The 144,179-nt window shown below is 46.6% G+C and overlaps 1 long non-coding RNA gene across 1 annotated transcript; it reads left to right on the top strand.

The window, feature by feature from the left end:
- Positions 1-35,258: 35,258 nt before the first annotated feature.
- Positions 35,259-127,462, top strand: LOC144798320 (uncharacterized). Its single transcript, XR_013603504.1, has 4 exons — positions 35,259-35,376; positions 36,601-36,718; positions 126,037-126,149; positions 127,367-127,462. It is a non-coding gene; the product is annotated as an uncharacterized LOC144798320 (long non-coding RNA).
- The last annotated feature ends 16,717 nt before the right edge of the window (positions 127,463-144,179 follow it).

The raw sequence follows: 144,179 nt of genomic DNA, 5'->3' as shown, positions 1-144,179 counted from the left end.
GAATACCAGTGGCTCCCAGAAACAGGAAAACTAATGCACTTGAAGAATGAGGAGGTAGCTTCTTCAAGTGATAATGTTCAGCAGATCTCATCAGAGAAACAAGTAGTGGCCAAACATTTGTTGCTACGGGTCACCTTTATTTACACGGCACAGTGTAGAGGTGATATGTCCATACTTCTTGATTCAGGAGCTACTGGTAATTTTTTTGATATAAAACTGGCACAAAGAATAGGTTTCCCTTTTATCCCGAAAGAGCACCCTGAACCCATAAGAGCAGTGGATGGTACCGAATTATCATCAGGGCTAATTAACTATCAAACACCCCCGTTGGTTATGGTATTGGACAATGGGCATTCAGAGAATATAGTGTTTGACCTAATCGATGCTCCCAATTTTGGCGCTATTCTGGGTATCCCCTGGTTACAAGAGCATAATCCGTGTATAAATTGGGCCACTAGGGAAGTAGTCTTGCAATCTCAATACTGTCTTCTTCATTGTTATCGAGAAGCAAGAGAAAAGGTTCCCCCGTTACAATGTGCCCTACAAACGGTTGCAGTAGCCTCTTGCGTTCCGGACATATATGCGGAGTTCCAAGAGGTGTTTAACGAAACCGAAGCCACCAAACTGCCCCCCCATCGCAGCTACGACTGCCGCATCGACTTAATCCCTGGGGCAGAAATACCTAGCAGTCGTATCTATGCTCTTACACCTTCCGAGACAGAATACCTAAGAGATTATCTTGATGACATGTTAGCTAAAGGGTTCATCCGTCATTCTACTTCTCCAGCCTCTTCTCCTCTTTTTTTTATTGACAAAAGAGAAGGGGGTCTGAGAGCATGCCTGGATTACAGAGCATTGAATAAAGTTACCATAAAAAATAAATACCCTCTTCCACTCATCCCTGTTCTTCTTGATCAGCTACGAGGAGAAACAATCTTTACGAAAATAGACCTAAGAGGAGCCTACCATCTTATTCGTATTAAACAAGGGGATGAATGGAAAACAGCCTTCAGAACAAAATTCGGCCTTTTTGAGTACTGTGTAATGCCTTTCGGCCTCTGTAATGCCCCTGCGGCTTTTCAATACTTCATAAACGATATACTCAGAGAATACCTGGACATCTTTGTTATAGTATACATAGATGATATACTCATTTTCTCTCAGAACGAAAAAGAACACGTTGATCATGTAAAGAAAATACTGAGAAAACTACACGAGAACAAATTGTTTGCCAAATTGGACAAAAGCACTTTCCACACTAAGGAAATAGACTTTTTGGGTTTTATCATCAACCCGGAAGGAATAGTCATGGATCCCCAAAAAATTCAAGCCTTACTAAACTGGCCAAGTCCCGCGTCAGTCAAGGAAGTCCAATCCTTCTTGGGTTTCGCCAATTTTTATAGGCGATTCATTGATCATTTTTCTGATTCTGTAGCACCTATAACCCGGTTGTTGAAAAAAGGGGTACCCTTTCTTTGGTCCGAAGAAGCGGAACAAGCGTTCCAGATGTTAAAAAACAAGTTCACCACTGCTCCTGTTATTAAACATGCAGACAACACCCAACCTTTCTTTGTAGAAGCCGATGCTTCCTAATATGATGTGGGTGGAGTGTTGTCGCAAAGAAACAAAAACACAGGGCAACTGCACCCCATTGCTTACTACTCCAAAACCTTGTTACCAGCTGAGCAAAACTACACTATTGGCGAAAGGGAGCTATTGGCTATAAAATCAGCATTCCATAAATGGAGACTTCACTTATTGGGTTCCCCTCATATTGTTACCATCTACTCAGACCATAAGAATCTCCAGTTTTTTAGAACAGCTAGAGCCCTTACTCCCCGTCAGATGAGATGGGTATCCTTTTTCAGTGAGTACGATTTTATCATCACTTATCGTCCAGGGCCTCAGCAAGGCAAAGCGGATGCGCTATCCCGATTGGGCCACACTATAGAAAAAACTGGGGATTACTCTCTACCTATCATCCCTGCAAATAAAATTATCGGAGTGGGAGACACAAATAAATCCTTCTTTGAAGAACTAAAAGACCAGTACAGTACCATTCCTCCGGCCCAATGGAAAACAGACACAGCCAACACTATAGTGGATGGGTTATACTACCATGACAATAAACTATTGATACCCACTCAGGTCTTACAACAACAAATAATGGAATGGTGCCATGATAGCGTTTTAGCCGGCCACCCAGGAAGTGTTAAGACTAAGAATCTATGTCACAGATGGTTTTGGTGGGAGAACATGTCCCGAGATATCCAGATCTTTGTTCAGGCATGTTCTACGTGTGCTAGACACAAGGCGTCTCATTGTGCACCCACAGGTTTACTAAAAACCATAGCCGTCCCTTCTATACCATGGCATTCGATCAGCATGGACTTCATTACTGAGTTACCCAGATGTCACGGTTTCAATACCATATACGTAGTAGTTGATATGTTATCTAAAATGGCGCACTTCATCCCCTTGAAAAAGATTCCTTCAGCTAAGGAATTAACACAGGTGTTTCTTGAACAAATAGTACGTCTCCATGGTTTGCCCTCTGTTATTATCTCTGATAGAGGACCCCAATTTGTGTCCAAATTTTGGCAAGGGGTGTGCTCTACTCTATCCATAGATCATAGGTTGTCCACAGCATACCATCCCCAAACAGATGGACAGACCGAGAGAACCAACCAAACCCTCGAACAATACCTACGTTGCTTGCTTACCACTCTCTCTTCCACTTGGGTTCAAGCTCTTCCTCTGGCAGAATTCGCCTATAACAATTCACAACACTCTGCGACAGGAGTGTCTCCTTTCTTCTTTAATTATGCCCAACACCCTAGAATGCTACCAATAGTTCTGGATAGGAAGAGAGTGACAGTCCCAGCACTAGAGGAGCATCACAAGCACATCAAAGAGGTTTGGGAAGAAGCTAAAGGGGAATTACACAAGGCCAAAGAAGCCATACAAAGACATGCAGACAAGAATACAAGACCTGAACCCACTTACACAGTAGGAGAGAAAGTCTGGCTTTCCACTAAAAATCTAAGGTTAGAGGGGTCAAGAAAATTCCATCCTAGATTCATCGGACCCTATCCTATAGTAAAAATCATTACCCCAGTCACCCTGAAACTGCAGCTACCCCCACAAACTAAAATACACCCCGTTTTTCATTGCTCCCTGCTCAAAAAATACATACCACCCATAAACCCTGACACACCTCCCCCTCCTCTAACCATTCAGGGAGAAGATGAATATGAAGTCCAGAAAATCTTGAACTCTCGCAGAGTTAAAGGTAGACTGCAGTACCTGGTAGATTGGGTAGGTTACCCCCCCGAAGACAGATCGTGGGAACCAGCGGAGAATATCCACGCTGCTAGACTAATTCGTGAATTTCACAATCTGCATCCCACTAAACCTCGACCTCTGAATAGGCCTTTGGGGAGGGGTACTGTTAGGGGTTGGAGGATAGCAACAAGGACAAGGGTGCGATATTGACATGTGGTTAGCAAACCCCATGTCTCTTTTTCCACATTCCCCCCATAGAGTACACAGAGTATGCTCTTTAGAGACGATCCCTTACCCACCTAAAGAGATGCTCTACCTGTGAAACGACGCTTGGCTTACTGCCGTGACCACGCCCCCTTCCTTGTTCCTGTTTGTTGCAAACGCCATTCCCCCTAGCGTGTTGCTTGTTTCCTTCGTCCAGCCCGAATCCTCCGCTCTCCAAAGATTTAGATTGGGGAGTTTGCAGAGATACTTATCCCGAAACGGATTTCCCCGCATTCAGTTGCTCACCCCCCGACTCTAGAAGAAAGCCGGTTCCTCTTTCTTCACGCACCGCTCGGTGCACGTCTCGGCTGAGAAGCCGAAGTTTGTTTTACCCGTATTTTGGTGTACTGAGCTATCTGCCCCGCTCGGTGCACATTTCGGCTTGAAAGTCGAAGATTGTTTTTCCTGCATTAGGTGTGCCGAGTTTTAAAACACCTTTTGCGAACGGCTCGAGAAGTTATATTTCCTTATCCCAGACCGAGAGAGTGTTGCTCCGCCTGGCGCTTGGTCCCGGGCCGGGCTTCGCCTCTCTTGAGAGAGTATATGTTCCGCTCTTCGTTGCCCCAGAAGAGCCGGCCTTTGCTCCTCAATTCCCATTGTTAATTTCCTTATTATTTCTTTAGCCATTTCCTTTTGGTCTGAATGGTTGAATGTCGTGTGAGAGAGATATCGAGTGGCCCCTCCCAGTGCATCAGGACTCTTGCCTTCACGAGCCCTGTATCTTACCCACTTCTCTCTTCAAGGACATTCCGGGACATACCTGGGGTAAGTGTAATGCAATGCTATTCACATGTCAATGTCTTTCTAGGTTATTTGTATAGCACAGTGTATTGGTATCCTCCTATTGTTTCCTTGCAGCATTTTGTGACCAGACAGACCTGTTTCCCTCCTGTGATTCCGCCCCACGTATGGGGAGAGTGGTGGACACTCCTTGGAATTTCCCCCCATACTTTTAGAGAACAGCCAATAGGCGTGTATGTTACACATCATACCTGTGGTTGTTTTTTAGAAGTTAAGGGGATTTCTCTTCACTCCCGTGGACTCTTGGGTGCCTGGTGCTGGAAACCCGACATTTACCATTTTTTTTTACACAGCAAAAACGTATCTAACAATTTTTCTTCGACCTTGTGTTACCTGCAAAGTTAGTTTTGTTACTCCTTACAAAGTTTCTTTGACCTAATGTCAATTATACAAATATTTTATAATTTCTAACAAATTCTCTTCGACCTTTTGTCAATTACAAAATTTTGTTTCCTTCTATAACACCACCTTCTTATTTGGAATTTTCAGGATGTATACTTTATATCTTATACCTTGAGCCACTGCTCTTCTTTTCAATAATTTGTCTCTTCACTCACTTTTCTTATTTGTCTGTGAGTAACTCAAATCTTCTTGGCTTCTATTCACCTCTGTAATCGTTGGCAAAACGATATAGGACCATTCAGGTGATTTATACTTCTGATTTGGTCTTCTCACCCTCTTTTGTCTGCGTACCACTTCAATTTTTCTTCCCAAAGGCTCTCCTTGACTTGTTATCTCATGTACTTGCTCTTCTTGCTCCTTTTCTCTGTTTGTTATTCTGATTCTTAATCCGCCATTATTCTTTGGCCAGTTGTCTCCTTTACAGAATCTCTTTGTCTTAAGCTCTGTAGTGTTTTGCTCCACTCTCCAAGCCCTTTTTCTTGGACTTTTTCTCACTGATGTCTCATCTCCACTGTCATCAGTTTCGCTTTCAGTGTCTTCAATAGTTTCATGTATGATGAATTTTATGATATCTTTGTCATTTGTAGTATCAGCCTTTGTTTCTGACAGTTCTGTTACTCTATTAGGAACTCCTCCAGAACTGGTACTTGGAATCTCATCCTTATCATGAGTTACTTCCGCCTTTCCAGTATTTGGAATCTTGTCCCTGCCTTCAGAGTTTTCAAACTGTTCTTCTGAATTGTCTTGTTCAGCAGTTTTCTCTGCGTTCTGCTCAGTCTCTTCACCTGTCTCTTCTCTTACCAATTCTCGATCTTCAAATTGATCTTCAGAATATGGTACTTCAACAATCTCCCCTTCTCCTTCTGATGCAGAACTAGCCTCGGATACTTCCAGATGTCGACGTTCTTGTCGAGCTTCTGAATCTGGACCTTCCTCTGGCTCACCATCCGCATCAGTGGTACTTTCACCTTCGTCTGGATTTTCAGGTTCAGGTACTTTGATTGTGTGACTCGCATGAACCCACCTCTTCACTCGAGCACATTTAACTGCAGTTGTGCTAATTAAAATCACCTGACGTGGTTTCTGCCAACGAGGCACCAAACAATTTCTTCTACGGTGCACCTTGATTCGTACCCAGTCCCAGGTATTAAGTCATGAGCTGTTTTTTTCTCTTTCATGTTTGAATTAGTTCCCACCTGATGGAACACAGAAGTTACCACATCAGACAGGTTTTTGCAGTAATCCAGAATGATGTCATCACTAATGGTCAACAACTTATCAACTGGTACATGTGCCTGTCTCATCACCCTGCCCATCAGAATCTCGTGTGGACTTAATCCAGTTTTCCTGTCAGGAATGCTTCTCAGAGTCATCAGAACAAGTGGCAAGGCATCTGGCCACTTCATTCCTGTTGCCAGACACATTTTTGCAATCCTGTTTTGAATGGTTCCGTTTACCTGCTCAACTACTCCTGAAGCCTCAGGCCTGTAAGCACAATGTAGTCTCTGGCGTATATTCAGTGCATCACAAATCATCTGCATAAGTTCATTTTGGAAATGGGGGCCACGGTCTGTCTCGATTGTTACTGGGAACCCGTACCTAGGTATGATTTCCCGTAAGAGCAGTTTTGCAACAGTAATTCCATCATTCCTCCTTGTGGGAAATGCCTCCACCCACCTTGAGAACAAACAGATAACCACCAGAATATATCTCAGTCTATTACATCGTGGCAGTTCAATAAAATCCATTTGCATCCGTGTGAATGGACCTCCCTCCCGTCCTATGGTTCCCAAACTTACAATTGTTCTTCTGTTTGAATTAAACTGTTGGCATACCAGACACCTTTGGCACAAACTCTCTGCAATCATCCTGAACTTTGGGTTATACCAAGTCTGTCTAAACAGCCTCAGCATGGCGTCTCTCCCAATGTGTGCTTGACCATGGTATGCTCGGGCCATGTTTTTAGATCATGCTATCAGGCATTATTGGTCTTTCATCTTTGTAAACCCACATTTCATCTTCCTCCCTTTGTCTGCATCCTGCTTTCAACCAAGTATTCTTTTCCTCCTCATCTGCCTCTTCTTGCATTTGCCTCAGTTCCTGCCAAGTTTCAACTACTGTTGTTAGCATTAAAGGACTTGGAGCATGTTCTTTTTCCCTGTCCTTATTTATTGAAGCCAAATTCTTTGCGCAGTACTTTGCAATGGAGTCGACATATCGGTTACCTCTGGTGATGTAATCATCCCCCTTCTTGTGTGCTGCACATTTTACGACAGCTATTTTGTCTGGTAACTGTATTGCCTCAATCAACATCCTCACAAACTCAGCATTCCGTATGGGAGATTCTGCAGAGGTCAGATAACCTCTTTGGGACCACAGTTGTCCATAATCATGAACAACTCCAAATCCATACTGACTGTCGGTCACTATGGTGACCTTAATCTCTTTTCCCAACTCACATGCTCGAATCAAAGCAATAAACTCTGCTACTTGAGCAGAACGAATCCCTTTCAGACAAGATGCTTCCAACACCTTTGCAACAGTACACACTGCATACGCTGCACTCAAATCACCCTCATCCGTTCTCAGACATGAACCGTCCACAAACATCACATAATCAAATTCAGACAATGGCTCATCTCGGATGTCTGGTCTTGGTTTGGTACAGTATTCAAGAACATCCAAGCATTTGTGATCAACTTCTCCTCTCACCTCAACTTCTTGGACATCAGGTAACAATGTAGAAGGGTTCACATTCACACATCTTGAAATTGTCACATTTTCTGCTCCCAAAATAGTTTTCTCGTACTTTGTAATCCTGCTGTTGGTCAAATATTGTGTTTTAGTTCTAGTGAGGAGAATCTCCACTGAGCGAGGTACATACACTCTCACAGGGAATCCCATCACTATCCCTTCACTTTGCTCTATGCTGACGCTTGTAGCTGCTACTACTTTCAGACAACCCTGTAAAGCTTTTGCAACAGTGTCCAAAACAGCTGACAAATATGCAATGGGTTTTCTCAGTTTCTCATGACTCTGAATCAATACTGACAATGCACATCCCTCTCGCTCACTGCAGTACAGTTCAAACTCTTTTTCGTAATTTGGCATCCCTAAAGCTGGAGCTTCACAAAGACTGGTTTTTAACTGCTCAAATGCTTCCATCTCAGTTTTAGTCAGGACAATAGGGTCTCTGATGTCTGCTTTAGTCAATATTTGCAATGGTCTTGCAATCAGTGAAAATCCGCTAATCCACTGTCTACAATACCCTACCATTCCTAGAAACATTCTCAATTGTCTTAGAGTTTTGGGTGGTTCCATTCCTTGTACTTCTTCTTCAGCCAAATGATTCAGTAATGCAACATTATCAGTTATGCATGCCTGTTTAGTCTTTGATGCTATCAGAAGATAATCAATGTATTGAACTAATACAGATTATCCAGGCAAGCTTAAACTCTCTAGTGATTTCTTTAGCAATTAATTAAAGATCGATGGACTTTCATTGTACCCTTGAGGAATTCGGCACCATGCCAAAACACGATCTCCGAACCGGAACGCAAAAATTGGCTGGCTTTCTGGATGCAATGGAACTGTAAAGAACGCATTACACAGATATATGACTGTATACCATTCCGTATCATAGGGGATCTGATACAGAATCACTGCTGGATTTGGTACAATCGGGCAACAAGGGACAATGATTTTGTTAACCTTTCTCAGGTCCTGTACAATCCTAAAAGATCCATTTGTCTTTTTTAGACTCATGATCAGTGAATTACAAGGACTGCTCTCTATTTCTCTCAATATTACCTGCTCAATCATTTTGTCAATCACTGAAGTTATTCCTTCAATCACTTCCGCAGTCATTTTATACTGGGGAACATTCGGGTAGTTTGCACCTTCCTTTTCCGTGACTTTTACAGGATCTACATCTCTCATCAGCCCCATGTCTTTTCCTGTGAAATCCCACACCTTTTCTTTCACTGACTCTTTCAATACCTCAGGTATTTTCTCTCGATCAAACACAGGAAACAGTTTATTTTGCTCAGCCTCTACCATGTGCTTAGTCATTTTGTACAGGCTATCTTCATCTGGGGTTTGCAATTCTATGCCATCTGGTGAACAGTATATGGCACAGTTCATCTTGCACAAAATATCCCTGCCTAGCAAATTAACAGGACTACTATCGCACACCACAAATCGGTGCATATCTTTAAAATTGCCAATTTCTACTTCAACTGGTCGTGTCAAAGGAGTTTTTATATGTCTATTAGCTACACCTACAACTTGGATCGACTCTCCCGAGAGAGGAAGATTTTGAATTTCCACTGATCTAACAGTAGAACGGGTAGCGCCAGTGTCCACTAGGAAAGTTATTTCTGTCATTCACCTTTCCGCTCACAAATGGACCAGAATGATCTACCTCAAGAGTGGCTCCAAGCACACACTCTTCCTCTCTCAGGCACCGTCAGAAACTTTCATCCGACTCACTGCAACCCTCCTCTTGTAACCAATACTGAGGACACGCATTCACTCTTTGCGGTCTTTTTACCTGCTCACCTCCGCTGAATCCTGTCTCTGCACTGTATCTCTGCTGGTTTGCACTGTGTGGCAGTGGCGGCTGCACCTGACTTTGCTGATTTACTATCTGCTGTTGTTGCCGTTGTTGTTGGTTTACCTCATACGGCACCTGAGGATTCAATGATGAATTTTCCGCATTACCTCTCGGCGGACATTTACACTCTTTCCTCCAATGCCCTAACTTGCCGCAATTAAAACATGGGTATTTCTTCTTCAATTCATCAATGTTCCCTACTAATTTCGGTTTACTGAAACTACCTTTTGGTTTTACCTGATTTGCATCAGCGCCTCTATTATCCAATTGTACTGCTTGCTCTGCCACTTTCACTTGTGCCCACATAGCCTTTTCTTTTAATTTCTTTTGTTTTGCATCAATTTCCTCACTACAATATTTAGCTTTCCTCAAAACATCATCTACACTGCTCGACTGCCATCCTATCATATTATGCCTCATCATATCTCCGATTTCTGGTCTCAATCCATACACAAACCGATATATAAAATGGCTCATATCCTTTTCACTCAGTTCTTCATACCCACTGTACTGTTTAAATACAAACAACAATCTTTCATAAAATGAATGTACAGATTCTTTCGGCTTTTGTGTGGTTCTGTCTATATTAACAACAACAAAAGTATTATCCCCGTGCACTCTGTTCTTTACTTTATATTCCAAATATTTAAACTTTTTAGATGGCGCAACTTATGTCACACGGCGTCCATCCGTGTCTTATGAACAAGTTGTGTGTTGTGGGGAGTGGCCCCTTCCCACTGACAAGTGCGCGCTATGATCAATGAAACATGTCAGTTTCTTCACGAATTTCCCTTTATTTTTCTCCAAACTTTTTTCAACATGTAGAAGAATCGATACTTCATCAATTTTTAACTTCCATGATTATTATGAACATAATCTTCTTGAATATCACAGTTAATATATAGTGATCAACAGATAACATCCACCCAATGCATTTCGGGTCAACTGAAACTGACCCTTCGTCAGGGGTCTATAAAAAATGAAACCGGACCAATTAATTCACAGTCCTACTAGTCTATAATACAGTGCTAAAGCTTAGCTATGAAAAAGAAGTTTCTACATGATTAAGATTAACATGTACATATAGTCTGAGTGACAGGACTAGTGTAAATATACGCTATAGATGAAGCCCAACGAGTTTAGTTTAACTAACTCAATGTTATATTACACAAATAACAGCAATGATGACTCATGTTCGTGACTTCAAACTACTCCGATTTCTCAATGCGTGCTTTACGTGCAATTAATTGGTCCCGTTTAATTTTTTATAGACCCCTGACGAAGGGTCAGTTTCAGTTGACCCGAAATGCATTGGGTGGATGTTATCTGTTGATCGCTATATATTAACTGTGATATTCAAGAAGATTATGTTCATAATAATCATGGAAGTTAAAAATTGATGAAGTATCGATTCTTCTACATGTTGAAAAAAGTTTGGAGAAAAATAAATGGTAATTCGTGAAGAAACTGATATGTTTCATTGATTATAGCGTGCACTTGTCAGTGGGAAGGGGCCACTCCCCACAACACACAACTCTGTCTATATTAACCCAGCCAGTTTCTTTTGGGGGAATCTTATTTTTCAGAAACACTATCACTTGCTCATACTTTCTCATCACATCGGGTGACGGAGCTCCTGTTACTTTATCTCTGGGATACTCCTCTCTCTGCCAATCTACAGATATCTTACACTCAGTCCACAGATCTGCTGGTACAACTATGTCAAATAATCCATCTAAATCAACCCACAGCACTTATGAAACTTTCACAAATCGATCTACCTGTCGATACCATTCCACTGGTTTCTCTCTTAGCCTAGGGAAATCATTTGTAAATGACAATATATCTTGTCTGCTCCAAGGAACATGTACATATCCTCCTCCAGGTATCTCTCTCATAGGGAACTCAGTTGTCACTGCCTCCTTTTCCCTGATTGGAAAAGCTAGTGTTGATTTATCACTATTTTCTTCTTTCTTCTTTGCCCACTTAACCCTCCATTTACTCACATCACCCCATTTTCCAACAACACAATGAACTCTTTTATCTGCGCTAGTCTTCCAGCAGTATTCATATTCTCAATGTCCTTTTCAGCAAAATCTACTCTGTATGATTTCTGTAATTATTTGAATTTTGAAAATTCCACTCCCAATTCATTTGCCAATTCCTCTAATTGATCATACACCATTTTGGCTTTCCATGTTATTCTTTTACACATGAACATAAGTTCATCATCCTGGTACGATTTTAGTCTGTCTGTTCCAATGGTACCAATAATTAATTCCTCCATGTCTACCTTTAATTTTGCAACATCCAGCACTTTTGATTCATGCTCTTTTAATTTTAAAGTGTTAATCCACTCACTCAATTCCTGATCTGAAGGTCCAACAGGAGTTTGCGTTAAATCTATTTTATCTACACTCCTTTCGGGTGTGGCAGAATCAGATTCTGCTCCGGTTGCATATTTATACGGTAAGCTCTGATTAAAAGTCAAGACAGGTGGATTTGCAGTGTTCACTCGTTTAACTGCTGACACGTCTGGGTAAATATTTCTATAAAGCTTTTGCAACCCCTGCTGTAATGGGATTGTAAAACTTGGTTCTTTCACTCTCTGGTTTTCAAACACTGAAATTACAGGTCCTATGGTTACTGGGACTGTCACTGCTTCTATATTTTTAGTAAGCTCTTGTATCCTTTCAGTCAATTCATTAGTAGTTCGTTTATACTCTGCAGTACTGGCTTGTTCCTCAACACGTCTTTCTGTTCTATCTACACTTTCTCGTTCATTGCTCTGTTTAGCGGTACCGGTAAGTCTTGTCTCTGTTACAGAGGTATTTGGGTTGTATCTCACTTCTACTCTTTCTGGCACATCTCTTAAATTTGAATATATTTTGGAGTTTCATTAGTTCTCCCATCTGCCGATGGAGCATTCGGTGTAGTCCATAAAGAACCTGGATGATACGGGGGCGGTCTCCTATTTAATATATCTTCTAATACAGCATCCTCCGATTCACTGTCACCATAATTTTGCCTCTCCTTTTCTATGTTTTTCTTCTTTTCTGTGCCTTTTCGCCCTTCAAAATCATCCATCAATCTAACGGGATACAATCCATCGCACATGTTTGCATCTCTCCATCTGCGCATTCTGGTCTCAAGTGTCTCACCCCACAAGCCATTGAATCTACTTCGGGGTCTTACATGTTGACTCAAACGTTCGCTTTCTATATCATGCATCTCATCTTCCCATTCAACCAATGCCTCAAATCGAGTTGGTCTTGGTCTCGGCTCAAGCTGCATCATTCTGTCCCTCAAATTCCTCAAAACTGCCAAGTCAAAAGACCCTTCTTCTGGAAAAGCTAACACAGCATCATCTTTGGTATACCGTTCCCAATTCTATGTCAGGACCGGAGGCTTCAGATTATGCTTTTCTCTCTTCGCTGTTTATTTTACAAAACCACACAGCAGCCAGAAAAGCAACTTATTTTCTCGCAAAAAATATATGTCAAACACCCAACATGGGTTAAGCATATAACATGAGAAAAAACACATGGGATAAACCACAACTCCCATCAGCCCAAGAACTATAGTCCTTTCATAGTGTCCATGACGTCCAGGTAGGGCGTCCATCTTAGGCTCTCTTCCTCTTTCTTCGCTGCTTCGCAGCCAGTTAAGTGCCTTTTTCCCTTTTCTCCCGCATAATGGGTGTAGCGGGATGGTTTGGGTGTTGGCACTGGGTGTTTACTTAAATGATTGTTGGGCTCCTTTGGCGGGTTTACACGTATGTGTTTTTTCCCTTTCAGAGCCCGTGTTTCTGTGCTTTGTCGCGGGGACGTTTTCGCCCCTGACGCGACTCTCCCCGGAGTTGCGGGCTGCTTCTGTGGCCGCCAGAGGGCGCCGTCGCGTCTCGTTCTCCCCGGCGCGGCTTTCCCTCTGACGGGAACCGCGCGGAGGAGAGCGACAGCGTCTGCAGCCTTCGGTTACCGCCTCACCGTGACGCCCGGTCAGGGTTGTACTGTCCCTTTCTTCTTGACGCCCCGTGTGGGTCTGTATTGGCGGATTACCGCTCCTGACGCCTGCGGGCTGTACCTCAGCACAAATTTGTTAACTTTGCCCCAGCTGTTAAGTGCGCTAGGGAGGCGGCATTGAGCCCGGTCTCGTGGGAGAGGGCCTGAGCGCACTGAGAGGGGTGCTGCCTCTTATGCTTCTGGGTTCCCAGATCTAAAAACGTCGCTAACCTTGGGTTAGCCCATACCTTCTGGTACCTGCAGCCAGTCTTAATCCTTCCCCTACCCTCGGGCTTTAGTCATGGCGGAGGGGTACTATGTGGAGGAGGAAGAGTCCCACCAGTACCTGGGGGATGACGAGTTTTACGAAGCAGTTGACCAGTCCATTTACAGATGTGTCCAGGAGATTGTGGTCCCTATGGAGGATAGACTCTCGGCCCGCATAGTTGAGGAGTGCGCGAAGTTGGCCCCGGTACCCCTGGGGGCCTCCCCCACTTCTCCTGAGGGCAGACCCCCCGCCCCCAAAAAGGTGTGTAAGGCTGGTGGCTCGGGGGCTGCGCAGGGCGTGGATAAGGACGCCTTCGAACGCCTCAGGGACGCGTTTTTGGCGAAGGCGACCGAACCCGAGGCCTCTGCGTCACTCCCGGCCCCAGGCCCTCCGGCGTCGACGGCGACAGCCCCTTCCTCTCCGGGAGGGCTCTCCCCGGTGGACACGGACGATGACGGTGACTCGGTGCGCTCGTGGCGACCGTCCGGATCAGCGGTTGAGTTGCCCCAATACGCCTCAGGTATGTTAGATCCGGATGATATCATCCATCCGAGGTCGGCGGCCTGGGCGCCGGGCGACAAGGTCGCGAAATTCGTGGCGGGGCGCCTACGCAAGCCACTTGAGAAAGAGGCACGTAGCTGCCTACGGGGAGAGTGTCCGCGACCTACGCTGGAGGGCAAGGTGGCCATGACCCCGGAATTGGACGGCAAGATGGCCACCTTTATGGCCAAGTTTGTCAAGGACCCCCGCAAGGGCATTGATCGCTCGTGGCACTCATGCCAAGATAAATTGCTAGACACCATAGGCCCCTTGACCAAGATACTTGATATGGCAGAGGACGCCAAGGTCTCTGGTTCCGCCATTTCACCTGAGGTCCTTTCCAATTGGGCGCAGAGGGCTGTCATCTTCTTGGGAAACGCCAACTGCGCCCTCTCGACCGAGCGTAGACGCTCCTTGCTAATCAAGTTGGATCCCAAATTGGGGGACTTAGCCTCCTCGGAGGCAGGAGCGGTGGCCCAGGGCGGTCTATTTGGAGACCCTTTCATTAAGGAACTCGGCAAGTTCGTTTCCACCTTCTCCTCCCTGGATAAAGCCCAATCCACCATTAAGAGGGTGTTTAGTCAGCGTTTTTCCAGGGGGGCCGGTCGCGGTAGGGGCCTCGCGACCGGCCGTGGCGGCCAAAATCAGCAGAACAAGGGACATGGCTCCGGCAGAGGCCAACAAAATTCCTCCGCCAATTACAACACCTTTTACCCTTCCAGAGGGCAACGCTTCAGAGGAGGGCGCGGCACCTACAGGAATGACGCAGGAAGCGGCAATTCACACGGTGAGTGTTATCCCGGCGGACAGCGTCCGCATAGGGGGGAGGCTGGCTTGTTTTCCAGACTCTTGGTCAGCGCTCACGAACGACGCATGGGTTTTTCAAACCGTGCGCAGTTTCCACATAGACTTTTACGTCCGGCCTTACCAGCCGAGGGATCCGCGCCCCATTCTCTTTTCCCAGGCGGATGCCAGGTTGATCGACGAGGAGGTCTCGGCGTTGTGCCAAAAAGGGGCCGTCTGTCTATCGACAAGGCATCCAGCAGGTTTCCTCAGCAATATTTTCCTTGTGGAAAAGACGGACGGGGGAAAGAGACCGGTGATAAATCTCCGGGAGTTCAACGGTTGGCTGGTCTACAACCACTTCAAGATGGAAGGCATCCATCTTCTGAGGGACATTCTCTTAGCCAATGACTGGATGGTTCGTTTGGACCTCAAAGATGCTTACTTGGTGGTTTCTATTCACCCGCCACACAGGCGATTCCTTCAATTCCTCTGGCGGGAGCAGGTCTACGAGTTCACTGCCCTTCCTTTCGGGCTCTCCTCGGCCCCATGGTGCTTCACCAAGCTGTTGCGCCTGGTGGTGGAGGTCCTTCGGAGCCAGGGCATTCGAATGATTGTCTACCTGGACGACATCCTCCTCATGGCGCAATGCCCCAGGATGTTGACCTTTCAGCTCAACCAGACGATCACCTTGCTGCAAGACCTGGGCTTTATTGTCAATCAAGACAAGTCTGTGTTGACGCCTTCCCAGCAGATGGTGTTTCTGGGGTTCCAGGTGGACTCGGTACGGGCCACCTTGAGCCTCCCGACGCGGAAGATGGCCAAGATAAAACATCAGCTCCGACAGTCGATCGGCAAGTCTCACACTTCCCTGCATCAGATCGCCAGGATTGTGGGCCTTCTGTCGTCCTCCATCCAGGCGATCTTTCCGGGGCCGTTACATTATCGGGCCCTGCAACGCCTGAAGGCGTATCACCTCAGGCGAGGCCTCTCCTACGACCAGTTAGTTCCACTAACCGACGAGGTGAGGGAGGATATGTCCTGGTGGCTCACCCATATGGAGGCCTGGAACGGCCGGGCTATTTTCGGTTCAGTGCCGGATTTGGTCATAGAATCAGATGCCAGCAGATCGGGCTGGGGCGCCCGTTGCGGCGACTTCTCCACAGGCGGAGGCTGGTCGTCAGAGGAACGGCAACTTCATATCAATTGCCTGGAGCTGCTCGCGGGCTCCTTTGCGGTTCGTTGTTGGACCAAGGACGCGGCGACGTCGTGCGTCCTTCTGCGAATGGACAATGGCTCGGCGGTTCGCTATGTAAACCACCTAGGCGGCTCTCGGTCCAGGGCGTTAGCGAACCTGGCGAGGGATTTCTGGGACTACTGTCTCGCGCACCAGGTCTCGGTGACGGCGGAGTACCTACCGGGTCGAGCCAATCAAGTGGCGGATTGGCACTCGAGATACCTCAGGGACTCGAGCCTGTGGAAGCTGGACGCTCGGGTGTTCCTTTGGTTGGACACCGTCTGGGGCCCTTTCTCGGTGGACCTTTTTGCGTCCCGCCTCGACTTCCAACTGCCGAGGTTCTTCAGTTGGAGGCCGGACCCCATGGCGGAGGCGACGGATGCGTTCCTCCAAGACTGGAGCCAGGGGCGGCCTTATGCCTTTCCTCCTTTTTCCATGGTGATGAGATCGGCGGCCCTTCTTCGCCGCCAGCAGGCGGATGTGGTGATGGTGACGCCTTGGTGGAGGTCTCAAGTGTGGTTTCCGGTTCTTCTGGAACTTTCTTGGGATTCTCCAATCCTACTCCCCCCGTTTCCTCGCCTTCTTCTCAATCCGGAGGGGACGCCACATCACCTGATAGAGCAGGGTTCTCTCCGCCTCATGGCGTGGAGACTTTCCGGCGACGCTGGTCGCTCCCGGGGCTTTCGGGCCCGGCTGAATCCTTCCTGTCAAAGGCATGGGCTAATAGTACCACGAAGAGATACCGGTCAGCCTGGTCCAGGTGGGTTCGTTGGTGTGTTCGACGGGACCTGGATCCCTTGGTCGCAGGCGTCGTTCACATTTTGAATTTCCTGGCAGAACTGGCGGCGGGCGGCCTTGCTTACCGGACCATCAATACTATACGCTCAGCGCTTTCGGCGGCCCACGAGCCGTTAGATGGGAATCCGGTGGGGGAACATCCTTTGGTTTGTAGGCTCCTTCGAGGAGTTCGCCTTAGTCTACCCCCAGAACCGAGATACTCAGTCCTTTGGGATGTTAATGTAGTTCTGAATCTATTCCTGTCGTGGCAACAGAACAGATATCTTTCTTTGAAAGAACTTTCGGCGAAACTAGCCATGCTTTTGTGCCTGATTTCTTGTCGCAGAGTGTCCGATGTCCGAGCTCTAGACATCTCGGCAAGGGTTTTTTCCCCGGATGGGGTTACCTTTACGGTGGGTCGTCGTACAAAGTCCGCAACGAGATCTATATCTTACCCGGCCTTTGTGGACGTTCCCAAGCTGTGTGTTGTTCAGTGTTTGAAAGCGTATGAGGATGCGACGTTGGAACTTCGCCCTCCGGGCGAGAGGCAGCTTCTGATTGCTTTGCGTAAACCGCATAAAGCGGTGTCTTCTCCCACCATAGCCCGCTGGGTGCGGTGGGTGTTGCAGGAAGCAGGTATTGATACCAAGCAGTTTGGGGCACATTCGGCCAGAGGGGCCATGGCATCGAAGGCTTTCTCCTTGGGAGCGCGTTTGGAGGACCTAATGCGGGCGGCGGATTGGTCCTCAGACTCCACGTTCAAACGGTTTTACTTTAAACCAGTGGTGGATATTGCGAGTCTGGTGGTCAGTCAGCTTTAAACCAGCATAATCTGAAGCCTCCGGTCCTGACATAGAATCGAAATTTGCCTAGCATAGTAACGGTAAGTTTCAATTCTATTAAGGACACGGAGGCGAGGATTATCCCACCCTCTTCTCCTACGGATTTTTCCCTCTCCGTATTGGTGTAAGTAAGACTTCTTATTGACTTGCGATGCTTTGCCTGTGCCTTTGCCTGTGCATTGTTATTATTGCTTATCGTCCAGTGGACTTTTTTTCCGGTCAGTGGACTTTGCACCGCTGATGCTGTGGTTCTCTTTCCTTTAGGTAATGAGGCGAAACAGGACCGAGGTTGAGGTTACGTGTCTCGCGCGAAGAAAGAGGAAGAGAGCCTAAGATGGCCCTACCTGGACGTCATGGACACTATGAAAGGACTATAGTTCTTGGGCTGATGGGAGTTGTGGTTTATCCCATGTGTTTTTTCTCATGTTATATGCTTAACCCATGTTGGGTGTTTGACATATATTTTTTGCGAGAAAATAAGTTGCTTTTCTGGCTGCTGTGTGGTTTTGTAAAATAAACAGCGAAGAGAGAAAAGCATAATCCTCGCCTCCGTGTCCTTAATAGAATTGAAACTTACCGTTACTATGCTAGGCAAATTTAGATTCTCCAACCAAACACACGTATGATAACCATATTTTGACAACATGTAGGAAGCAGGCGTCTTCGGTGGATGAATTATTTTTCCCTCTCTCGTGACTACCTCCTTGTCTTTTACAAACATGTTTTTCCACTTTTTAAACCATGAAGGTTTCTTCTTGTCTCCGTCATAATAATAATAAGCCATTTTCGTAAATTTCCTGCCTCTCAAAAGATTGCGTACTACTCCGTTGCTGTTCCGTAACACCAACCTATCACAGCGCGGTTCACACTAGTGTACCAATTAGAACAAGATACGTCTCTGAAGTGCTCAACCAATAGTCTCCGCTGTTTTCTGTGATGCACCAATCAGCCCTTTCCCCGTCTTGGTCACAAGGACCAATCCCTGCGCGACACTTTTGACGTCACCAGCGCTCCGGCTTCTGCAGTGCCGACTGACCCCTCCTTTACAGGATTTTTTTTCAAAAAGCCGTATTTACAAGATATTTTACAAAATCAGTTAGTAACTTACACAAAACAATACCATTTGCCTCTTTCGCTAAACAAAGTGATAGAATTTTCTCAATTACACAAGTATTCTGTATTTTTGGAGTAGACTACGCTTACCTCCACAGAATTTTTAATTCGGCGATAAACTAGCACTACCCTCTACCTTACCCTTCTATCAGGCAATAACGAACCCGTTTCTCTAGGAATAAGACACATACAGAGAATTCAATACTCCTTAGAGTCTAATCCAGAGTTTCACAAGAACGCATATTGCTATTTCATTTACACACATTCACACAGAAATCCCTATTCATTCATACAATAATTCTGTATTTTCAGTAGGCAGCGCTTACCTCTACCCTACCACAGAATTTCTCTACCGTTAGTAAAGTAGCACTACTACCTCTACTTTACCCTTCACTCAAGCTCGGGTTAAGCCCTACTACTCTCCCAGCAGTAAGTTTTAATTAGATACGCAATGATCCCTATACTTGAAGGCTAAGATTTTATAGTCTGTCCACGCTATACATTTATCCTTTCACACTTATTGTCCCTAAACAGTGATATGCGACAATACCACCGCAGTATACGACAATACTACTTTTTTGAAACAGACCAATGCACTGTGCGACTTTACTTGCCACACTTCCTCTGCCTGCTTAAATTTCCATTTGTATCTAATTTTATTTAGGCAGATTTAACATGTCTATAACTTCTCATCTTTATTTATTTTAATTCTCAAAATGACATTTAAATGAAATTTTATTCAAAACAGTTAATATCATTTATTTAGAAAATCTCAGAAATAAACATTAGGAATTTAGGCTCAGAACGCAAGTTTTAGGACAGACTGATAGTTCCCAAAGTCCATTTTCACCCTGACATCCCTAGCTAGAATCCCTAACTAAATTGCATTTGCTAGAAAAGGAAAAATTAAAGTCTCCCCCTTTAAAAGTTCTTACGTCCAGATCAATCAGCAGTCCAACAGCATGCCAGCAGGAAATTGAAGAAGCGTTTTTTACTTCACAAAATGAGCACTTTTTATACCTTTTTCACTAGCTCTATCTAAAATAAAGAGTAACTTTCAGAGAAAAGTCGAGTCCTCATTGGTCCATTTAGGGTCGGATGAGCATAACCTCATCGATAAATTATATTTTTTCTTCCTGTCATGAGTTTTTAAATGTTCCCATTGTTTCCACTGTCCGGCTTGGTCAAGTTCTCCAATTTGCAACGTTACCCATTTTTCACACGTTCAGAACCATTGCTCTCAGCACTTGGCAGCCACCTAGACTTCCAGGCCACCATGTCCTTGAACCTGCCTTCCGCACAAGCATAGGCCACTTGCATTTACTCTTGCCAGTCGTTAGTGCGAATGCGTCTTGTCTTTCATTGTCAAAGCAGGCCAGGGGCTCCATTTTGTTTGGGCCTCACGAGCCAGAATGAGAACTATCATAGAAACAAACACAAATAAACGTTAAATTTTAGAAAAATAGCCCATTCTGTTTACCTCCCCCTTACTAAGGTTTCCCTGTTAGTAATTACCTAGCAATAAGCTACATATATGCATTCTATACTTACTTTTAGCCCTAAATTCAGCCACACATACAGAGACAAAAGCACATTTATGCTTCATTCCATTATTTTTAAAGCAGCATATTAATATATAACACGACAAAGTGACACAGTTAATAAATTATGTTTGCAACACAAGCAAGAATAGTCTCCCACGTGTTGAAGTGTGCGTGACAATTTATTCTAAATTGGTTAGTCCATGCAGCACTCCATTAGTTCAGATTACACGTTATTGAAGTATGATTTCGCAAGGGGTACACAAATTTATTTTCTCCACCTTGCTCCATCAAATCCATGTCCACATATAGGTGCTAGAGTTGAGTAGAGAGTGGTTACAAATAGGACATAGGATTGGGAGATCCAAGCTAGGTTGAAAACAACTGAGATTTTAATATCTAAAAGAAACAGGTTAGTATTAGATTCCTTACCTTATAGAATACCCCCAGGCGTCAGACTGGATACGGAAACTTTTGCGTAGCAGTACCCCTGCGCGTCGGTAGGTGTCGTCTGCGGCTCCGCGTCCGTCGTCGTTGGTGCCGGGATGACGTCGCCGGAGTACTTAGACGCCGCCCTCGCGCGCTGACGTCAGTTCCTATTTTTTCTGCGCCAGCAAGCGCTGATCCGGGAACAGTGGTACCCTTAGTCACTTTTGACTAAACTTTTTCGATCATTTTTGATAATTTTTTTCGAAGTTGTTTGACTCCGTAGGTGCCAGTAGGAATGCCCGGGTTCAAACCCTTCTCCGACTGCGACCGACTGATGTCGGTCACCCACCCCCATCACCGGTGTCTACATTGCCTGGGGCCCGACCACGACAAGTCGTGCCCCGACTGCCGGGCCTTGACATCGAAGGCTAGGAGGGATCGGTCCCGCAAGCGCCTCGAGCTCAGGCAGTCGGCCCCGCACCGCTCGGGGTCCCGGTCCAGGAGGAGGTCGAGGGACCGGTCGCGGGCCGAAGTCGACACAGCTCGTCGAGTCGTCACCATTCGTCGGGCTCCAAGTCCTCAGGTAAGAGGCACAAGAAGTCGAAGACGCGACACCGCTCTTCTGACTCCCCCCCCCCGACGCTCCCACGATGCGGCCGGGGGTTCGCTGGACACCGCCCACGCGGCTCCGCCGGCATCGTGGCCTGCTCCATACCCGTCGATCCCTGGGCAGCACGCGGCGCTGGAGGAGATCGAAGCGTTCCTCATGGCCATGAGGTCGCTCTCTTCTCTGTCGGGTTCTGCGGCGCCTTCGGGCACTGCGGCCCCGACTGGGAGTACGAGCGGGCCGGGTGCTTCGGCCCCGGCGCCGCCGCTGGCGACTTCGGTCCCGCCGCCGCAGGTCTCTACTGGATCCGGGCTCGGATCCGTGTCGTCGCCGGTCGACCGCGCCGGCGCTGGCCCATAGTGTGTCGCCCCCGACGCCGACCTCGGTCGACGCCGTCCCCAGCTCTGCTCTCGATTCGGCTCTGGCGCCGGAGCGGCGTCGGTCGACGCCGCTATCGACGCCGATGGGAGATTTTTACTTCTACGAGCCGACCCCGTCCTTTGAGCCTGACTATCAGGAGATGGGTGGCGAAGCAGAATGGGAGGGGTCTGAAGACCCTCTGGCACCTCGACAGAGGAGCTTGGGGATGCCAGTGGTCTGGACACTTCGTCCAACACTGGCTTTGTCTCCCCTCTTACTGTGGCTACGGAGGAGGGGGCTGCTTATAGTGTGGTGTTGACGAGGGCGGCCAGGGCCTTAACGCCTTGAGCTCCCCGTCGCGGCCGTGAGGACTAACCTTTTCACAGAGGTCCTTAAACCGCAAACAAGCTCGGCGGAGCCTCTGTTGCCGTTTAATGAGGCCTTGACTGACGTTCTTCTGGGCACCTGGTCCAGGCCCGCTACAGGTCCTCCTGTAGATAGGAACGTGGCTAGACGCCACCGCCCGGCCCCAGGCGACCCTTGCTTCCTGTCCACCCACCCCACCCCGAGAGTCTGGTCATCCAGGCCTCTAACTCCCAGACCGCATTCCCAACGGCTCCCCCCGATCGGGAATCCAAGAGGTACGAACAGTATGGTAAAAGGATGTTCTCCTCCCTGAGTTTGGGGTTGCGGTCTGTCAACACCGCGTGCCTCTTGGGCCGTTATACCCACTCTCTGTGGGACACGGTCACGGATGTGCTGCCACAATGCCCGGAGGAGGCCCGGGCTCAACTTGCCCAAGCCCTTGCGGAGGGTCGAGATGCGGCACGGTACTCCATCCGATGTGGGCTGGATACCACGGACTCACTGGGCAGAGCGATGGCAACGACGGTGGCGATTCGTCACCATGCCTGGTTGAGGTCCGCCAACTTTTTGGCTGATGTCCAACACACCCTTATGGACATGCCGTTTGATGGCCGTCGCCTTTTTGGCGACAAAGCAGGCAGTGCGCTTGAGCGCTTTAAGGACTCCAGGGCTACGGCTAACATACAAACATTACATATACAGAAAGAACAACAAAAACCACTGTCTGTCCTGATGATGACCGCATAGTCAACCAGCGGTCGAAACGCCGTCGACGCATTCTGTGGCCACAAACTGTGAAAGACACATTATGTTTGTTTTTGTTGTTCTTTCTGTATATGTAATGTTTGTATGTTAGCCACGTGTTTGGTAAAATGAATTGGTTGTCTTAGTCTTGCCAACACTTTTTTATGAGCGTTCATTTGACTTGTAATGTGTTTTATTTGAAACTATATGTCTAATAAATTATGAGTACTTTTTAGGGCTCGCCTGCTGTGCGCATGCGCATAGCTGGCGAAGCTCTATAGGGGCTTAAACAGCGTTTACCCAAGCACGATTCCACTGGCGATTTCTTGAAGTGCATGTGCTTTTTAGGTCATTGCGCAAGCGCAAGCCCTAAAAAGCGCGTGCACAATGCCACCAGCCGCCTGCCTGCCTGCCTCGCATTACCACATCAAAGGCAGCTTCTCAGCGTGCGCTCATCCCCTAATTATTCACGGCCGGCCGGCCGTACTTTCAGTTTCACGGCCGCCGGCCGGGTCTCCTTTTATGCTAACTCCCTCTGTACCTCTCCTTGCATCCTCCTCTTTACTTCGATTCCTGCCGTTTTCTCTCTTCTCCGGCTGTTTGCTTTGCTTCCTTGTTAGGACTTGTGCCCCCCTCACCCTCACCCCCTCACCCTCACACTCACTCACCCTCACACTCTCACCCTCAACCCCTCACCCTCACCCTCAACCCCTCACCCTCACTCACCCTCAACCCCTCACCCTCAACCCCTCACCCTCAACCCCTCACTCACCCTCACCCCTAACCCCTCACCCCCAACCCCTCACCCTCAACCCCTCCTCACCCTCAACCCCTCACCCTCAACCCCTCACCCCCTCAACCCCTCACCCCCCTCACCCTCAACCACCCCTCACCCTCAACCCCTCACCCTCAACCCTTCACCCCTCAACCCCTCACTCACCCCCTCCACCCTCAACCCCTCACTCACCCTCACACCCATAACCCCTCACCCTCACCCCCTCACACCCTCACTCACCCTCACCCTCAACCCCTCACTCACCCTCAACCCCTCACTCACCCTCACCCCCTCACCCTCACCCTCAACCCCTCACCCCCTCACCCTCAACCCCTCACCCTCAACCCCTCACCCTCAACCCCTCACCCTCAACCCCTCACCCTCTCACCCTCAACCCCGCACCCTCAACCCCTCACCCCGCACCCTCAACCCCTCACCCTCAACCCCTCACCCTCAACCCCTCACCCTCAACCCCTCACCCCCTCACCCCCGCACCCTCAACCCCTCACCCCCTCACCCTCAACCCCTCACCCTCAACCCTCACCCTCAACCCCTCACCCTCACCCTCACTCACCCTCACTCACCCTCACTCACCCTCACCCTCACTCACCCTCACTCACCCTCAACCCCTCACTCACCCTCACTCACCCTCACCCTCACTCACCCTCACCCTCTCACCCTCACCCTCACTCAGCCTCATCACCCCACCACCCTCAACCCCTCACCCTCACTCACCCTCACCCTCACTCACCCTCAACCCCTCACCCTCAACCCCTCACCCTCACTCACCCTCAACCCCTCACCCTCAACCCCTCACCCTCAACCCCTCACCCCTAACCCCTCACCCCCAACCCCTCACCCCTAACCCCTCACCCCCAACCCCTCACCCTCAACCCCTCACCCTCAACCCCTCACCCTCAACCCTCACCCTCAACCCCTCACCCTCAACCCCTCACCCCCAACCCCTCACCCCCAACCCCCACCCCTCACCCCCTCACCCTCAACCCCTCACTCACCCTCACCCCCTCACCCTCAACCCCTCACTCACCCTCACACCCATAACCCCTCACCCCCTCACTCACCCTCACCCTCAACCCCTGACTCACCCTCAACCCCTCACTCACCCTCACCCCCTCACCCTCACCCCCTCACCCTCAACCCCTCACTCCCCTCACCCCCTCACCCTCAACCCCACCCTCACCCCTCACTCACCCCTCACCCTCAACCCCTCACCCTCACACCCTCACCCTCACACTCACTCACCCTCAACCCCTCACACACTCACCCTCAACCCCTCACCTCACACCTCACCCTCAACCCCTCACCCTCACCCACCCACCCTCACCCACCCTCAACCCCTCACCCTCACCCACCCTCAACCCCCTCACCCTCAACCCCTCACCCACCCTCACCCCTCACCCTCACACTCACCCTCAACCCCTCACCCTCACCCACCCTCAACCCCTCACCCTCACCCACCCTCAACCCCTCACCCTCACCCTCAACCCCTCACCCTCACTCACCCTCAACCCCCTCTACCCTCACCCTCAACCCCTCACCCTTAACACCCTCAACCCCTCACCCCCTCACCCCTCACCCTCAACCCCTCAACCCCTCAACCCTCACCCTCAACCCCTCACCCTCACACCCTCAACCCCTCACCCTCACCCAACCCCTCACCCTCAACCCCTCACCCTCAACCCCTCACTCACCCTCACACCCTCAACCCCTCACCCTCACCCCCTCACCCTCACACTCACTCACCCTCAACCCCTCACACTCACCCAACCCCTCACCCTCTCACCCTCAACCCCTCACCCTCACTCACCCTCACCCTCACTCACCCTCAACCCCTCACCCCCTCACCCTCAACCCCTCACCCTCAACCCCTCAAACCCTCACCCACTCAAACCCTCACCCACTCACCCTCAACCCCTCACCCTCAACCCCTCACCCTCACAGCCCTCAACCCCTCACCCTCAACCCCTCACCCTCACCCTCAACCCCTCACCCTCAACCCTCACTCCCCTCACCCCTCACCCTCAACCCCTCACCCTCACCCACTCACCCTCACCCCCTCACCCTCAACCCCTCACACTCACCCTCAACCCCTCACACTCACCCTCACCCCCACTCACCCTCAACCCCTCACCCTCAACCCCTCACCCTCATCCACCCTCAACCCCTCACCCTAACCCACCCTCAACCCCTCACCCTAACCCACCCTCACCCACCCTCAACCCCTCACCCTCACCCACCCCTCACCCTCAACCCCTCACCCCACCCTCAACCCCTCACCCTCACACTCACCCTCAACCCCTCACCCTCACTCACCCTCACCCACCCTCAACCCCCTCACCCTCACCCACCCTCAACCCCTCACCCTCACACTCACTCCACCTCACCCTCAACCCCTCACCCTCACCCTCACTCACCCTCAACCCCTCACCCTCACTCACCCTCACCCTCACCCACCCTCAACCCCTCACCCTCACTCACCCTCACCCTCACTCACCCTAACCCCTCACCCTCACTCACCCTCACCCTCACTCACCCTCACCCTCACTCACCCTCAACCCCTCACCCACCCTCACTCACCCTCAACCCCTCACCCTCACACCCTCACCCTCAACCCCCACTCACCCTCACCCTCACTCACCCTCAACCCCTCACTCACCCTCACTCACCCTCACTCCCCTCACCCTCACTCACCCTCACTCACCCTCACTCACCCTCACCCTCACTCACCCTCAACCCCTCACCCACTCACCCTCACCCTCACTCACCCTCAACCCCTCACCCTCACTCACTCACCCTCACTCACCCTCACCCTCACTCACCCTCAACCCCTCACCCTCACTCACCCTCAACCCCTCACCCTCACTCACCCTCAACCCCTCACCCTCACTCACCTCAACCCCTCACCCTCACTCACCCTCATTCACCCTCAACCCCTCACCCCCTCACCCTCAACCCCTCACCCTCAACCCCTCAAACCCTCACCCACTCACCCTCAACCCCTCACCCTCACTCACCCTCAACCCCTCACCCTCACTCACTCACCCTCACCCTCACTCACCCTCACCCTCACTCACCCTCAACCCTCACCTCACTCACTCACCCTCACTCACCCTCAACCCCTCACCCTCACTCACCCCTCAACCCCTCACCCTCACCCACCCTCAACCCTTCACCCTCACCCTCACTCACCCTCACCCACCCTCACTCACCCTCAACCCCTCACCCACCCTCACTCACTCTCAACCCCTCACCCTCACTCACCCTCAACCCCTCACCCTCACTCACTCACCCTCACCCTCACTCACCCTCACTCACCCTCAACCCCTCACCCTCACCCTCACTCACTCACCCACCCTCACTCACCCTCAACCCCTCACCCTCACTCACTCACCCTCACCCTCACTCACCCTCACCCTCACTCACCCTCAACCCCTCACCCTCACTCACTCACCCTCACTCACCCTCAACCCCTCACCCTCACTCACCCTCAACCCCTCACCCTCACCCACCCTCAACCCTTCACCCTCACCCTCACTCACCCTCACCCACCCTCACTCACCCTCAACCCCTCACCCACCCTCACTCACCCTCAACCCCTCACCCTCACTCACCCTCAACCCCTCACCCTCACTCACCCTCAACCCCTCACCCTCACTCACCCTCAACCCCTCACCCTCACTCACCCTCATTCACCCTCAACCCCCTCACCCCCTCACCCTCAACCCCTCACCCTCAACCCCTCAAACCCTCACCCACTCAAACCCTCACCCACTCACCCTCAAACCCCTCACCCTCACTCACCCTCAACCCCTCACCCTCACTCACTCACCCTCACCCACCCTCACCCTCACTCACCCTCACTCACCCTCACCCTCAACCCCTCACCCTCACTCACCCTCAACCCCTCACCCTCACCCTCACCCTCACTCACCCTCACCCTCACTCACCCTCACTCACCTCACCCTCAACCCCTCACTCACCCTCACACCCTCACCCCTCACCCTCACCCCCTCACCCTCACACTCACTCACCCTCAACCCCTCACACTCACCCAACCCCTCACCCTCTCACCCTCAACCCCTCACCCTCACTCACCCTCACCCTCACTCACCCTCAACCCCTCACGCCCCTCACCCTCAACCCCTCACCCTCAACCCCTCAAACCCTCACCCACTCAAACCCTCACCCACTCACCCTCAACCCCTCACCCTCAACCCCTCACCCTCACACCCTCAACCCCTCACCCTCAACCCCTCACCCTCACCCTCAACCCCTCACCCTCAACCCCTCACTCACCCTCACCCCCTCACCCTCAACCCCTCACCCCCTCACTCACCCTCACCCCCTCACCCTCACACTCACTCACCCTCAACCCCTCACACTCACCCTCACCCCCACTCACCCTCAACCCCTCACCCTCAACCCCTCACCCTCACCCACCCTCAACCCCTCACCCTAACCCACCCTCAACCCCTCACCCTAACCCACCCTCACCCACCCTCAACCCCTCACCCTCACCCACCCCTCACCCTCAACCCCTCACCCACCCTCAACCCCTCACCCTCACCCTCAACCCCTCACCCTCACTCACCCTCACCCACCCTCAACCCCTCACCCTCACCCACCCTCAACCCCTCACCCTCACACTCACTCACCCTCACCCTCAACCCCTCACCCTCACCCTCACTCACCCTCAACCCCTCACCCTCACTCACCCTCACCCTCACCCACCCTCAACCCCTCACCCTCACTCACCCTCACTCACCCTCACTCACCCTCAACCCCTCACCCTCACTCACCCTCACCCTCACTCACCCTCACCCTCACTCACCCTCAACCCCTCACCCACCCTCACTCACCCTCAACCCCTCACCCTCAACCCCTCACCCTCAACCCCTCACTCACCCTCACCCTCACTCACTCACCCTCACTCACCCTCAACCCCTCACTCACCCTCACTCACCCTCACCCTCACTCACCCTCACTCACCCTCACTCACCCTCACCCTCACTCACCCTCAACCCCTCACCCACTCACCCTCACCCTCACTCACCCTCAACCCCTCACCCTCACTCACTCACCCTCACTCACCCTCACCCTCACTCACCCTCAACCCCTCACCCTCACTCACCCTCAACCCCTCACCCTCACTCACCCTCAACCCCTCACCCTCACTCACCCTCAACCCCTCACCCTCACTCACCCTCATTCACCCTCAACCCCTCACCCCCTCACCCTCAACCCCTCACCCTCAACCCCTCAACCCTCACCCACTCAAACACTCACCCACTCACCCTCAACCACTCACCCTCACTCACCCTCAACCCCTCACCCTCACTCACTCACCCTCACCCTCACTCACCCTCACCCTCACTCACCCTCAACCCCTCACCCTCACCCTCACTCACTCACCCTCACTCACCCTCAACCCCTCACCCTCACTCACCCTCAACCCCTCACCCTCACCCACCCTCAACCCTTCACCCTCACCCTCACTCACCCTCACCCACCCTCACTCACCCTCAACCCCTCACCCACCCTCACTCACTCTCAACCCCTCACCCTCACTCACCCTCAACCCCTCACCCTCACTCACTCACCCTCACTCACCCTCAACCCCTCACCCTCACTCACTCACCCACCCTCACTCACCCTCAACCCCTCACCCTCACTCACCCTCAACCCCTCACCCTCACCCACCCTCAACCCTTCACCCTCACTCACCCTCACCCTCACTCACCCTCACCCTCAACCCCTCACCCTCACCCTCACTCACCCTCAACCCCTCACCCTCACTCACCCTCACCCTCACCCTCAGTCACCCTCAACCCCTCACCCTCACCCTCACTCACCCTCACTCACCCTCACCCTCACTCACCCTCAACCCCTCACCCTCACCCTCACTCACCCTCAACCCCTCACCCTCCCTCACTCACCCTCACTCACCCTCAACCCCTCACCCTCAACCCCTCACCCTCAACCCCTCACTCACCCTCACTCACCCTCAACCCCTCACTCACCCTCACTCACCCTCACCCTCACTCACCCTCACCCACCCTCACTCACCCTCACTCACCCTCACTCACCCTCACCCTCACCCTCACTCACCCTCAACCCCTCACCCTCACTCACTCACCCTCACCCTCACTCACCCTCACCCTCACTCACCCTCAACCCCTCACCCTCACTCACTCACCCTCACTCACCCTCACCCTCACTCACCCTCAACCCCTCACCCTCACTCACCCTCAACCCCTCACCCTCACTCACCCTCATTCACCCTCAACCCCTCACCCTCACTCACCCTCACCCTCACTCACCCTCACTCACCCTCAACCCCTCACCCTCACTCACCCTCACTCACCCTCACTCACCCTCAACCCCTCACCCTCACTCACCCTCAACCCCTCACCCTCACTCACCCTCGACCCCTCACCCTCAACCCCTCACCCTCACCCTCACTCACCCTCACAACACATATTGTGTTACAATAGGTGTCACATTTGCGAAAGATAAAACTATTGGCATTGTAAATAACAAAGCTATTAATTTCGCTATTTTCAAAACAAGCACATAAATAAAAAATGTGTCCTTTACAATACCAATAGATCAAACTTTCCTAATGCGAGACCTATTGCATTGCTGTGCTTCTCTCCCCTGCTGCACTCTCCTGCTCTCTAGAGATGTGGCCTAACGACCAGAGCTGCCATCTAAGTCACGTAAATACAAAACATGTTGCATTCCAAATGCTATAGGTGTCACATTCGCGAAAGTTATAACTATTGGCATTGTAAATGACAAAGCCATCAATTTAGCAATTTTAAAAACCAACAAATAAATAAAATATGTCATTTACAAGACCAATAACTCCAACTTTTCTAATGCGAGACCTATTGCATTTCCAATGCTTGTTGTAATTGTTTTTTAAATATGGGCTTCTCTCTTTCTTTCTTTCTTTCTTTCTTTCTTTCTTTCCCCTTTTTTTTACTTGAACGAATTTTCCAGTAGGAATTAGTAGTTTGCTAGTGAATCTGTGTACCTGAACCTTTTGTTAGGTGTTAATATTATCTGTCCCTGGTTCAGGGGTATTGGACAGCCTCTGTTGTTGTTAATGATCAAAGCCTTCCTAGTCTGAGCTTTCAGGCCCATTCGACGCCAGTGGGCGGCAGCGTTCGCCATCACCTCCTCCACTGGTGCGCAGTCACTTTGGACAGGTGGGTGCTGCAAATCGTCCGAAGGGGCTACTCCCTCCCCTTTGAGGCGACCCCTCCAGCCATGCCACCGCAGTGCCACCGCGTGTCAGGGGATCACTTGCGACTTCTGCAGGAGGAAGTTACGGGCCTCTTGGCCAAGGGTCCATCGAGCGCATTCCTGGGCCAGAAGTAGGGTGTGGTTGCCATTCCCACTACTTTCTGGTTCCCAAGAAGGGCAAAGGGGGCCTACACCCTATCTTGGACCTGCGGAATGTCAACGGCTTCCTCCGGAAGGAGAGGTTCAAGATGCTGACACTGGCTCAGGTCTTAGCTGCCCTGGACCCAGGAGACTGGATGGTAGCGTTGGACTTGCAGGACGCGTATGTCCACATCCCCGTCCTGCCGGCCCACCGGCGCTACCTGCGGTTCACGGTAGGCCACAAGCACTTTCAGTTTACCATGCTCCCCTTCGGCCTTACCAGTGCCCCACGGGTGTTCACGAAAGTGATGGCGGTGGTCGCAGCTCATCTGCGCAGGTTAGGGGTGTCAGTCTTCCCCTACCTCGACGACTGGTTGTTGAAGGCGGGCTAGCCCCAGACAGTCATCAGCCACCTCCAGACTACGGCCGATCTCCTGCACCTGCTGGGGTTCTCCATCAATGTGCCAAAGTCGCACCTGTGTCCCTCTCAGAAGCTCCTCTTCATCGGAGCGGTTCTAGACTCGAGCAGTTTCGGGTTTATCCTCCCGAACAGCGGGTTCGGGATATTCAGGCTCTGATTCCGATCTTTCAGCCTTTATCGCGAGTCTCGGTCAGGTTGACGCTGCGGCTTCTGGGGCTGATGGCCTCCTACATCCTTCTGGTGCATCACGCTAGGTGGCGGATGCGGGCTCTGCAGAGGGACCTGAAGTTTCAGTGGGCCCAGCATCAGAACAACTTGCCCGACCATGTCTTGATCTCGGAGGGCACTGCAAGACAGTTACAGTGGTGGCTCGTGGACCGCGATTGAGTCAGCGGCAGATCCCTCTCCCTTCCCCACCGGAGCACGTAGTTGTGACGGAAGCGTCCCTCCAGGGCTGGGGTGGCCACATGAGAGAGGCGGAGATCAGAGGGCTCTGGTCTCCGGCGGAGTCCCAGCTCCATATCAACCTTCTGGAGCTGCGGGTGATCTGACTTGAACTGAAGGCATTCCTTCCCTCTGTCCGGGGAATTGTAGTACAGATGTTCACAGACAACACCACCGCCATGTGGTACTGCAACAAACAGGGCGGGGTGGGGTCGTGGACCCTTGCCAGGAGGCTATGCGCCTCTGGCAGTGGCTGGAACATCAGGGCGTGACCCTGGTGGTTCTACACATGGCAGGTTCCCTGAACGCCAGGGCGGAGAAACTCAGCCGTCGGTGCATGATGGATCACGAATGGCGTCTGAACTCGGACATGGCGCAAGGCCTCTTTCAGCAGTGGGGAGAGCCTTGGTTAGATCTATTCGCCACAGAAGAGAAGGCGCAATGTCATCAGTTCTGCGCGTTGGAATTTCCAAGGCGGCACTCCCTCGGAGACGCTTTTCATCGCGAGTGCAGTTGCGGTCTGTTGTACGCCTTTCCGCCTATACCACTTCTGCCCAGAGTGCTGAAGATGATCAGGCGCGACCGGGCCCAAGTCATCCTTGTGGCTCCGGACTGGGCACGGAGGTTCTGGTATCTTGAGCTCCTCAGCATGTCTGTCGATCTCCCGATTCGTCTGCCTCTTCGGGAGGACCTTCTGTCGCAGCAGCAGGGGACGGTCCTCCACCCGAACCTGTCCAGTCTCCACTTACATGCGTGGAGATTGAGCGACGGCAGTTGATGCCATTTGACTTGCCTCCTGAAGTCTGTAATGTCATTCTGGCAGCCAGGCGTCCCGCCACAAAATCGGTATAAGCCTGCAGGTGGAACAAAATAGTGGCATGGTGCACAGCAAAGGCTGTGGATCCCCTTTCTGCCCCTCTTTCATAGGTTCTCCTCTTTCTTCTCTCTCTTGCCCAGCAGGGCTCTGCTCTGGGCACTCTGAAGGGCTACCTCTCGGCCATTTCCGCCTTCTTAAGGCTACCTGATCAGCCCTCTTTGTTCAAGTCCCCGGTTGAAAATAGGTTTTTGAAGGGCATCCCTCATATTTTTTCTACAGTTCCTTTAGTGATGCCTCAGTGGGACTTGAACCTTGTTTTAACTTTTCTGATGTGCGCTCCCTTTGAGCCACTTCATAACTGTCCTCTTCGCCTTCTTACTCTGAAGACAGCTTTCCTGGTTGCCATCACCTCTGCCAGGAGAGTGAGTGAGCTCTAGGCCCTTTCTTCTAAACCTCCTTTCCTTTCATCCGGACAAAGTTGTGTTGCGTACGCGACCCTCTTTCCTGCCCATGGTAGTCACAGCCTTCCACATCGGGCAGTCCATCACTTTGCCCACCTCCTTTCTGCCTCCGCATCCCTCGAAAGAAGAAGAGAGGCTCCACCGCCTGGACCCAAAACGTGTGCTCTCATTCTATCTGGATCGGACACGCCAGTTCCGGGTGGGTGACCAACTCTTTGTTGGTTACGTGGGTGCTAAGAAGGGACGGGCGGTGCACAAACGAACCAGTTCTCGATGGGTCGTCATGTGCATCAAGGCTTGTTACTCTTTGGCTCGAAAGGAGCCTCCTGCAGGGCTCCGTGCCCATACCACACTGGCCACGGCGGCTACTACTGCCCTGGACCGGGGAGTCCCCTTGCAGGACATCTGTCATGCAGCTACCTGGGCCTCGCTGCACACGTTCGCAAGACACTACTGCCTGAACAGCCAAGTCCGGAGAGATGGCTTTTTCTGCCGTTCTGTTCTCCAGAACTTTCTGGTGTGATCATTGGTTCGCAGGCCCACCACCGGGGTTGGTATTGCTGGGGTATCTATTCTAAGGTAAGGAATCTAATACTAACCTGTTTCTTTCAGATGCACAAGTTACTTACCTTCGGTAATGATGTATCTGTAAGAAACAGTAGTTAGTATTAGATTCCTTACCGCCCCACCCATCCTCCCCATTCGGCGAACCGATATCTAGGGTTAAGGTCATCCCCTTTCAGGGCCCTAGTTTTTAAGGCACCAGTGTTGGTCTTTATCATGGCTCTGCGTTTTCTGGCGCGGAAAAGCTGTGTATAAGAACTGAGGCCAGCGCGCGAGGGCGGCATCTAAATACTCCGGTGACGTCATCCCGACGCCGACGACGGACGCGGAGCAGCAGATGACGCCTACCGACGCGCAAGGGTACTGCTACGCAAAAGTTTCTGGATCCAGTCTGACATCTGGGGGTATTCTAAGGTAAGGAATCTAATACTAACTACTGTTTCTTACAGATATATCGTTACCGAAGGTAAGTAAATTGTGCTTCTCTGCACTCTCCATGCGGGACTCTGATACTCAAGATGGATGTTTTTTTATGATAGACATTCTTGTAACTCCATCAGAACTTCAAAGGGAGCCCAATGCTTACAGTGGCTCTCAGTGCTTTACCATTACACGGCCTACTTGCTATGCAGTCATAATTACAGCTAGTTCCCTAGTGCATATTTGCTGATTCCTAATCCTCCTGAGTGTCATCTTCACTCAGAGCCATTGGTCAATGGAGCCCTGATATCATAAAGCTACAGAAGGATGTCATCTGACATGAAGGCCAATCAATTGTCTTGCAAGCAATAGGATACCTTTATCATGGTTTTGAAATGGGTAGCAGAGCAGAGAGGATGCCCAGCTGAAGACGAAGATGGTGGGTTTGAAAAAATTAGGCATTATTTGAGATGTATACATTTTTAGAAGGTGTGGTTGAACATAATATTCTCGACTTCACTATTGTGTAACTGTCTGATGTGCTAAAATGAAGATGTTAGAATCTGTAATTCATGTGTTTTATTATTCGCTTGAACTATAGACTAGACCTTCCTCACTCAACTTATCAGATGAGTTATTTGATATTGGTGTACCATAACCTAAAAGATTTCCAGTGAGAAGGGTATGCAGTGACATGTCTGGCAATCATATCTTTCAATCCATGTCCACATATAAGTGCTAGAATTGAGTAGAGAGTGCTTACAAATAGGGCATAGGATTGAGAGATGTACGCTAGGTTGAAAACAACTGAGATTTTAATTTATAGTGAGCTGTGGATTTTCACAACATTGCAGAAGCCATTATTATTGTTATTAACGCTGTATAAAAAATGGTTGTTTGCTCTATTGTATTACTATGAAAATACTCAAGTTCTAATAATAGACTAACAGTGGACTTTTCCATCTGCAGAATATCCTGATTGACCAGCAGTGGCAGTATTGCAGAAGAGAATGCCCCTGCATTGCTGAGACGAAAAACAAAAAAAGCAACGTCATCAGCCTTCTGCTTCATTCATCAATTTCTATGGTAAGTCAAACTCACATTTAATCATTGTGAATGTTTTTAAAAGACGTTCATAGCATCTCAATTTCCTCAGTACCTTATAGTGGGGTCTTCCGAGTAAATATAATTTCTGTCACCATGCTAGTAATATGGCTGACATTATCGATCTCCTGATAAATAATCAGTGACTTTGGCTGTCTCCAAGGCTGTCAAAACCAGCTTTAGACATTTGTGTAATAAATATGTCTACAGAGGAAATACTGCCTTTGAGGCAGGAATGAGCTGTCTGTAGTTGAGCGAATAACTTACTTTCTCCTGGAGGGAAGCTTATTTACCCTGTTTCTCTGCACTCTCCATGTGGGACTCTGATACTCAAGATGGATGTTTTTTTATGATTGAAGTTGTGATGGAGTTACAAGAATGTCTAAGGGAGCCCAATGCTTTCAGTGGCTCCCAGTGCTTTACCATTACACTGCCTACTTGCTATGCAGTCATAATTACAGATAGTTCCCTAGTGCATATTTGCTGATTCCTAATCCTCCTGAGTGTCATCTTCACTCAGAGCAATTGGTCAATGGAGCCCTGACATCATAAAGCTAAAGAAGGATGTCATCTGACATGAGGGTCAATCAATTGTCTAGCAAGCAATAGGATACCTTTATCATAGTGTTGAAATGGGTAGCAGAGTAGAGAGGATGTCCATCTGAAGACAAAGATGCTGGGTTTGAAAAAAATAGGCATTATTTGAGATGTATACATTTTTAGAAGGTGTGGTTGAACCTAATATTCTCGACTTCACTATTGTGTAACTGTCTAATGTGCTAAAATGAAGATGTTAGAATCTGTAATTCATGCGTTTTATTATTCGCTTGAACTATAGACTAGACCTTCCTCACTCAACTTATCAGATTAGTTATTTGATATTGGTGTACCATAACCTAAAAGATTTCCAGTGAGAACGGTATGCAGTGACATGTCTGGCAATCAGATCTTTTAATCCATGTCCACATATAGGTGCTAGAGTTAAGTAGAGAGTGGTTATAAATAGGACATAGGATTGGGGGATGTACGCTAGGTTGAAAACAACTGAGATTTTAATTTATAGTGAGCTGTGGATTTTCACAATATTACAGAATCCATTTTTATTGTTATTAACGCTGTATAAAAATCAGTTGTTTGCTCGATTGCATTACTATGAAAATATTGAAGTTCTGATAATAGAGTAACAGTGGACGTTTCCATCTGCAGAATATACTGATTGACCAGCAGTGGCAGTATTGCAGAAGAAAATGCCGCTGCATTGCTGAGACGAAAAATAAAAAAAAGCAACATCATCAGCCTTCTGCTTCATTCATCAATTTCTATGGTAAGTTAAACTCACCTTTAATCATTTTGATTGTTATTCAAAGACGTTCATAGCATCTCAATGTCCTCAGTACCTTATAGTGGGGTCTTCTGCGTAAATATAATTTCTGTCACCATGGTAGTAATATGGCTGACATTATGGAGCTCCTGATAATTAATCAGTGACTTTGGCTGTCTCCACGGCTGACAAAGCCTGCTTTAGACACTTGTGTAATAAATATGTCATCAGAGGAAATACTGCCTTTGAGGCTGGAATGAGCTGACATTCTTGTAACTCCATCACAACTTCAAAGGGAGCCCAATGCTTTCAGTGGCTCTCAGTACTTTACCATTACATGGCGTACTTGCTATGCAGTTGATGCAGCACTACTCCAAAATTAATTTCTGAAACCATATCACTTATCCCTTAAAACACCAGAACATACATTCACTCACCAGTGGGGCCCATAACACTGTGAGCTACACATATAAAATCTTCAACCTCACTCTAGGGATCAGTGAATTTCAATGGAGAGCTGCTGTATCATAGCGAAATGTCTAAATTGGAACTAAACGTTTATACTATTTACATCTGCAGTTTTAGAATGTTTACCATGGTTTTATCATCAGAAAATATACATTTAGACATATCGCCATAAGGGTCGATGGGTCTGCTAGTGGAAAAATTAGGCGTAGGAAAAATCAAGACCAGCTTAAATTTCCATTTATCTAATTTTTATTAAAGCAAGTATAACATGTCTAAAAGTCTCTTTTCTTTATTTATTTATTCTTCAAATAATGTTTAAATGGAATTTTAGTTCAATACAGTTAATTTCATTTATTTAGAAAATCTCAGAAATAAACGTTAACAGTTTAGGTTCAGAACGAAAGTATTAGCAAAAGACAGATTGTTCCCAAAATCCATTCTCCTAACTCCCTATCTAAAACCCCTCACTAAAGTACACTTCCTGCAAAGGAAAAATTTATAATTCAGAAATATTCTTAGATCAAAGGAAAAATCAGCAATCCAGCAGCGTTTCTGGAGGAAATTAAGAAGAAGTTTTTACTCCGTAAAATCAGCACTTTTTATACCTTTTTCACTAGCTCTATCTATCTAAAAGAGAAACTTTTAGAGAAAAGTCGAGTCCTCATTGGTCAGTTCGGGGTGGATGAGCATAACCTCATCGTCACATTATAAATTTTTCTTCCTGTCAGGGGTTTTTACTGCCCCCATTGTCTTTCATAGTCCGGTCTAGTCGAGTTTCCTTAGTTTGTAACTTTAAGTAAAGTTCTCACGTTCAGAACTATTGCTCTCATCACTTGGCAGCCATCTAGACTTCCAGGCCACAGTGGCCTTGAACCGCCTTCTGTACAGGCCCAAGCAGCTCGCATTCATTCTCATCTCTGCTGCTGCGTGTAGGAAGGTGGATATCTGACTATGGTTACCCCCAACTTTTTTGCCTAGTGTTTAGCTGGTTTTCCACCTAGTTGGCCTGGGGCCCTGCTATTCAGGACCCCAGACTAATTGCTCTCTCTGTAAAATGGACTCCATGTACCTTAGGTACATACCTAATTGGATGCTGGGTCACCTTATCAGCCCCTGTACAGTGTACCTTAGGTACCCAGGGCATAGGTGTACCCAGGGCCTACCAGGGGCTGCAGCATGTATTATGCCACCCCTGGCTGGCCATCCAAACTGACACAACTGGCTGCTAAGACAGCTAGGGCAAGGTGGTGTAATCACCCTTTGCTTTAGATATAGTATACCTATATCTAACCCTAAAATGGACACATATACTCCTATAAGTCACTCCTATGGCAGGCCTTATTAATCCTGAAGGCAGAGTGCTTGGAATTATGTGAGATGGTGCTCTAGCATGAGCTGAGCCTGTCTGCAGCTTGCGGAACCAAGTCCTGATAGCTGTTCCATGATAACACTATACCATATACTCTTAAGTGCATTATAATCCTCGCGGTTATTGCTAACTTTGGTATAGCATTATCAAAACATGTCGAGTAAGGTGTCATACGAATTGGAATACTACCCCCTCGACAGTTCTGGCGACGGGGGTAGCATTCCACCCTTTTAGAGGGACACGACATGTAAGTAACTGTGAATCCCGGTTAAAGTTAACTCGAGCCTCAGCATCACAAAATGGATGCTGCCACCACAGACACAAGTCTGACCTCCTGCTGCTGGGAGTCCTTCCAGCGAGGGAGGCCTGGACAAAGGGTTTCCTGCCTTGGGAGGTGCTAGCACCACCCCAGACAGGATTTTGTGTATTGAGGTAGGGATGCCTGAAAGGAATGAGACATGCCTGGGGCACACAAGGTGTCCCTGTGCATACACCGGTTCAAACCAGTTGCTGGGGCACTCCAGCCCCAGCCCTGGCGCGAAACCGGACAAAGGATAGGGGGTGTAACCACCCCCCTTCCTGGTCCCACCCATGGGAGGGCCCTAGTCACTAGTACAGCCAACTTTAGCAGGATAAAGGTAGGAGCTGGTCCCATTCCAAATAGATTATCCTGAACAACTTTACAAGAAGAAACTCTGGACTTCGACGTTCTGCTCCACAGAAGACTGAAGAATCTCCCTTGTGGGCAAGGAGTGTCCACCCTGCAACTGCAGGCACCATCAAGCGTCCTAGCGGTCCACTTTGTCGTCCTTCCTGCCGGATCCAGACTTCAGAGCCCGACGAGACCCGGACTCCCAGACCTCTCAGACCTCAACCTATATCTGCAGCACAGCTGAGACCCGTGGGTTCGACGAGACACGTGGGACCGGCCATCTTGAAGAGACTGCACTTCGCTTCCAGCACGACTTCTGAGGCATCCTCAAGTAAGTGCTTTGGGGATTGAGAAGCCCCAGCCCCGAGCAGCTCCTGCACCGAAGACCAGCCCTCCAGCATCCACGAGATCTGCGTGGGGCCCGTTTGCTTGATTGCTGCTCGGCGCGTTGTCTGGTCACTTGCCGGCTGGCTAGTGACCTCCTAGACAACGATCCACAAAATCTACACTGATGGTCTGGTTGCTCCAGACTGGCCCATGCTCCCTTTCTAAAGAGGGGCATCCCGGACCCTCCTGTTCCACTCCAGACGCCGTTTCCACTCACCGCGTGGGTTGCCTTTGCCAAGGCTTGTTGACTCCAATTCCGGATCCGACAGCGAGAGCCTGCGTGGGACAGCTCGTGCCTCCATCCTGGTCGTCGAAGACACCTCCTGGTCCACGTGGCTGCAGAGACAAGCGTCCACTCTTCACCTGATCGCGAAGACAGCATCTGGTTCCCTTCTGGTTCCACACCGGTCACTGGCAGTGGCGGCTGGTGGAATTTGAACCTGGTGAGGCGTATGAAGTAGTCATGAACGAACGGGAGCGAGCGAAGCGAGCGAGCCCGACGGCAATAAGGGGGTTCGGGGGGGTTCTCCCCCCCCCCCCCGTGACGAAATTTTTTAAAAATTGGCATTTTTTTGGTGCAATTTTCCGCACTATGTCTGTGATAAATGGACTGAAAAATCAGTTCTTCTAGGCATTCATAAAAGAAAACTCATACATTATTTCAGAGAATTTCTGTGTTGCCAAGCAAGACTGACTTCTGAAGAGGGCCAGGGTACTAAGCCAGGTTGCACATCCACAAAGAAACACACTTGTAATTTTGTTCCTACCAAAAATGACGGCTGGCCACTTCCTTTTCTGCATCAGCTATTCAACGTTGATTGCCCAGTAATCTTTATGACATATTAAATAGCTACATGTATAAGAAATATCAATTTGAAACAAACATTTAATTTTTAGGAAGTAAGCAAAAGCTTTGCATTTTTGAGCAAGGCAATTTTGCAAAATAATTAAGTAAATATTGTATTTAAAATAGTTCATATAGCACTCTGAAGCCCTTGGGTCTATCAGTATTTTAGAAAACCACAAAATAAAAATAAGTTAGGAAATGAGTGTAATATGCATTGCTTAAAATATAAGAAATATCCATTAAAAATCTTACATTTATTTAAGAAAGAAAGAACAAAAACGTATATGCATAAGCAGGCTAGGTAAAAATGCTTTTACTTTATTTTTAAATACTTTGCATGCCACTCTCAGGCCCTTGTGGCAGTCAGTATAGTAGAAAATGGCTACATAAAAATAAAATATGAAACTAAATAAATGTATATTTTAAGAAATATCCCTTCAAAACCAATATGATGTTTGTAAACACAAACAAAATTATTTTAAATAATACTATGTAATTTGTTAGAATGCCACTCTCAGGTCCTTGTGCCCTTCAGCCAGCACAGCAGAAAAAGTTAAACAAAAAGAAATTATGGAAATAAATAAATGTACATTTTAAGAACTTTCAAAACCAATATGATATTTTTAAACACAATTGAAAAAACAAAAATAATATTTAAATACTTTGCATGTCAATCTCAGGTAGAAGGGTTCCTGTCCCTGTCAGTACAGTAGAAAACGGTTAAATAAAAATAAATTAGGAAACTAACTAAATGTTGTACATATAAAGATATATACCTTCAAAACACTAACAACAAAAATATTTTAAATAAAATTAAAATATGAAAACAAATATATATAAATTCACAGATACATAAGCACACCTATATAAATACATATCAACTGTACAGGAGTTGTATGAATATTAAATGGAATGAGAACATTTCCAACAGTACTTCCTAATGTTATCAAACAAAACAAACTGAGCTATAAACACCTGAAAATATGATCACACATCAGATTCATATTTTCTATTTATATAGAAGGTTTGCTCGTCGATCTTTAATATGAACAAACTTTTCGATTGTTCTTTTGTTGAATTCTGGTATTTCCTTTATTAGCTCTTTTTCCATTGACAGCATAGCCAAAGCATTAAGTCTAGCTTGAGTCATAGTGTTTCGCAAAAACGTTTTTACCCTCTTTAGTGTGGAAAAACATCGCTCAGATTCTGCTGTTGTCCTGAGTGTAGTAATGACAACTCTTAAGAGCTTTATGGTCTCAGAAAAGGATTTCTCTAAGTTGTTTTCACACAAAAAGCTAAATAAAGCCATGGCACCACCAGTAGTTTGACGGAAGTCTCGTCTTCCATACAGGACCAAAAGTTCTGTACTCAATCTGGCTTTGTCTAACATTGGATAGGCTTCTACCGTTTCTGCGAGTGCCTCAGCTGGGAAAGATTTGTCATGGCTTTCAAAAAGGTCACTTCGCAATAGTGTTGCACTTACAAGATGCTTTGTGAAAGCAAAGCGCTCTCTGGCATGGACCACAATAATGTCACAGACTTCTTTTGCTTCTTGGGTCAAAGTATTTATTTGCAGTCTCCGGTTTACAAATGTACATTCTTGTGGCAGTGTAGAATCCAAACTGTCAATGGATTCTCGTACTTTGGTGATGCTTGTCACAAAGTCTGTAGTAGCTTTCTGGACAGACACAGTGTCAAAGTCTCGCTTTTGCAATTGATTATATAAAATGTCTACCTGGGGCATTATTTGGAAAAAAAGAAACAGAAAGAATATAAACTCTCTATCATCTAATGTTCTACTAAATCCCTAAGCTTCACATATAGTATTCGACTCAAAATCACCACTGTTTGCAATGGTTGACATGCATTCAAGAAGATCTTCTCTGAATTTATAAATTAGCAATATTGCTCGAACATTGAAGTTCCAGCGAGTTGCAGACCCTCTTGGAAGTCTTCTTGAAACTATTTGTTCAAGAATTTCCGTCCTTTTCGGGGAACGTGCAAAAAATGCTGTTATACCACCAATCTCTGAAAAGAAAATTTTAACTCTAGATATTTTGGAGGAAGCCTGTTCCATAATTAGGTTAAGTTGGTGGGCATAGCAGTGAATATAATGTGCATTTGGGTAAACATCCCTGATTTTCTTTTGCAACCCACCTGTTGCACCACGCATGACGCTGGCACCATCGTAGCTTTGAGCAATTACTTTTCCTTTAGCACATTGCTCAGGGAAAACAACGTTTAATTCATTAAGAATGGCTGAGGCAATTGTTTCTGCAGATAAGTTTTTTAGATGTGTGAAACAATAAAATCTTTCAGCTACCTTGCAATTTCCATCAATGTAGCGGAAAACCAGAACTGACTGTGTCTTAGTAGAGACATCAGTTGTATCATCAGCTTGGATAGCTACATAATCAGTGGTTCTCAACTCCTGTATAATATAGTTTTTTATTACTTCCAGCATACAGTCCAGCAATTCATTTTGAATAGTTTTAGAAGTGCCTTTAAACACGGTGGCTGTTTTTAAATGTGTTTCCATAGCACTGTCAATGCTGGAGACAAAATCAACAAGGCCCCTGAACACTCCAGGATTTAGAGACTCTTCAGTTTCATCATGGCCTCGTTATGCCAATTCAAAGGCACCACAAAATCGAATACAGTCAATCAATTTTGATAAAATGTATCGATTTTTATCCACTTCTGCATTATGTTTTCTTACTCCCACACGGTATGCTTCGTTTAATTGCTGTACAATGTCCGATTTTCCAAAAAGAGATAATTTCAACATATTTGTCAAATGGGATTTACAGGAATCATGTTTTTTTATTTTTTCAGCCAGATGCTTTAGGTCAGTAACTCTTGTTTTTGTCCAGGTAACTTCACCTCCAAAGAGTAAGCATGGGAAACAGAATAAAGCATTTTTAGAAGCGCTACCAGTAAGCCATTCAATCCTATCATAACATATACTGGTAAAGCGACGTGTGTACCCCTTTCCCCTATCTTTTGTAGACTGCTCAATTTTAATTTGAGGTTTATCAGCTCCTAATGTTTTCACTTGCAGTTTATCTGCATGTGTCAAACCCAAAAATGGGTTTATGAGTAAACTGTCAACTGTGTTCATTGTGTCCAGCAATATATCAGATTGGAAATAGAAAACCTAGCCTGTTTTTTAAAATTCCCTTGGTTGAAGACACAAAAACGATATTACGCAAAATACTAAATAAACACTAATATAAATTGTCATGCACACACAAGTAACAGCAATTATTCATCCACATCCATCTTCAGTCTGACAGGAATGCAACTGCAGCAGCACGAACAGCTGTTCCCCAAGCGGTATAGCCTTGTGAATATTTGGAGAATTCCTCCTGGGATCCTGTTAATAATTAAAATATGGTGTGAGCTTCGAGGCTAGGTGCCATAGCATGCACAACACCAGTGGTGATTGAAAAGCTTGAGCATGTCAATTCAGGTATCTGCCTAGAATTTAAAGGGTGTACTTATAAATTTTGACTTGACTTTAGATGGCAAATAATACAAAACATATTGAAAAATGTCTTCAAAAGAATGAGAGACTAATTGAGCAATACCCTTTCAAAGGGTTCTAGGCAGATCTCTGATATATCCAGTACTCATCTGTACCCAACACAGCAAAATAAATGCATATTTTTTCAATTAAGAGTTTAACATTGCAGTTAGACCATTTTGATATTCTACACATTGATGAAATTACCTATTTTACACACAAGACAGACTAAAATTACAGCCTAGAGACAGTGCTAGTCCTATCAGTGATCCTATTACTAAATGGACAACAGTCACAACTGTCACAACACATTAGATCGATTTTATATATCCAACTCACTGTACATACTCTGTGTGCAGTGAAAATATTGTGTGCAAAATAATAGGCTGAAAAACATTGCTGTAAAAAATATTGTCGACTGAAAAAACTAGAATGAAAATAAACAGTGGCCTAAAACATGGTAAAATGCCATGCATTATAGAGCAACGATGAGTGTACTGGGATCAGGGGTAAGAGGCATCCTCCTAAAGTAGACAGGAGCATTTAATATGAGGTGGGGTAAAGGGGCCGGAGACTAGCAATGCATTTTAATAATTCAAGTATAGTTAGCTTTAAGGGATAGTTAGGAGATTTTAGGGTAGCACTAAGTAGTAGTAGAGGGCTATAATGAATTAGAGTAGTACGTTTTAAAGCAGGAAGAAAGGATAAAATATATGGGCAGTTTGGGGTTTAAAGGCTTTCAGGGTGAAAAGCATTAAGGGATTATCAGGCCACAGTTAAATAAATGAAAGTGTATAAAAAAATAAAAGATTTAAAAATCAACATTTTGGGAATTTTCATAGTTCATGATGAAAAACAAAAAATGATTCCCTTGAACTTTCAACTCGCTACAAGCTCACACTCTCTGAACTGTTCTGCTAGGATAAGCCAACAGGCAGTCCTCCACACCTAAAGACCACACAGTTGGCATCCATATACAGCTGAATGTGGACCTTTGCCGTAAATAGAGAACCATGTCCTACCTTGTGGCCTGAGATTAAGGACCACGAAGCTGAGTTTTGATCAATGTCCTGTTACAGCAGAGTCAGAACTACCACTTGTCCTCTTTCGATATCTCTCAGTACTGATCTTGAATGTGATTATATCACGACCAGTTTTAACTCCAATTTTTCATGTGCTAAAAGAATTAAAACAATAATTATTACCAGCAATTACATTGCATTCATGTAATGTTTCAAGCCAATGTGCTTCCTGTACAATAATGTTTTACACAAAACAAATAAAAATAATACATTCAGGTGTTTTAATGGAATGTGCATGAGTGCAAGTGAGCTCCTGGGTCTCTGCAAGCATGGTGATGTGTGAAATGTTGTGTAGAGTTGAATATTTCTGCAAAGAAGTGCATGCCCATGTTTAAACATGAATCTATGTGAATGAATGTGTGTTTATGTTTGAGTATGTGTGCATTGCAGTGAGCACCTGTGCCGCTGGCCCGAACTCTAGAATCCTGGTGAAGTAGTGAGCAGAGGTATGGGAACACCTCATGTGACTAGAGGAGGGATGGTGAGTTAAGGTTTTACACCGGCTACATTCAGGGGGCTAGAGAGTCAGAGGACAGATAAGCCAGTGATCCTTTCCAGCAACCAGACCCCAAGGTTGAAAACTTTCAGCACCAAGGCCACTGCCACCTCTAAGTAGCCTATAGTCCATCGCCTTTCTGGAAAACAACACTTGGCATAGGGCGACCCCTTGGTTCTACGTGGAGCACTCTCTGCCAGCCGGGTCAGGATTTTTTTTGTTTATGACTTGCGCTAACTGAAGAAAGTGTTTTACACTGTGGGAAAGCAGGCAGTTTGGCAAGAGATTGGTGATTATTTTTTCCAGGCAGTGCCGAAATGTGACTTTGCCAAGAAAATAAGTGGGACAGACTGCATGCTTTTCACGACCACGATGCACTTACTGCCAGTGTGCTTGCTGCCTAAATGCAGCTACTCAGAAAGCATGCAAGGTGGTTAGGGCCCAGGTGTGCTATAGCTTGAATGAATAAAGCATTCTAGTGTGGTGATGCGTTCACCAGCACTAGTCTGACCACTAATGAGTGGTACTTGACAGGACTACAAATCTGAAAGTGAACGCTCTTCAAAATTTCAAAAAGTGTATCTTTTCAACATTTGAAAGCTTTGACATTATCAAGTCAAATTATAGCACCGCACTAAGACTTCATTAAACATAGAAGGAGGGAGGGGCTGACACCTCCACCTGAATAGGGCTATGCCTATTCCAACACAAATAGCTATATAACCACCTGTAGTGTGCCTGGAGCCAGAGAAGAAAGGGCAGGGGCCTTTTGAGGATCAAAGACAGCCGTCTTTTGTTGTCTCCCCCACTTCAAAGACACATTTTGGTATTAGTACTGGACCTCGCTGTGACTTCCCCAAATTAGTTCACTTTGGGGTCTTGAGAAGACTCTGCATCTATGAGGTACAACGCTGCTAGGAAGGACTGCCTTTTTGTCACTTGCTTTGCTGTACTGCCTATGCACTCTGCTCAGCTATGTTGGCCTGCTCCCTGCTACCTCTGCAATGAGGGACAACTGGGCCTCTATATCCTACAAGTTCCCAAGAACTTGTTAGCTTTCCTCCTGTTATGGAAGAATCAGGGCTATTTATATGTTATTGGGCCACCAGACACACTCACATAGTCTAGCGCCTGCTGTGTTGGCGCTCGTTCACCTTTTGCTACTAGTCGTACTCGACACTGCTGTTTCTGAAGATACCGCAGCGGTGTAGACCTTTACCCTCAGTCAGCGCCGGGAGCACCGAGTGGCGTGAGCGCATTCTGGTTGCCTAGCAACACAACGATCTGAAAGAGACACGTTAGTGATAGATTCCTTACCTTAGAATATCCCCAGGCGTCAGACTGGATCCGGAATTTTTTGCGTAGCAATACCCCTGCGCGTCGGTAGGCGTCGTCCGCAGCTCCGCATCCGTCGTCGGCGTCGTTAGCGCCGGAATGACGTCATCGGAGTACTTAGACGCCGCCCATGCGCGCTGACGTCCGTTCTTTTTTCCGCACCAGCTAGCGCAGATCCGGAGAAGCTCTACCCCTAGTCATTTTTTGACTAAACTTTTTGATCATTTCTTTCTTTGAGTCTTCGACTCTATCGGTGCCGGTAGGGATGCCCGGGTTCAAGCCCTGTTCGAAGTGCGACCGACTGATGTCGGTCACGGACCCCCATCGCCGTGCCTGAAGTGCTTAGGCCTCGACCACGACGACCGCACCTGCTCCGACTGCCGGGCCCTGACGTCGAAGGCTAGGCGAAGCAGTCGCGCAAGCGGCTCGAGCTCCGGCAGTCGGCCCCGCGCCATTCCAGGTCCCGGTCCCACGGGAGGTCGAGGGACCAGTCGCGGGGTCGGAGTCCCCGCAGCTCCGGGAGTGGACATCGGTCGTCGGGATCCAAGTCCTCAGGTAAGAGGCATGAGCAGTCGGAGAGGCATCATCGCTCCTCCGACCCTCCCCGACGCTCGCACGATGCGGCCGGGGGTTCGGGCGACACCGCCCACGCGGCTCCGAGAGAGTCGCAAGCGTCGCCGCCTGCCCCACACCTTCGGGTCCCTGGGCACGGCGCGACGCCGGAGGAGGTCGAGCGGTACCTCATGGCCATGAGGTCCCTCCCTCCTCAGCCGGGTCCCGCGGCGCCTTCGGGCCCAGCGGTCCCGGTTGGAGGCCCTAGCGGGTCGGGCGCTTCGGCCCCGACGTCGCCGGTGACTTTGGTCCCGGCGCCGCAGGACCTCACCGGATCCGGGTCGTCGCCGGTCGACCTCACGACCTCACCGGCGCCGGCTCCGAGGGTGTCGCCCCCGGCGCCCATTGTGGACGCCGTCCCCAATCTTCCCTTCGGTCCAACTCTGGCGCCGGAACGGCGCCGCTGGGCGCCGCTTCCGACGGCCTTTGGAGATTTTATTTCCATGAGGAGGTCCAGTCTGTTGACCCTGAGTTACAGGAGACTGGTGACGGAGGTGATTGGGAGGGGTCTGAGGACCCTCTGGCACAGGAGTGCCAGTCTCAAGAGGACTGGACATATGAGCTTGGGGAGGCCAGTGGTATTGACACCTCGCCAGACACTGGATTTGTCTCCCCCTCCCACCGTGGCTACGGAGGAGGGGTCTGCTTACAGCGTAGTGTTGACGAGGGCAGCCAAGGCCTTAGGCCTTGAGCTTCCCGTCGCGGCCGTGAGGACTAACCTCCTCACTGAGGTTCCTAAACCGCAGGCAAGCTCCAGTGAGCCTCTGCTGCCGTTTGATGAAGCCTTATGTGACGTTCTTGTGGGCACTTGGTCCAAGCCCGCCACAGGTCCGCTTGTGGATAGGAACGTGGCCAGACGCTGCCGCCCGGCTCCGGGCGACACTTGCTTTTTGTCCTCCCATCCCACCCCGAGAGCCTGGTTATCCAGGCCTCCACTTCCCAGACCGCATTCCCGACGGCCCCGCCCGATCGGGAATCCAAGAGATATGAACAGTTCGGAAAGAAGGTGTTCTCGTCCCTGAGTTTGGGACTGCGGTCTGTCAATACCGCGTGTCTCTTGGGCCGCTACACCCACACCCTGTGGGACACGGTCGCGGACGTGCTGCTACAATGCCCGGAGGAGGTCCGGGCTAAACTCGCCCAAGCCCTTGTGGAAGGTCGAGATGCGGCGCGATACTCTATCCGGTGTGGGCTGGATACCACGGACTCACTGGGCAGGGCGACGACAACGACGGTGGCGGTTAGGCGCCACGCCTGGTTGAGGTCCGCCAATTTTTCGGCCGATGTCCAGGCCACTCTTCTGGACATGCCGTTCGATGGCCGTCGCCTTTTTGGCGACAAGGCAGACCATGCGCTGGAGCGGTTTAAGGACTCCAGGGCTACGGCCAAGTCTTTAGGCCTTTTGGCCACGCGCCAGCAATCGGGTGCCTTTCGCGGCCACGGAAGGGGCGTCCCCACACGTGCTGCCAGCCACGCACAGCAGAAAGTCCAGCAGCGCGGTGGCGGCTGTGGAAACCGCCGTGGCGGCGGTCGGGGTCAACGGCGAGGCCAGTCCACACCTCCCTCCGCAGCACCTGCCTCAAAACCTTCCTAGTCCGTGTTTTCAGGCCCATGTGACGCCTGTGGGAGGCAGGGTTCCCCATCACCACTCACACTGGCGCACTGTCACGTCGGACAGGTGGGTGCTGCAGATCGTCCGAAGGGGCTACTCCCTCCCCTTCGAGGTGACCCCTCCAGCCATGCCACCGCAATTCCACCACGTGTCGGGGGATCACTTGCAACTTCTGCAAGAGGAAGTCACGGCCCTCTTGGCCAAGGCGGCCATCGAGCGCGTTCCTGGGCCAGATGTAGGGTGTGGATGTTACTCCCACTACTTTCTGGTGCCCAAGAAGGGCAAGGGGGGCCTGCGCCCTATCTTGGACCTACGGAACGTCAACGGCTTCTGTGAGAAGTTGGCCTGATATATGATGCTCACTAGTTCTAGTGATCACCTTGTATCAGTCCAAACAACCCTTATGGTGATTGGTTGTAAGTCAACCTTATAGACCAGCTATCCTAATGGTAGCATGGACAAAGCAGTCTTAGGCTAAACACTTTTGGCATGTGAAGCCAGCTGTTTTACCACAATATAACCCCTTGAATACCAGATGAAAGGACACCACACAGGTTGTTATGAAAATAAACAGTATATTTATTAATAACAACACCTCTGAACTCTTTATGAGATCAGAGGGCTAAGCACATGACAATCTCTTAGGAAAAATACGATAAGTTGCACAAAATTACAATGGTGCCCTAGGGGCACGACAAACCATATACTAAGTAAGTGGAATGTGAAAGTCGATAAAAGGAATGGAGCTGTCCAGAGGCTGTAGGATCGATGGGACCACGCTACACTAACTTTAGGTAAGTAATAGGAGGCCCACAGAACGCGTGTGCAGAGTGTGAACTCACACGTGAGATGCGTAACAACGTCTATGGATAGTACAGTTCAAGTAAAAGGTGAGTACGGACAATCCTGACTAGGTAGGACTAAAACGACTGTGGAACTGGACACTAGGACAGTTAAACTACCCTTGAGTACCGAAATGCTCTCGTTACCTCGCCCACGGGCTGCGGGTGCATAGGTGCCAAAGTGTGTCGGGTTCTCGCGTTGAAGTCAATGGAGCCTGAAAGAAAAGATGCTGCAGGCGACCAGGAGGAAGATATCCGGTGCGATCCAAGGGTGGATCGGTGAAGAAGAGGACCTGAAAGCAGAGGGGACAGTATTCACAGTCACTAGCCAGTGACTGGAGTGGAACCAGGAAGGAACCAGATGTCGTCATCGCGATCAGGTGAAGAGTGGACGCTTGACTCTGCAGCCACGTGGACCAGGAGGTATCTTCGACGACCAGGATGGAGGCACGAGCTGTCCCACGCAGGCTCTCGCTGTCGGCGGTGCTGGATCCGGAATCGGCGTCAACAGGCCTTGGGAAAGGCAACCCACGCCTTGAGTGGAGAAAGCGTCTGGTGCGGACTAGGAGAGTCCGGGATGCCCCTCTTTTGGAAGGGAGCAAGGGCCAGTCTGGAGCAACCAGACCAGCAGCAAAGATTCAACGGCTCGTCATCTAGGAGGCCACTAGCCAGCCGGACGTGACCAGACAACGCGTCGAGCAGCAAACAAGCAGAAGGGCCCCACTCAGATTTCGTGGAAGCTGGAGGGCTGATCTTCGGTGCAGGGGCTGCTCGGGGCTGGGGCTTCTCAATCCCCAAAGCACTTGGTCGAGTTTACCTCGGGAGTCGTGCTGGAAGCGAAGTGCAGGTTCGTTCAAGATGGCCGGTCCCACGTGTCTCGTCGCACCCACGGGTCTCAGCTTTGCTGCAGATGTGAGTTGAGGTCGGAGAGGTCTGGGAATCCGGGTCTCGTCGGGCTCTGAAGTCTGAGTCCTCGAGGGAAGACGACAAAGTGAAGCCGCTGGACGCTTGATGGAGCATACAGTTGCAGGGTGGACACTCCTTGTCCACAAGGGAGATTCTTCAGTCTTCTGTGGAGCAGAACATCGAAGTCCAGAGTTTCCTCTTGTAGAATTGTTCAGGATAATCTAATTTGGAATGGGACCAGCTCCTACCTTTATCCTGCTAAAGGGGGCTGCACTACTCACTAGGTCCCTCCCCTGGGTGGGACCAGGAAGGGGGTGGTTACACCCCCTATCCTTTGTCCGGTTTCGCACCAGAGCTGGGGCAGGGATGCCCCAGCAACTGGTTTGAACCGGTGTATGCACAGGACACTTTGTGTGCCCCAGGCATGTCTCATTCCTTTCAGGCCTATCCTCCCCAATACACAAAATCCTGTCTGGGGTGGTGCTAGCACCTCCCAAGGCAGGAAACCCTTTGTCCAAGCCGCCCTCGCTGGAAGGACTCCCAGCAGCAGGAGGTCAGACTTGTGTCTGTGGTGGCAGCATCCATTTTGTGATGCCAAGGCTCGAGTTCACTTTAACCGGGGTTCACAGTTACATACATGTCGTGTCCCTCTAGAAGGGTGGAATGCTACCCCCGTCGCCAGAATTGGAGAGGGGGTAGTATTCCAATTCGTATGACACCTTACTCGACATGTTTTGATAATGTTATACCAGGGTTGGCATTTAACCGCAAGGTTGATAATGCACTTAAGAGTATATGGTATAGCGCTATCATGGAACAGCTATTAGGACTTGGTTCCGCAAGCTGCAAACGGGCTCAGCTCATGCCAGAGCACCATCTCACATAATTCCAAGCACTCTTCCTTCAGGATTGATAAGGCCTTCCATAGGAGTGACTGATAGGAATATATGTGTCCATTTTAGGGTTAGATATAGGTATACTATATCTACAGCAAAGGGTGTTTACACCACCTTGCCCCAGCTGTCGTGCAGCCAGTTGTGTCAGTTTTAGATGGGCCGCCAGGGGTGGCATAATACATGCTTCAGCCCCTGGTAGGCCCTGGGTACACCTATGCCCTGGATACCTAAGGTATACTGTACAGGGACTGATAAGGTGGCCCAGTACCAATTGGTAAATGCACCTAAAGTACATGGTTGTCAATTTAGAGAGAGAACAGCTAGGCTGTGGGTCTGATTAGCAGGCCCACAGCCAGGGAAAGTCGTAAACCAGTGAAGCAAAAAGCAAAAATCTGGGGTGACCATAGGATTGCAGACCCCACTCTCCTACATAACCCCCCCCCCCAAACTTAGGGACATTAAACTAACCTTGACCAGGTGAGTCTTCCTGTTCTAAGTGGAAATACCTGGAGAGACCATCTGCATTGCCATGGTCAGTCCCTGGTCTGTGCTCCACTGTAAAATCCATCCCCTGTAGGGAAATGGACCACCTAAGAAGTTTGGGGTTTTCACCCTTCATCTGATTTAGCCATAAGAGGGGGTTATGGTCGGTCTGAATCTTGAAGTGAGTTCCAAACAAGTAGGGCCTCAACTTCTTCAGGGCCCAAAGCACAGCAAAGGCCTCCCTCTCAATAGCTGACCAACGTTTCTCTCTAGGGGTCAGCCTTCTGCTTATAAAAGCAATGGGCTGGTCATGACCATCAATATTCAGTTGAGATAGAACAGCTCCCACACCCAACTCAGATGCATCTGTTTGGACAATGAAGGTTTTGGAGTAGTCAGGACTCTTGAGAATAGGTGCAGTACACATGGCCTGCTTTAGGTCATCAAATGCCTTCTGACAGCTAACTGTCCACTGAACTTTCTTTGTCATTTTCTTGCTTGTCAAGTCATTAAGTGGTGTCACAATGGACCCATAATTTTTGACAAACTTCCTATAGTAACCAGACAGGCCCACAAAAGCTCTGACCTGTGTCTGGGTGGTTGGAGGAGCCCAGTCCTTTATGGCTTGTATCTTGCTCTCCAATGGTTGAACCTGGCCTCCACCCACAAGGTGGCCCAGGTACACAACCTGACTCTGCCCTATCTGGCACTTAGTAGCCTTGATAGTGAGGCCTGCCTTTTGCAGGGCCTCCAAAACTTTCCTCAGGTGGATCAGGTGATCCTCCCAGGTGGAGCTAAAGACAGCAATATCATCTAGATATGCTGCACAGAAGTCATCCAACCCAGTGAGAACTTGGTTCACCAACCTTTGAAAAGTGTCAGGTGCATTTTTCAAACCAAAGGGCATCACCACAAATTGGTAATGACCTCCTGGGGTAAAAAATGCTGTTTTGGCCTTGGCATCCTCAGCTAACCTGATCTGCCAATAACCAGCTGTTAGGTCAAATGTACTTAAGAAAGTTGCAGAAGCCAACTTGTCTATCAGTTCATCTGCCCTAGGTATTGGATGGGCATCTGTCTTAGTGACAGCATTGAGACCCCTGTAGTCTACACAAAACCTCATCTCTCTCTTACCATCTTGGGTGTGAGGTTTAGGCACTAGAACTACAGGACTAGCCCAAGGGCTCTCTGAGGGTTCAATGACTCCCAATTCCAACATCTTTTGGACTTCTTTCTTTATGCAGTCCCTGACGTGGTCAGGTTGCCTGTAGATTTTACTCTTGACAGGCAGACTGTCACCAGTGTCCACCTCATGGGTGCACCAGTTTGTCTGACTGGGGGTCAGTGAGAACATTTGCCTGAAGGATTGAAGAGCCTGTTTACAATCCTCTTGTTGATGTTCAGAGAGGCTGTCAGAAAAGACTACACCATCTACTGACCCATCATCAGGGTTCTGAGTGAGCAGGTCTGGGAGAGGGTCACTCTCTTCCTCCTGTCCCTCATCTGTGGCCATGAGCAAGCCCACTTCCTCCCTGTTGACAAATGCCTTGAGCCTATTCACATGAAGCACCCTGTGGGGGCTCCTGGGAGTTCCCATGTCCACCAAGTAGGTGACCTCTCCCTTTTGCTCAATGATGGTATGGGGTCCAGACCATTTGTCTTGGAGAGCTGCTGGGGCCACTGGCTCCAACACCCACACCTTCTGTCCTGCATGGTAAACAGTTAGGACAGCCTTTTGGTCATGCCAAGCTTTTTGGAGTTCTTGGCTGGCCTCAAGGTTTTTGGATGCCTTCTCCATGTACTCTGCCATCCTGGAGCGGAGACCAAGTACATAGTCCACTATGTCAAGTTTAGGCTTTTTGAGAGGTAACTCCCATCCTTCCTTCACCAGACATAGGGGTCCTCTTACAGGATGCCCAAACAGAAGCTCAAAAGGACTGTAGCCAACCCCCTTCTGTGGGACCTCTCTGTAAGCAAACAGGAGGCAGGTTAAAAGGATGTCCCATCTTCGCCTAAGCTTTTCAGGTAACCCTTTTATCATCCCTTTGAGCGTCTTGTTGAATCTCTCGACAAGCCCATTGCACTGTGGGTGATAGGGTGTGGTGAATTTATAATTGACACCACACTCCTTCCACATTGCAGTCAAGTATCCTGACATGAAGTTTGCACCTCTGTCAGAGACAACCTCCTTAGGAAACCCCACTCTGGAGAAAACTCCAAGTAGGGCCCTGGCCACAACAGGAGCTGTAGTGGTCCTAAGGGGAATAGCTTCTGGATACCTGGTGGCATGATCCACTACCACCAGTATAAATCTGTGCCCAGATGCTGTTGGGGGGTCAATTGGTCCAACAATGTCTATCCCCACTCTTTCAAAGGGTACCCCCAGCACAGGTAGTGGTATGAGGGGGGCCTTTGTTGTGCCACCTGATTTGCCACTGGCTTGGCAGGTGACACATGAGCGACAAAACTCTTTAGTGTCTTCAGACATATGAGGCCAGTGAAAGTGTGGGGCAAGCCTGTCCCAAGTCTTGTTCTGGCCTAAGTGACCTGCAAGGGGAATCTCATGGGCTAAGGTGAGAAGGAAACCTCTAAGAGACAAGGGGATGACCAGCCTCCTGGTAGCACCAGGCTTGGGGTCTCTTGCCTCAGAGTATAGGAGTCCATCTTCCCAATATACTTTATGGGTACCTGTAGCATTCCCTGCAGCCTCAGCAGCAGCCTGCTGTCTGAGGGGTTCAAGAGAGGAACAGTCTAATTGGGCCTGTCTCAAGTCTGCCCTGGAAGGCCCCCCTGTCCCAAGAAACTCAACCTGATCAGGCTCAAGCTCTTCTAGGACAGTTCCTTCTGGGGTCTCTGGGTCAGCCTCCTGAGAGGGCTGATCCTCAACCTGAGGCATGGGGGAAGGCTCTGCCTTAACCCTACCATTCCTTCTCTTGGGTAGTGTCTGGTCCATTCTTCCAGGATCCAGCACTTGTTCAGCTGGGCATTTCTTGGCCTGTGACCTAGTCACAGCAAGGACATGTGAGGAGAGACCTAGCATTTCTACATGAGTCCTGTACTCCACATCTGACCACAGTGAGGATTCCAAATCATTGCCCAAAAGACAATCTACTGGGAGGTCTGAACTAACTACAACCCTTTTGAGGCCAGTTACCCCTCCCCAGGAGAAATTAACAACTGCCATACTGTGATTGGTAGTGACATTGCTAGCATTGGTCACTAGGTAGTCTGAACCTAGCATGATCTGGTCAGGGTCCACAAATGTTGGTGTCACCATGGTGACACTGGCACATGTGTCCCTGTAGGCCTGAGCCATCTTTCCATTAATTAAAGGCGTTTGTCTGTATTTGCCCAGAGTACTAGGACTTACAGTAGGGGTCATATCCATGTCCCCAGTACAAACAAGAACTGCCTGAGTAGGAATTCTGACTAAGTCAGAACCCACCTCAGTTCCCAGGGTTAACCCAACTATAGCCTTGGGAGGTACACTACCACTACTAACTGTACTAGGGGGTGCAGGTGTCTTAGGGACAGTAGTGGTAGGAGTTTGGCCTTTCTTGGTGCACTCACTAAGCCAGTGAGTCTTACTTTTACAGTATTGGCACCATGGTTTCTTAGGACCATCATTCTTCTTCTTTTGGGAAGTTTGGGACCCACCCTCCTTAGGTTGTTGGGGCCCTGTTGAAGACTTCTGGTCATTTTGCTTATTCTCATTACCCTTCTGGTCTGCTTTCTTCTGGCCACCACCCTGGTTCTGGTTCTGCTGCTTGACCCTTGTCCTGACCCATCTGTCTGCCTTCTTTCCCAATTCTTGGGGAGAGGTCAGATCTGAGTCAATCAAGTGCTGATGCAACAACTGGTTCTGACAATTATTTAAGATTTGCTCTCTCATAATTAGATTATACAATCCTGTGTAATCAGTAACTTTACTTCCCAGTAACCAGCCTTCCAAAGCCTTAGTGGCACAATCAACAAAGTCAGTCCAATCTTGAGCCTGAGTTTTCTGGGTGTCCCTGAACATCAACCTGTACTGTTCAGTTGTTAAGCCAAACCCATCAATCAGTGCAGTTTTCAAGACTTGGTAATCATTAGCATCCTCATCTCTAACTGTGAGGAGCTTGTCTCTACCTTTACCTTCAAAGGAGAGCCACAATATAGCTGCCCACTGACTCTGGGGTACCTGCTGTACTTTGCAGGCTCTCTCCAAAGCAGTTATCCACTTGTGGATATCATCTCCTGTCTTATAGGAGGGCACTATTTTACTCAGGTGTCTATTATCAAAACTCCTGTCTCTATCCCTAGGGATATTTCTGCCACCAGTGGGGACTACCCCACTCAACTGTTGCTCTCTAGCAAGCTTCTCTTTGGCAAGGGCAAGTTCTTCCCTTTGGATTCTCAGATTAGCTTCCTTCATCTTTGCCTCATGCTCTCTCCTCTGAGGGGAAGTCATCCTCCTCTGAGCAGATGCATGAGAGGCACGAAAGTGCACAGATCTAATGGAGTCCCTAGAATGAGATCTATCTCTTCTAACTCCATAGTTAGGCCTGCCTAGGGTCAGCACTGGGGGTCCCCCAGTTCCTTCCCTATGTAGGTCTAGGTTGGCTCTGGTGAGTCTGCTGACTATCACAGGGCCTTTGTCTGCCTCATCCCCAGACGGTTCTCCTTCTTCCTCCTCCTCCTCATCTACATTCTCTGTTTCAGGGAGGTCTGGATCACCAAGAGTACCTTCTAAGGCTGGCATGCTCCTATCTGGATTAGAGGGGTCTGTGTCAGCAGCCCTTCTGGCATCATATGTCTCTAAGAGACCTAACAGAAAAGGAGTGGTAGGGTTAGAACCCTGTTTCAATTTCCTGGAGGTACACAATTGTCTCATCTCCTGGAAAACTGAGAGCTGCATATCTGGAAAGGACCTGTGGAGGGTCACTAACCACTAGGGGAGTCTCTGAGGACTCTCCATGGGTAGACATGCTTTCTAGTGAGGTGTAAGTGATGCACCTACCTACACTATGGGTTTTCCTACTGATCCCTTGCTAAGAGTTGTAGTCAGGGTGTGCTAGGCCCTTTCTACTACAACAGCTGGTTCAGTAGAACTCAGAGTATTTCTAAGCTTGTTATATGTACCTAGAGTACCTTATGTGATCTTTCAAATGATATTTCAAGATTATACGTGGTAAAAACAACAGCAAGCTCAAATCCCAACCGCTGCACACCAATGTGAGAAGTTGGCCTGATATATGATGCTCACTAGTTCTAGTGATCACCTTGTATCAGTCCAAACAACCCTTATGGTGATTGGTTGTAAGTCAACCTTATAGACCAGCTATCCTAAAGGTAGCATGGACAAAGCAGTCTTAGGCTAAACTCTTTTGGCATGTGAAGCCAGCTGTTTTACCACAATATAACCCCTTGAATACCAGATGAAAGGACACCACACAGGTTGTTATGAAAATAAACAGTATATTTATTAATAACAACACCTCTGAACTCTTTATGAGATCAGAGGGCTAAGGACATGACAATCTCTTAGGAAAAATACGATAAGTTGCACAAAATTACAATGGTGCCCTAGGGGCACGACAAACCATATACTAAGTAAGTGGAATGTGAAAGTCGATAAAAGGAATGGAGCTGTCCAGAGGCTTTAGGATCAATGGGACCATGCTACACTAACTCTAGGTAAGTAATAGGAGGCCTACGGAACGCGTGTGCAGAGTGTGAACTCACACGCGAGATACGTAACAACGTCTATGGACAGTACAGTTCAAGTAAAATGTGAGTACGGACAATCCTGACAAGGTAGGACTAAAACGACTGTGGAACTGGACACTAGGACAGTTAAACTACCCTTGAGCACCGAAATGCTCTCGTTACCTCACCCACGGGCTGCGGTGCATAGGTGCCAAAGTGTGTCGGGTTCTCACGTTGAAGTCAATGGAGCCTGAAAGAAAAGATGCTGCAGGCGACCAGGAGGAAGATGTCCAGTGCGATCCAAGGGTGGATCGGTGAAGAAGAGGACCTGAAAGCAGAGGGGACAGTGTTCACAGTCACTAGCCAGTGACTGGAGTGGAACCAGGAAGGAACCAGATGTCGTCGTCGCGATCAGGTGAAGAGTGGACGCTTGACTCTGCAGCCATGTGGACCAGGAGGTATCTTCGACGACCAGGATGGAGGCACGAGCTGTCCCACGCAGGCTCTCGCTGTCGGCGGTGTTGGATCCGGAATCGGCGTCAACAGGCCTTGGCAAAGGCAACCCACGCGGTGAGTGGAGAAAGCGTCTGGTGCGGACTAGGAGAGTCTGGGATGCCCCTCTTTTGGAAGGGAGCAAGGGCCAGTCTGGAGCAACCAGACCAGCAGCAAAGATTCAAAGGTTCGTCATCTAGGAGGCCACTAGCCAGCCGGAAAGTGACCAGACAACGCGTCGAGCAGCAAACAAGCAGAAGGGCCCCACGCAGATCTCGTGGAAGCTGGAGGGCTGATCTTCGGTGCAGGGGCTGCTCGGGGCTGGGGCTTCTCAATCCCCAAAGCACTTGGTCGAGTTTACCTCGGGAGTCGTGCTGGAAGCGAAGTGCAGGTTCGTTCAAGATGGCCGGTCCCACGTGTCTCGTCGCACCCACGGGTCTCAGCTTTGCTGCAGATGTGAGTTGAGGTCGGAGAGGTCTGGGAATCCGGGTCTCGTCGGGCTCTGAAGTCTGGGTCCTCGAGGGAAGACGACAAAGTGAAGCCGCTGGACGCTTGATGGTGCCTGCAGTTGCAGGGTGGACACTCCTTGTCCACAAGGGAGATTCTTCAGTCTTTTGTGGAGCAGAACGTCGAAGTCCAGAGTTTCTTCTTGTAGAATTGTTCAGGATAATCTAATTTGGAATGGGACCAGCTCCTACCTTTATCCTGCTAAAGGGGGCTGCACTACTGACTAGGTCCCTCCCCTGGGTGGGACCAGGAAGGGGGGTGGTTACACCCCCTATCCTTTGTCCGGTTTCACGCCAGAGCTGGGGCAGGAATGCCCCAGCAACTGGTTTGAACCGGTGTATGCACAGGACACCTTGTGTGCCCCAGGCATGTCTCATTCCTTTCAGGCCTATCCTCCCCAATACACAAAATCCTGTCTGGGGTGGTGCTAGCACCTCCCAAGGCAGGAAACCCTTTGTCTAAGCCGCCCTTGCTGGAAGGACTCCCAGCAGCAGGAGGTCAGACTTGTGTCTGTGGTGGCAGCATCCATTTTGTGATGCCAATGCTCGAGTTAACTTTAACCGGGGTTCACAGTTACATACATGTTGTGTCCCTCTAGAAGGGTGGAATGCTACCCCCGTCGCCAGAATTGACGAGGGGGTAGTATTCCAATTCGTATGACACCTTACTCGACATGTTTTGATAATGTTATACCAGAGTTGGCATTTAACCGCAAGGTTGATAATGCACTTAAGAGTATATGGTATAGCGCTATCATGGAACAGCTATTAGGACTTGGTTCCGCAAGCTGCAAACGGGCTCAGCTCATGCCAGTAGGATTGAAACAATGAATGTATACGGGTATTGCACTCAATTAGCCTTTCTTTATATGTTTGTACGATACGTGTGCAGTGTTAGATTAGTGCCTGCTCACTTGTGTAACTAGTTGTATCTGGCCTGGCCCCAAATGGGTCGCCAGGACTCCAACACGCACTACAAAAATTCAAATATAACTGTTATCCATTTCAATGCAATTTTATCAAAGTATCAAGTTAAATCATCACAATTTCACAATGTTGGTACATACGTTGAAGGTTATTTTCAATATAAACAGTCACATTTGCATTACATCAATGTGTGTTCAAAGCATAGTTTTAAAAAATACAGTAGAAACCCAATGCATTTCGGGGCTTGAGCCCCTTCGTCAGGGGTCTGTTTGTAAAGAAAAAAAGAAGAAGAAAGGAAACTTTAGTTACTTTTGGTGCTTTTGAAGGATTCAATGTTTAGATAGCTCTTGTAGCTAGTGATGTTTAACAACTTTCTTTAAATCTTAAGCTGTGTAGTTTGTAGCGTAGCTACAATTAATCTGAAAGAAGAAAATTATATAAAAGGAGGAAATTATTTAAATTACTTGCTAGATTTATTGGACTGTGCACGGAATTATTAGTGTTTGCTCTACTGATTTAAATTCATGTACCTGAGCCTGGCTTGTTTGGTGCATATCTGAAAAAGAAATATTTCGGTTTATAGTTACTTTTAAACGAATACCAAGCCTAGTCAGTGTCAAGAGACAGAGCAATTGTTAAACGATATGCAGTGCTCACCTGCAAGTCTCTTGTTGTCACGTTAAATGGTTGCCCTGTGAAATATAAAAGTCCCATTGAACGTTGTAGCTTAAATTAGGGAATCTGCACGATGTTATCAATAAGCTTATGAATAAAGTTTTTACCTGCGAGCCTTTTCGATATTCAGTTGGTCTCGCTAGTCAGTTTTACGCGTTTAACTGCAAATATAAAAAACGCGTTTAGTTGCCTGTTACCAATTTTAAGTTCGGCAACATGCACGTTGCTTAATTATTAGAGTGCTCTAGAGAGGGCTTGGGGCTTACCGTTTCCGCAAACGATGTTACTCGTGGTGGCGTCTCAGGTCGGGTGTACCGACCGGAGCTGGCTTGCTATGTTTATAGTCCCTTTTCACTTGCTTACTCCCTGTATCTGTGTGCATGGCAATAGACAAAGGACTTACTTATTATCTGTTTTTACAGCCGCCATGGCTTCATGGTAACCATTTAATGTTGCTGTTGTTTAGAGATAAAGCGAGGTGTTGTAATGTATTAACGCTTGAAGGGCATTCAAGTATTAAAACATATATTTTAAAAAAATGAGGCAAAAGGGAGAAAAAGAAAAAGAATGACATGCAACAACACACCTCTAGACACATTTAAATATACTAGCGGGGCAAGAATTTAAAAAGTATATAATCTACTCGAGTGAGATTGTAAATAGGCAGGAATGCACAAAATGATAAGATGCATATATTCAACAGTACTTGTCATTATTTGATTTATTATTCAATTTCTTCTCTTCATTCTTTTTCTTTTTCTCCCTTTTGCCTCATTTTTTTAAAATATATGTTTACGACTTCGGGAGGACCTTCTGTCGCAGCAGCAGGGGACGGTCCTCCACCCGAACCTGTCCAGTCTCCACCTACAAGCTTGGAGATTGAGCGGAGACAGTTGAGGCCATTTGACTTGCCTCCCGAAGTCTGTAATGTCATTCTGGCAGCCAGGCGTCCCTCCACAAAGTCGGTATGCGCCTGCAGGTGGAACAGATTTGTGGCATGGTGCACAGCAAAGGCTGTGGACCCTCTCTCTGCCCCCCTTTCTGAGGTTCTCCTCTTTCTTCTGTCTTGTGCTCAGCAGGGCTCTGTTCTGGGCACTGTCAAGGGCTACCTTTCTGCCCTTGTTGCCTTTTTGAGGCTGCCTGATCAGCCTTCTCTGTTCAAGTCCCCTATTGTAAATAGATTTCTTAAGGGCATCACACACATGTTCCCTCCTGTTCCCTTCGTGATGCCCCAGTGGGACTTGAACCTTGTTCTTACTTTCCTGATGTGCGCTCCCTTTGAGCCACTTCACATCTGTGCTCTTCGCCTTCTGACTCTGAAGACTGCTTTCCTGGTTGCCATCACCTCTGCCAGGAGAGCGAGTGAGCTCCAGGCCCTTTCTTGTACTCCACCTTGGGTTGTGTTGCGTACCAAGCCATCTTTCCTGCCCAAGGTTGTCTCAGCCTTCCACATCGGGCAGTCCATCACCTTGCCAACCTTCTTTCCGCCTCCGCATCCCTCTAAAGAGGAGGAGCGGCTCCACCGTCTGGACCCAAAACGTGCGCTCTCATTTTACTTGGATCGCACACGCCAGTTCCGGGTGGATGACCAACTCTTTGTTGGTTACGTGGGCGCTAAGAAGGGGAAGGCGGTACACAAGCGGACCATCTCCCGGGATGATCATCTTGTGTATCCAGGCATGTTACTCCATGGCTAAGAAGGAGCCCCCTGTTGGATTGAGGGCTCATTCCACTCGGGCCACGGCGACTACTACTGCCCTGGGCCGGGGGGTGCCCTTGCAGGACATTTGTCAGGCAGCTACGTGGGCCTCGTTGCACACGTTCGCACGTCACTACTGCCTGGACAGTCAAGTCCGGAGGGATGGCTTCTTTGGCCGTTCCGTCCTCCAGGACTTTCTGGTGTGATTATTGGTTCGCTGACCCACCACCGGGGTTGGTATTGCTGGGGTATCTATTCTAAGGTAAGGAATCTATCACTAACGTGTCTCTTTCAGATGCACAAGTTACTACTTGTGTAACGATATATCTGTAAGAGACATTAGTTAGTGATAGATTCCTTACCGACCCACCCGTCCTCCCCGTTCTGCGAACCGATATCTAGGGTTAAGGTCATCCCCATTCAGGGCCCTAGTTTCTTGGCACCAGTGTTGGTTCTATCATGGCTCTGCGTATCTGGCGCGGAAAAGCTGTGTATCAGAACTGACGTCAGCGCACATGGGCGGCGTCTAAGTACGCCGACGACGGACGCGGAGCCGTGGACGACGCCTACCGACGCGCAGGGGTATTGCTACGCAAACATTTCCGGATCCAGTCTGACGCCTGGGGATATTCTAAGGTAAGGAATCTATCACTAACTAATGTCTCTTACAGATATATTGTTACACAAGTAGTAACTTGTGCATCTGAGCTCGCTCTCTCCAGACTCTTTGGGCCGAAGATTCACAAGACTGCATCTACTGTGGCTGAACACCAGTCCTGCCTGCCTCTGTACCTCTTAGCAACACGAGCTCCATGTGTGAGGCCCAAAAACACAGCAGTATGGGGTCACAGACCTGCCTGTGCTCCAGCGGCCATGCCAGAGCCCAACTCCTCTTCCTACCACGTGGACCCCGTGTGCGAGACTGCCGACAACGAGAGCACTGACTCCAAGCCCCAGGTACTGTCCTGAAGGCCTGTGCAGGCTAACTTCAACCCCCACTGCATTGAAAACCTTTTCGAGGCGGAGGAGGCCGGTGGGCTCATTTGAGGATTACTTTAACTCCCTTAAAGGTTTCTGAGCACTGTGATGAGCTATTAACGTTACTAGTACTGGCATAACTCTTGATAGACTATTAGATTTTTGTCCTTTAGGCCTGGTTTTAATTACATAAAGATGGTCTATTTTTCTAGAACTAGTGTGGAGTGTTTTGCTTTGTCTTTCACTGTGTTACTTTACTATGCGTTGCAGAAATACTTTACACATTGCCTCTTTGATAAGCCTCCTCTGCGCCAAGCTACCAGACGAGGAGCACAGGTAATCTTGCATCTGAATTAACCTGAGTGGTGGTGGGTACTGCTTGGCTTAGGTGTATACCTTAGCCAAACAAAAACCCCATTTGTAACTGACACATTCAGCAGCGCCTGCTGCTGCACGTTGCCTGCTATCATTCCGAGCTGCAATGTGCAAGTGGAGGGGGGCAGCAGCTTATCAGATTTCACCTGGGCCCATAACAAAGGCCGAAGTTAAAGGGCCTTCAGGCCTCCTTCTGTTCCAAGGAGATATCTGGAGCCTCAAACCTAAAAGCAAATGCCTCGACCAATGGGAAACAGCTTCCCTCTTCCTGCTGGACCTCTCAGCCGCCTACAACACCGTTTCCCACCACACCCTCTGCACAAGATTCCACGATGCCAGCATCCGGAACAAAGCCCTGGATGGATCTGCTCCTTCCTCACCGGCCGAACACAGAGAGTTAGACTTCCACCATTCAACTGAAAACCCACAGAGATCAGCTGCAAAGGGTCTCAAGGCTCCTCCTTGAGCCCCAAGCTCTTCAAGCCCCATTTGCAGCCATCGTCAAGAACCACAGACTCAACGTTGTGTCCTACGCCGATAACATCCAGCTAATTCTCTACCTCACAGAAGAACCCACAGCTGCCAAGAGCAACTTCCACAACAGGATAAATGCAGTCACCACCAGGATGAAGGACAGCTGCCTCAAGCTTAACTAACTCAAACACGACCTAAGTCCTCAACCTGGGATCCACCCCCAAGTGTTGCCACCCCCTCTGCCTTGGTTGACTCTTGGTGGCCCAGTCAGAGGGGGTCTGCAGCACTTGGAACCCTCCCCCACACTCCCACTGACTACATGCGAAACCTTGGCAACCTCCTGGACTTCTCTCTCTCAATAAACCACCAAATCAATGTTGTTTATTCCTCCTATTTCCACATGCTCCATTTACTTCGTGAAGTCTTCCAGTGTGTCCCCAGTGTGTCCCCAGTGAGTACAGGAAAACTGTCACCCATGAGCTTGTCAGCACTCTATCCAGCACCACCCAGAAACTCCAAAAGTAACTGCAGAACATCAAGAACACCTCCGCCAAACTCATCCTGAACATCCCACGCCGCAGCCACATCACCGGCCACCTGAGAAGGGAAATATCCATTACAACGAATCCAATACAACGCATGCCATTACAACGCTTGACAACACAACGCAAGTACCATTACATCGCAATGCTATTACAATGCATAGCATTACAATGCAAAGCATTATAATGCATATACCTTTACCACACATGCCTTTCGTGAATTTCTTTGTATAGGCAAGCATGGTAAAAGCATATGTGTTTTACATGTAAGTATAGGGTTTAGGGTGGGTTTGGGTTTTGGGGTGTAGGGGTATAGGTTTGGGTTGCCAAGATTAATTTTAGGGTTCAGGATGGGTATATGTTTTGGGGTGCCAAGGTTAATTTTAGGATTCAGGGTGGGTTTGAATTTTAGGGTGCCCAGGGTCATTTTAGGGCTGGGACAAATTTGGGTTTTGTGGTGCCAAGGGTAATTTAAAGTTTTAGGGTTTGGGGTTGTAAGGGTAATTTTAGGGTTCAGGGTTGGTTTGGGTTTTGGGGTGGTAAGGGTAATTTTAGGGTTTAGGGGGTATGGGTATTAGGGTGGTAAGGGTAATTTTAGAATTTTAAGGGGGTAGGGCTATTGGCACTGGTACAAAGGCACACAATTACTTACCGTAACCACTTTTACCAAGTATATGCCTTTACCACGCATGTCTTTGCCTTTTAATGGCATGTGTGGTAAAGGCATATGCATGGTAAAAGTGTGCTTATCAATGGTAATGCGTTGTAACAGCACTTGTGTTGTTACAACCGCGTTATAATGGCATTCTTTGTGTTGGCATGCGATATAACGTCATATATTCCCTGAGAGACCTTCACTTGCTATCTTTCAACAAAAGAATTACCTTAGCTCAAGCGCCTCACGCATGCCTACAAATCCCTCCACAACGCCACACATACATAGCTCAACCACCACTTCTGCTTCTACACTCTCCCCTGACATCTCCACTCCGCCCAACTGGCGCAGGCCACGATCACACATCTGTAGACCATTGCTGGAGAAAGATCCTTGTCTAAACTTCTGGAACGTCCTGCCTCTGCACCTCAGGTAATCACCATCATGTCCTCAATTCAGGAAGGACCTCAAGACTTGGCTCGTCAAATCAATCGCAGATCCTCTCCCCTCAACCCCCCACACACAGCGCCTTGAGACCCTACGGTTGAGTAGTCTTGCTTTAAATAGTAATTGATTTGAAGCAATGGAGCAGAAAGAAAGGCTTAAAGCTTATCACATCATAAGACGCTTGCTTTTGAATTTGTATTTGCAAAAATTTTAAATTTAAATACCACTATTTTGTTTTTATTTCTTTTTATAGTGCTACTCATCCACATATAGGGTGTCAAAGCGCGTTAGATCACATGTACACATATATTGACAATAAATGAAGAGTGTAAATCAATGTACAGGTTGTGTTACAAAAGTAAGTGAGGGTTACAAGGTTGAAGAGTTGCATGCTGTTTATAGCTCACTGTGCTATATGGGAAGGATTAAAATGTATGGACTGTACATAACCAAATGAGCTCTGTATTAAAAGCAGTAACCCACTTATCTAGTTTCCTAAAATAAAAATCTGTCATCTGCATATTACATAGCATTTTGCATGAAGTGCACTGCATGAGACACATTAACCCTTGCAAGTTTATTTAAATGCACTCATGAGTCATGATACTAGACTAGAGTGTGCTATATGTTAAAATAATTACAAAGTAGTATATTTAAATAATGGAAATATTGCAAAAATAATTTAAAAGAACAATAATTAATACTTCACACACCCCAGTTATCAGGCAGCTTCTGTCTTGGTCAGTCAGCCGGTTGATGCTAGTTGCTGGCTGGCTTTGCTTCTCCTTTTGTTGTCCAGCAGCTACTGGTTCAGAGAGAGCTGAAACAGTAAAGCTTTCACTTTCAGGATGAAAGTGAAAGCTCTATTCTGTGCAGCATGTGACACCACGTCACAGGGTCATGAGTTAAGTCTCATGACTCTGACATAAATAAAATGCTTACAGCGTTTTCTTTTTTTTTAAATAAAGTTAAAAGTTTATATACAATAATAATTCAGTGGAATGATTATTGTAATTTAAAAAATGACCTTTCCCAAATGAGTCGATTTTGAGAGATGGCGTGGGTCAGTTATGCATGACCCCACCCCCTCCAGTGACGACTGATCAAAGGGTGGGGTGAGGGTGTACTCGTCATAATGCCCTAGCCTTCATGTACACTAGACTCAATGCAGCCTCGGGCTTACACTGTACCCGCCCGAGGCTGCTGTAAATTTATGATGCTGCCTTGCGTCATTTCTGGGGGGGCCCCAAAAGGGCCATTCTTTATATTCCCGGCTGGCACTTAATGCGTCCGGTGTTTACACTCTCCGGCACTCTGCAGTCTTTAGCCTTAAATTGTGACACATGCGCAAAGCGCATGTGTCACAAATCACCCCACACGCTGCCTCCATTTCCTGCCTGGCCTGCCTGCTGCTGCAGTGACGCTAGTGCGTCCTAAACTGATGGCAGGCAGGCAGGCAGCAGGATGTCACGGCCCGGGGCTTTGATCGGCAGTGCGGCTCGGGATTTAAAATGGTAAGTAACATTGCTGTTACTTAGCATTTTAAATCCCTGGCTTGCTCTATGACGGCCGAGTCGATAGGGAGGGCGGAGCCCCGCCGCCCTTGAAAGAAAACCGCCGCTGGTCACTGGCTAGTGACTTTGAACACTGTCCCCTCTGCTTTCAGGTCCTCTTCTTCCTCGATCCACCCGTGGATCGCACCGGACATCTTCCTCCTGGTCGCCTGCAGCATGTTTCTTCCAGGCTCCATTGACTTCAACGCGGAAACCCGACACACTTTCACACCTATGCACCCGCAGCCCGTGGGTGAGGTAACGAGAGCATTTCGGTGCTCATAGGTAGATTGACTCTCCTAGTGTCCAGATATCCAGTCGTTTTAGTCCCAACTAATCGGAATTGTCTGTTACTTACCTTTTCATAATTTGTTCTGCCCATTGACTTTGTTCCGCAACCCGTGTGTGAGTTCACACTCTGCACACGCGTCCCGTGGGCCTCCTGATACTTACCTAAGGTTAGGGTAGGGTAGTCCCAGCGAACCTACAGCCTCTGGGCATCTTCATTTCCTAAATCGTTCTACTTATACCATTTACTTAGTATATGGTTTGCCGTGCCCCTAGGGCACCATTCTAATTTTGTGCAACTTAACGTATTTTTCCTAAGAGATTGTCATGTGCTTAGCCCTCTGATCTCATAAAGAGTTCAGAGGTGTTTTGTTATTAATAAATATATTGTTTATTTTCATAACAACCTGTGTGGTGTCCTTTCATCTGGTATTCAAGGGGTTATATGTGGTAAAACAGCTGGCTTCACATGCCAAAAGAGTTTAGCCTATGACTGCTTTGTCCATGCTACCATTAGGATAGTTGGTCTATAAGGTTGACTTACAACCAATCACCATAAGGGTTGTTTGGACTGATACAAGGTGATCACTAGAACTAGTGAGCATCATATATCAGGCCAACTTCTCACACTGCGCACGCGCTCTGCCTTTTGCTACCACAGTAAACCGGTGACTCCATTTTGTCACAGGCCTCTCGAGTCAGAATGGGAACTATCATAGAAACAAACACAAATAAACGTTAATTTAAGGAAAATAGCCCTTCTGTTTACCTCCCCCCTTACTATGGTTTTTCCTATTAGTAATTACCTAGCAAATAAGCGACATTTATGCATGGTATACTCACTTTAGGTCCAGTTCTGGCCACAAATACATTGACAAAAGCACATTTACGCTTCATTCCATTATATCAAAGCAGCATATCAGTACAGGACACAACAAAATTACATAATTAGTTAGTTATGATTGCAACATTAGCAAAGGTTAATTTCCCACATGTAGATGTACATCTAACTCTTTATTCTAGTTTGATTAGTCTCATGCACCACTCCATTAGTTAAGATTATACGTTATTGAAGTGTGATTTCACAAGGGGTACACACAATTTTGTTTTCCCACCTTGCTCCATCAACTCCCCCCCCTTTTTTTTTTAAAACAAATTTTATTGATAGATCGCACACAAGGCGCAGCACTCCGCACTCAGGAGAAAACTACAAACAAGTAGACAGCATCAAATGAGTGGCAATCTATACATTATGTGAAACAGAACATTTACCCTATCCACCCCGCCCCCCCATTGCCAACTCCTCCCGCCCGGATCCCACCCTAACCCCCTGCACAATATCGTCTCATTCTTGAAAGAAGTCACATGAATAGAACAGGGTACACAATTCCTCAACTGTGGCCCCCTCACAACATTCCCGCGCAATCCTCTTGTTCCACTGGTGGCTCTAACCATAGACCCCTGTAATCTGCCTATCTCTTCCATATTTTATAATGTTTCCTAGGGCAGCCCCTGGCCTCAAAGATAGGACGCTCCAGCCCCATACAAAAATCTAGTCCCTTCTTCCACACCACAACCGGAGAAGCCCGTGGATCTTTCCAGGCTCGAGCCACATCTCTCTTGGCAACGGTAAGGCCCAACAACAACAGATGCCTTTTATATAAATGACCTCCCACCCCTTCCAATACATGCAGGAGGCCTAATTGTGGAGTACGAGGAAGGTCCCAACCCAACACCTCAGACAAACAGTCCCATACCCCTTTCCAGAACCTGACCAAAGCACTGCAGTTCCATACCGTGTGAAGTAAGGTGCCCACCTCTTGGCCGCATCTCAGACAGTCTGAAGACTCAATCAGACCATCCCGCCACAGTCTCTCTCTAGTGTAATAGGCTCTATGTAGGTATTTGAATTGGATGAATCTTAGGCGCATTGCAATAGCTGCACCTCTTGGGGCTTCAAGGGCTTCCCACCAATCTTCCTCTTCCAGCACTCCGACATCCCTTTCCCAGGATTCCCACAATTTGTGAAGAGAGGAGGAACAGTGTGTAACCAGGGTCTGGTATATGCGGGATATTTTCTTTTCTTCCAGATTGCCCATAAAAACCTTTGCTTCTAGCGGGCTAAATTCGGGTAAGGAGTCCAGTCCTCCAAACTAGGCGCAATGGCGTGGCGGAATTGCAAATATTTAAAGAACTGGGTACGAGGCATGCTATACTCCTCGCTAAGCTCCCGAAACGATTTAAGGGCCGTGCCAGTCATAACATTTCCCAACGTTGAAATTCCTATACAATCCCAGCCTCGGAAGCCCTGCAAGGATGCCAGCGCTGGCAGACGACCATTATGCCATAAGGGGGTCTCCTCAGTTAGCGTACCCCACCATCCCATGCGACGTAGCGCCTGCCTCCAGATCTGGAAGACTACCTGGGTAGCCTTTGGCAATCTCTTCCTTAACCTTGCCGAGTATAAAATTGTGTGCAGAGTATCGGACCCCATAAGGTATCTCTCAAGAGCATACGCTGGGTCCCCCCTATCCCCATACCACCATTCGTTCAAGATCAGGAGATGAGACGCCTGATAGTACGACAGAATATCAGACATTGCCAACCCTCCGCAATATGTTGATAAAAAGCAGGTGCGCAGCGCTACCCGCACGGCACCCCCCGCCCAAAGGAATTTTCCCAGCACCAAATTAACTTGCCGAAACCACTGCGGCAAAATCGGGTAAGGGTGGTTCTGCAATTGGTATAGCAGACGTGGGAGGGCAACCATCTGGAAAATAGCCGACCGGCCACAGATAGTGAGGGGCATACGGGACCACGTCTTTATCTCTGTCTGAACCTTGCGCTCCTAGGAGACCGTGGATGAGTCCGTTAAAAACACTCCCAGATACTTAAGGCCCCCGGTCGCCACCTGCATCGCAGACTCCCATGATCCGAGTCCTGTGCGGTCTCCCAGCACCCATGGAGTAGATTTACGCAGGTTTAGGTAAAGCCCCGACTTTTCGCCAAATATTTGCATTATCTCCAATACCCTCGGCCAGACCTATTCAGATTAGTAAGGAAAAACAGGACATCATCTGCATACAGCGCGATTCTATCCGACGGTCAACTCCCCCCTTTGGTGATTTTATCACCAAATATCTCCCAAAATTTGCAAATGTTTATCAAAACATGTTCCAGATTCTTCATGTTAATAAGCCTTTATACTTTAGTTGAAGTACTAAAAATTATACTATAGAGCTATACTTACCAATAGCCCATATACAAATAATTACCACGAATAAGTCAGCCAGCAATGGAGAAGGTTCAGTCGTTTATTTTGCAAAAGCGCCCTGTATAGGGGAGCCTCCCTCTCGCCACAGCTCTCAAAGGTGTGCAGAGGAGACTACTGGATTACATTCAAAACAGTGCATATATACTTTCGTCATACCTCATAGAAACCCCGTACATGGAAAAGTACCAGTTCATGAGAAACCAACAGGAACACCCATATAAGGCACAACTGATTGAATCGAAACTCAGCTCAATTTATTCCGGGGGTAGGTTAGCAAAGGTGCCTCCCGTCCATTCTGGTGCACGGGAGTATAAGCATGGTGCCTACAAGAATGAGCTCATCCTACAAGAAAGGCAGATGTGACCTTGAGTCTCCTAAGTAAGAATCAATGGTCTGTTCATAGCTCAGACCGGCCTTTCAAGCATTTCTATCAGCAGCATGTCACGTGTTTTCCCAACTAACGAAAGAAGCCTCAGGAAATGAAACCAAGATGGCGTTCGTTCAGTTTAGGCCCGCTTCAAAGAACTGGGTTGAGTGTATTTACATAGGGGTTCTATCGAAGTAGCAATGATATAAATAAATTGGATATATTACGACAGCATTATATAGTATAAACTTTATATTCCTTCAGACCACCCTTTTGGCGTGATTTAGCCAATATATAAGACAATATACTGGATTATCTAATCTAAAAATACTCCATCTATTTGCATGAGGTGCGCGACCTCCTTCTGTACTAATTGTTTTTCAATGTTAGCCTGTCTTGATATGGTCAGGGAAGAAGTGAGTTTGGCAGCACAGAAAGAGCAACATGCTGGCCCGCAATGGAGGCACAGACAACAAACGAAGACGCCGGAGAGGCATCAGGGCCTGTGACGGTTACTTGGCGGCCTTCTCATCCACCCCAAACACTGCTCTGCTGACGAGGGAAACTGTCCCGAAACCCGGGCCATGTCTCGGGTCCAGAGAACTTGGGGATAATGAGTAACTACTCGCACCAACTGTGGTGAACTACTTTTTACTCGTCCATCTACATGCACTACATGTACCAGAGTGCTAAGGGGCGACCCGGAGGAGAGGCTAGTGGTGTGCGATCCATCTTGGTTGTACTTAAACGGCTCCCGTGAGCCCTGAGCTGACGAGCTCATGGAGACGCACCTGCGCGCCGGAGAGGCATCAGGGCCTGTGACGGTTACTTGGCGGCCTTCTCATCCACCCCAAACACTGCTCTGCTGACGAGGGAAACTGTCCCGAAACCCGGGCCATGTCTCGGGTCCAGAGAACTTGGGGATAATGAGTAACTACTCGCACCAACTGTGGTGAACTACTTTTTACTCGTCCATCTACATGCACTACATGTACCAGAGTGCTAAGGGGGGACCCGGAGGAGAGGCTAGTGGTGTGCGATCCATCTTGGTTGTACTTAAACGGCTCCCGGACCCGGAGGAGAGGCTAGTGGTGTGCGATCCATCTTGGTTGTACTTAAACGGCTCCCGTGAGCCCTGAGCTGACGAGCTCATGGAGACGCACCTGCGCGCCGGAGAGGCATCAGGGCCTGTGACGGTTACTTGGCGGCCTTCTCATCCACCCCAAACACTGCTCTGCTGACGAGGGAAACTGTCCCGAAACCCGGGCCATGTCTCGGGTCCAGAGAACTTGGGGATAATGAGTAACTACTCGCACCAACTGTGGTGAACTACTTTTTACTCGTCCATCTACATGCACTACATGTACCAGAGTGCTAAGGGGCGACCCGGAGGAGAGGCTAGTGGTGTGCGATCCATCTTTGTTGTACTTAAACGGCTCCCGTGAGCCCTGAGCTGACGAGCTCATGGAGACGCACCTGCGCGCCGGAGAGGCATCAGGGCCTGTGACGGTTACTTGGCGGCCTTCTCATCCACCCCAAACACTGCTCTGCTGACGAGGGAAACTGTCCCGAAACCCAGGCCATGTCTCGGGTCCAGAGAACTTGGGGATAATGAGTAACTACTCGCACCAACTGTGGTGAACTACTTTTTACTCGTCCATCTACATGCACTACATGTACCAGAGTGCTAAGGGGCGACCCGGAGGAGAGGCTAGTGGTGTGCGATCCATCTTGGTTGTACTTAAACGGCTCCCGTGAGCCCTGAGCTGACGAGCTCATGGAGACGCACCTGCGCGCCGGAGAGGCATCAGGGCCTGTGACGGTTACTTGGCGGCCTTCTCATCCACCCCAAACACTGCTCTGCTGACGAGGGAAACTGTCCCGAAACCCGGGTCATGTCTCTGGTCCAGAGAACTTTGGGATAATGAGTAACTACTCGCACCAACTGTGGTGAACTACTTTTTACTCGTCCATCTACATGCACTACATGTACCAGAGTGCTAAGGGGCGACCCGGAGGAGAGGCTAGTGGTGTGCGATCCATCTTGGTTGTACTTAAACGGCTCCCGTGAGCCCTGAGCTGACGAGCTCATGGAGACGCACCTGCGCGCCGGAGAGGCATCAGGGCCTGTGACGGTTACTTGGCGGCCTTCTCATCCACCCCAAACACTGCTCTGCTGACGAGGGAAACTGTCCCAAAACCCGGGCCATGTCTCGGGTCCAGAGAACTTGGGGATAATGAGTAACTACTCGCACCAACTGTGGTGAACTACTTTTTACTCGTCCATCTACATGCACTACATGTACCAGAGTGCTAAGGGGCGACCCGGAGGAGAGGCTAGTGGTGTGCGATCCATCTTGGTTGTACTTAAATGGCTCCCGTGAGCCCTGAGCTGACGAGCTCATGGAGACGCACCTGCGCGCCGGAGAGGCATCAGGGCCTGTGACGGTTACTTGGCGGCCTTCTCATCCACCCCAAACACTGCTCTGCTGACGAGGGAAACTGTCCCGAAACCCGGGCCATGTCTCGGGTCCAGAGAACTTGGGGATAATGAGTAACTACTCGCACCAACTGTGGTGAACTACTTTTTACTCGTCCATCTACATGCACTACATGTACCAGAGTGCTAAGGGGGGACCCGGAGGAGAGGCTAGTGGTGTGCTATCCATCTTGGTTGTACTTAAACGGCTCCCGGACCCGGAGGAGAGGCTAGTGGTGTGCGATCCATCTTGGTTGTACTTAAACGGCTCCCGTGAGCCCTGAGCTGACGAGCTCATGGAGATGCACCTGCGCGCCGGAGAGGCATCAGGGCCTGTGACGGTTACTTGGCGGCCTTCTCATCCACCCCAAACACTGCTCTGCTGACGAGGGAAACTGTCCCGAAACCCGGGCCATGTCTCGGGTCCAGAGAACTTGGGGATAATGAGTAACTACTCGCACCAACTGTGGTGAACTACTTTTTACTCGTCCATCTACATGCACTACATGTACCAGAGTGCTAAGGGGCGACCCGGAGGAGAGGCTAGTGGTGTGCGATCCATCTTGGTTGTACTTAAACGGCTCCCGTGAGCCCTGAGCTGACGAGCTCATGGAGACGCACCTGCGCGCCGGAGAGGCATCAGGGCCTGTGACGGTTACTTGGCGGCCTTCTCATCCACCCCAAACACTGCTCTGCTGACGAGGGAAACTGTCCCGAAACCCAGGCCATGTCTCGGGTCCAGAGAACTTGGGGATAATGAGTAACTACTCGCACCAACTGTGGTGAACTACTTTTTACTCGTCCATCTACATGCACTACATGTACCAGAGTGCTAAGGGGCGACCCGGAGGAGAGGCTAGTGGTGTGCGATCCATCTTGGTTGTACTTAAACGGCTCCCGTGAGCCCTGAGCTGACGAGCTCATGGAGACGCACCTGCGCGCCGGAGAGGCATCAGGGCCTGTGACGGTTACTTGGCGGCCTTCTCATCCACCCCAAACACTGCTCTGCTGACGAGGGAAACTGTCCCGAAACCCGGGCCATGTCTCGGGTCCAGAGAACTTTGGGATAATGAGTAACTACTCGCACCAACTGTGGTGAACTACTTTTTACTCGTCCATCTACATGCACTACATGTACCAGAGTGCTAAGGGGCGACCCGGAGGAGAGGCTAGTGGTGTGCGATCCATCTTGGTTGTACTTAAACGGCTCCCGTGAGCCCTGAGCTGACGAGCTCATGGAGACGCACCTGCGCGCCGGAGAGGCATCAAGGCCTGTGACGGTTACTTGGCGGCCTTCTCATCCACCCCAAACACTGCTCTGCTGACGAGGGAAACTGTCCCAAAACCCGGGCCATGTCTCGGGTCCAGAGAACTTGGGGATAATGAGTAACTACTCGCACCAACTGTGGTGAACTACTTTTTACTCGTCCATCTACATGCACTACATGTACCAGAGTGCTAAGGGGCGACCCGGAGGAGAGGCTAGTGGTGTGCGATCCATCTTGGTTGTACTTAAACGGCTCCCGTGAGCCCTGAGCTGACGAGCTCATGGAGACGCACCTGCGCGCCGGAGAGGCATCAGGGCCTGTGACGGTTACTTGGCGGCCTTCTCATCCACCCCAAACACTGCTCTGCTGACGAGGGAAACTGTCCTGACACCCGGGCCATGTCTCGGGTCCAGAGAACTTGGGGATAATGAGTAACTACTCGCACCAACTGTGGTGAACTACTTTTTACTCGTCCATCTACATGCACTACATGTACCAGAGTGCTAAGGGGCGACCCGGAGGAGAGGCTAGTGGTGTGCGATCCATCTTGGTTGTACTTAAACGGCTCCCGTGAGCCCTGAGCTGACGAGCTCATGGAGACGCACCTGCGCGCCGGAGAGGCATCAGGGCCTGTGACGGTTACTTGGCGGCCTTCTCATCCACCCCAAACACTGCTCTGCTGACAAGGGAAACTGTCCCGAAACCCGGGCCATGTCTCGGGTCCAGAGAACTTGGGGATAATGAGTAACTACTCGCACCAACTGTGGTGAACTACTTTTTACTCGTCCATCTACATGCACTACATGTACTAGAGTGCTAAGGGGCGACCCGGAGGAGAGGCTAGTGGTGTGCGATTCATCTTGGTTGTACTTAAACGGCTCCCGTGAGCCCTGAGCTGACGAGCTCATGGAGACGCACCTGCGTGCCGGAGAGGCATCAGGGCCTGTGACGGTTACTTGGCGGCCTTCTCATCCACCCCAAACACTGCTCTGCTGACGAGGGAAACTGTCCCGAAACCCGGGCCATGTCTCGGGTCCAGAGAACTTGGGGATAATGAGTAACTACTCGCACTAACTGTGGTGAACTACTTTTTACTCGTCCATCTACATGCACTACATGTACCAGAGTGCTAAGGGGCGACCCGGAGGAGAGGCTAGTGGTGTGCGATCCATCTTGGTTGTACTTAAACGGCTCCCGTGAGCCCTGAGCTGACGAGCTCATTGAGACGCACCTGCGCGCCGGAGACGCATCAGGGCCTGTGACGGTTACTTGGCGGCCTTCTCATCCACCCCAAACACTGCTCTGCTGACAAGGGAAACTGTCCCGACACCCGGGCCATGTCTCGGGTCCAGAGAACTTGGGGATAATGAGTAACTACTCGCACCAACTGTGGTGAACTACTTTTTACTCGTCCATCTACATGCACTACATGTACCAGAGTGCTAAGGGGCGACCCGGAGGAGAGGCTAGTGGTGTGCGATCCATCTTGGTTGTACTTAAACGGCTCCCCTGAGCCCTGAGCTGACGAGCTCATGGAGACGCACCAGCGCGCCGGAGAGGCATCGGGGCCTGTGACGGTTTCTTGGCAGCCTTCTCATCCACCCCAAACACTGCTCTGCTGACGAGGGAAACTGTCCCGAAACCCGGGCCATGTCTCGGGTCCAGAGAACTTGGGGATAATGAGTAACTACTCGCACCAACTGTGGTGAACTACTTTTTACTCGTCCATCTACATGCACTACATTTACCAGAGTGCTAAGGGGCGACCCGGAGGAGAGGCTAGTGGTGTGCGATCCATCTTGGTTGTACTTAAACGGCTCCCGTGAGCCCTGAGCTGACGAGCTCATGGAGACGCACCTGCGCGCCGGAGAGGCATCAGGGCCTGTGGCGGTTACTTGGCGGCCTTCTCATCCACCACAAACACTGCTCTGCTGACGAGGGAAACTGTCCCGAAACCCAGGCCATGTCTCGGGTCCAGAGAACTTGGGGATAATGAGTAACTACTCGCACCAACTGTGGTGAACTACTTTTTACTCGTCCATCTACATGCACTACATGTACCAGAGTGCTAAGGGGCGACCCGGAGGAGAGGCTAGTGGTGTGCGATCCATCTTGGTTGTACTTAAACGGCTCCCGTGAGCCCTGAGCTGACGAGCTCATGGAGACGCACCTGCGCGCCGGAGAGGCATCAGGGCCTGTGACGGTTACTTGGCGGCCTTCTCATCCACCCCAAACACTGCTCTGCTGACGAGGGAAACTGTCCCGACACCCGGGCCATGTCTCGGGTCCAGAGAACTTGGGGATAATGAGTAACTACTCGCACCAACTGTGGTGAACTACTTTTTACTCGTCCATCTACATGCACTACATGTACCAGAGTGCTAAGGGGCGACCCGGAGGAGAGGCTAGTGGTGTGCGATCCATCTTGGTTGTAAACAAACGAAGACTACTCCAAGTGCCCCAGCTAGGATCATAAAAATCTTCCAACCCCACGTAGAGAGGAGGTCCCAGAACCACCCGGTCAATGACCAGGTCCCAGTGTCTGCATGGACTTCTGCGGCTAAACGGTGTAATTTCTGTATGGCCAAATGTATGGTTGGGGCAAAATATGGAATATATACTCAGCAGGAGCTGCCGATCACGCGGCATGCTCCTCCTCGGTCTGCTAGGATGACGTTTTGCACCATCCGATTTTGGAGCGAAACAAGCCTCGTAGCCTGAAGCTCCACTGTCAAGTTAGTCAAAATCCCAGTAGTGGTTTGAACTACATTTTCCACCACTCTAGAAAGGCACCTAACATCCCTACTAGTGAAAATAGGACCCCAAATAGGGGAAAGGCCTTTTGCTATATCTACAAATTGCTGGGAGGCAGTATCTGTCTGATCAGTACCGTCAGTATCAATACTTCTACTGATTCGGTAGGTATCAGAAATCCTTTTAGTCAACTGATGTGTCTTGTGATAATTAGAAGGGGCTATATACACCGGGGGATAAAGGAAGGACAGGTAACATCGCCCTGTCCAACCTCTTGGGAGCCAAGTATAAGCGTTCTCACCACATACGAAATATAAATTAGGCGGAGTTATTAAGGGCGGGGTGCTATTAGTATGCAAAGTGTAAGTGTAGTTACATTTACTATCTCTGACTTTAACATGACCTTGTCCTTGTATACAAAAGGAAGCAGTACTATTCAGGATAGGAACGAGCATTGCCTTATCATCAGTAACATTTCGGTCTTGGAAGTGCTGGAAATATTGCGTGGAATTAAATTGTTCAAAATCTAACATTTCTTCTTTTAACCAGGTAGCATTTTCATATGTAGTGTACATGTTCATACAGGCATCCGGATCTAAAGATCCCTCCCCTTGGTTCCCTTTGGCATCGAATCCTTGATGTTGTTCTATATACTTTAAAACAGCTTCATAATCCTTTTCCGTGTATCTTATGGGATCAGCTACATAATGCAAATACATGAGAGATAACAACTGGAACCAGGCTTCACAGCTAGCTAAGTGAGATAATGGCAAGGAGATGAATAAATCATGACGATGCATTACAGATGGCAAAAGGCCACATACCCAACAGTTTGTCTTATTTGTAGTGCTATGAGCTTCGTGCAACATTTCTATGAATACATTTTTAGCATAGGTTTCTCGATGTCGCTCTTTGTGAGGAGGTAAGGTGTAAAAGAAATGCTCCGGTGGGGCTGTGGTGGTACCTAACACCGTGTGCATAGGGTATTGAAATTCCAAATACATAAAGACACTCATCAATACAATCATAATTACTGCAATAGTGATTACAAAGGCTATCTTCACTCTGGTAGCCCAACCGGAAAACATGGGTACGTTCTCTAGGAAAAGCCTGGGGGCAAGAGGTCTTTCGTCTTCCAGGGCAAACCGGGCAAAGGGATACATTCTAACTAAAAGTCCAAACTAAACTTGGGGATGAGATGCAAGCCAACTGCCAGATGGTTTCTTCTCCCTGTGTCCGTCTAGAGCCTCACAGGCAGGCTCTTATTATCCATCCACAAAAGTAATCTTCACCGTACCTTTCGACGCTGCAATTTAGGCCCTTAACATAACACGGTCTTTCTTTATGAACAGAGCAATATGACAGTTCCGTGCTCTCAACGAGTTCAGTCCAGTGTCTTGCTCAATACCCCAGTAAAACTATTTTCAGCCCTACAGCTCAAGTCTTTCTCTATCTCCTGTAATCCAAGACTGGGGTATCGCGCTGTTTTCGGGGCCGTAAATTGTATCGAAGATGGCCAGGTTGTTCTTGATCATCAAACAACACAGCAGCAGGGACATTTGGTCCAAAACCTCAGGAGAATCAGCCATATCACGAGTTTTAGAAACTGAGGCTGACTCGTTTCCTTGCGGCGTCAACAACCCTTCCTCTTGCCCAATTTCAATGGCATTCGAGAAAGGCACAAAGCTCAGCCTCCGCTCTCCTTCTTGTGTCAAAACTTCGTCTAGATTCTGCTGGTCAGAAGGAAGCGGCAGAGGCAGCTTCTTTATATGGGATACGTGAATCCAATGTTTCTTCCCATCAACTTTTACTTCTGTTCGAGTGGCCAAGAGGATTTGGTAAGGACGGCTCCAACTGGGCTCCAGACTCGACTTCCGTTGGTAATTCCGCACAAGGACCCACTGTCCTGGTTCCAAGCGGTGTCCAGGACCCTCCGGCAGCGGCTGCAATACTGCTGACACCTGTTGATGAATGGAACGCAGATCTTTAGTTAAAGCGTACAAATAGTCTGTCATCATAGGGTAATCAAGATCACGAAAGGATCTAGGCCTTGGGACACCCCACACATTGGCTGGTTGGCCAAAAACAACTTCATAGGGTGATAGGCCAGCTCGAGAATGAGGGGTTACTCTTATGGACATTAACACTAGGGGCAGCGCATCAGGCCAACTCAAACCCGTGCTTTCCTGTATCTTTGCCATTTTTTATTTTAATATGCCATTATATTTCTCGACCAGTCCTGCAGATTGTGGGTGACGTGCTGCATGAAATTTTTGTTTTATCTGTAATCCTTTACAAACATATTTAACGAGTTCTGCATTGAAATGCACCCCATTGTCCGTCCATATAATTCGGGGCAAACCAAATCGAGGCAGAAACTCCTTAATCAGGGCTTTAGCAGTGGCCAAGGCAGTATTGTCTTTGGTGGGGTAGGCTTCAACCCATTTGCTGAATGCACAGACCACCACCAGCACGTACTTCAAGTTGTTCACCCTATCAAATTGAATATAATCCATTTGTAAGACCTCAAATGGCAAGGAAGGGGGTGCAAAATTTCCACTGAGAACAGTCTCCCTCCCACCAGGATTATGCTGTAAACAGACCATGCAGTACTTAACCACATGAGCAGCAGTCTTGGAGATATTTGAGTTATTCCATACTGGGTCCAGTAATGCACAAATACCTTTTGCTCCGATATGGGCAGTACCATGGGCCATCACTACTACTGCATACACCAGGGCATTAGGCAATAGCCATCTTTGTCTGTCAGTCAAATCAATCCAGCCATCATTGTTGTCTAACCGTCCTATCTCATGTTCCCATTTTAATAATTCATCAGGGGTGGCTTCTTACTGCAATTCTCTAACACTCTCAATAGTATTATCAAATACTGTAGTCTCCGCCACCCATCGGGTTGCTACACTGGGGAACATTGTGGACGTTTTAGTCTGTGCTGTTTCTTTCGCTACTTGATCAGCAAAGGCATTTCCCTCTCCTGTAGTGTCAATAATTTTCTTATGGGCGCTACACTTGATGATAGCCACCTTCTCTGGCAAAGTTAGAGCATTTAACAATCTTTCGATCAAAGGGCCATGCTGTATTCTTTGACCATGGGAGGTAAGGAATCCTCGTTCCCTCCACAGTCGCCCAAAACTATGGGCTACGCCAAAGGCGTACTTACTTGCTGTCTGTAAAAATATTTACTCTTAAACCATCACTCAGTTTACATGTTCTTAGCAAAGCTATTAGTTCAGCTGCTTGCGCTGAATGCTGAGAAACCCGAGCGGTCTCCACTACTGTTCTAAGGGTAGTTATAGCATAAGCAGCTGTTGTCGTGCCATCTGGTAACTTAAAACAAGAGCCATCCAGATACAACTCCCCTTGTGGGTCAGATAAAGGGGAGTCGGTGAGGTCTACACGTCCCTTCGTTTCTTCCTCAGTCCGAAATATACAATCATGGACATCGTCCTTTTGATCACTTGAAGGGAGGGGTAGTAACGTGGCTGGATTCAGAGTGGCACATCTTTTAATTTTAATGTGAGGTGCAAATAGAGTTAATTCATAACCAGTCAATCGTGCACTCGTGAACGGCTGAGTTTTTGTTCGATTCAATAATATGTCCACAGCGTGCGGTACCATCACTGTGAGGTTAGTATTCAAAACAATCCCCTCCGATTGTCGAATGGCCACCGCCACAGCAGCAGTGGCCCTTAAACAGCTAGGAAGGGCTCTGGCAACATTATCCAATACTGCCGAAAAATACGCAAAATACGCACAAGGACGTTGCTTTCCGCCAAAACTCTGGGTTAACACTGAAAGAGAACAACCATCCACTTCATGCACGTAGAGTACAAAAGGTTTTCGGTAGTCCGGAGTACCCAAGACGGGTACAGAACAAAGAGCAGATTTCATAGAATTAAAAGCATCATGGCATTCATCCGTCCAGGGCAAGGGTTTATGCACATCTTTGGTAACCAAATGCAACAAGGGTTTAGCCAGAAGAGAAAAATTAGGAATCCATTGGCGACAGTAAGAGGTTATGCCTAGAAAAGCACGAACATCACGTTGAGTACTAGGCACAGACATGTTAGTGATAACAGTTATCTGTTCAGGAGTTAATCTTCTTCCCGCTTTCGAAAGTAAATGACCAAGGTAGGTCACTTCCTGTCGACAATACTGAAATTTCGATAAGGACACTTTATTACATTCACTGCCAAATGGTGTAACAATTTAACTGTGGCCTCCTTACAACCTTCTGCCGTATCTGATGCTACTAAGATGTCATCAACATATTGGACAAGAACATTTCCAGGAGGTAGGACTAATTCATCTAATACTGCTTTTAGAGCCTGGCTATAAATACTAGGGCTCTCAGTATAGCCTTGAGGTGCGCGGCAGAATCTGAAGCTGCGGCCAGATAATGAGAATCCGGAAATATGACGGCTGTCAGGATGGATCGGATACCAAAGAAAGCGTTCTTCAAATCGATTACTGAAAAATACTGGGCAGTAGGGGGGGAATCATAGGAAGGATTGCAGTGATATCCGGGACCACGGAATATTGAGGAATCACTATTTTATTAACCTCTCTAAGGTCAATTACAAAACGATAAGTATCTTTATAATCAGGGTCACCATCTAAAGGGGCCTTTTTCAAAATCGGTAAAATGGGACTGTTACAAATGTTTGCAGCCGTTTCCTCTACCACTCCTTTCTTAATTAAGTCACGAATAACATGTAATAAAGCCTGTTCACCTTCCGGCGAAATTCGATATTGGGGAATACGTGGTAGATGCACTTTACTTTTTAACGTGATAGATACAGGGGGTATTTTCAACAATCCTACATCCGTGTCCCCTTTTGCTCAAAGAGTGTTGGGTATACCTGAAAACTCAGGAGGGAAAGGTGCATCTTTAACTAAACATTGGGACTTACGTTCAATGGGAGGCTGCAATGTTAGATACACACCATCAGGAGAACAATAAATACGAGCATGCAACTTCTTTAGTATATCTAATCCAAGCAAATTTTCGCCACAACTAGAAGTAAGCAAAAATAGTGAGTCCACAGTGACAGGGCCAATAGTAAAGGGACGTGGCTTGGAAACGGGGCTTACCACGGGGATTTCTGAAAAACCCACCGATACGTTACTATGCCTAGACAGAGCAGCCCCTGGGACCAATGTATATGCAACAGAACTATTCATTGCTCCAGTATCCACCAAAAGCTTCTCAGATGTCCCCATCAATTGCCCCTGTACATAAGGCCCCTGCTGGTCAACTGGTACTGATATATGGCCCCTGCTCTGTTCGTGACTGTCTCATGCATAATTGTGTCCATCATATCCGTCCTCTCGATAATCCTCATTATAGTATTGCCTTCCTTGAAAATCATCAAAATAGTTCTTTCCTGACTCATCACCGGACTTATCAATCCCCCTCATACTATTGCGATCAGTACCTCCTCTACCCCGTCCTCTATTAAAACCACCCCGGTCATACAGTAATGGACACTGGGCTCGCCAGTGTCGTTCCTGCCTACAATTGGTTCATCCTTATAGGGGGACCCTGACCTCCTCCTCTCATCATTCCCCCTCTAGGGAAAGAGACCCTTCCTCCCTTTCTGTTGTTTTGCCCTCTGCTGACCTGCTGTAGCAGTACTCGGGTTTTCAATTCCTTAACCTTTTTATCCGATTTATCCTTACTCTCCTTTTCTCGATGTTCATAGTACTGAGCCATGCTAAGAATGACAGAGGGAGTGGAGGTGGTCCAAGTACTTTCGGCAGCCTGTAAACGGGTCTTTATTCTGGTAACAAATTAGTAACAAACCTGTTTACAAATAGCCGTATGCCGCCTTCTGTAGACAAATCTTGTCCACTGAAATCAAGAAACACTTTCTCACACCGAGTAAAGAAATCAGAGACATTTTCATCCTTCTTTTGGATGCAGGCCGTTAGCTTATCCCAGTCGACCTTTCGTGGAGGATTGAGAGTTTGCATGTAAGTAATAATTCAAGCAGGTATAGCTAATATCTCGTCTTTAGGCTTGTTGCCTGGTTTTCGATCTTTGTCCCACGTTTTTATCTGATCCCAGGTTCCTCCTAGTTCAGCAGCATGATCAGAATCATGCACCTGTCTCCATATATCTACTGGAACTAGAAGACCGAAAAATAACTCAATGTCAGCTAGAGTCATAACAGCTTAATTCGCGGCTTCTGTCAACTCTTTATAATAAGCCGTGGTGTTTTTCCGCGGGTCGGGAAGTTGGGCTTTTAAAGTAAGAACCTCGCTTCGCTTCCAAGGGGTATAGACCCATTGCTCCTGAAACCGTGCCTCTACCTTTGCTCTGGTTATTTGGCCTCCTCCATCTAACACTTCGGGAATCTCTGGATGAAAAATAGGGTGTACTTCTCTCATAGGGTACTGAGTCCCTACATCCGGGCACCTCCTATTCATTCAATCCCGATATTGTATCAGAACGTCAACATTTTGAAATACTTCCTCAACTTGTAATTCGAACTTATAAGCTCGATCTTTGATATCACGCAATATCTGGGGGGCCAGTCCTTCCTGAAAACATTGCTCCCATAAAGAAATCAGTCTAATTGCCATATGCTCTAATGCTAGTTGTTGTGCAACTGGTTCAAAATCTTTCATAGTATTCCAAATGTCTTCCAGAGTATAAATTGGATTCCGCATCCATTGGGACGTCTGAATCACTATATCCCGTCTTTCTTCTTCTCCTAAGGACGATCGAGTAAAAACTTGTCGACAAAAAAAAACAAATAAAAAAATAAAATAAATAACTTGTCGACCATCCATCCCCCCCATAGGGCGTCGTGGCGTGACATCCGATGAGGCCGTGGCCAGTCCCATAGGTATGGCCATGGCCATTGCCCCTCTAGTTGGGGGCGTTAAAAATACCGGGGACAGGGGAGAGGCAACACCTGGCCCAGGCATTAAAGTGATTAAATCTGAGGTAGTTGGACGGAGGGTAGGAGGAGCGGGTAGCGGGGCCGGAGGATGCACATGCACAGCCACCGGTGCAGTAGCAACCGCAGGCACCGCTGCTCCCGCCTTTCCGGTCCGGTCCACTGGGACCGCCGGGTACAAACCTTGGGGGGCATATGGAGGCGGAGGGCGAACCTCTAATAATTCCTCCATCTCATCTTCTGCCTCGGGTCGGGTCACATAACTTTTATCTGTTTGTAATCGAAACTGTCTATCTAATTGCTCGATATTCTTTTCTACTTTCTCCTTTTCATACGCCACCGCTTTTTGGGTTACAGTCTGTCCTGCTTTAATCTTTCCTAATTTTTCCTCTTGTATTCGCCGTCTCTTTGCCTCCTTTAACCATAAGGTCAAGGAGTCAAACATAGTCTGACGGCTCCTTCTCAAAAACAATTTATTCTGTAAATAATTAATTTTCCTCTCATCAAAAGACCCAGTTAAATGCTATTGCAATTCTGCAATATCTTTAGTATATTTATTCCACAGTGTATTAAACAAAATGGGAGAAATGCCATGTTTGACATACATAACTAGGACTGCCTTCCGGAGGAGCAGGCTGTCTTTCTTCCAGCCGTCCACTTCTCTGGCGGCAGCATCCAAAACACAGTTTACTGAAACACGACATTTTTAAGAATTCAACAAATCATACCATTCCAGCTGAAGTTACACTCATGGACGCGTCCACTTCACACACTCTTTCACTCGTTCAACTATGAACAATTCTATTCGCATACCATATCTAAAGTGCATAATTATCGATCGATAAGAGTACTCGATTCATGAATTCATAATTCTATACGACATGTCACATACTCGAACAGAACTCGTCGACTCCTGTTCGGGGAATCGATCACCCTGGATTCCAGACCACTAAAAGAATTCACAAAAGAGCCAGTCCCCAAAAGACTGCCCTGGGATCATCAGACAGGCGAACCATGAACCCTCTTACAGACTATCCCGCAGTCCTGTGCTGGTTGGGCCGGGCATTATGGGTGCAACCCCGGGCCCCGCGCTTACCTAGTTGCTCCTGCGGGTCTTTCCGAAGAGGATTCGGCCAAGTGAGCACCCACCGTGCAACACTAAGGTGTCTGATGTTGTCCCAATCAATCTAAGCAAGAACTGCTGCACACTAAACACAAGGTATAAGCACAAGAGATGTCTCAATGGACATAAAAGTTCCAATTTTCATGGACGAAGTTAGTTTTACCGATCACGATCTCATGTGTATATATATTTTTTAACCTACCAATAGCGAGAGCTGTTAAATACATATGCTCTGGCTTTCTTCTAGTACAACTCTTAATGAAGATCTATAGTCCGGCCAACTCCACCTGAATAATTTTAAACATCATGATAGAACAAATGATTGTAGGTCTACATACCTGCTACACAAAAAAGAATAAAAGAGAAAAAGGAAAAGACGGCCTCATTTATAAAGCGGCTTGTTTTTCTCCCCTTTTTCCTTTACCTTCTATCTTCTCCGTGGACAACATACTCATTATCGCTCCAGGGATATATTCCTCAAAAGTCTCCACACTGCCCGCGCTTCACAAACGTGGACAAAGACATAATCCCGAGCAACTTACCTTGAAGACTTCTTAATTTAACAATACTACTGATCGAAGGTGAGCCAAACAATAACCCACTTTCGTTATAGTGAGGATCTAGAATGAAGAATGTTAACCTCAAATTTACTCAATTGGAACCTCACACGGTCGAATTTTCTTTATAGCATCTCCACATACCCGCTAGAGAGCACCACTTCGGAATTACGAAACACGCAACCTACGAAGACTAAACCCGGTCTCGAGCGGAGCCAGGTCGGAATTATCACCGGCACTGCGGTGAGATTCCCTTTAGACTCACTCCATTAACACCGTGCTCCCGACATGGGTGCATCTAATTATTGTGTGTGACTTTCACTCACTTCCACCTTTAGAATGTATCCTTATGGTCCTTTCCCTTTCTGTTTCCTTCCCTCTTGTGGCATTATAGACCTGTGGTTTTACATTTACTACCTACAGGTAGGATGCATATTTCCATTCAAATCTCATGGATTTGGTCTACATAACTATCACTATCCCCATCCTCACACCGTGACGACCACTCGCTTATAGGATACCTATGATTCACCACCCCACCCTTCCCTGCGTCCCTTTGGCAATATGTGAATAGAATAATTGTTGCTGATACCACATATGTATATCCACCGTCGATCCACTTCCCTGCCTGCACCAACAACCACACCGGTATAAGGGTATTAGGGTTGGTGTTGTGTGCATCCACTACTGTGCAATTGCTTACTGTCACTTAACTCACCCACACCTCACTTTTGCATCTAGTACAGTCACCATATAACCGTTATGATTTTTGTAAAGCCACTATGTACTCCAGCTTTTATTTTGTATCCTCCCCAGCCCTGAGCAGTCGCGGAAATAGTGTTTTTTCTTGCGACGAAACACGTGCCGGCTGGCTATCTATGAACAATAAAAGAGGAGCCGAAATACTGGTGGTCTCCTTCTTCGTCCATGAAAATTGGAACTTTTATGTCCATTGAGACATCTCTTGTGCTTATACCTTGTGTTTAGTGTGCAGCAGTTCTTGTTTAGTTTGTATACGGTGTGTCCTCAAAAGACGCTTTTGAGAGGTTATAGGGATTTGCCCCTCACCTGCATGCACCTTCTGTTTTACACCATATCTCCTGCGCATTACCTGTGAGCAGTGCGCCCAGTATTTCCCTCAACCTAAAAACCCTGTCCGCATTTGTTGTAAGTTGTCCCAATCAATCACCAAACAAGTCTGTGGAGGGTCTGCCCGTGCAGTTACACCTCTGCCACGTCAGACCCCCAGATTCCCTGTGGTTCACTAACCACTACATAGCATACTCAGTTAACTGTTCTTCTGAGCCACTTCTCAAAAGTGCTCATCCCATACAATTTCACTCACCTGGTGCACTCAGGTCTGATTGCGCGTTCTCCACCTCCGACTTCTTTTATAAACCAAAACGGTCAGCTGTTCCCGGGTTAAGCCCGTAGGACTCCGGCGAAGGGTTATTTAGCAGCTGGGAAGGTCACTGGGCTGGAGAGTGGAATTTTCCTTTTCTACCACAAACTGGTTTCTCAATTAGGATCCTCTTTCAGTCCTTCCCTTCGACCAGAACCCCTCCCCGTCCTTCTCCTCCTGTTTACAGGAGGGGACAACACTATCGCGGAGTCGCCAACTGAAGTACTAAAAATTATACTATAGAGCTATACTTACCAATAGCCCATATACAAATAATTACCACGAATAAGTCAGCCAGCAATGGAGAAGGTTCAATCGTTTATTTTGCAAAAGCGCCCTATATAGGGGAGCCTACCTCTCGCCACAGCTCTCAAAGGTGTGCAGAGAAGATTACTGGATTACATTCAAAACAGTGCATATATACTTTCGTCATACCTCATAGAAACCCCGTACATGGAAAAGTAACAGTTCATGAGAAACCAACAGGAACACTCATATAAGGCCCAACTGATTGATTCGAAACTCAGCTCAAGTTATTCCGGGGGTAGGTTAGCAAAGGTGCCTCCCGTCCATTCTGGTGCACGGGAGTATAAGCATGGTGCCTACAAGAATGAGCTCATCCTACAAGAAAGGCAGATGTGACCTTGAGTCTCCTAAGTTAGAATCAATGGTCTTTTCATAGCTCAGACCGGCCTTTCAAGCATTTCTATCAGCAGCATGTCACGTGTTTTCCAACTAACGAAAGAGGCCTCAGGAAATGAAACCAAGATGGCGTTCATTTAGTTCAGGCCCGCTTCAAAGAACTTAAATGGGTTGAGTGTATTTACATATGGGTTCTATCGAAGTAGCAATGATCTATATATATATTGGATATATTACGACAACATTATATAGTATAAACTTTATATTCCTTCATAGTATCCTTTTCTTTAGTTTCCTTCAAAATCTTTTCTTGGAATTCTTCCATTTCTATATCACCTTTTTCTATCTCCCTTTCTCGTTTTTCTTGAATTATCTTCTTTAATGACTTTCTAACATTCCTTCTTTTCCTGTATATACAACATAATCGTATCATCAAAATCACTAACACTATTACTGTTACTGGTATTAGTATTTACCTATTATTGAGCTACCTATTTCTTGAAACCAATGTTTAACTGCAGTAAAACTTCTACTAAGACGTTCAAGAATACCATCAACCTCCAGTGGTTCATTTTCCCTATGCAACTATGTAATATTTGTGATATACTTTTCTATGTTTTGACTTTTATCTGGAATGTAGGTACAACAATGCTGCACCTTCAATATTTCACACACTCCTCCTTCTTTTGCCAATATAATATCAAGAGCAAGACGATTTTGCATTACCATAGTTCTCATAGCAATCATTTCGGTGTTTACTATTAGGAATCCACCTGCTGTGTCTGTTGACAAACGATCTACTATTGTTGACAATCTTCAAATTCGATTTGCATTGAAAGATATTCCTGCTGCTGGTATCAGTGCTCCAAAAACATCACCTATTATTTCTGTAACACTCTCTCTTTTTCTACGACTTAAAGGTTTAACTATCTCATGTATACCATTTGTTCCCCTATCTACATGAAAGATTTTTGGAAAGACCAAACCCACATAGCATGTCCCATACCAATGGTCAGGCAATCTGTAATAAGCTTTGTTCCCACAAATAAAATAAACTCCAAGAAAAACTGGATCATCTCCTCCTTTAAATCCCCAACCCCCTAGTATTCTCTAGGTATCTTTACATTGACTTGCCCCCACAACGTAATTCTCATACACAGTATTCTCTCCTAATACAGAATGTTTCCATCATTGGAGTGTCTATATTTATAGCTACATTCACATTTCTTTCATCAATATTTTCATCATTGAATGTCCAATATTTTGATTTCTCATGTTTCACCCTTTCTCTGCGCTTATAAACTATTCTTCTCTCTTCAACCATGTCCAGAAATACATGTTCTTCCACTCTCATTTTACATGTCAGATTATATTTAAAAGCATAGTCATGACTAAGGCTTTCTTTTATTCAGTGTCTTCTCAATTTTTAATTTTGCAAATACTTCATCTGAATTGGAATAATGATATACCAATTTACCTGTCTGGTAAAACAGGCATGCAATCACACTACATGTAACCCTCTATGTAAGTGCGAGGTGATGGTATGTCACCTCCTCAGAAACAGATGCAGGCAATTTTACACACACATAACAATCACTTGCATCCATTGTCCTTACATACTCTGATAACAATTTTGAAAAAGTATTTTTCGAAAAGTCACTTATTGAGCTATCCTGATGTACTTCTGGCCTATATACGTGCTGTTTGTTGGACTTTGACTCTGTCTCCTGTTCTCTTGAACTCACATTCTTTTTCAATTTCACTAAACTATCCTGAAAAGGAATCACAATAGCCAAAATTATCCATATCATTGTTAATAATCCAGTGCAAACCATGCATAACCTACACCATTTTCTAAATATAGAACATTTCGTCTTGTGCTCGTTATTTAACATTTATTTTTTTTACACAGCAATTTTTCTAACAATTTTTCTTCGACCTTTTGTCACTTACAACTTTCCATTTTCCTCTATAATACCTTCTCTTTTATCAGATTTTTCAGGATTGATACCTGTTTATCTTATACTTTGAACAACTGTTGTCCTTCTCAATAATTCATCTCTTTACCCACTTTTCCCACTTGTCTTTGAGTAACTCAAAACTTCCTTGCTATTGTTTACTTCTTCAATTGACGATAAGACAATATATGTCCACTCAGGTGATTTGTACTTCTGATTTGGTCTTCTCACTCTTTTTGGTCGATGTACCACTTCAATCCTTCTTCCCAAGGTCTCTCTCTGACTGGTTATTTCATGTACTTGTTCTTCCTGCTTTCTTTCTCCGTTAACCAGTTTGATTTTCAGCTCGTCAATTTTCTTAGGCCAATTATCTCCTTTACAGAATCTTTTTGTCTTAGGCTCTGTGGTGTTATGTTCCACTCTCCAGGCCCTTTTTCTTGGACTCTTTCTCACTGAAGTCTCATCTACACTGTCGTCCGTTTCGCTTTTAGTATCTTCAACAGTTTTGTTTATGATAAACTTCACAATGTCTTTGTCTTTTCCACAGTCAATGTTCTCTTTTGACAGTTCTTTCACTCCGTAAGGAATATCTCCATAACTGGTACTTGGAATCTCCTCCTTGTCGTGAGTTATTTCCGCTTTTCCAGTGTCAGGATTTTCGCTCCTGTCTTCAGAGTTTTCAAACTGTTCTTCAGAGTTTTCAAACTGTTCTTCAGAATTTTCTTGATCACCAGATTTATCTCTGTTCTGCTCAGTCTCTTCACGTATGTCTTCTTCTACCAATTCTCGATCTCCAGATTGATCTTCAGAATTTGGTATTTCAACAGTTTCCTCCTCCTTCTGATGCAGAACTAGCCTCTGAAACCTCCAGATGTCGACATTCTTGTCGAGCTTCAGAATCTGGATTTTCTTCTGGTTCACCTTCAGAATCTGATTCAGTGGTACTTTCTCCTTCGTCTGGATTTTCAGGTTCAGGCACACGGATTGTAAGGCTCGCGTGAACCCACCTCTTCACTCCAGCACATTTAACTGCAGTTGTGCTAACCAAGATAACCTGTTGTGGTTTCTGCCAACGAGGCACCAAGCAATTTCTCCTGCGGTGCACCTTGATTCGAACCCAGTCTCCAGGCACTAAGTCATGAGCTGGCTTTTTCTCTTTCGGGTCTGAATCAGTTCCCACCTGATGGAAGACAGAAGTCACTACATCAGACAGGTTTTTGCAGTAATCCAGTATGATGTCATCATTAATAGTTAATAACTTATCAACTGGTACATATGCCTGTCTCATTACTCTACCCATCAGAATCTCATGTGGACTCAGTTCAGTCTTCCTGTCAGGAATGCTTCTCAAAGTCATCAGAACAAGTGGCAAGGCATCTGGCCACTTTAATCCTGTCCCCAAACACATTTTTGCAATCCTGTTTTTAATTGTCCCGTTTACCTGCTCAACTACTCCTGAAGCCTCAGGCCTGTAAGCACAATGTAGTCTTTGGCGTATATCCAGTGCTTCACATAACATGTGTATGAGCTCATTCTGAAAATGGGGACCACGGTCTGTTTCAATGGTCACTGAAAACCCGAATCTAGGTATACTCTCTCTTAGAAGTAACTTTGCAACAGTTATTCCATCATTCTTTCTTGTGGGGAAAGCCTCCACCCACCTTGAGAACAAACAGATGACCACTAGAACATATCTGAGTCGATTACACGGTGGTAATTCGACGAAGTCCAACTGCATTCGTGTAAATTGACCTCCCTCCCGTCCTATTGTTCCCAGATTCACAATTGTTTTCCTGTTTGGATTGAACTGTTGACACACCAGACACCTCTGGCACAAACTCTCTGCAATCATCCTGAATTTGGGATTATACGACGTCTGTCTAAACTGACGCAGCATGGCATCTCTTCCAATGTGAGCTTGACCATGGTATGCTCGGGCCATATTTGAGATCATGCTATCACGCATTATTGGTCTTTCATCTTTATAAACCCAGATTTCATTTTCCTCTCTTTGTCTGCACCCTGCTTTTAACCAAGTATTTTCTCTTCCTCATCTGCCTCTTCCTGCATTTGCCTCACCTCCTGCCAAGTTTCAACTACTGTGGTTAGCATTAGAGAACTTGGAACATGTTCTTTTTCCCTGTCTTTATTAATTGAAGCCAAATTCTTTGCACAGTATTTTGCAATCAAGTCAACATAACGGTTACCTCGGGTGATGTAGTCATCCCTCTTTTTGTGTGCTGCACACTTGAATACAGCAAATTTGTCTGGTAACTGAATCGCATCAATTAGCATTTTTACAAACTCAGCATTCCGTATGGGAGATCCGGCAGAAGTCAAATAACCTCTTTGGGACCACAGTTGCCCATAATCATGGACAACTCTGAAGCCATACTGACTGTCAGTCACTATGGTGACCTTGATCTCTTTTCCCAATTCACAAGCTTGAATCAAAGTAATCAATTCCGCTATTTGAGCAGAACGGATTCCTTTCATACAGGATGCTTCCAATACTTTCGCTACAGTACACACAGCATAAGCTGCACTCAGAGCTCCTTCATCTGTTCTCCGACATGAACCATCCACAAACTTCACATAATCAGACTCCGGCAATGGCTCATCTCTGATGTCTGGTCTTGGTTTGGTACAGTATCCAAGAACATCCAAACATTTGTGATCAACCTCACCTCTTACCTCAACTTCTTGGACATCAGGCAATAATGTAGAAGGATTTACATTTACACATCTAGAAATTGTCACATTTTCTGCTCCTAGAATTGTCTTCTAGAAAAGTCGGGTCGTGGAACTACCAGGAGGAGATTGCCGGGGACGCGGTTCCACGACCCGACTTTTCAGGGGCAGAGTCATGAAATAACACGGACTCCGGCTGACGCACTTAAGTTATGAAACAGGTGCATCACATAAATTGAGATCCCACTGGATCAGCAGTAAGGAAACGAATTCGGAGACAGCTCCTTGTTCTCAAATAAGGACATGCCCACCCTTTCCCCCGTGTCCTGAAGAAGACCCGCCATGTAAGGGGCATCATCCCTACAACTAGGGTCGAAACGTTGACTGCTAGACTTGAACACATGACTAGAGTGTGATTATGAACACCGGTTACAATATGATGTTATGATAACTATGCTAACAGAATTTTTGATGCCCTCCGATATGGCTCCTGTGAGAAGCCATTGTCTATTGTTAAAAGAAATCTACAATTGACTTGTCACTTTCCCACATTTGCACTAATCCCCGAACACTGCATAAACCCACCCCCCTTTCCCTGTACTGTGGGCACTAAAAATGTTATTCATGTGTTTAACAATATAAAAAGCAAAAAGTAAGAATGCAATGAAAAACTCCCAGACACTATGTGAATAAACAATAGTGTTTTGCTAAATAATGTTGTCATTTATTGTTTTTTTATTGACATTGTTGTTAATAACTCCATTTTGGTCAGGGACCACCCTATCTACATTACTTAACTACCCAGGTCCCCTTGACCCGCTGGGTTGACCCCTCTTTTTGTAACAGCCTCAACCATGAGCATAGTCATTTTATACAGGCTATCTTCATCTGGGGTTTGCAATTGTAGGAGAGTAGGGTCTGCTATCCTATGGTCACCCCAAATTTTTGCTTTTTGCTTCACTGGTTTTCGACTTACTGAGGCTGTGGGCCTGCCAATCAGACCCCCAGGCTGCTGTTCTCTCTCCAAATTCATAATACATGTGCTATAGGTACATACCACAATTGGAAATGGACTCCTTGTCAGCCCCTGTACCATGCACTATAGGAGCTCAGGGCATAGGAGCCACCAAGGCCTACCAGGGGCTGCAGCATATCTTTTGCCACCCCTGGCTGGTTCTTAAATTGACACAACTGGCTGATCACTCAGCTGGGGCAAGGTGGTGTAATCACCCCTTGCTTAGATATAGTATACCTATATCTAAACCTATATCTGGACACATATATACCTATCAGTCACTCCTATGGCAGGCCTTAACAATCCTGGAGGCAGAGTGCGTGGTTTTATGTGAGATGGTGCTCTAGCATGAGCTGAGCCTGTCTGCAGCTGTCGGGACCAATTCCCTAAGCTGTTCCAGGATAATGCCATACCATATACTATTAAGTGCATTATAATCCTCGCGGTTATATGGCAACTTTGGTTTGGCTTTATCAAAACCTGTCGTGTAAGGTGTCATACGATTTGGAATACTATCCCCTCGCCAGTCCTGGCGACGGGGATAGCATTCCACCCCTCTAGAGGGAGAAGACATGTTACTTTACTGTAATGCGGTTGATTTTTAAAAGAGCCTCAGATCCACAAAATGGATGCTTCTGCCACAGACACGAGTCTGACCTCCTGCAGCTGACCGAAACTCAGCCAAGGAGGCCTGGACAAAGAATTTCCTGTCACAGGGAGGTGTCACACCACCCCAGACAGGAGATAGTGGATTGTAGCAGGGAGGTTTGAAAGAAACCAGACACTGCCTGGGGAGCACAAGGCTGCCCCTTGCATAATCCGGCCAAACCAGTTCTGGGGCCCACCAGCCCCTGTCCCAGCGCGGCCTGGATCAAAGGAAAGGGGTGTATCCACCCCCTTCCTGGGTCCCACCCATAGGAGGGGACCTAGCAGGGAATCCAGCCCCCCAGATTCGAATAAGAGTGGGAGCAGTGCCAATGCACTTCAGATTATCCTGATGAAACATAAGAAACGAAACTCTGGACCCTTCGTCATCCTACTCGACGTAGAAGACTGAAGAATCTCCCTTGTGGTCAAGGAGTGACCACCCTGTGCAAACAGGCACCATCCAGCACCTCGACGTCTGCTTTGTTGCAGTTCCCGCCGGAACTCGAGCGACAGAGATCGACGAGATCAAGCTTGCCTGCCTTCTTACAGCCCGATCCACAGTCCCTGCAGAGCTGAGACCCGTGGAGGCGACCGGAAGCGTGGGGCACGCCATCTTGAAAAGACCACGAGACGCTGACCGTGCAGCCCACGAGTGACCCTCGAAGCTGTACACCGGGGTTTGAGAAGCCCCAACCCTGAGCCACTCTTGCACCGAAGCTCACCCCTCTACACTCGAGGAGTGCTGCGTGGGGCCCTTCTGCTTATCTTTGGCTCAACGCGTTGGCCCGGTCACTTGCCAGCTGGCTTGTGGCCCCTGTGCCGGTGAAAACCTAAATACGACTTGTGATTCTGGTTGCTCCAGATTTGCACCTGCTCCTCTGAAAAGGAGCACCCGCTCTGACCCTCCTGGTCCGAGTGAGAAGCAATCTTCCAGTTCCGCGTGGATTGCTTTTGCCGAGTGTTGTTTGCTCCGATCTTGAAACCGACAGCGCCGACGGTGAGAGCCTACGTGGGACAGCTCGTGACCCGCTCCTGGACGTCGCAGATGCCCCAGAGCCCACGTGGCAGCGTAGAGAAGCTCCTCGACAACCACCTGATTGCGCCCGACATTCCCTGGTTCCGTCCTGGTTCCACCCTGGTCACTGCTGAGTGACCCAGACTCTGTCCCCTCTGCTTTCAGGTACTGTTCTACTCTGATCCACCCTTGGATCCCACCGGACGTTTCTCCTTCACATCGCCTGCAGCATCTTCAGCTTCAAGCACCCAGAACCTGCATGACGAAACCCGACGCCACTTCGACCCTATGCACCCGCTTCCTGTGGGTGAGGTAACATTGCAACGCCGGTGTTCCCACACTGGTACACACCTCTAGGGTCTGTGTCTAAAGTTTTGTCCTTCTAGGTTCATCGGAAGTATCCTAAAACTCTATTTGTGTAACTTTTACGTACCATTGACTTAACATTGGTGCATGCGTGTGCTTTAAGCACTGCACCCGAATCCCGCGGGCTTTTCCCGACTTCAGCATTGCTTGTCCCGACTGCTCCCAGCGATTCCCTAGGCCCTAGGCCTAACCACTGTTCGATTTGTATCTCTTATACCACTTTCTTAATATATGGTCTGAGTGGCCACCCGCCCTTATCCATAATTGTGCAACTTTGTATGTTATACTGTGCTTTTGATTTAACGCTTGTGCCCCTTTGTTCATAAAGAGTACTGGGAATTATTTTAGAAATAAACACATATATTTTTAGGTCTCGCGACCTATCAATGCGCGCAAGCGCATTGAGCGGAGCGAGAATTCAAGTGCTCAAAAAACTCGTGAAACCAAGGGTTTAATTTGTGCGGTTTTCTTTACGTTCACGTGAATCACGTGGCCAAACAAGCACGCGCATCAGCCTCCCTCCCTCCTAATTGCATTTTTTCACCGCCGCACAGCACATCAAAGGGCTTCGCCCAGCGTGCGCTGTGCGGCTTCTCCTCCCCTAATTATTCATGGCTGGCCGTTGGCCGCCCGTACTTTCAGTTTCCCTGCCGCTCTTTGTTGTTGTTTCTCGCCCACATCATTGCGTCTCTCCTGCCCCATCTCGCATGTTCCTCACCAGCACCACGCCTCCTGTGTTGCATTTTTTTTTTTATAGACTTAGCCAAAATTAGTCAGACAATGTTCCAGCGCTTTTCAGGAGCACAGGATTGTGTTACAGAGATCAGATTCATTCCATGTATTGCTGGTATGGTATTACTCGCCCCTCCCACCACCCTCTCATTGCTGCTTGCACCCACCGTTGCTTCCAAGCTTTCCAACAGAACAGAGTAAATAATGTTTGAATTAATATGCAATTACTCCGTTTCGAACATGACTCACTCGTTTGTCCACCTCGGAAATGGTTCTTTTCAAACACACTCCAACCAGGATAAAATTCCTTGTTTTCACTAATACAGTCATCTGTGCTTCTTCTTTTGTCATTTCGGCACGGCCGGCCTCTAGTCTATTGATTTCTCTTCCTGAGCAAAATGTCTCTGTTTGCTGTAAGAGGTGCCATAAATCCATCCCGGCACAATGTTTTCTCTGACAGCACCCTGCAGTCATGGCTTTAGCGCCCCCCTCCCGCCTTCAGTACCCCTTCTTTTAACTCCGATTCGCTTCTACTTTTCTCAGCTCCAATTTATATTTACGATTAGGTGAGATTCTTAGGCCCCTGTAGCACGATGAGGGATTTCTGTAATGGCTGACTTCCTGCTGTGATTACTCAGGTAAGAGGTCGGTTCCCAGTTACTCGATGACTCGTAAATTACTTTCTGAAAAAGCTGCCGAATACAATGCTCCAAAAACAATTGCTTGCTTAAGTAAATGTAAGACCTTGCACACCTCAAATTTCCTTTATTTTATTATCCTTGGAATGGCCTCAGAACATAATGCTTTTCTTGTGTCGTCGTGTTTCTTGTTTCTTTTCCAGCCGGCACTGACTGTTCAAAGCGATTCCTTTACAACTCCCTCGCTTAAACCGTACAATGTCTGAGAAAAGGGGCAGTGAATTTATCTCCCCCATTAAACACACATGGACAAACACCTGCTCGCCAGCCTTCCCCGCTCATGCACGAGCTGTTGAGTACACTTCGTATGGCAGCATAGTGCTACTTTAGTACGCATCGTTTAATCAACATGAACGGAGATTCTGAAACAGTTGTGTTCCTCTTACAGAAAACAGTAGCTTATTGAAGTATTGGTTGAATTGTTGCACACCTACAGAGCTAAACAAAAAAAATCCAAACTCCTCATCAGGGTATTGATCCATTTGACATTAACTTCCCACCAGGATGCGTTAATTTGCACCGAGAAACTATCTAACATCATTGCATATATTCCTGAATCAGCCCGCATGACCCAGTGTAGTAATTGTGTAGCTCTACAATCCTTGGCGGCACAGCAACCAGGATAATGTACTGCATGGCTAAACATTTATAAGGTCCCAAAGGCGAGACCTATTGGCTATGCCAATGCTTATTATAATATATACTTGTGTGGTGTCCTTTCATTTGATATTACAGGACTGTGATTGGTAAAACAGCTCGCTTAACACGACCTCTTGAGTTTAGCCTTTAAGGCTGCTTAGTCTATGTTACCATTAAGATAGTTTGTCTACAAGGTTGACTTACAACCAGACACCATAAGGGATAGTTTGGACTGATACAAGGTGGTTCCAGAATTGGAAACATCATATATCAGGCCAACTTCTCACAGCAATTCTATGCCATCTGGTGAACAGTATATGGCACAGTTCATCTTGCACAAAATATCTCGTCCTAACAGATTCACGGGACTACTATCACACACCACAAATCGATACATGTCTTTAAAATTTCCAATCTCTATTTCAGCTGGTTGAGTCAAAGGGGTTTTTATTTGTCTGTTAGCTACACCTACAACTTGGATGCTTTCTCCTGAGAGAGGAAGATTCTGGACTTCCACTGATCTAACAGTAGAACGGGTAGCACCAGTGTTCACTAGGAAAGTTATTTCTACATCATTCACCTTTCCATTCACAAATGGACCAGACTAATCTACCTCAAGAGTGGCTCCAAGCACACACTCTTCCCCCTCTCTAAGGCACCGTCCGAAACTTTCATCCGACTCACTTCCATCCTCCTCCTGTAACCAATACTGGGGGCAAGCATTCACTCTGTGCGGTCTTGTTACCTGTTCACCTCCGCTGAATCCTGTCTCTGCACTGTATCTATGTTGGTTTACACTGTGTGGAAGTGGCGGTTCTGCTGTTGCGGTTGCTGTTGGTTTACCTCATACTGCACCTGTGGATTTAATGATGTGTTTTCTGGATTAACTCTTGGTGGATACTTACACTCTTTTCTCCAATACCCTATTCTGCCGCAATTGTGGCAGGGATATTTCTTTTTCAGTTCTTCAATATTTCCTACTAATTTTGGTTTTCCAAAACTACCTTTCGGTTTACCTTGACTTACATCAGTGCCTTTATTATCCAATTGCGCTACCTGCTCTGCCACTTTCACCTGTGTCCACATAGCTTTTTCTTTTAATTTCTTTTGGCTTTGCATCAATTTCTTCACTGCAATATTTGGCCTTTCTCAAAACTTCATCTACTGTGCTCGACTGCCACCCTATTAGAGTGTGTCGGATCATGTCTCCAATTTCCGGCCTTAATACATACAGAAATCGATATACAAAGTGGCTCATGTCTTTCTCACTCAATTCTTCATATCCACTGTACTGTTTGAACACCAACAAGAGTCTCTCATAGAAGGCATGTACAGATTCTTTCGGCTCCTGGGTTGTTCTGTCTATTTTAACCCAATCTGTCTCTTTTGGTGGAATTTTATTCTTCAAAAACACAATCACTTGTTCACATTTTCGCATTACATCTGGTGACGGGGCACCTGTCACTTTATCGCGGGGATACTCTACTCTTGGCCAATCTACAGATATTTTACATTCAGTCCACAGGTCTGCTGGCACAACTATGTCAAATAATCCATCTAAATCAACCCATAGTACTTTTGAAACTTTCACAAATCGATCTACCGGTCGATACCATTCCACTGGCTTTTCTCTCAATCTAGGGAAATCATTTGTAAACGACAATATATCCTGTCTGCTACAAGGAACATGTACACATCCTCCTCCAGGTATTTCTATCATGGGGAACTAATTTGCAACTACCTCCTTTTCCCTGACTGGAAACACTAGGGTAGATTTATCACTGATCTCCTCTTTCTTCTTTGACCATTTAACTCTCCATTTACTCACATCTCCCCTTCTTCGTAACATTACAATTAACTCCTTTATCTGTGTTAGTCTTCCAGCAGTATTCGTTTTCAATGTCTTTTTCTGAAAAATCTACTCTATAGGATTTCTGCAATGTTTTATTCTTGGAAAACTCCACTCCAAATTCATTTGCCAATTCTTCCAATTGATCATGCACTGTCTTTGCCTTCCATGTTATGCTTTTACATATGAACATAAGTTTGTCATCTTGATACTTTTTCAATGTATCTGTTCCGATTGTTCCAATAATTAATTCTTCCATGTCTACTTTTAATCTGGCTACATCCAGTACTTTTGGCTCAAACTCTTTTAATTTTAAAGTTTTAATCCAATCACTTAATTCCTGGTTTGATGGTCCTTCAGGGGTTTGTGTTAAATCTATCTTTTCTACACTCTTTTCTGGTGTAGCAGAGTCAGATTCTGCTCCAGTTGCATATTTATAGGGTAAACTCTGATTAAAAGTTAAGTCAGGTGGATTTACAATGTTTACTCGTTTCACTGCTGACAAGTCTGGATAAATATTTCTGTTCAGCTTTTGTAAGCCCTGCTGTAACGGGATTGTTAAACTTGGTTCTTTTACTCTCTGGTTTCCAAACACTGGAATTACAGGTCCTATCATTACTGGGACTGTCACTGCTTCTATATTTTTTGTAAGCTCTTGTATCTTTTCTGTTAATTCATTTGTAGTTCGTATATACTCTGCAGTACTGGCTTGTTCCTCCATTCATTTTTCTGCCCTTTTTACACTCTCTTGTTCATGACTCTGTTTAGGGGTACTGAAAAGTCTTGATTCTGCTATTGAGGTATTTGGGTTGTATCTCACTTCTACTCTTTCTGGTACATCTTTAAAATTTGAAAATTGCTTTGGGGTTTCATTATTTTTCTCATCTGCCGATGGAGCATTGGGTGTAGTCCATAAAGAACCTGGTGTTGGACTTGGCCCTTCTGGCAGGTTCACCCCTAAACTTTTTGCCTTTTGGTGTTGCATACTTATAGTGTTTTCTGGCTTCTGCGCACTTTCACTGTGTCCCAGTGTAAAGTGCGTGCGCACTCTGAGTGCATGTTGTGAGATAGGCCTGTCCTCCCATAGGAATGCATGGGGAATGTATGTGTCCATGTTAGTTTCTGATGCGTGGGGAGTGCAGGCTCGAGTTTGGTATGTGCGGACTCGTGTGATTGAATGCTGCGCGATGATGTGTGTGACATAAATGTGTCTAGTGTGGAAGTGCCACTTCTAGAAGTTGGCCTGTCTGTGTATAAAAGGTGAATTGGCTGTCTGGCTTGTGATTGGCTGGGACTGGCTGGTGAGCCTGGCTCCAGGAAGTCAGGATGGGTCTGCCCCGGTGGTGAGTGGAGAGATCTGCATGATCGATGTGAAGGAGGAGTGCACCTGGGACCTGAATAGGGCTGGGCTTTCCCCACACAATGCTGGCTCCACCCCCTGTGGTGCGACTGATGACCCTAGCCTGACTAGTGAATGGGAAGAGGGACTGAGCACAACACAGTGCTCCAAAACCAGCTGTGACTTTTCCCCCCACCCTACAGACAACGGAATGTGTATATAAAAAGGGGCTGTGACCCCTTGAAAGAGGTTCTTCTCCTGATCCTACTTAAAGGGGGCATGTTGCTGCTGGTGGGCACCAGGAGGACTGCCACTGCCTCCCTGCCTGAAGGGCCCTGTGAGCTGGCCCCTGGGCCCAGCCTTTGCCTCCCCCCACCTCCTGAAGGACTTTTTGCTTGACTTTGGGGGACACTAGCACTGGGGAGCGCTTGGCTCTACTTCTTTGTTCCTGCAGAGCCTGGGAGCGCTGGAAGTGTCCCCCTAGCGCTTGGGAGCGCTTTCTTTCCACTTGCCCCTTTTTATTCTAGGTGAGAGCGGCTGCCCACGCCGCATATTTGCCGATTCTTAGTGCTTTCATTGCGGGTGCCACTCCGCGATCTTGCCGAGTCCTTGTTGCCCCCCCTGGCAGGTGCCCACCCCGCCGGGGGCTTTAGATTTGATTATTAAGGGTGCCTACTCCGAGAAACTTCACCGCCGCCGGCTCGGGGGCTCCCGTGCAGAGTGTTGTGCCCGCCTCCTAAGACCACGCTGGGATTCGTCCCCGGTTTCGAGGATTCCGGCCGCGTCATCCCTGGGCCGCGCAGGGGTTGGTCGAGCCTCCTGGGCTTCCCCGCGCGCTCCCAGGAAGCAGGACGAGCCCGGAGTAGAAGCAGGAAGCGGCGGGAGCCTACCCCGCGCTCCTGCGTGCCACCAGGAAACAAAGGACAGTGGTCGGCTCCCTAAAGCAGGGCTCCCGTGTGTGGAGAGAGCCCTGCCTGAAGACCGGATCCCCGCGAGCTGCCCAGGACACCCGGAGACCGGAGCACGGTAAGGTGAGGGCTCGGGGTTGTCTCTGGGCGTTCACCCGTGCGGCGCCACGTTGCAGCGGGCCGCCCCTGCATTCCTGGGCATTTGTTTTCCCTTGTTTCCAAGTCCCCAGAGGGGGACTCCAACGTCGGGGACACTTTGTTTGTTAGAGAGCAGCCCCGGGCCGCTCCCCCTTTACTCTCGTCCCCGAGGGGGCATTTTCAGTATTTCGAGTCCCCCAGAGAGGGACTCCAACGACGAAGGGGCATTTTCTCCAGAGCCCACGAGGCTCCCGGGCTTACAGTTCTCTCGAGCCCACGAGGCTCCCACGCTGTTTTGGGCCCCATTGTCTCCGTGAAAAGCCCAGAGGAGATCACCAGCTGCCCAGCACTTAGTGGGCAGCTGGTTTGCCCCTCGAGCGCATTCTTCTTTGGCTGCCTGCCCTAACATTTTGGACACAGGGCGTTTCAGCCCCTGAGAGGCCAAGTTGACCTGGGGACCTTTTCATGTGTTGTGCCCTTGCTAGGGGTACATGTTTCGCCCCATAAGATCTTTGCGCAATTTGTGATTACTTGCCCACACCTCTGAATGTGTTTTCATGCATGCATGCATTGTTATGCTTAGGAGGTTGTTTTTCCTAGTATAGTTATACTAGGGAGTTCATGGTTCCCGGCGTGATATTTTCCTAAGGCAGTTAGGATTGCGTAGGTGGTACTTACCTCTTGCCAGTGGTTACTGGTTGTGTGCTACATTGGTTATTTTGGTGCTACCGTCATTATATGCTCTATGTCCTAACCGTTATTTCTACCAAGTGCTAGTTCTAAAAGTGATTATTCCGGACAGTGGTCCATGTGGCCCTGTCCTGTACATATATCCCTAGTAAATTCTGCCCATGCCTGTTGGCACATTGTAAAGTGTGTGTTCATATCTAATGTGTTTGTATAATACAAAGGCTATTTTTATACATAACCTTGTGTGGAGTTTCCTTTGTGGTGGGCCTTGGGTGTTGTTGCTGGGTGCGTGCGCAAATACTTTACTCACATTGCCTCCGGGATAAGCCTTACTGCTCGCGTCACGTTGCCTAGAGGCTGAGCAGGGGTTATCTTTGGCGTGTAACTCCCTTGCCCTGACTAGAGTGGTGGTTTCTGCCTGACTTTGGCGCAAGCCTTAGCCAACCGGAAATCCCATTTCTAACACCTGGTTGATATGGTGGCGGTCTCCTATTTAATTTTTCTTCTAATACAGCACCCTCTGATTCACTGTCACGATAACCTTGTTTCCCTGTCTGTATGTTTTTCCTCTTTTCTGTGCATTTTCGCCCTTCATAATCATCCACTAATCTAACTGGGAACATTCCATCACACATGTTAGCATTTCTCCATCTACGCATTCGGGTCACATGTGTCTCTCCCCATCAATCACGAAATGTACCTTTTGGTCTAATATGTCTACTTAGTCGTTCGCTTTCCAATTCATGCATCTCATCTTCCCACTCAACTAATGCTTCAAACTGAGTTGGTCTTGGTCTCGGCTCAAGCTGCATCATTCTTTCTCTCAAATTTCTCAAAATTGCCACATCAAAAGATCCTCCTTCCAGAAACGCTAACACACCATTATTTCTGGTATATAGTGTCCAATTCTCTAACCAAACGCTTGTATGGTAACCATATATTGACAACATGTAAGAAGCGGGCGTTTTTGGCGAAGGAAGTATTTTTCCCTCTCTTGTGACTATCTCTTTGTCCTTTACAAACATATTCTTCAGCTTTTTAAACCATGAAGGCTTTTTCTTGTCTTCGTCAAAATAGTAATAAGCCATTTGTCTTTAGATTTCCTTTCTTTCAAGAGATCTCATACTTCCCTGTTGCTGTTCCGTAACACCAACCTATCACAGCGCGGTTTACACTAGCATACCAATTAGAACACGATACGTCTCTTTAGTGCTTAACCAATAGCTTTCGCTGCTTTTCGTGATGCACCAATCAGCTCTTTGCCCTGTCTTGGTCACGAGCACCAATCCCAGCGCAACACTTTTGATGTCACCAGCGCTCCGGCTTCTGCAGTGCCGACTGACCCCTCCTTTACAAGATTTTTTTCAAGAAGCCGTATTTACAAGATATTTGACAAAACCGATTAGTAACTTTCACAAAACAACTCCATTTGTCTGTTTCGCTAAACAAAGTGTTAGAATTTCTCAATCGCACAAGTATTCTGTATTTCCAGTAGACAGCACTTACCTCTTCTCTACCACAGAATTTTACACTCGCCAATAAAGTAGCACCACTTCCGTTACTTTACCCTTCTCTCAAGCTCGGGTTAAGCTCTATTACTCTCCCAGCAGTACGTTTTAAACCAGGATTCGCAATGATCCCTATACTTGAAGGCTAAGATTTTATAGACTGTCTTTGCTATACATTTATCCTTTCACACGTGGTTTCCCTAAACAGTGATATACAACCATATCACCGCAGTATACGATGATACTACTTTTTTGAAACAGACTATGCAATGTGCGACTTCATTGCCACGCTTCCTCTGCCTGCAGACAGGGTGACCAGCTTCACGCAATACTCGGAAGCCTTTTCAGAGCTGCATATAACATAATACGTACTCAACAGATGTTAGTCATAATTCTGTACACCAAAACTCTTATATAGCACTTTATACATAACCCTAGTTTATTTCTATAGCAACCACTACTCTGCTACCAAGCTTATAACTGATGCAGCGCTACTCCAAAATTAATTTCTGAAACCATATCACATATCCCTTGAAACACCAGAACATACATTCACTCACCAGTGGGGCCCATAACACTGTGAGCTACACATATACAATCTTCTACCTCACTCTAGGGATCAGGGAATTTCAAAGGAGAGCTGCTGCATCATAGCGAAATGTCTAAATTGGAACTAAACGTTTATACTATTTACATCTGCAGTTTTAGAAAGTTTACCATGGTTTTATCATCAGAAAATATACATTTAGACATATTGTAATGTAGTTCCTATATTCCCAATAGGCTCTGCGCATTGGAATAACATAAACAATAGTTTAGACGTAGGACTGAGGTCATCTAGGTCTCTACTGACTATGTTAGACTTAATTAGGTTTGTTTGCCAGCTCAGAGGTCACTAGAAACTTTCTCGAATGTTCAGGAAGGAGTTAACTTTCCCAATTAGACAAGAAGGGATTAGTTTCTGACAACCGCATAAACATGACAACTTTGCTCCCTCAGAATAAAGAGTATATCTCCAGAGTCGTGTGAAAACAATAGACAGCTATTTCACTCAGTCAATCGTGCATGCTTAATTTCACCAGAGTGCAGAGAAATAGAGAGACAGGCATTTTCAATAAAAGTTGTTATTTATTGAGTAGTCTTCTTTCTCATGCAAGAGAAGTGAGTTGCCACAATTGTAATACTTATCATGAAGTAAAGTGCGTACAGTAAAAGTAGTATTATGAAATAATACTGTAAAAGCATTGATATGGTTTCTGAGCCATATGATACTTTAAAACGGATAAAATATATACATACATAAAATCATTGACTAAACGTACTCAACTGGTGCTTCTAAGATACGCCTACCCCGGTGTACCAGACCTAAGCCTAATACGTGGGAAGGACTAAGTAAGTTGCAGTTTAAGTTAAGTTAGGTTTTTGCCAAGAATCTGAGTCAAGAATTCTCTAAGGATCTAATCAGCTCCGTACCTTGGTTTTAGAATGAAGGAGGTCTTGTATCTCTCTCTCAGGACTCGATCTCCCAGCAACCCGCAAGGGTGACTGGAAACACCGGAGCTGGATTTCTCGGCAGGAGAAAAGACAGCGTCTCTCTCAGTGCGTCAAATGGGAGAGTCGGCTTCCTTCGGCACTCGCATCAGCTGGGCGTCGGGCAAGTAGATAGCCGCTCTGCTCCAAACTACTGTGTGTTTGCTTAAGGCAACGTCGGTATATTTATACCTGGAAGGTGCCGGGTTTGACGTCACTAAGAACTTACAGTTCTTTCTGGACTCCAGGAGTTCTTGTGCAAATCAAAACAAAAGCAGGGGGAATTCCCGGGCTGCTGGAGGCTTGGTTTGTTTAAAGAATGCGTTGTACTTTCTAGGAGTCTATGGGAGTAGCCTTGCCGTATTTGGACTGCATTGGCTATGACTAAATATGGACATGATTCTTATGCCTTTATAAGGATATGTTTTGTTATAACCACATAAGAGCATGAATCGGGAATATTTAATTAGGGTCCTAGATACATTCACAACACCCACTCCACGTATAATGTCCATCATTACTAAATACTAAGCAATATTAAACATATAACGATGCATGTGTGTTTTCCAACCCACCCCAAAATACATAAATTGCATTCGAAATGGTGTATGGTATATACACGAAAATGAGTATTTATACTGTACGTTTTTCAAGCAGTGATATCATTCAGATAATGCATATAAATATTGGCTGAATGAATTGCGAAATGGCTCTTAATACAGAAAAGAAGGTCAAGACCATTTCATCACATATTTACAAAATACTGTACATTTGCTAGAGGCTGAGGTAAAATATTGTCTCTAGTGTCTCCAAAAATAGAAGTTCTGTTCTCTAAGAATAGTTCTACTTTAAGCAGAGTATCATGTGCCAAAAAAAAGGTAAATATTTTGGAAGTGAAAAAAATAGTTTCGCTTTCAGGGGAAAAAATAGTTCCAATTGTTTTCAGTAGTGTTGTTTAACAAAAACTGAAGGCCTAATTCAGAGTTCAAGTAACGCTGTGTGCTCGTTGTTTTTAAAAGTTATTCTCGTTGTTAGGAGAGAACATCATATCAGACAGGTTTGCGAAAAATTGGTCTACAACAGTAGGTGAGAGTTCGACCAAGTTCGAAAAAGCTGCAATAGTGCATATGTGGGAATCATTGCCATCATCGATGTCGGGATCAGCAATGCTCACAGAAGGTTGTACCTGTGTGGTGCTGCTTTCATCTCGTACTTCACCGCCACCTAATCGTAATGGTGAAGTGTCAACGAATGCCGTCATCAGAATAGGTAGCCGCTGGGGATAACACGATGCATGAGCCGTTACCGAACCAAGCAAAGTATCGATATCCGTTGGTACTGCTGATGGTAGTGTAAGACAGACGTCCAACACGCATTCTTCTCCGCATAGCAGACATCGAAGCACAGGTAAGATGCAATCTTGCCAGATTGGTCTGAATGAAAGAAACCAAGTTGTATTCAGATCTCTTAGCCGGGCTAATCCGAGGACTCTAGTGATTCGGTCTCGGTAGCGTATTGCTAGGATCGTTTCTTCCATCGTAGCTGGAGTTTTGTCTGTGGCCTGGCTTGCCATATCGGAGCATAAGGATCAAAAATAAAATTCCTGCTACGAGTCCCAAAAGAAGAGGCAGGCCGCCGAATAAAGAATGCACAAAATTCGGGAAAATGCCCAGAACTGTTTCAAAGGGTGCTAACAGTCCCGAAAAAATTGTCTTAAATACATGTGCGATGCCACTGGTATCAGACATGTTTAAAATTTGACCCAACATTTCTACGAAATGCACGGGGCAATTTGTTGATAATAGGGAATGTACCTCTGCCGCTGTCCTTGCAACTTGCAGATCATACATCTCTTTGGACGAGGTTAAAGGCACAGTTGTCTGTAAAAGAATAGACTTCATTCTGCCTAAAGTATCAATTCCAATAGAAGAGATATTCAAAGAAGGCCATATTGCCGCCTCCATGTCTGGATTGCTGTTTGGATACAATACTTGCATACAGCAAATGACCCTGGAAGTAACGGTTACGAGATAGGCTTTTCCTGGCACCATGCCACAACAGCTGTGGTCACTTATTAGAACGTAGCTGCCGTTGGAAAGCTGTCTGAAAAAAGGCTCTATCTGTATTGCAGGAGTGCCATGCAGGTGACATGAAAGGTCCATGCAAGTTAATACCTTGACACAGAAGTGTACCACTTAGTGATTTTTTACAATTGTTACCACTAAGAAATACTTCTTTTTTTCCCTTCACTATAACATTTATGTGTGTAAGGTACATTCCAGGTCGATTTGATGTATCCTTTACCCAACCTTTCATACAGGCCTGCTGGTATATACTTTTGGCAATACTGAAACTGAAAAGTTGTTATCAGAATTGTAATCGTTCCATGTATTATCCATTCAATGACAGGTCTCTCTGACATTGTCAATGGTAATCTCTCAAGTGTTTCAATGCTCAGAATCGTATAGTCTGCTCATTTTTGTGCCAAACTGATTTGTTTATCAGTAAGGTTAAAGATAGAAAATAATGACGTTGTGTTGATTAAACGCCATGGCACGTAGCCTGAACGCAGATTTTGTAATGTCCAGCCTAGCTGTACAATAGAACGTAATTGGGACTGACCATGTTGTAACATTAGCAAGTCCTGCTCTATTATATCAATTGCAGATGATACAATGCTGTACAGTGAATAAATTCTGTAGGACAGAGTCGTTAACCCATTGTCCACAACAGAAAGTGATTTTTCCAAATTTATACGATCAATTTCTCGTATTTTTTCAGCAGTTTCAATTTGCATCACTTTCCAAGCTTCGTTGTAAGCAGCGTATATACCGGCGTATATGAAACACTTTTGACGCTGTTTGCGAGGTCCCAGTATGAAATCCCGCAAGTCAGCACCGTCTTTAAGTAAAGTCAAGTGTTGCTTAATTTCAGCCAGTGTGGATTTTTGTAGCCACTCAAGGCATAGTTTCCCTACACTGTATGTTGTAACTATCCCTGGATGTTGTCTCTGGGAATATCTTGGGTCTGGCCTGTTCTGCTTTAACCCCTGTATTTTGTTCAGGAATCTATCTTGACAGTTATTTGTGTCTGTGGGCCAGATCAACCATTTTTTCCAATCAGGATTTGTTCTGTTTTGGTGTAAAATATGGGATAAGTCTATCTCCACATCTGTAGTGCTATTACTATCAGGTATGGGCTTCGGAATAGACGGTTTGTTCAAGTCTTTTATCTTGGCTAAACCAAGACAGGTTGTTTGTTGAATGGTGTCATTCAGGAATATTATCTGTTCTGGGATCATGCAGGCTCTAAATAATGATTCTAAACCTTGTACCTGCCAGTCTTTTGTACCCCAGATGGTTTTTGTTTCAATGTTGTTTTTCCAAAATTCAAAACCAAATGTAGACGTTTTATCATAAAAAAATTCGGAATAAATCAATTTAGTATTTGTCAACATTGTTTTCATTCCTGTCTTATTTAACATTTTAAAATAAAACGTTTCTGCATCACTTGTGTTAAACCCTGAGAAATATCGGAATTTCTCATAAAATGTTTTCGAGCTGCCTTTTGGCGGTGTTGGACAATGTTCCCATTGGTTATAAGTAAAAACATTTCTAGGTTGAGCAGATTTATGTAAATAGTGATGACCATAATGATTATAACAGTACATTTCTTCATAGTTTGATGAACCCTGCAGATAATCATGTTCTGTGAATTTAGCTGACATTACTAAATCTGACATCATATTATTAATATTTTCAAAGTCCCAATCATCAGAGAAAGTACTTGGTGTCACAAAGTCACTTAAGGAAACCTTGAATTGATGTGGATACTTCAAGAGCTCAATCGGGCCATAGATTTCATAATCCGTTTTGTCCCATGCTACCCCACCGGGTATTGGATTGGCTGTGATGTTCACTGATGACAGTTCTCTTTTCTCGATGTGAGAGGATCTGTGAGGCTTTAGGACCAAGTTGATGTTTTAACTTGCTGTGTCCATTATACTATATTTTCCATCAATAAATCTACCCAAACATAAAACCATGATGAGCCAAAGCAGGAGGAAAAGTACACCTAACACAATCCAAAATTCAATCCATGGTGAAATCAGATATGTTTCTTTTAGTTGCTGAAAGAGTTCAGTCACTTTTTCTTTGAAAGTTTTTGTTGCTGGCGTTTCTTCATGTTCACTTGGATCATCAGAAAAGTCATCGCAATTGATGAAGTAGCCAGGTGCAGTTCTGTCAATTGTTGGAATTGCTTCCGGATTTTCTTTAGTCTTTGGATCTTTCTTTGGGACATTAGTATAGTCCGATGCTACATCATTGTAGACAGGTGTTTCTTGACGAACTGTTGCAATTTGGGTTTCAAGAGGCACAAGTTCCATGGCTTTGTTACAAAGTCCTTTTTTGTTCACTGCAGGTTTATCAAAAGTGATTAGTCTCTCAGTTTGAACCTCTTGGATTGTAGCAAAGTTTGGTCTTCTGCTACTTCTTGGGAGTCCACTGGGCCTACTACTTATTATTGGCCACATGATTGTGGTTTTACCAGGTCGATTGATACAACTCTATTCTCCTTTTTACCAGCAAGGGGCGGTTGTACTACTGATCTTGTTCCGCTGACAGCGAAGACAGGTACTGCTTTTCTGTAAGAAGGCCCATATTCCTTCTTCACCGCGATCTTCTCTCTGACTAGATCCCCAATCTTTGGAATCCAGACAGGTTTGCTGGGACAGGTGGTTTTTCTTCAGTGGCTGTTGGCTTTAACTTTGTTACTTAGACTTCTTCTTGTTTCATTTAAGTCCTGTAAAACAACCAAACGATCTTTGATATCAAAGGCTTTTTCTTTTACCACTGAAGTCTGACAATCTAAGTCCTGGATTTTCATTCTAGTACCGAACAATAGTTCCTATGGAGTGATTCCCCCCCAGAGAATATCTTGGCAGATTGTTAAGACACTTGTTAGATGTTTGACCCACCCATCACCCGAACCTAATACCCTCGCCGTTATAGATTGCTTTATGTCACGTTTTTTTCTTTCCACTACCGCATTACCCTCAGGATGGAAGGGGGAAGAGTACCGCAATGTAATGCCCATGCTGGCCTTGGCCTCCTTGTAAGCTCGAGAGCTAAACGCAGGACCCTGGTCAGAATGTAGCATGCCAATTGCGTATGTGCCGATAAAGACTCGCAAATCTTTTATAACAGTTCTGGCATCAGCCGAGCGCTGGGGCCTACATCTAAATGAATCTTGTCTTAATAATTATGGGATCGCCTTTTTCCTTCTGGATTTTTGCGTATAGATCACTTAATGCTTTCTAATAAAGGTATCTGGGCTGGTGTCTCATCTGGTTCACCACTGCAATCTCTATTGCAGTTCTGACAATTCGTTGCAAAGTTGTAAATTTGCACGTTCACCCCGGCCACCAGTATTGTGATTGTAATTCTATTACAGATTTCCAGATCTCTTAGTGCCTCAGACCCATTCCCATGTGTGCTTTTTGAATCAAGTAAGCCCTCCGGTTCGTGTTTGGAATTACCCTATCCCCCACTCCAGGGATTTGAGCAAAAGGAACGGCGTTCGCATCAATTATGTATTTATTTCCGAGTGGATAATTTAGAGGTAATGCCGCATAGTTGCCTTTCATTTAGGCTCTTACTGCTAGTAGCGTTTCACCGTCTATTTATTTTTTAGTACGCTTTTTTGTAGCTACGGAAGCCGATTTGACCGCTGCGGCTCTGTTAGCCAATGAATTCCCTGCAATGTGAACGCCATCACGTTGATGACTCAGTGTATGTATCACGTGAGTCTTTTGTAGTTCTTTCTGCAAAAGAACTACTTGTTCCCAAAGTTTTCTATGCTTTATTGTGGCACCAGTCTCATCTTTGTAACCGTTTTTGATCCATGTCTGCATTTCATTATTGTAAGACTTGACGCAGTGATGCGAATCGCACACTATTAGTGTGGGGAATTCGCGATCGGCATTTTCAAGCGCCATCTTTAAAGATCTTATTTCAGCTCGCTGAGCTGTACAGTTTCTGATTGATTCAGTTTTGGTGACCATCGGTCTGAATTTACCTAAGCGCCAGCGACCTTTAACGATCGCGCATGCTGCATTGTAAACTTGTTTTTTCACAACGTAGTGTTGTGCAAATCGGTCTGTGTAGATTACACAGGTGTATTGTTCTAGAGGCAGAATTTCGATTGGCAGAGGATATTCATGTTCGTATTCTAGATCTTCTAGTCTTTTCATTTTTGGATCAAATGCGTGTTTCACGTCTTCTGCAGCAAGAGAAGTTTCCCATTGTATCCATTTTGGATCTAATGCCACAGCATTTGGAATGTGTGGTCTTGTTACTGCCTCAATGGCTGATACTGTGGTTCTGAAATTCTGGACCCCTCTGTTATCCCGGTATCGAGATGCAATACCCGTGCCACAAAATATCAACGTACCATGACGAATTTGGTGTTGACGGACCGGTAATGATTAGGACATCATCCCTATACATTTGCGTCATGATTGAGGGATGCCAACACCCCTAAATCGTAGTTTCCGTCCCGACCCTTAGACCCCATTTTGTGAACGACATCCATCTTGTGTCTTGCCCTCATGATAAGCCAATTGAGTAAGGTCGAGCTTGATCTAAAAGGACACGTCCACCTTCCCTGACTTCTCCCTGACCTGTCCCAACTGACTCCATTGCCTCCAGCCGAACCTGTTTGGGCAGCTCCTCGCCCAGTGGCCAAATAAGATAGCATCAATGCATAACATGCCACAAACCATTCACTACGTACAGACCATGTTTTCTACACACACACACACCTGTCCACGTACCTCGTTTATGGCCAGTTTTATGACTAGGAGGTACCCTGCTTTATTGGGGTTTCATCGATATCTGATGGGAGTTCCGGGCCTGGCCGGGTAATCCGTCACGAACTGGACGTCTAAAATATGGGTTGGCCTACATGACTTCGCTCTTTGTATTATTGTAGAAATATGTGTATAACCCTATCGTAAACTCAAGAATACTTGCCTGTAGCTATTATTTCTGTATATAAGGAGGAAGCTGGTTCTGTAAAACGAACAGTCTCCTGGGAATACGCGACCCGAGTTGTCGTGTTTCTAGGACACGTGTTACTTGGTAGCTGCCAATAAAACTCGATCTCTGACTTCAACTAGAAGACTCCGTGTTTCTGTGGTCCGGAACAGGGAGAACTCAGAGGTCTTCGGGTGTTATCCCCTGGCACCACCGGGTTCCTAAAAACCCGTTACCTCAGTTGGCGCCCAACTCAGGGCGGTATCAAGCGGTGACGGTCCAAGCCAGATGTTCGTGAGGAGCTTCGTGTGAAAATTCCAGAGGACGGCCAGCCACTTCAGCGACCCCTGTATGTCGACGTGGTTCCGAAGGTCTTTGCTGCGAGGTTCCCCGCGTCCCGACGGCTACGAAGGACTGCTGCCCTGACTATCGCCCTGTTTTGGACCCAGTGATCCTTGGTAGAGCGAAACGATAGACGAGTCTTCTAGTGACGTCATCGATCTTCAAATACTTCAGTTAAGTATAAGTGGAGCGTCTCCCAGTCCTTAGTTTGATCCTTAGTTTTTGGTATCCTTGAGATACGTTTTGATTTGGTACTTGCAAGCCCCAAAGCCGAAGGACTCGTGTATTCACGAGAAATATCGTAATCGATAAATCCTTTGAAGTTTGAAGCTAGACTAGTGAGCAAAGATGCCTTGTTTTAGCAGATTTGGAAACTTGCTTTGTCTTGGTTGTAATAAGGACTCCCGATTAGAGGATTCTTGTCCAGTTCCTCCGATTGGAACTCCAACATATGAGTTATACGTAAAACATGGCATAGGTCCTATCACATATAATGAAGTGTGGATAAAATACACCCGCAAGGATGGTGTTTTAAAATGGCCCCAATATGGTAGTTTTGACTCAGAAATTTTAGATAACCTCGAGGTCAAATTGTTCAAGAAAAAAGCCCGGCCGGCGATGTTTGACTCTTTTCGCTTATGGCGCAAAGAAGCCAAACAGAAAGAAATAAAATTAGCAAAAAGGAATAAAAGAGGTATGTCGATGGTGCAAGCTGCCGTTGCATACAAGGATAACGAGGAAGAGCAAGAAAACGAACAAATGCTTAGGAGCAAGAAACTAGCAGTAGATAAATGCTACCCAATGTTACCTCATAAGGGACAAGGTCAAGAGGAAAGATCCGAGAAAGATCCATTGATGTCCCACTTATTAAACTCACCACCGCCGTATGCGTTAGACGCTACCGCACCCCCAAAGCATTTTATTATACCGCGCCCCGGCGCACGAAACACAGCTCTTGCACACACGCCAGCTACTCTTCAGTTGGTTCCTACTTCTCCGGCGCAGCCTTCTCAAGGGCCGCCGCCTCTGCTACATACTCCATCTACTTCTACTACTTTGCCTACCGCTCCAACTGTTCCCTATGATACTACGTCTGCCACTGCTTCAATTTCCTCTGCTATTGCCTCGATTTCTTCTTCACATCAGCCTGTTTTTTCTGACGCACCTGCCCCTCCGCAAGCTTCTCCTTCTATTAGACAGAGAGTGGCAGGTACTGTCACTGGTCTGCTTTCACCTTTCTTTGGGCCGCCTAAAACGACCCCTAAAACAGAACGTAGACAGTTACGTAGTCAGCTGCCTGATTACGAGGAAAGAGAAGTGCTGAATGAGCTAGCACGCCAATGGATTACGGACACTGTTAGATATGATGTTCAGTCTGTTATGGAAGTTTTCCGTCAATGGGATGCACCCACTCAGAGATACGTATTCGAAGAGATGTGTGTATATCTGTGTGAAGATTTGGAGACAAATGATCCCAAACGCAAAATGAACGAACTATGGCGTACGCGTTTTAGGTTCCATGAAGCGCCTTGAGACCCTCTGGGTGAGTAGTGCGCTTTATAAATGCCTGAACTTGAACTTGAACTTGAAGGTATGATTATAGGTGCCGAAGTTGAGGAAGCGATAGATTTATTGTTCTCTTACCGGAGTAAGGGAAACGCCTCTAGATCATTGTACGAAGACGACGTATCAGGTAGAAAGAAAGCGAGACAGTACCCCATGAGAGAAGTTCCTCCGGTTTGGAGGGAAGGTGATGCGAATGTAAAGCCACCAATTCTGCCACATTTCCAGCGTGTATGGGTACATGTCCCCTGGAAAAGATCCGAAGTTTTAGCACTCAAGCGGACATTACCTGATCCCTGTAAAAATCCGACTGGGTATTATAAGGAGTTATCGCAGACTGCCAGCTCATGTATAATGAATTTAGCGGATGTAGATATGTTGTTTGGGAATGTTGTTCCACATCCTTTATGGAGTAAAATTCGTCATACGGATCATGATCGAGAACTAGGTGACTCATGGGCTAATATTACCGCTATAGATGCTAGACAAATAGATGGTTCTAAACCTGAGCCGTTAATAGCCGAACTTCCCGGTAGGATTATCGCGTACATGAAAACATTAATGCCTGAATTACGCGTAAATTGGGACAAGCTGTCTGCGTGCAAGCAGAAGAAAGATGAGAATGTGTCTGACTTTTTCACGAGATTTGAGGAGATTTTCACGGATCATAGTGGTCAGGATATGGCTACCGAGGGTGGTCAAAGATTGTTTGTAGACAAATTTGTACATAATCTGCTTCCTGAACTGTGTAATAAACTGAAAGATTCCGAGAGTGCTTGGGCTGTCTCTACGTCAGCACAGATTTTAGCTACAGCCCAGTACTATGAAAATAGGCGCAAAGACGAGCTAGATAAGGTAGACAAAAAGACGAAAGATTTAAAAACTAAAGTTCTTCTCCAGCAGGCCTATCCGCCTCGTACGGCTAGTCAGCCTAATTATCACCAACCACAGCAGTATTCGAGAAACGCGCAAGGAAACGAGTTTTCCCATCAGCGTCTTCCGTATGGCCCGAATCAATGTGCATATTGCAAGGAAGAGGGTCATTTTAAAGGTAATTGTCCGGCTCTTGCGCGACGTTTAAACGGTATTTCAGGTATAAGGGGTAGAGGTGTTCAACATGCTCCTAGGGGTAGGGGCCGTGGAAATTTCCCCCAGAATACAACTTCTTTTCCGCCTCAGAATTCCATGAACAGCTTTGACCAACAGAATAATGCATCGTCTAGGTCAGCTCAGTACTATGCTGACGACTATTACACCGAAAACGAGAATGAGGGAAATAATTGCTAGGACAGCCATGGACAAAGAGAGGGAGTCGTTTCAGTTCCAGTAGACCAGAATGGACCTTATTTAGAGGTGATTACCTCAGGAGTGTCAGAGCCATTTCTGCTGGATACTGGTGCTACAAAAAGTTCTATCATGCACTCGAAACTTCCTGGCGCACCTTTGTCTGGCGAAATGAACATTTCAGTAGGTTTCTCTGGCGCCCCTGTTAGAAACCCGATCTCTAGTCCCATGTCCCTTTCTGTTGGCCCATGCGAATTAGAAGCACCCCTCATTCTTACAACAGGTTGCGGTGAAAATTTGTTAGGTTTGGATTTGCTAAAGAGGTTATATGCGACTCTGTACTGTTCTCCCTTGGGAGTACAACTTACCTTAGGTAAGAAAGTCCTTTCTCCAATGTATTTGTCAAAGGAAAATATTCCATCTGAATTGTCATCTCTTCCGGATATACTCTGGGCTAATGATTCCAATGATGTAGGCCGTTTAGAGATAGCACCGTATGTCATAACATTGAAAGCCAACGTTAGGTTGCCACGTACTCCCCAATATAAAATATCTAGCGAATGCGAAAAGGCGTTGTTGACGATTGTTTATGATCTGATCGAGAAAGATGTCATCGAAGAAACAACCGGCAACGTTTGTAACAGTCCAGTTTTGCCCGTTTTAAAGCGTACCGATCCTTCACAGCCCCCTGTGTACAGGTTTGTGATCGACCTCAGAGAAGTGAATAAGGTGGTTATTCCACAGTTTCCAGTTGTCCCCGACATTACTGCCCTGTTGACAATGGTTCCAGCTTCAGCAACTTGGTTTTCGGTGATTGACCTGAAGAACGCTTTCTTCAGCATCCCGATTGCTGAGGAGAGTAGAGATATTTTCGGCTTCAATTTAGGAGGACGAAGCTTCCGCTTCAAGTGCGCTCCTCAAGGCTACTGCGAAAGCCCATCAATATTCAGTCAGGCCCTGAAAACACAGCTAGACACAATTATTCTACCTAATGGGTCGACTCTGATTCAGTATGTCGACGATCTGCTGATCGCTGCAGACACTGAAGAAATTTGCAAGCGAGCTACATTGTCCTTATTGCGTCACTTATGTGACATGAAGCACAAAGTCTCTCTTTCAAAACTGCAATTTTGTCGACAAGAAGTAACCTACCTAGGTCACATCTTATCGAAGGAGGGAAGGAGACTGACACCAGAAAGAATACAGGCAATTGCAGAACTGAGTGCCCCAAGGACACAGAGCGAGGTTCGGGCCTTCTTGGGCATTACATCATACTGAAGACAATGGATACCGAATTTCTCACTACTAGCTAAACCCTTGCTGGCACTACTCTGTAAAGACACACCCAATCCTATGCCCTGGTCTGAAGATTCAGAAAAGGGGGTGGTGATGAACAGAGTGTCTGAATTAAGCAGACCACTCTTACCCAGTCCAAGGATCAGGGCTTGATCCATCACCGTTATTTAGCTCACTGCCCCATCCCAGCTCAGAACCTGGCTATATGCAAATTAGTCTGTCCCTGGCCCAGTGCATCATGGGAACAGGGCAGACCAAACTACCAAGCCAATTCTTCACCAGAAAGGAGACAAGCTACCGGGGACCGGTTTCTGGCATTTCAGCCTCGTTGGCCCGGCTTGCTTGAATCCTGATGGAGCAGTGAGCAAGGGACTCATGTCTGAGTATACCCTGCCACACCTATAGTGGCCAAAAATGATTCAGAAAAGGGGGTGGTGATGAACAGAGTGTCTGAATTAAGCAGACCACTCTTACCCAGTCCAAGGATCAGGGCTTGATCCATCACCGTTATTTAGCTCACTGCCCCATCCCAGCTCAGAACCTGGCTATATGCAAATTAGTCTGTCCCTGGCCCAGTGCATCATGGGAACAGGGCAGACCAAACTACCTGGTGAACAGCAGGAACATTCGCCAGTTATCGAGGATAGTTGAATCCGCCGTGACTGAAACGGCCGGAGCCCTTGGCAACTTAACAACTGAGCTTCAGTCGGATCGACTTATGACCCTTCAGAACAGGGTTGCCCTAGATATCATACTTGCTGACTGTGGTGGTGTATGTAGAGTGATCCAATCCAGTTGCTGCATTTTTATCCCTGATAACGCACCGACAGTGTACCAGGCCATCTCTAAGCTACACGAAATATCTGGTTCCCTTCACGTAGAAAAAGGGGATTGGTCTCTGCTAGGGTGGTTCTGGGAACTGATCACTGCCTGGGGATGGAAAACACTGATCTTCATTGGGATGATCTTAGCGCTTCTGTTTATGTTCTGCCTCTGTGTACAGTGCGCTCCTGCACTATGTGGCCTCTGTGCTACTCCATGTGTAAGGAAGCCTGTGTCAAGGAACGAACTGAGCAACAGAATGATGCTACAACAGCATCTCCACGAATTCATTTATACAGATTTGGACTCAGATTAACATGAGTTATTGCCTTATATGAGGGCAAAAGGAGGGTCTGTGGTTCTGAAATTCTGGACCCCTCTGTTATCCCGGTATCGAGATGCAATACCCGTGCCACAAAATATCAACGTACCATGACGAATTTGGTGTCGACGGACCGGTAATGATTAGGACATCATCCCTATACATTTGCGTCATGATTGAGGGATGCCAACACCCCTAAATCATAGTTTCCGTCCCGACCCTTAGACCCCATTTTGTGAACGACATCCATCTTGTGTCTTGCCCTCATGATAAGCCAATTGAGTAAGGTCGAGCTTGATCTAAAAGGACACGTCCACCTTCCCTGACTTCTCCCTGACCTGTCCCAACTGACTCCATTGCCTCCAGCCGAACCTGTTTGGGCAGCTCCTCGCCCAGTGGCCAAATAAGATAGCATCAATGCATAACATGCCACAAACCATTCACTACGTACAGACCATGTTTTCTACACACACACACACCTGTCCACGTACCTCGTTTATGGCCAGTTTTATGACTAGGAGGTACCCTGCTTTATTGGGGTTTCATCGATATCTGATGGGAGTTCCGGGCCTGGCCGGGTAATCCGTCACGAACTGGACGTCTAAAATATGGGTTGGCCTACATGACTTCGCTCTTTGTATTATTGTAGAAATATGTGTATAACCCTATCGTAAACTCAAGAATACTTGCCTGCAGCTATTATTTCTGTATATAAGGAGGAAGCTGGTTCTGTAAAAACGAACAGTCTCCTGGGAATACGCGACCCGAGTTGTCGTGTTTCTAGCACACGTGTTACTTGGTAGCTGCCAATAAAACTCGATCTCTGACTTCAACTAGAAGACTCCGTGTTTCTGTGGTCCGGAACAGGGAGAACTCAGAGGTCTTCGGGTGTTATCCCCTGGCACCACCGGGTTCCTAAAAACCCGTTACCTCAGTACTGCTGTTAAAACAGATATGCTCTTGCCTTGGCTAGGGCTCTTTCTTTTGCTACAACAGTTTGAACCGCTGTTAGAATTTTTTCAGTAGAACTGAATTTCATTTCAGCTTGTGTGTACAAGTGTGATTTATAAGCTATTGGTACCGTTTCTCCCTCATTATAGGTCAGATACGTTAATCCGCATCTTCCTGGGATGACTCGGATTACAAGGTTGCGTTTGTTTGCGCGTTTTTTTCTAGTTTTGTTTTAGTTAACATGTCTGTTTGTAATGTTCGTAAAATTTCTGTGTGTTTCTGAGTCCAATTAATTGGTTTGAAATCAGGTTTTATTAATTCGTAGAGAGGTTTAACCCTCTCTGCATAATTTAGAATGTATGTTCTTCCGAAATTCAGGAAACCTAGTATTGATTGTAAGTTCTTCAGCTTTTTTGGTGCTTGGAGTACTGCACACTTCTCTAAGAAGTTGTCTGCTAGGCTTTTGCCTTCACTTGATAATTCATATCCTAAAAACAGGACAGTTAGATGAGCTATTCGTGACTTTTTAAAGTTGAATTTGTACCCTTCAGCTGCAAACCCAAGTATTATGGTGTTCACTCTTTTCAAGTGTGTCTCCAGGTCGTCGTCTGTAAGATAGATGTCATCGACATAGGATAAAGCCTCATCATCATACATTTGTAGTAACTATGTTACCCTTGCTGAGAATAATCCTGGGCTATTCTTGAATCCCTGTGGGAGTCTACAGAATTGCTTTTGCGCTCCCATTGTTGAGAAAGCGGTCGAATACCTGCTTTCAGGTGCAATGTTTTGACAAAAGAAACCATTTGAGATATCTAATGTCGTTTTATATTTCTTGCGCACAATGTTATTCATTAGTGCTGCACTGTGTGAGTTTTGTACTGCAAATGTTTTGCAGCAAGAGTTTAGGTGTCTGTAGTCCAAAACTAGACGATATGAATCGTCTGGCTTGGAGACAGGAAACAAAGGATTGTTCATTTGTGAGGTGCATGTTTCAATCACCCCCTGATATTAAAGTTGATCTAAGATCTCCCTGACTTGCTTTTTAGCTTCTTGCTTAACAGGATACTGCCTTTGGGCAGTAGGTTGATTTTTTAACTGGATTTTATGGTGAGGAGAATCCTCATCCCAACCTACATGATTTTTATATAATGCAGGGGCTAGGGCCACTGCCCATTTTCTTGCAAATGTGTATTTTTTATTAATTGGAATTTGATTTGAGAAGGCAGGCATAATCATTTCTTCGCCATGTGGGCACTCCCTGACAAACTCTGGTGGCCTCGGCTAGAAGGATATCATAGCCTTTCGAAAGGTTATCCCTGAAGAGACCCTTTATTTTCCTAGTTTTGTCCCCCTCTATACGCAATGTTATTTCATATAATTTATGGGGTTTGCTAACTCTGGTGTCTGCAGTTTCCACTTGAATGTATTCATTCGTGTCCACTGTCTCCAGAAGATTCATCAGGATCTTGCGAGCTATGGTCACTTCTGCTGCGCTGTCTAGCATTGTCTGGGCCCACTCTCCGTATTTCAGTTGTGTCCTCAGAATCCTCAGCATGTTTTATTTTAATACTGGCTACCTTCTTTTTTGGGAATTGTAATTTTTTACTTTGATGAGCAGGTTCCTTGTCTTTGGACTTGACGTGCTGTTCCTTGTGTTCTGACCGTCCTCTTCTTTCCGATTTCTGTGAGGAAGTCTGAAAAGATCGAGAGGGACGAGTATCATTATCTTGATATCTGTCAGGTTTTCTCAATTTATCCCTATCTCTAAGGTTGTATCTTTTCTCAGAGGGCTCCCTCTGGGGAGACTTGTCACCTCGTTCTGGAGATCTATTTCTCCGTTGAGGAGACCTTCCTCTGGACTGAAACCGTTTTTCTCTGGGAGTGGATTGTTTATTACCCTCCCAACTCTTTTTTGGAGTGTTGAGATTATTCTTGATAAAGGTTTTTTCAGGATTTTCAATTAGTTGTGGTTTTAGTGGTTTCCCACCCAAACTATCTCTACCTAGTTCTTCATAGGATTTTTCTATGATTCTGGCAAGTTCAAAAGGTTGTTCTGCTATATCTGTTTCTTTCAGTTTCTGCATGCATTTTATATCGTCAATTGCCAATTGAACTAATTCTCTATATGCCTTTGTTAATTCTTTTATTTTAACTAAGAGTTCTTCGCTTGACATTTTTTCAATGTCGGGATGTGGTGTGTAGCTGGCTAGAACCAGCCATGTGGCTCCTGGTCTACCTAGTGGACCGAGCCTGGTGATGTGATTTTGATGTTTTAGGGCGCCATTAAACCAGAGCAGGTGCTCTTGGTATGTTAGTGGAATTTCAACGTCCTCGAAAGGAGCGTATTCCTCTGGAGGTTCCTCTATTTTGTAATAGTGGAAATCTTGTGTTACAGCGTGTGCTGCTGGAAAATGTATCCATGAATAGAATACCTCTGTCTGCCGATATTCATGGGCCTCTACCACAAATATGACTATACCACCTCTCGATGATAGTCCATTTTCTATAAGTTTAAGAGTTATAGTTCTTCTTACATTTACCGGAATGATTATAGCGTTCGGGATTTCATCTTGGAGACTTGTGTCATCCGCTATAAGTTGAGCTGCCAAAGCATCTCTTTCTTCATCACCTTCCGGCATTTTACTGACAGTATGTTTTTTTGTTGCAGATCAAGTTTCAAGGAAACAAAGATTAGGTGCACAATATTTTGGAACACTGTATCCTTCAACGTTGATTAAACCAAAAACGAATACATAGGAATCTCTTCCTACTAAGTTCCGGCGGATATTAACCTTTTACCCACTCCAGACGTCTATTGGAGTTTTTACGGGAAAAGGGGTCTGTGTGAAAAAGCACGACTGAGTTACTCTAGTATCTTGCGTTAGATTATTGCCTTGCAAAACGTTGGGCGCCATGTAGTGTAGTTCCTATATTCCCAATAGGCTCTGCGCATTGGAATAACAAACAATAGTTTAGACATAGGACTGAGGTCATCTAGGTCTCTACTGACTATGTTAGACTTAATTAGGTTTGCCAGCTAGCTCAGAGGTCACTAGAAACTTTCTCGAATGTTCAGGAAGGAGTTAACTTTCCCAATTAGACAAGAAGGGATTAGTTTCTGACAACCGCATAAACATGACAACTTTGCTCCCTCAGAATAAAGAGTATATCTCCAGAGTCGTGTGAAAACAATAGACAGCTATTTCACGCAGTCAATCGTGCATGCTTAATTTCACCAGAGTGCAGAGAAATAGACGGGCGTTTTCAATAAAAGTTGTTATTTATTGAGCAGTCTTCTTTCTCATGCAAGAGAAGTGAGTTGCCACAATTGTAATACTTATCATGAAGTAAAGTGCGTACAGTAAAAGTAGTATTATGAAATAATACTGTAAAAGCATTGATATGGTTTCTGAGCCATATGATACTTTAAAACTGATAAAATATATACATACATAAAATCATTGACTAAACGTACTCAACTGGTGCTTCTAAGATACGCCTACCCCGGTGTACCTGACCTAAGCCTAATACGTGGGAAGGAGTAAGTAAGTTGCAGTTTAAGTTAAGTTAGGTTTTTGCCAAGAATCTGAGTCAAGAATTCTCTAAGGATCTAATCAGCTCCGTACCTTGGTTTTAGAATGAAGGAGGTCTTGTATCTCTCTCTCAGGACTCGATCTCCCAGCAACCCGCAAGGGTGACTGGAAACACCGGAGCTGGATTTCTCAGCAGGAGATAAGACAGCGTATCTCTCAGTGCGTCAAATGGGAGGGTCGGCTTCCTTCGGCACTCGCATCAGCTGGGCGTCGGGCAAGTAGATAGCCGCTCTGCTCCAAACCACTGTGTGTTTGCTTAAGGCAACGTCGGTATATTTATACCTGGAAGGTGCCGGGTTTGACGTAAGGTTGGACATAAGACGTCACTAAGAACTTACAGTTCTTTCTGGACTCCAGGAGTTCTTGTGCAAATCAAAACAAAAGCAGGGGGAATTCCCGGGCTGCTGGAGGCTTGGTTTGTTTAAAGAATGTGTTGTACTTTCTAGGAGTCTATGGGAGTAGCCTTGCTGTATTTGGACTGCATTGGCTATGACTAAATATGGACATGATTATTATGCCTTTATAAGGATATGTTTTGTTATAACCACATAAGGGCATGAATCGGGAATATTTAATTAGGGTCCTAGATACATTCACAACAATATTGCCATGAGGGTCGATGGGTCTGCTAGTGGAAAAATTAGGCGTAGGAAAAATCAAGACCAGCTTAAATTTCCATTTATCTAATTTTTATTAAAGCAAGTTTAACATGTCTAAAAGTCTCTTTTCTTTCTTTATTTATTCTTCAAATGACGTTTAAATGGAATTTTAGTTCAAAACAGTTAATTTCATTTATTTAGAAAATCTCAGAAATAAACATTAACAGTTTAGGTTCAGAACGAAAGTATAGCAAAAGACAGATAGTTCCCGAAATCCATTCTCCTAACTCCCTAACTAAAATCCCTCACTAAAGTACACTTCCTGCAAAGGAAAAATGTATAAGTCAGAAAGATTCTTACATCACAGGAAAAATCAGCAATCCAGCAGCATCTCTGGAGGAAATTAAGAAGACGTTTTTTACTGGGTAAAATCAGCACGTTTCATACCTTTTTCATTAGCTCTATCTATCTAAAAGAGAAACTTTTAGAGAAAAGTCGAGTCCTCATTGGTCAGTTCGGGGTGGATGAGCATGACCTCATCATCACATTATACATTTTTCTTCCTGTCAGGGGTTTTTAATGCCCCAATTGTATTTCATAGTTCGGTCTAGTCGAGTTTCCTTAGTTTGCACCTTCAAGTAAAGTTCTCACGTTCAGACCATTGCTCTCATCACTTGGCAGCCATCTAGACTTCCAGGCCACAGCGGCCTTGAACCGCCTTCCGTACAGTCCCAAGCAGCTCGCATTCATTCTCATCTCTGCTGCTGCGCACGCGCTCTGCCTTTTGCTACCACAGTAAACCGGTGACTCCATTTTGTCACAGGCCTCTCGAGTCAGAATGGGAGCTATCATAGAAACAAACACAAATAAACGTTAATTTAAGGAAAATAGCCCTTCTGTTTACCTCCCCCCTTACTAAGGTTTTCCCTATTAGTAATTACCTAGCGAATAAGCGACATTTATGCGTGGTATACTCACTTTAGGCCCAGTTTCTGGCCACAAATACATAGACAAAAGCACATTTACGCTTCATTCCATTATATCAAAGCAGCATATTACAGGACATGACAAAATTACATAATTAGTTGGTTATGATTGCAACATGAGCAAAGGTTAATTTCCCACATGTAGATGTATATCTAACTCTTTATTCTAGGTTGATTAGTCTCATGCACCACTCCATTAGTTCAGATTATACGTTATTGAAATGTGATTTCACAAGGGGTACACAAAATGTTGTTTCTCCACCTTGCTCCATCACATTCATAATTACAGATAGTTCCTTAGTGCATATTTGCTGATTCCTAATCCTCCTGAGTGTCCTCTTCACTCAGAGCCATTGGTCAATGGAGCCCTGACATCATAAAGCCACAGAAGGATGTCATCTGACATGAGTGCCAATCAATTGTCTAGCAAGCAATAGGATACCTTTATCATAGTGTTCAAATGGGTAGCAGAGCAGAGAGGATGCCCAGCTGAAGACGAAGATGGTGGGTTTGAAAACATTATGCATTATTTGAGATGCATACCTTTTTAGAAGGTGTGGTTGAACATAATATTCTCGACTTCACTATTGTGTAACTGTTTGATGTGCTAAAATGAAGATGTTAGAATCTGTAATTCATGCTTTTTATTATTAGCTTTAACTATAGACTAGACCTTCTTCACTCAACTTATCAGATGAGTTATTTGATATTGGTGCACCATAACCTAAAAGATTTTCAGTGAGAGGGGTGTGCAGTGACATGTCTGGCAATCAGATCTTTTAATCCATGTCCACATATAGGTGCTAGAGTTGAGTAGAGAGTGGTTACAAATAGGACATAGGATTAGGAGATCTAAGTTAGGTTGAAAACAACTGAGATTTTAATTCATAGTGAGCTGTGGACTTTCACAATATTGCAGAAGCATTTGTTATTGTTATTAACGCTGTATAAAAATCAGTTGTTTGCTCGATTGCATTACTGTGAAAAGATTCAAGTTCTAATAATAGACTAACAGTGGACTTTTCCATCTGCAGAATATACTGATTGACCAGCAGTGGTGGTATTGCAGAAGAGAATGCCCCTGCATTGCTGTTATTAACGCTGTATAAAAATCAGTTGTTTGCTCGATTGCATTACTGTGAAAAGATTCAAGTTCTAATAATAGACTAACAGTGGACTTTTCCATCTGCAGAATATACTGATTGACCAGCAGTGGCGGTATTGCAGAAGAGAATGCCCCTGCATTGCTGAGAAAAAAAAACAAAAAACGTCCTCAGCCTTCTGCTTCATTCATCAATTTCTATGGTAAGTCAAACTCGCCTTTAATCATTTTGATTGTTATTAAGACGTTCATACCTTCTCAATGTCCTCAATACCTTATAGTGGGGTCTTCTGAGTAGATATAATTTCTGTCACCATGGTAGTAATATGGCTGACATTATGGAGCTCCTGATAATTAATCAGTGACTTTGGCTGTCTCCAAGGCAAAGCCTGCTTTAGACACTTGTGTAATAAATATGTCATCAGAGGAAATACTGCCTTTGAGGCTGGAATGAGGTGTCTTTAGTTGAGCGAATGACTTAATTTCTCCTGGAGGGAAGCTTATTTACCCTGTTTCTCTGCACTCTCGATGTGGGACTCTGATACTCAAAATGGATGTTTTTTTATGATTGACATTCTTCTAACTCCATCACAACTTCAAAGGGAGCCCATTGCTTTCAGTGGCTCTCAGTGCTTTACCATTACACGGCCTACTCGCTATGCAGTCGTAATTACAGATAGTTCCCTAGTGCATATTTGCTGATTCCTAATCCTCCTGAGTGTCATCTTCACTTAGAGCCATTGGTCAATGGAGCCTTACCTCATAAAGCCACAGAAGGATGTCATCTGACATGAGGGCCAATCAATTGTCTATCAAGCAATAGGATACCTTTATCATAGTGTTGAAATGGGTAGCAGAGCAGAGAGGATGCCCAGCTGAAGACGAAGATGGTGGGTTTGAAACATTTAGGCATTATTTGAGATGCATACCTTTTTAGAAGGTGTGGTTGAACATAATATTCTCGACTTCACTATTGTGTATTTGTCAGATGTGCTAAAATGAAGATGTTAGAATCTGTAATTCATGCGTTTTATTATTCGCTTGAACTATAGACTAGACCTTCCTCACTCAACTTATCAGATGAGTTATTTGATATTGGTGTACCATAACCTAAACGATTTCCAGTGAGAAGGGTATGCAGTGACATGTCTGGCAATCGGATCATTTTCTCCATGTCCACATATAGGTGCTAAAGTTGAGTAGAGAGTGGTTACAAATAGGACATAGGATTGAGAGATGTACGCTAGGTTGAAAACAACTGAGATTTTAATTTATATTGAGCTATGGATTTTCATAACATTGCAGAAGCCAATATTATTGTTATTAACACTGTATAAAAATCAGTTGTTTGCTCGATTGCATTACTATGAAAATATTCAAGTTCTAATAATAGACTAGCAGTGGACTTTTCCATCTGCAGAATATACTGATTGACCAGCAGTGGCAGTATTGAAGAAGAGAATGGTCATGCATTGCTGAGACGAAAAGAAACAAAAAGCATTCTTCAATTTCTATGGTAAGTCAAACTCACCTTTAATCATTTTGATTGTTATTAGAAGACGTTCATAGCATCTCAGTGTCCTCAGTACCTTATAGTGGGGTTGTGAGAAGTTGGCCTGGTATATGATGCTCACTAGTTCTAGTGATCACCTTGTACCATGCCAAGCAACCCTTATGGTGGAGGTTGTAAAGTCAACCTTATAGACAAGCTATCCTAGGGGTAGCATGGACTAAGCATTCTTAGGCTAAACTCTGTAAAGGCATGTGAAGCAAGCTGTTTTACCATACACAATCCCCTTGAATACCAAATGAAAGGACACCACACAGATATATATTGAAAATATATATAGATTTATTTCTACAAATATCCCCTATACTCTTTATGAGCACAGAAGCAAATGCGTTAAAAAAACACAGTTTAAATATACAAAAGTTGCACGAATATGGATGAGCCCTAGGGGCCACCTAAACCATATACTAAAATAGTGGTATAAGGACCACTATGGGGAAAGGAAGGAGGCCTAGGGCCTGGGGAATCGCTGGAGCTGTTCGGGACTAGCAGTGATGAAGTCGGGAAAGGCCCGCGGGACTCGGGTGCAGCGCTTAAAGCGCACGCATGCACCAATGCAATGTCAATGGTGTGTAAAAGTTACAAAGTTAGTGTTTAAGGAACCTTCCGATGGACCTACAAGGCTAAAACTTTAGACACAGGCACTAGAGGTGTACACCAGTGTGGGAACACCGGCGTTGCTGAGTTACCTCACCCACAGGAAGCAGGTGCACAGGTGCGAAGTAGTGTCGGGTTTCGTCACGCAGGTCGATGGTGCTTGGAGCTGAAGATGCTGCAGGCGGGTCGTCGAGAAGAGTTCCGGTGGATCCAAGGGTGGATCTGAAGAGTTGAAGACCTGAAAGCAGAGGGGACAATGTTCAAAGTCACTAGCCAGTGACTACCGTGGAACCAGGATGGAACCAGGCGATGTCGGGTGCAAACAGGTGATGAAGTGAAGATTGTCTCTGCAGCCACGTGGACACGAAGAGGTCAGGGACGTCCAGGAGTCGATCACGAGCTGTTCCACGAAGGCTCTCGCTGATGGCGGTGTCGGCAACTTGATTGGAGCAAACAGGCCTTGGCTAAAGCAAGCCACGCAGGAATCGATGCAAGCTTATCACTCGGACCAGCAAGGTCAGAGCGGGTGCTCCTTTTCAGGGGAGCAAGGGCCAGTCTGGAGCAACCAGACCAGCGGTGTAAGTCGTAGTTTTCGTCGCCAAGATGGCCGCTAGCCGCGTGGCAAGTGGCCGGGATGGCGCGTCGAGTGGCAAAGTGCAAAAGGGCCCCACGCAGATCGTGGAGATGCTGGGGGGCTGATTTTCGGTGCAAATGCTACTCGGTGTTGGGGCTTCTCAAACCCCGAGGCACAGCGTCGAGGGTGCCTCGGCTGCTGCGCAGTCAGCTGTTCGGGGGGTCTTCCAAGATGTCCGGTCCCACGTCTCTCGGTGCCTCCACGGGTCTCTTCTTTTCAGGGACTGGGGATCGGGCTCTGAGATGTCTGGGAGTCTGGGTCTTGTCAGGCTCTGGGCTCGGGCTCCGGCGGGAGGCGGCGGCAAAGCAGACGTCGAGTTGCTGGTTGGTGCCTGTATTCACAGGGTGGTCACTCCTTGGCCACAAGGGAGATTCTCTTCAGTCTTCTGTGCAGCAGAATGTCGAAGTCCAGTTTTCTTCTTATTCTAAGTCGAGTTCAGGATGATCTGAAGTCCTGGTACACAGCTCCTACACTTATTCCAAATCTAGGGGCCGGATTACCTGCTAGGTCCCTCCTCTGGGTGGGACCAGGAAGGGGGGTGGTTACACCCCCTTTCCTTTGTCCAGCTTCGCGCCAAGACTGGGGCTGGAGAGCCCCAGCACCGGTTTGAACTGGCATATGCACAGGGACACCTTGTGTGCCCCAGGCATGTCTGATTCTATTCAGCCCTGTTCTACCCAATACACAAAATCCTGTCTGGGGTGGTGCTAGCACCTCCCAAGGCAGGAAACCCTTTGTCCACGCCACCCTCGCTGGAAGGACTCCCAGCAGCAGGAGGTCAGACTTGTGTCTGTGGTGGCAGCATCCATTTTGTGATGCTGAGGCTCTGTTTAACTTTAACCGGGGTTCAGGTTATGTACATGTCGTGTTCCTCTAGAAGGGTGGAATGCTACCCCCGTCGCCAGAACTGGCGAGGGGGTAGCATTCCAATTCGTATGACACCTTACTCGACATGTTTTGATAAAGCCAAACCAAAGATAGCATTTAACCGCGAGGTTCATAATGCACTTAGGAGTATATGGTATGGCAGTATCATGAAACAGCTAAAGGACATGGTTCCGAAAACTGCAGACAGGCTCAGCTCATGCCAGAGCACCATCTCACATATTTCCAAGCACTCTGCCTCCAGGATTGATGAGGCCTTCCATAGGAGTGGCTGATAGGAACATATGTGTCCATTTTAAGTTAGATATAGGCATACTATACCTAAGCAAGAGGTGATTACACCAACTTGCCCCAGCTGAGTGATCAGCCAGTTGTGTCAAATATGGAGGCCAGGCCAGGGGTGGCACAATATGTGCTGCAGCCCCTGGTAGGCCTTGAAAGCACCTATGCCCTGGGTACCTGGGTACACTGTTACAGGGGCCAATAAGGTGAACCAGTTCCAATTTCGTAATGCACCTAAAGTGCATTGGCATTAATTTAGAGAGAGAACAGCAGGCTGTGGGTCTGATTAGCAGGCCCAAAGCCACATTAAGTCATAAACCAGTGAAGCAAAAAGCAAAAATTTGGGATGACCATAGGATAGCAGACCCTACTCTCCTACAGGGGTCTTCTGAGTAAATATAATTTCTGTCACCATGGTAGTAATATGGCTGACATTATGGAGCTCCTGATATTTAATCAGTTACTTTGGCTGTCTCCAAGGCTGACAAAGCCTGCTTTAGACACTTGTGTAATAAATGTCATCAGAGGAAATACTGCCTTTGAGGCTGGAATGAGCTGTCTTTAGTTGAGCGAATGACTTACTTTCTCCTGGAGGGAAGCTTATTTACCCTGTTTCTCTGCACACTCCATGTGGGACTCTGATACTCAAGATGGATTTTTTTTATGATAGACATTCTTGTAACTCAATCACAACTTCAAAGGGAGCCCAATGCTTTCAGTGGCTCTCAGGGCTTTACCATATCACGGCCTACTTGCTATGCAGTCATAATTACAGATAGTTCCCTAGTGCATATTTGCTGATTCCTAATCCTCCTGAGTGTCATCTTCACTCAGAGCCATTGGTCAATGGAGCCCTGACATCATAAAGCTACAGAAGGATGTCATCTGACATGAGGGCCAATCAATTGTCTAGCAAACAACAGAATACCTTTATCATAGTGTTTAAATTGGAAGCAGAGCAGAGAGGATGCCAAGCTGAAGACAAAGATGGTGGGTTTGTAAAATGTAGGCATTATTTGAGATGTATACATTTTTAGAAGGTGTGGTTGAACATAATATTCTCGACTTCACTATTGTGTAACTGTCGGATGTGCTAAAATGAAGATGTTAGAATCTGTAATTCATGGGTTTTATTATTTACTTGAACTATAGACTAGACATTCCTCACTCAACTTATCAGATTAGTAATTTGATATGTGTGTACCATAACCTAAAAGATTTCTAGTGAGAAGGGTATGCAGTGACATGTCTGGCAATCGGATCTTTTAATCCATGTCCACATATAGGTGCTAGAGTTGAGTAGAGAGTGGTTACAAATAGGACATAGGATTAGGAGATCTAAGTTAGGTTGAAAACAACTGAGATTTTAATTTATAGTGAGCTGTGGATTTTCACAATATTGCAGAATCCATTATTATTGTTATTAAAGCGGTATAAAAATCAGTTGTTTGCTCGATTGCATTACTATTAAACTATTCAAGTTCTAATAATAGACTAAGAGTGGACTTTTCCATCTGCAGAATATACTGATTGACCAGCAGTGGCAGTATTGCAGAAGAGAATGCCCCTGCATTGCTGAGACGAAAAAAAGAAAAATAGCAACGTCCTCAGCCTTCTGCTTCATTCATCAATTTCTATGGTAAGTCAAACTCACCTTTTATCATTTTGATTGTTATTAAAAGATGTTCATAGCATCTTAATGTCCTCAGTACCTTATAGTGGGGTCTTCTGAGTAAATATAATTTCTGTCACCATGGTAGTAATATGGCTGACATTATGGAGCTCCTGATAATTAATCAGTGACTTTGGCTGTCTCCAAGGCTGACAAAGCCTGCTTTAGAGACTTGTGTGATAAATATGTCATAGGAGGAAATACTGCCTTTGAGGCTGGAATGAGCTGTCTTTAGTTGAGCCAATGACTTCCTTTCTCCTGGAGGGAAGCTTATTTACCATGTTTCTCTGCACTCTCCATGTGGGACTCTAATACTCAAGATGGATGTTTTTTTATGATAGACATTCTTGTAACTCCATCACAACTTCAAAGGGAGCCCAATGCTTTCAGTGGCTCTCAGTGCTTTACCATTACACAGCCTACTCGCTATGCAGGCGTAATTACAGATAGTTCCCTAGTGCATATTTGCTGATTCCAAATCCTACTGAGTGTCATCTTCACTCAGAGCAATTGGTCAATGGAGCCCTGACATCATAAAGCTACAGAAGGATGTCATCTGACATGAGGGTGAATCAATTGTCTAGCAAGCAATAGGATACCTTTATCATATTGTTGAAATGGGTAACAGAGCAGAGAGGATGCCCAGCTGAAGACGAAGATGGTGGATTTGAAAAAATTAGGCATTATTTGAGATGTATACATTTTTAGAAGGTGTGGTTGAACATAATATTCTCGACTTCACTATTGTGTAAATGTCGGATGTGCTAAAATGAAGATGTTGGAATCTGTAATTCATGCGTTTTATTATTCGTTTGAACTATAGACTAGACCTTCCTCAATCAACTTATGAGATGAGTTATTTGATATTGGTGTACCATAACCTAAAAGATTTCCAGTGAGAAGGGTATGCAGTGACATGTCTGGCAATCAGATCTTTTAATCCATGTCCACATATAGGTGCTAGAATTGAGTAGAGAGTGGTTACAAATAGGGCATAGGATTGAGAGATGTACGCTAGGTTGAAAACAACTGAGATTTTATTTAGTATTAAATCTGTTTATTAGCAAACAAACGCACATACAAAAATAGCATATTATCCAACGGCTCCCGACCTCCAGTACATCCAAAGTCCAAGTAAACCACAGACAGTGATATACTCTACGCCACCCAGAAAAAATGAGCCAAAGTCGAAGCTGGATATTTTGAATGATCAAACAAATGAGCAAAGAGGACAAAAACAATAGGAAACTCCCCAACCCCTGCTCCCCCCCTTTCCCACCCACCACCCATCATCCAGGTCCAGAGCCCCACTTCCCTAGCATGGCAATCCACGATGGGGTCCTTTAACCCTCTCCCTGTGACAGACCCAGCAACCGTAGGTAGCGTGGACAGGTTACTTCCCTAAATTCCGTAGCGAGTAATGACAAAAAGGGCTGCCAAAGCTCCACATATCGAGCCCCGTCTCCCGCCATTGTCAAGGATATTTTCTCCATACCCAACACACTCCACAACCGATGCAACCAACCCTGAAATGTGGGAATGTGCGTGGTACGGCAATGAGACAGAATGTTCTGTACAGCAGAGCCCAGAGCAATATCTATTAAACGTCCCCTAAGCGATCTCAGCGGGTATGTAATGGGGTGAGGCAACCCTAGCAAGGACGTAGGATAGGAATCGTGTGATGTCTGTTTCAAAGCGTACATCTACTTCATCAAGGACCAACTTCCAATATCCCTGCAGATGAGTGCAGTTCCATAGGAAATGCACCAGAGTGCCCCTCTCTCCAAACCCGCACCAGCAGAGCGGGTACCTCGTGCGGTCAATCTCATATAACCTCTGGTGTGTAGTACCAATAAGTCACTAATTTAGTGAGGGTGTCCGTTAAATCCATATGATAAGCAGAGTGCCGCGCCCGGTAGTAGATGCCCTCCCACTCCTTATCGCTAAACGTGCGCCCCTGTTCTCTCTCCCAGCGTGCTCTCCCTGAATTATAGACGTGTGTGTATCTCTCTAAAAGCATACGATATAAATCAGATATGAGCTTTTTATCTGTCTTCTGTGTTATCAACCAATATTCGTACAGCGTAGGGTTCGGCTCACCTCTGCCTTAACTCTGTTATTAAGCGCCCAGTGCCGTGCCTGAAGGTATCTGAACCGTTCCGATTCCGGCAATCCATAATCCTGTCTAAAGGTCTCAAACGGGATCACCCCCTCAGCCATGTATAAATGAAACAAAGTTCTACATCCCGCCGGGCGTCACCTTGCGAAAGCTACAGTGTCTAGGCCGAGTTGTGAGCTCATGCCTTAGATTGGTCTGGTCCCACACCTCCAGCGGAACCCTAGTGATATGCGACGTGTAAAGAGTTGGGGGCTGATGCTGCCGGCGGAGAAAGGGGACCTCCTGGAGTGGGCGGCCCGCAATCACCTGATCTTGAAAAAGCCAATGTTTTTCGGACTCCCAACTGCTCCACTCCACCAGAGTCCGTAACTGGGACGCTTGATAGTAAAGCAACAGATCTGGGAGGCCGAGCCCACCCCTCTCTGGAGGCAGCGTCGCTAGTCTGCTCTTCATTCTCGCCCGCCTACCGTTCCAAACAAACTGAGCCAACTTCGATTGCATCTGGCGAATCCAGCCATCGGGTGGGCGTAGCGGGATCGTGCCGAATAAATAAAGAACCTGCGGGAGAATCGTAATTTTTATGGCAGCCACCCTACCCAACCAAGACAGCGGAAGGTGTCTCCACTTCCCCAGTTCCGACTTGATTTTCTGGCGAATCAGAGCATAGTTAATCCGGACCGTGTCCTGCAACGTGGCCGCTAGATGAATCCCCAAATATGGGATGGCGTTGGATGCCCAACGTAAGGAAAAGTCCTCCTGCAACTCCGTCTGGGTGGCCCCTTCCAGCGAGAGGTCCAGAGCCACCGACTTACCCATATTGACCCGAAAACCCGCCGCCTGCGCAAACATCTCCATTATCTCAACACAAGCCGGCAACGATTCTCTGGGGGAAGATAAGGCATATAAACTTATGGTGTGCACATACGTGCCAAACTTAATCCCTCTTACTCGCATGTCTTTCCTTATTGCCTGCACCAGTGGCTCCATGTGTAGAGCAAAGAGCAGGGGCGATAGAGGGCACCCCTGCCTCGTTCCCCGTTCGATGGAAAAGCGGGACGAGGAGCAGCCATTAACTCTAACCGTCGCCATGGGGAACTTGTAATAGTTCATTACCAGAGTGCGAAACTTCTCACCCATTCCCGCCTTAATTAAGACCTGCTCAAGGTACGGCCAATGGACTCGGTCAAACGCTTTTTCAGCGTCTATCCCCAGCATCATATATTCACCAGGTAGCCGCATAGCCTTCTCTATCAGGTGCAGGGCCCTTTTGGTATTATCAGCGGTTTGTCGTTCTGGAATGAACCCAGCCTGATCTGGGTCAATCAGCCCTGGCCGGAGGTCGTTCGGAATCACGCCCGGCTCTGAGAAGGAATTAAAAAGGGCGGTCAGTAACGGCACCACTTGCGGGCCAAACGTTTTGTAAAAAATAGCCGAAAAACCATCAGGCCCCGGCGCCTTCGCCAACTTGAGCCGTGCGATAGCCGAAATTACCTCTTCCGGCCTGATGTCGCGGTCCAGTAGGTCCGCTTGATCTGTCGTCAAGGCTGGGAGAGGAATCGAGGCTAAAAAAGACTCTCCCAAAGTAGGCTCCAGCGTGGACCCGGTGTACAGAGAGGCATAAAAATCACTGAACGCAACCGCTATCTCAGAGTTTTCCGTGACCAGCCCACCACTCCGTGTGCGATCTTCCTGTACCAGCTGTCGTCGCTGAGCTTCGCAGAGTGCGTGGCCCAACAGGCGCCCGCACCGGTCCCCACTGGTATAGTACATATGCCTCACTCGCAAGGCAGCGTATTCCGTTCGATCTTGGTCCAATGCCGCTAGCTGCTGCCTCATAAGCCACAGCTGCTTCCACACTCTGGGAGCCCCCGTCCGTTGATGCATATGTTCCAATTCCCTCGTCTTCTGTGTGAGTTCCTCCCTCTTACGCGCTCTCTGTACATTTTCCGCCGCCGCGATCGCAATGAATTCACCACGCAGCACCGCCTTGAGCGCTGCCCACCGTGTCGCCAGTGTGGTGTCCACGGTGTTATTATGCAACAGAAAATCCGCTATAGACTTCTTGATTTTCTTCACTATCTCCCTACGATGTACCAGCGTGTCGCGCAGCCTCCAGCATCGCGTTACTCGCGTCACCGGCGGGAAGGAAAACACTGCAGTCAGCGGCACATGGTCAGAGAGCACCGCGGCACCAATTGTCGTCTTGGTCGCCAGCGCCTGGAGTGAGGTGGATGCTAGGAAATAATCCAAACAAGCATAGGTTTTGTGTGCGTTGGAATAATATGTGTAATCCCCGTCACCTGCATGCAAGCAGCGCCAAAGGTCCACCATACCCACCTTTCCCAGCCTGGCCAACCCCCCCTTCACGGACAGAGCCCCCACCTGTGAGGTACGCTGAGTTGACCTATCAAGGATGTTATCGAATACCAGAATGAGGTCCCCACCCACCAGAACATGTTGGTCAGGGGAGGCCGCAGCCTCGCTAAGTGCCATATGAAAAAACTTCTACTGACCTTCATTGGGAGCATAAACAGAAGTAATTGTAAAGGTTGACCCACCCAGGGAAAATCTATAGGACAGCAACCTTGCTCTGATCTCCCCCCCCCTTCTGCAAGACCCTGCCCCTGAATCGTTGGGCCACTAATATCGCAACTCCTGCTGTTTTGGTGGCGGCAGAGGAAAAGAACTGGAATGGGAAACAACGGGACTTCAATCTATGACAGTCCTTCTGTAATAGATGCCTCTCTTTAAGGAGACAAATATCGGCCTTCGAATGTTCTAGGAAAGAGAGGACAGCCCTCCTCTTCACTGGGTTGTTAAGTCCCCTGACGTTCAACGTGAGGACTCTCAATTCAGTGGGAGGCATAACTCACATTAAACTTTGTGTTGAAAACCTACTGAGTTGGCTGTGCCTGCAACATGCCCAAAGAGGGAAAGCCGACCATCCCGCAAGAGGCGCGGCCTGCCGGACCACCCACAAGCCACTAGGAAACCGGCTCTAGGACCCACCCGGGGACACCCATGGACCTGGAACCCCCCAACCCCCCTCCCCCCTCTGCCCTCCACTCCCAAATCCCCCCCAATGAACTCCCCCCTCCCCCCCAACCACCCAAACACCCCAAAAAAGGAGAAAAAACATTATGTCCAAACAGTGTGTCCATCATCCGTAGTTGCGTGGTAATATAACAATGTGGGTACTTGAGCTATCCCATAGCTCCCCCTCCCACCGCCGGCCCTTTCCAGGAAACAAATTTACACATGAAAGGCTATGAAGTCTGAAGTTCAGCCATAGTTAGTTGCTGCCAACTCCGTCGCTGCCGTTTCCACCGCTGCTCGCTGGCCTTCCTCAATCACCTCCGCTGGGGGTCGTTTCGTTCTTCACCTCCGCCTTTGCTGTCGCCATCCCAGTTTGGTGTCATCCCCAGCAGCCATCCGGCTAGGTGCCTCCTCCTCCTCCGTCGGCTCTTCGATGCCCAGAAGCCTACACGCCTCCTTCAGGGACCTCGTGCTGTAAAACACGGGTTGACCCAAGAAGTCACTGGGACCTGGGCGAGAGGTTGCTATAAACAAGGTGGTCCCAGTTACATGCACACTTAGCTCAACTAAAACATTAATAAATCACATACACAAATATTCATAACAACATTGTTTTTAATCACAACGTGTATCAAAAATTCATTAATGAAAGATACACAAAGTATATAAAATATATAAAATATGTAATGCCCCGGAAAAATAGGGAAGGGTAGTGGTTGGATGGTGAAGATAAAGAATAAGTCACAAAGGAATTAATACAAAAGGAGTATTACTAACTTAGCACAAAGGAACAAGTAATTCGTCAATTGATTGTACGATCATGCCTCAAATAAAATCACAAATAATAAATCAGGACAGAGGCTGAACACAAGAAGGGGGGAGTGTCGATGTTTCGACCCAAACAAATGCAGGCGTGATGTAAACCTTGCTAGAGGGTCTTCATCAGGACAGGAATTGTACCAAATGGGGCAAGAAATTCTGTGTAAAAAATGGATAAATTATTTTACAATGGGTCACAAGATCCCTAGAAAACTCATATGTACAATATTAGTTATTAATTATTAAAAGGCCAAGAAGGGAACACACTCATATAATGTGAAGGTCAGGAATACATCAAGAAAGACATCATAGGTAACAGTGGAGTGGTTACCAATGGACACTGGGTAAAGCTGAAGGCTTAGAAAAAAATTTTTACTTAGAAAAAATCCAAGAAATATTTTACATATCAACCCATTGATGGGACAGTCTCAAATGATCCCACATTGCGGTAGTCAAAACTTTATATGCGTAGCCAAAGCAAAAACTAAGTTCGAATACCTCTGTAAAACAGATTTATGCCACATAAAAAGTGTACCTTAAGATTGTATAGTAATGCAGTGGTTTGGTTTGGAAGCGGAGTTTCCAGGATGGAATTATATCTAGAAAATCAAAAAACATGTCATTCAGATTACCTGATCATACAAGTAAGATTTAGCCTTACTGGTCCCGTTGAACTATCAAACAGAAAAGAGGTTCAGTAGATACAGTGGATTGTAAATCTACCTGCGTTAGAGGTAGTCGTAATAATGTTCCACATCCAATATTTGGGCAATACCGGATATAACTATGACCATGGTGGTAATATAAAACCAGTCATCCTAAGGCAAAATAAGGTATCGGCAATTGATTCAGTATCAAGCTACACTTACATGTTTGTAGGAAAAAGATGGCAGCACGTATAATAATACTGTGACAGTCACTGTCTGGTTATATTTTCAGCCGAGCATGATGGAACCCAAAGAAAGTAAATGGGCACAGGAGCTGAAATTAAATTAAATAGAGGATTTGTGCCATTGCTCGAAATGGTGCACGAGCCCAGCAAAACAACTCCAAAATAACATACCTGCCGGTACGTAGGAAACAGCACGAAGTTAGAATTGCGGCTGTGAAGGACGATGCTGGCATGTGCTGAGTAAAATGGGGTAATTTATGGTCCGTAGGCGAAGTCAATTCTATGGAGGGGAAACACCTAGTTAATATTCTGAGCACCGCACTAGTGAGCACGTTCACATACATAATTAATGTGCCAGCGTACCTGGAATAACAGGGTGCGTGATAGCTGAGATTTAACTGTGGTGATATGCCAAACGCTGTATGGTTCCACTACTCCTAACGTGCTATCGGGGAATACCACAATCTGCCAAATAAAGAAATAATTGGTAATGCTGTCGGATCAGGGCAAACGATACCAATATAATAAAACACGTTCAAAGAAGGGGGGTAGTTTAAACGTACCGTGAGCCAATTTTGTTCATGCTCCACCCATGGAAACCTCAATAACACTGGACATCGCCGAGTAACACCGGAAGTGACCCATTTGAGCACTTCCTATTGAGTACTGAACATGTGACACGGACCCGTCATGGTCACAGAAAAAGGACTAACCGGGAACGTTCGATGCTGGTTGATCGTTAGGGAGCCTATTAGATGACAGCTAATAATTCCAGGTATCAATTCATAGCGGCAATGGATGGAATAGAGATTTACCAAAGGCACGATATGCACAATCTTACAATTATAGGTACCAATATTGTTGTGCCCCCTATTGGCAAAAGGGTGTCTTTTACACATATCGCTGGTACAGATCTTTGGCAGGCATCACAATTGTCCTGTCGGCATATCTAACAACATTGGTGGAAAATGAAGTATGATGAAGAATAATAGTACATTTAAAAGGCGTACCTGTCAAACATGACGGTAAAGGCCCTTTAGTATAAAACCCATCTCACAACATGCGCTAAACAAATTGGTGTTCATGATAAAACAAACCTACAAATTATAACCACCATTTGCAAAATCCAGGCGTACCTGTCAAACATGACGGTAAAAGGCCCTATGGTTTGAGACACATTACATAATTGGCAATGAACAAATTGATATTCACAGTAAAACAGACATTCTGGTCATAATCATCATTTACAAATTAGCCATTTGTGCGAAGGTACTCTCAGTTTCATTAAGCCCTGTTTTAACTGAGTCAAAAAGGAACATCCATTTTGCTTCGCGAGTGTTGAGGATATTAGGAATGCTCCCTCCCCTTGCATTCAATGTAACTTTCTCAAGGATAACCCACCTCAGACTATCTGGTGAGTGCTGCATAGTTTTGAAGTGATCGACAAGCGGTGCTCCGATTACCTCACATCTAATTCTGCTGATATGTTGCAGGATCCTGCTCTTGGCCCTCTGCTGAGTTTGGCCAATGTAAATTAGATCACACTCACATAAAATGGCATAAATTACGTTCTGGGTGTTACAGTTCGTAAAGGAATTCAATGCAATTTTGTGTTCCTTATACTCAAAAGTCTTAGTCTGGATTGTGTTATCACAAGCTTTGCACTTAGTGCATCTATGGTGGCCTGTGACAGGTGGGAGATTCCACAATGATAGAACGGTGGTCGGTTCTATGGAAAGAAGGAAAGACCGGACAACATGGTCTCTAATGTTTTTCCCTCTTTTAAAGGCATGGAGAGGCAAAGATGGATAGCAAATGTCATCAGAAATTAGTGGCCAATGCTTATTGACGATCTTTTTGATTCTATTGCTCTCTGTGGTGAAGGTGGTCACACACACCATCCGCATGTCCTTTTCTTCATCACATCGTTTGGGTTGCAATAAGCATTCTCTGGGATTATACCATGCTTGTTTTTTGGCCCTCTTAACCAGCCGTCTGGGATAGCCTCTCTGTATCAGTCTATTCATCAGATCGTCTGCTTGTTCCATGTAGTCTAATTTATCAGAGCAATTTCTGCGGATTCGCAAGAATTGCCCAATGGGCAGGTTGTCCCTAAGGGATCTGGGATGATGACTCCCATATTGAAGGAGCGAATTCCGCTCGGTGGGTTTACGGAAGAGAGTCGTTTTCAAAATCCCATCATCATTATAGATCGTGAGATCAAGGAAATCAACCCGACATGAATCAGATTTGAAGGTGAATTTAATGTCTGTGGATTGTAAATCCAGCCAATTTTGAAAATCAGAAAGTTCAGTGCCAGTGCCGTTCCAGATAATTAGGATATCGTCTATATAGCGGACCCAAACTCTTAGATGTTGTTTGAAAGGGTTCCGTTCATTGAGGATAATATCTTCCTCAAATGCCGCCATATAGAGGATGGCCAGATCCGGGGCAAATGTAGCCCCCACAGCCACTCCCTTAGTTTGTAAGTAGAAGTGGTCCTGGAACATGAAAAAATTGCGCATCATAGCCAACCGTAAAAGTCCTATGATAAATCCTGTGGGAACCGGTACTGGGGCCGTCCTCTGATCCAGGTACCGTGTCATAATAGTTAGTGCCTCCTCTTGCGGGATACTTGTGTAAAGCGACGTGATGTCACACGTGACCAACATCTCTTTCTGTGTGTCATAGGATAGGCCATCCACTATGCCTATCGTGTGCATAGTGTCACGAAGATATGTTGGTGTCGCCTCCGCTAGGGGTTTAAGAAAAAAATCAATGTAGCGACCCACCGGTTCCAACATCGAGCCACAACCCGATACAATGGGTCTACCGGGTGGCTCACTTAGTCTCTTATGTATTTTGGGTAATGTATATATCGTCGGTAACCTTGGAGTCTGTTGGTTAAGATAATTAAATTCCAACTCAGTAAGGAATCCTTCGTCAAGGCCCGACCTAGTCAATTCAAGGATGTCTGAAGCAAGCGCCAAAGAGGGATCAGTATTAAGTCTCCTATAACTGACGCCATCATTTAGCTGTGTATAGATTTCATTCTTGTAGTTTTTAACATCCTGAACTACAATGGCGCCCCCCTTGTCCGCTGGTTTAATTATTATTTCCTTATTGTTCCCAAGGGACTGAAGGGCCTTTTTCCTCATTCCTGTTGATGTTAAATCGATGGTAACGACGTTTTTTCAAAACTTGGTTAACGTCATGTAGCACCACTGACTCATATGTTAAGATTTTGTGTGACATAGAGTTGGCTGGTGGCACAAAAGTGGATGGAATCCGTAAGCCGGTCTATGATTTACATTGGTAAGCTGGTCTGTTTTGAAAGAAATATCTAAGGCGAACTTTCCTAAAGAACTTACAGAGTTCAGATCTGATGGTAAATTGATCAGGGATGTTAGTAGGTACATATGAAAGTCCCTTGCCCAGTACTTTCAGTTCATCATCAGAAAGACGGTAATTTGAGATATTAACCACCGGATTGGGTGGACTCACCAGCGGTACACCTTGCGGCGGGTCGATATTTCCCCGTGCTGTTCTGATTGGAAGTGTACCTGCTTCTGGTTCTGGGGCCTGCCACGCCCTCCTTCCCAGTTCTGGTTCCCTGATTGTTGGCCTCGTTGGTAGCCTCTGGACCAATTGTTGCCCCGATTCCTGGGGGGTTGCCATTGGTCCTGGCCCTGGTCTAAAAAAGGTTGCTGTCGGGGTTGGTAATTATAGTCCTGTCCGTTCTGAGGGTGGCTGGGTCCAGATTGATCAAAATCCCCGTCAGAACCGTAGGAGGAGTCGGAGAACGTTTTATAATTGCGTCTTCCTCGTGAATTACCAGCGCCCCTATTGGTGAAGCGTCCCTGAGTATCTTGACGATAATAATCCTCCTGTAAATAGGGGTAGGTTTTCTTCTTATCGTAAAGTCTCAGGTCGCGGGCCAATTTTTCAAGTTTTTTATTCTGTGTTGTCAGCTCAAAATCCTTGAGAGTGGCGTCCAAAGAGCTTATGGCCTCTTTGGCATTTGTTAATGCTCTGTCGCCATTAATTTCAGCTCTAAGTGCTGCAATTTCTTTAGAAATGGACTGTACCTGTTCTCCTGCAGTCTCAACCCTCAGCACCATCCAGTGCCGGGAGCAATTGTTGGCCACGTAACTAAAACCCTCCTTGAACTTCGGGACCTCAACAAAAATGGCCGGCTCGATCTTAATTTGGAGGCCTACTGGAATAATGTTCTCTTGAAGGTAACGGGTGAGCAGATGACCATGCCACCGTGTTCGAATAAGTTTCTTTTCAAGTCTCTCTAAACGAGCTATCTTATCTCTCAAAGTGAAATCAATCGTAGGTACATTCGTGGAGAGAAAAGTATTAGCTGGGTCCCCTATCAATTGTGTGATCGATATTTCCCCGTGCTGTTGTCGAAACGTCGACACTCCCCCCTTCTTGTGTTCAGCCTCCGTCCTGATTTATTATTTGTGATTTTATTTGAGGCATGATCGTACAATCAATTGACGAATTACTTGTTCCTTTGTGCTAAGTTAGTAATACTCCTTTTGTATTCATTCCTTTGTGACTTATTCTTTATCTTCACCATCCAACCACTACCCTTCCCTATTTTTCCGGGGCATTACATATTTGATATATTTTATATACTTTGTGTATCTTTTCATTAATGAATTTTTGATACACGTTGTGATTAAAAACAATGTTGTTATGAATATTTGTGTATGTGATTTATTAATGTTTTAGTTGAGCTCCTTCAGGGACCTCAGCTGGTAAACTTTATTATCCCATCTGAATACAAGCCGGAACGGGTGGCCCCAGCTATAGGGAATATTGCGTTGCTGCAGCAGTGATGTGACCGGCTTGAATGTCCTGCGTTTCTGCAGAGTGAGAGCAGATAGATCTTGGAATAGGGTCGGTGAGCGGTCCCCAAAGGTGATGGCACGCAACTGCCGTGCCTTCCGAAGGAACTCCTCCTTTGTGCGAAAGTCCTGGACACAGACCAATATGTCAGGAGGTGGGGCGGAAGCCGCCCGAGGCTGTCCCACCCGGTGCGCCCTGTCTATTCGCAATTCCGCATCCGCTGGTCGGCCCAATATATGGTTGAACAGTTTTTGAGCAAATTTGAAGAGATCCTCGGTGTGAGAAGTTGGCCTGATGTATGATGTTCACTATTCTAGTGAGCACCTTGTATCAGTCCAAACAATCCCTTATGGTGGTGGTTGTAAAGTCAACCTTATAGACAAGCTATCCTAGGGGTAGCATGGACAAAGCAGTCTTAGGCTAAACTCAAGAGGGCATGTGAAGCCAGCTGTTTTACCATATGCAATACTGTAATATCAAATTAATAGGCACCACACAAGTTATATATTATAAAAATATATGTATTTATTACTAGAATAATCCTCTGTACTCTTTGAGTACAGAGGCACAAGCGTTTAAACAAAAGCACAGTTAAACATATGAAAGTTGCACAATTATGGATAGGCCCGGTGGCCACTCAAACCATATATTAAATAAGTGGTATAAGAACCGCTTTACGAACAATGGTAAGGCCTAGGGCCTTGGGAATCGCTGGGACTACACTGGACTAACTGTAGTTAGGACGGGAGTAGCCCGCGGGATTCGGGTGCAGCGCTAAAAGCACACGCATGCACCAATGCAAAGTCAATGGTGCGTAAAAGTTATAAAGTTACTGTTTTGGAAGTCTTCTGACTGGACTAGAAC

This window comes from Lissotriton helveticus, chromosome 12 (assembly GCF_964261635.1).
Source record: "Lissotriton helveticus chromosome 12, aLisHel1.1, whole genome shotgun sequence".
In the NCBI taxonomy this organism is placed as follows: domain Eukaryota; kingdom Metazoa; phylum Chordata; class Amphibia; order Caudata; family Salamandridae; genus Lissotriton; species Lissotriton helveticus.
This window is presented reverse-complemented; position numbering and strand designations above follow the sequence as displayed.